Source organism: Mustela lutreola, chromosome 6, assembly GCF_030435805.1.
Source record: "Mustela lutreola isolate mMusLut2 chromosome 6, mMusLut2.pri, whole genome shotgun sequence".
In the NCBI taxonomy this organism is placed as follows: domain Eukaryota; kingdom Metazoa; phylum Chordata; class Mammalia; order Carnivora; family Mustelidae; genus Mustela; species Mustela lutreola.
Genome location: NC_081295.1, coordinates 157,953,330 through 158,092,673, shown reverse-complemented (window position 1 = coordinate 158,092,673; position 139,344 = coordinate 157,953,330). Strand labels below are relative to the sequence as shown.

Here is a 139,344-nt window from a genome sequence, read left to right as displayed (position 1 = left end):
TATTTCTCCAAAAAAGACATACAAATGGCCAACAGACACATGAAAAATGCTCAACATCATTCAGCATCAGGGGAACTATGAATCAAAACCACAATGAGATACCAACACATAGCAGTCAGAATGGCTGCCGTTAACAACTCACAACAGATGTTGGCAAGGATGTGGAGAAAGGGAAATCTCTTACACTGCTGGTGGGAATGCAAGCTGGTAAAACCACTCTGGAAATAGTATGGAGATTCCTCAGAAAGGAAAAAAACAGAGCTAACCTACTAGGTATTTATACAAAGGATGCACAAATACTGATTCAAAGGGGCACTTGCACCCCAATGTCTATAGCAGCAATGTCCACAATAGACAAAATACAGAAAGAGCCCAGATGTCCATCAGCAGATGAATGGATAAACATCTGCAAATCAATCCATGTGATAGAACAAATCAATAAGAGAGAAGAGAGGACCACATGGTCCACTCAATTGATGCAGCAAAAGCATTTGACAAAATCCAGCATCCGTTCCTGATTAAAACGCTTCAAAGTATAGGGATAGAGGGAACATTTCTGAACTTCATAAAATCTATCTATGACAAACCCACAGCAAATATGATCCTCAATGGGGAAAAGCTCACAGCCTTCCTGTTGAGATCAGGAATACAACAAGGATGCCGACTCTCACCACTCTTGTTCAACATAGTATTAGAAGTCCTAGCAACAGCAATCAGACAACAAAGAGAAATAAAAGGTATCCAAGCTGGCAATGAAGAAGTTAAACTCTCTCTCTTCGCAGATGACATGATTCTTTATATGGAAAACCCAAAAGACTCCACCCCCAAACTATTAGAACTCATACAGCAATTCAGCAACGTGGCAGGATACAAAGTCAATGTGCAGAAATCAATGGCTTTCTTATACACTAACAATGAAAATACAGAAAGGGAAATTAAAGAATCAATTCCATTTACTATAGCACCAAGAACCATAAGATACCTGGGAATAAACCTAACCAAAGAGGTAAAGGATCTATGCTCGAGAAGCTACAGTACACTCATGAAAGAAATTGAAGACACAAATAGATGGAAGACCATTCCATGCTCTTGGATCGGAAGAATAAACCTTGTTAAAATGTCTATACTGCCTAGAGCAATATATACTTTTAATGCCATTCCGGTCAAAATTCCACCGGTATTCTTCAAAGAGCTGAAGCAAATAATCCTAAAATTTGTATGGAATCAGAAGAGACCCCGAATAGCTAAGGAAATGCTGAAAAACAAAAATAAAGCTGGGAGCATCACGTTACCTGATTTCAAGCTTTATTACAAAGCTGTGATCACCAAGACAGCATGATACTGGCATAAAAACAGACACATAGACCAGTGGAACAGAGTAGAGAGTCCAGATATGGATGCTCAACTCTATGATCAAATAATCTTCGACAAAGCAGGAAAAAATATACAGTGGAAAAAAGACAGGCTCTTCAATAAATGGTGCTGGGAAAATTGGACAGCTATATGTAGAAGAATGAAACTCGACCATTCTCTTACACCGTACACAAAGATAAACTCAAAATGGATAAAGACCTCAACATGAGACAGGAATCCATCAGAATCCTAGAGGAGAACGTAGGCAGTAACCTCTTCAATATCAGCCACAGCAACTTCTTTCAAGATATGTCTCCAAAGGCAAAGGAAACAAAAGCGAAAATAAACTGTTGGGACTTCATCAAAATCAAAAGCTTCTGCACAGCAAAGGAAACAGTCAAGAAAACAAAGAGGCAACCCACGGAATGGGAGAAGATATTTGCAAATGACAGTACAGACAAAAGGCTGATATCCAGGATCTATAAAGAACTCCTCAAACCCAACACACACGATAATCATGTCAAAAAATGGGCAGAAGACATGAACAGACACTTCTCCAATGAAGACGCACAAATGGCTATCATACACATGAAAAAATGTTCATCATCACTAGCCATCAGGGAGATTCAAATTAAAACCACATTGAGATACCACCTTACACCAGTTAGAATGGCCAAAATTAACAAGACAGGAAACCACATGTGTGGGAGAGGATGTGGAAAAGGGGAACCCTCTTACACTGTTGGTGGGAATGCAAGTTGGTTCAGCCACTTTGGAGAACAGTGTGGAGATTCCTCAAGAAATTAAAAATAGAGCTTCCTATGACCCTGCAATTGCACTAGTGGGTATATACCCCAAAGATACAGATGTAGTGAAAAGAAGGGCCATCTGTACCCCAATGTTTATAGCAGCAATGGCCACGGTCGCCAAACTGTGGAAAGAACCAAGATGCCCTTCAACAGACGAATGGATAAGGAAGATGTGGTCCATATACACTATGGAGTATTAAGCCTCCATCAGAAAGGATGAATCCCCAACTTTTGTAGCAACATGGACGGGACTGAAAGAGATGATGCTGAGTGAAATCAGTCAAGCAGAGAGAGTCAATTATCACATGGTTTCATTTATTTGTGGAGCATAACAAATAACATGGAGGACATGGGGAGTTGGAAAGGAGAAGGGAGTTGGGGGAAATTGGAAGGGGAGGTGAACCATGAGAGACTATGGACTCTGAAAAACAATCTGAGGGTTTTAAAGGGGCGGGGGGTAGGAGGTCAGGGTACCAGGTGGTGGGTATTAGAGAGGGCACGGATTGCATGGAGCACTGGGTGTGGTGCAAAAATAATGAATACTGTTATGCTGAAAATAAAAAATAAATAAATAAATAATTTAAATTGAAAAATATCTGTAGTGTAATTCTATTTATATAAAACTGTCTACCTTTGAGTGTATGCATGTTTTTGCTTGTGAATAAAGAAGGTGAAGGGATATACGCCAAAAATAAAAAATGAATAAAAAATAAAAGTAAAAAAAAAAAAGATGTGGGTGTGTGTGTGTGTGTGTAATGGAATATTATGCAGCCATCAAAAGGTTGAAGTCTTGCTATTTTCAAGAATGTGGATGAAACTAGAGGGTATTATGCTAATCAAAATAAGTGAATCGGAGAAAAATAAATACCATATGATATCAGTCATATGTAGAATTTAAGGAACAAAACAGTTGAACACAGGGAAGGAGGGCAATTCATGAAATGAGCACCGGGTGTTACATGCACCTGATGAATCACTGATCTCCACCTCTGAGACTAACAATATATTATATGTTAATTAATTGATTTTAAATTTTTTTAAAAAGAAGAGAAAATGCAGGGTGCCTGGGTGGCTCAGTGGGTTAAAACCTCTGCCTTCGGCTCAGGTCATGATCTCAGGGTCCTGGGATTGAGCCCCACATCAGGCTCTCTGCTCAGCAGGGAGCCTGCTTCCCCCTCTCTCTCTCTGCCTGCTTGTGATTTCTGTCTGTCAAATAAATAAATAAATAAATAATCTTAAAAAAAAAAAAAAAGGAAGAGAAAATGCTTAGATTCAGAAGAGCGACATCATCAATACATCAAAAGAGGAGCTTTCTACCACCTCCTAGCAAAATAACACTGCTAGTGACACAAGCAACAGATGGCAGTGCTTTGTGCCATCCTGCAGACCAGCAGAGAAGTCCCAGCACACTGTCAGAGCAGAGACCAATCCAAGACTGAATGCCCTGCAGAGCAGGTTCCCTCTACTACCCGTGTCACCTTAAACCCGCAACAGCGAGTTGCAAGAGCGACCTTCTCAGCCTACGACTTCTCCTTCGGGGTAGTGGGAACTAGTGAGTGAGCGCCTGGGTTTCCCAGCTGGGCAGGCTGCTCATGCACTGCTGGTGGGAATGTAAATTGGGTGGCTACCATGGAAAATAATATGGAGGTTCCTCAAAACATTAAAAATAGGATGACCCTATGTTCCAGCAATTCCACTCCTGAATATTATTCTCAAGAAAACAAAAACACTAATTTGAAAAGATATACACACCCCATGTTCATTGAAGATGTAAGTGTCCATTGATAAAGAAAATGTAGTATTACGTATTCCACAGAATATTGTTCAGCCATTAAAAAATGAAATTTTGGGGTTTCTGGGTGGCTCAGTCATTTAAGGGTCTAAATCCTGATTTCAGCTCAGGTTATGATCTCAGGGCCATGAGATCAGCCCCAGGCCTGCCTCTGACCTCAGCATGGAGTCTGCTTTAGATTCCCAAGCCGCCTCCCTCTCTCTTCCCTTCTCTACCCCAGCTCATTCTCTCTCTCTCTTTCTCTCTCTCTTAAAAGATATAAATAAATAAAATCTTTTTTAAACATGAAATTTTGTCACATGTGACCACGTGGATAGTTCTTGAGGGAATAATGCTAAGTGAAAAAAGTCAGACAAAGGGGCACCTGGGTGACTCAGTGGGTTAAGCCTCTGCCTTCGGCTCAGGTCATGATCCCAGGGTCCTGGGTTCGAGCCCCACATCGGGTGCTCTGCTCAGCGGGGAGCCTGCTTTCCCCCACCCCCCAGCCTGACTCTCTGCCTACTTGTGATCTCTGTTAAATAAATAAATAAAATGTTAAAAACAAAAGTCAGACAGAAAAAGATAAATACCATATGACCTCAACAATGTGTAAAATTAAAAAAAAAAAAAAAAGTTTAGACACAGAGAACAGAGGTTGCCAGAAGCAGGGGTGGGTGAAATGGTGAAGGGGATCAAAAATTGTTATAAAACAATTAACTGATTGGGATCTAGGTATAGAATGGTGACTATAATTAATAATACTGTATTGCATATTTAAAAGTTGCTCAGAGAGTAGATCTTTTTTTAAGATTTTATTTATCTGAGAGCAAGTAAGAGAGAGAGAGAGAGAGAGCATGAGCAGAGGGGAGGGCAGAGGGAGAGGGAGAAGCAGGCTCCCTGTGGAGCAGGGAGCCCAATGCGGGACTCAATCCCAGGATCCTGGGATCATGACCTAAGCCAAAGGTAGATGCTTAACAGACTAAGCCACCCAGGCATGCCTCAGAGAGTAGATCTTAAAAATTGTTATCACAGGGGTGCCTGGGTGGCTCAGTTGGTTAAGCTGCTGCCTTCAGCTCAGGTCACGATCCCAGCGTCCTGGGATCGAGTCCCACATCGGACTTCTAAAAATAAATAAACATTTCAGAACCTTAGTATCTTTCTCATTTCAGAATACAGAAGGATTTCTTTTTTTCTTTTCCAAGATTTTATTTACCTATTTGACAGAGAGAGAGAGAACAAGCGGGGAAATGGCAGGCAGAGGGAGAAGGAGAAGCAGGCATAGGCAGAGAGAAAAACAGACTCCCCACTAAGCATGGGGCTCAATATGGGAATGGATCCAGGACTCTGGGATCATGATCTGAGCCAAAGGCAGATGCTTAACCGACTGAGCCACCTAGGTGCCCCTAGAGAAGGACTTCTTAAAGACCAATTAAAAGATTATTCCATGTTTCACACTGAAAAAATAAAATTAACTTAAAAAAAGATTCTTCCATGTTTTAATTTACAAATCCTGATGACCAAGAGACTTTTTTTTCTATTTTTTATTATGTTATGTTAGTCACCATAGGAGAATTTTTTTTTAAATGTTACTTATTTATTTGACAGACAGAGATCACAAGTAGGGAGAGAGGCAGGCAGAGAGAGACGGAGAAGCAGGCTCCCTGCCAAGCAGAGAGCCCGATGCGGGGCTTGATCTCAGGACCCTGGGATCATGACCTGAGCCAAAGGCAGAGGCTTTAACCCACTGAGCCACCCAGGCGCCCTGGAGACATATTTTTTAAAGTAAAATGTCAAGCAACAAATTAAGAGAAAATGTTGCAGAGCACACAAGCAACAGATAGTTAAAAGCAATTATAAAGAACCCTATCAATTAAGGAGGAACAAATCAGAAGCAATGCCAAAGAACAACTGTCAGAATCTACAAACAGGTTTTTCATAGAGGGACAACTGTACACAGCAGTAGGGATATGGAAATGTCGTCAATATCATTAGTGATTAGGGAAATGAACATCAAGGCCACAACTCGATAGCATTTACAATTTTTCAGATGGCAATGATTTAAAAGTCTGCAACACCAGGCATTAGAGAAAATGTAAGTTAATGGAATAATTCATACAAAACTAGCATACGATAAATTGATAGAACCACTCTGGAGGAAACTGCCTTCTGAAGTTCGCTCATCTCCTAACCGGCCATCCCTGTCCTGGGCATACACACAAAAGACCTTCCTGCATACAGGACCCAAGAGACATTAAAAAAAAAATCATTCTTCCCAATGCCTTTCATATAAGCCAAGAACTGTAACCAGAATGAGAAGAGATAAAATAACTGTCATATAGTCACAAACGGAATATCACACAGTAGTAGAAATAAATGAACCACACCTACACTAACTAGACTGGAACCCCACTGACAGAGTGTTGGTGAAGAAAGGAAAGTCCCAAAAGCACATATAAGATGTGATACCTTTTGTGGAAGTTCAAATAAACTAATCTTTAAAATTCATGCCATTTATGGGGCACCTAGGTGGCTCAGTGGGTTAAAGCCTCTGCCTTCGGCTCAGGTCATGTCCCAGAGTCCTGGGATCGAGCTCATCGAGCTCCGCATCCGGCTCTCTGCTCAGCAAGGAGCTTGCTTCTCTCTCTCTGCCTGCCTCTCTGCCTACTTGTGATCTCTGTCTGTCAAATAAACAAATAAAGTCTTTTAAAAAATAAAATAAAATAAAATAAAATACATGCCATTTAGACATCAGACAGTGACATGTGGATGCGCATGAGTTGATACACAAATCACATTCTAATGCAAGTGCGTGATGAACACAAAACTCAAGATCACCTGGGGGTCAGGTAGGAACAAGAGAGTGTAAAGGCACAGGGGTAGCTACAGGCTCGTAGTAAGACCCCAGCTCCCAAGCTGAGCGGTACACTGCGTGAGCGGTACACTGCATGTGCTCATGCTACTGTTTTTAACTCGCTGAAACGGAACAAGGATGGTATGGCTCATGACTCACATGTTTATGATTATTTTTAAAAAAACATTTTCTTTCCTGCAAACACAACTCCTAGATGATTGCCTACTATTCTCCAGTTTAAAAGTTCAATTAAATGTGTTTATTTTTATAGACATGGTTTACATTGTATTTTCAATCTTCAATAGTAAATTTCATACATAAATAAGTTCATCTCTGAAATTAATTTCCATGGAGGAAATCTAAAAGGAAAACTCAAGAAAAAAAGAACAAGTGAAACCCGATGTCTTAAGGGAAGCTTTCCTAAAATAATTGCTTGGCTGAGCCTCTGACCACAGTCTAAGATTTGTTAATCACCTCTGTGGGGCACCAGTCCCCAGGTCTACAGCACATCAACATCTACAGTCCTACATAAACACTTCCTGGAGTACACTCAGACCAGCAGAGGGCTCTCCTGGTTTAAACGGGCAGAGACCCACCTACAAATGTGTCCAACAGGAGTGTACACAAAAGACTACAAATATCCCATCAAAAAAAAATTCAACAAACCAAATTCATCAAATTTTCCACCAGTCCCACATGTAGTTTTTCTCCAACATCCACATTAAAGAATTCACCGAATCTTAGTTCAGCTGGTGCATTTCAATGCAAATGTGATTGTGGTATTGGTATTGGTACAAGAGAATGGGAGCTAATCAGTATTTCATGGACTCAGTAAGCTGCCGAACAAGAATCCTTCTGATGACCCACGCAACGAAGGCTCACCATCACGGGAACATGGGTATCAACGGACTACATGAGAAACCAACAGCTGTGAATTCTTCCCTCCTCAAAGGTAAATGTGCTCTAGTTTTGTTTCTAGTTTTCCCTCCACACCATTCTATACTTCAAATTATGTTTAAATACATTTGCTTCTATTCTCTTATATTTCACTGGAAAAAGGAACACTAGAAACTAAAGTCCAGGGGTGCCGGAATGGCTCAGGAAACATCTGTCTTCAGTTCAGGTCGTGATCCCAGGGTCCTGGGATCCAGCCCTGCCTGGAACGTCCCTGCTCAGTGGGGAGCCTGCCCCCTCCCTCCCCACCTACCTGCGCTGATACACAAATCAACTCCACCTGCTCATGCTTTCCTCATTCTTGCTCACTCACTCCCTCTCTAATAAAGAAATAAAATCTCTTTAAAAAAAAAAAAAGGAAGAAACTGGTCCATACCATGCTATGCTATTAGAAACTGAAGTCCATACCATTAAAACTGAAAATCCGTTTCAGTGGAAATAACATGTGCCTCGTTTTAACATCCATTTCTTCAGCTTGCACTCTCTCCTTTTTAGTATTATGTTCACTTGTGTATTAAAATTATAAAAATAGCTAAAAGTTGAGACCCAAGCCTTAAACCAATATAGAAATCTTTACAACCATAAAGGAAAAGTCCTATATTTTGATTCGCAACATTAAATTACATAATGTGCAATTTCAGGTTTGACACATTTAATCAGGATTCCTGGGACCTTATGTGACCCAAAGCTTAAACTGAGCCAGTGATGCTTTGAACCTGCAAAACCTAGCTAATGTGTGTTTTAGAAACTGTACGTGCATTGTGAATGCTCCCAGCCTTCTTCAGTCGTACAGCATACATAGAGGACGTGCTCACTTCCCAACTCGCTAACTGAAGGCATTCAGTAAATCATGGTAAGTCCAATCGATCGCAACCAAAGAAGTGTGGTAATTAAACATCATACAGTGTTAGGAAGAGCTGAGAGCCATCAAACACTTACTATGGAAACGTAAACCTAAGAGCATATTGGATACTAGGTTCTAATAGTGAAGGAAACTCAAAAGACATATAAACAATTTTTAATGAGCAATATTGTCTAGAGATCCATATTTTGATAATCAACCTATTAAAAGACAAGGGGTTGATTACTATAAACATCAGGCTAGTGACTATTTTGGCGAAAGGAAGAAGTAATGATTGGGTGGCAACTGGAAGAAGCTCCAGAAGCTATGCATTTCAAAAGTCATGGTTCAACTTCTTGATCTGCCTGTTGGCTACAAGAAATTCACCTTAACTCAATCAGACTTTTGCTTTTCTCTCTATGTTCTGTTGTATAACAAAACTGTTTTTGTTTTTGTTTTTGACAGACAGAGATCCCAAGTAGTTGGAGACGCAGGCAGAGAGAGAGAGAGGAGGAAGCAGGCTTCCCACTGAGCAGAGAGCCTGATGCAGGGCTCGATCCCAGGACCCTGGGACCATGACCTGAGCCGAAGGCAGAGCTTAACGCACTCGGCCACCCAGGTGCCCCACAAAACGGTTCTTTTAATGAAGTCATGTTGAATTGACTTATTCCATGTTATTCCCAGAATAAAGAAAAAGAGCCAGTGCCTGGATGTAGGGGTGACGCACTGATTAAAGGACAGCTATGAAACTCTGCAAACAGGAGTTGTGTGAACATTCTGTAGGAGACCTCGTTCCTAGGGCAGAAGAGCGGATCCTGCTTTCTGAGTCTACTTCAGCTCTAAATTTCTGTGGCCTCTGAATCCCCACGCTATTCCACCTTAAGGGGCAAAGAACTCTAGGGCATTTTGTAGTCAAGGCATGCTGGGAGCTAAGTCCTCTGTCCTCCCCTGCCTCTGGGTTTATCACTTCAGTATGTGTACCGTGTGTTTCACTTTGTGTACATGAGTGTCTATGCATTTAAAAAGTCATACAGATGTAAAATTTTAAGCATTCCTAGTTTAGTTCTAGCCTATCACAGTAATATCAGTATGAAAAATGAAGAGAGCAGGGGTAAACAGAATAATAATTTGTGGGTAGATGAATACAATTTTTAATTTTGAGAATTAAATATAAACCAAGCTCTGTTCCTAGTGTTTTCACAAATACTAACCCACAACACCTCCCTTTGAGGAATATTATTGTCTTTACTGAACATACAGAGAAATCTGATGTGCAAACACTTTACATATATTGCCCAAGGACACATTACCTCCAAGTAGTGAGCCTGGGCTTTGACACCAAGCTCTGAGTCCAGAATTTGTGCACTTAAGCACTATGGCCAACTTAGCTGACACCCACCACATAAATACATTAAATTTCCATGTTGTATTTAGAAAATATATATCCCTATCTCATACTACTTAGTAATAACAGCTCCTTTTCATGATACATTTTCAAGTTCTAACTAAACTGCTTAAAACAAATACTGTAGGTAATTTAATTTACCTTACTTTACTGTAACTGCAGCAAATAAATGTATCAGTCCTTGTCCCCAAACACACTATGAATACTAAGTACCCCAGGTCTGACGTTCATGATCAGAAATTATATGCATAGGGCACCTGAGTGGCTCAGTGGGTTAAGCAGCGGCCTTAGGTTCAGGTCATGATCTCAGGGTTCTGGGATCGAGTCCGCATCGGGCTCTCTGCTCAGTGGGGAGCCTGCTTCCCTCTCTCTCTGCCTACTTGTGATCTCTCCTATCAAATAAATAAATAAAGTCTTTTTTTAAAAAAAAGAAATTACATGCATAAAACACTTATAAACCAAAAAAAAAACTTAAAAGATTATAAATGATTCAAAGATTAAACATTCCATCTATTTAATGATATATTCAGAAATAGTGAAATTTATGTTCTCCTAATCCCTTTTCTGTAATCTTTCAGAATTGAAATGAGGTTTACATATAGAGTTCCAAAGAAACCAGAGGATTGACTCATATATTTGGTAAAGGCCGTGCAGAGAACTCACTGACTACTTACTGAGCTACATCTTGTTCGAGTGACCGATCTTCTAATGGTCAGGTGAGCAGGAGCTGACACAGGTGGTTGCTGTGTGTGAGTGGTAGCCAATGTTTCTGGAATCCGTTTTTAACTCTACAAGTCAGTAGGCTGTTTATACGGTGTGACAGCGGTCATGAAAGGTATTCCTAGAAACACATGGCCTCTGTACATGGAAATGAAGGTTAAAAGGAAAGACAGCATTTTCCTGGCACCAAAAAAGATCACTATAATTGGGAACACCAAAATACACAGGAGAGCTGTGTCTGCAATGACGAATAGGAGGGGAGACAAGAGGAAGAGGTTGTGGGGACGGTGATAGTGATGGCTGGAATGAACACATCCAGAAGTTAATATGGAAAGTGATCCTGCTACCAAATAGTGCAGCTTATTCCAAGAAAATGGGTCATTTAACTTTTTATCTTAGAGAATCTTTTTTTTTTTTTTTAAAGATTTTATTTATTTATTTGACAGAGAGAGATCACAAGTAGACAGAGAGGCAGGCAGAGAGAGAGAGAGAGGAGGAAGCAGGCTCCCCGCTGAGCAAAGAGCCCGATGTGGGGCTCGATCCCAGGACCCTGAGATCACGACCCGAGCCGAAGGCAGCGGCCCAACCCACTGAGCCACCCAGGCGCCCCATTTAACTTTTTATCTTAAACTCCTTTCCTTGACAAGGGAAAAATTTGTCATGCATTCAAGAAGGAACAACACCTCAAAATATATCCCGCTCTTCAATTATAACATTAACTTCATGAATTTCTTAATTAATAAAAATACACAGAACCATAGGAGTCATGGTATATTAAACCCTTTCAATGACTTGCAATTCAGTGTGATTGGGTTTACAATATTATTGTCTAAACCATTCTGGTTATGAGTAAACACAGAGAGGCTTTTGGCACGGAACACAAGAAAGCGTTAACAGAGGTGTTCCAAATAAGAGAAAACACAAAAATGAGTGAGTCTGGGATATTCATGGCAAACTACAGAGATTTTTATTTCTGCTTAGGGCTGATGCTATTTTGATTACCACGATCTTGTCTCCTAGACTTTCCTACAGAGCCATGGACACAAACAATGGAAGTTCCACCACAGATTTCATCCTGCTGGGCTTTTCTGACCGGCCCCAATTAGAACCCATCATCTCTGGCGTGGTCTTCATCTTCTATATTGTGACTCTGGTAGGAAACACAACCATCATTCTGGTATCTTACCTAGACACCCAGCTCCATACACCCATGTATTTCTTCTTATCCAATTTGTCCTTTTTGGATCTCTGCTATACGACTAGCATTATTCCCCAGATGCTGGTAAATCTATGGGGTCCGACAAGGTCTATTACGTATGGAGGGTGTGTGCTCCAGTTCTTCTTTGCCCTTGACCTGGGATCCACTGAATGTCTTCTCTTGGCTGTGATGGCCTATGACCGCTATGCTGCTGTCTGTCAACCTCTTCACTACACGGTCATAATGAACCCTCAACTTTGCCAGAAGATGGTGCTCACTGCCTGGTTAGGTGGTCTTGGAAGTGCCTTAATTGTTTGCTCCTTGACTTTGAATTTGCCAAGATGTGGGCACCGGAAGGTAGACAATTTTTTGTGTGAGATGCCAGCATTGATCAAGCTGGCTTGTGTCTATTCAAAAGTAATTGAGATCACTGTCTTTGCTCTTGGAGTGGTATTTCTTCTAGCACCTATATCACTAATTCTCATCTCATATGGAGTTATCACTCAAGCTGTCATGAGGATCAAATCAGAGGCAAGATGGCGTAAGGTCCTTAATACATGTGGTTCCCACCTCACAGTAGTAACTCTGTTTTATGGAACAATCATTTACATGTATATGAGGCCACAGAATAGCACATCCCAAGATGAGGGGAAGTTCCTTACTCTCTTTTATGCAATCATCACACCCAGCCTTAACCCTCTGATCTATACTTTAAGAAACAAAGATGTAAAGAGCGCAGTAAAGAGAATATTACATGTAGAAAAATGGTCAGCCAAGTCGTGAGTTAGATGGAAGAGAGCTAGGAAATAATATTGACCTTTACCAACAGATGAACTGATTCATTAATGCAAAGAGCTCTTAATGGGTGTTCACCACATACCAAGATTTGTTGTAGGTACTGACTTTGTAAATAAATAGGAAATAGATAAAAATTACAAGGAGAAAGAGATACAGACATATAAAGAAGCTCTGTACAGAGAGAGGAGCAAGATGGCAGAACAGTAGGACACCCAAATATCATCGGATCCCAGGAGTTCAGCTAGATAGTTATCAAACCATTCCAAACACCTACAAACTCAACAGGAGATAGAAGAGAAGAAGAAAAGCAATTCTAGAAACAGAAAAGCGACCACGATATGGAAAGTAGGACATGCAGAGAAGTGAATCTGAGGTAACCTACGGGAAGACAGACCACAGTGGGAGGAACAAGGGTGGTACAGTTCCACCTCAGACAAAGACATTGGGGAATCACTACAACAGGCCTCTCCCCCAGAAGATCAGCAAGAAATCCAGCCAAGACCAAGTTCACTGATCAACGAGAACTGCGGAATTCCAGAGATACAGGAATGCAACATATAGAATTCCTGGCTTCTTTCCCATGATCCTTTAGTCTTTCAAAGTTAAATTTTTTTTCATTTTATTTTCTCCTATTCTTTTTTAATTTTTCCTCTTTCATATTTTAATGACTTTAACTACTTTATCTTAGCAATACCTTTTTAAAAATCTTTTTAAATTTTCATTGTTAAAGTCATATTTTATCCCTTCACTGTATTTAACCTTATTTTTGTATACATATAGGTTTTTTTTTCTTTAAAAAATTTTGGCATACAGTTTCTTCTAATAGATCAAAATATACCCTAAATCTAGTGCACAGCTCTGTTCTAGACCAGCCTGATTACATTCTTTCCTCTTTTTTAAATTTTTTTTCAACCAACTTATCTCATCAATTCCTTTTTTAGAATCTTTTTAAATTTTCATCTTTACAGTCATATTCCATTGCTTCATCATGTTCACCCTTATTTTTGTGTGTGTGTGTATATATATACATATATAAGTTTTCCTTTCTTTAAAATTTTGGGAGGTAGTTTCTTCTAACATACCAAAATACACCCAAAATCAAATGTGTGGTTCTGTTCTATTCACTAGTCTAATAAATATATATATATTTATTTTCTTTTTTCCCCCTTTCTTCTACACACAGTTTTGGGTCTCTTCTGATTTAGCTAGTGTATATTTTTTCTGGGGTCATTGCTATCCTTTTAGTATTTTGTTCTCTCATTTATCTATTTATATCTGGATAAAATGACAAAGCAGAAAATCTCACCTCAAAAAAAAAAAAAAGAAGAGGCAATACCAATGGCTAGGGACCTATTCAATATGGACATTAGTAATATGTCAGAACTAGAGTTCAGAATGATGATTATCAAGGAGCTAGCTGAACTCGAAAAAAGCACGGAAGATACTAAAGAATCCCTTTCAAGAGAAATAAAAGAACTAAAGTCTAACCAAGTTAAAACTTAAAAAGCTATTAATGAGGGGCAATAAAAAATGGAGGCTCTTACTGCTAGGATCAATGAGGCAGAAGAGAGAATTAGCGATACAGAAGACCAAATGATGGAGAATACAGAAGCTGAGAAAAGAGAGACAAACAACTACTGGACCACAGAGAGAGAATTCAAGAGCTAAGTGATACCATAAGTATTAGAATAATTGGGATTCCAGAAGAAGAAAGAGAGAGTGGGGAAGAAGGTATATTGGAGCAAATTATAGCAGAGAATTTCCCTAACTTGGTGAAGGGAACAAGCTTCAAAATCCAGAAGGCACAGAGAATCCCTCTCAAAATCAATAAAAATAGGTCCACAACCCATCATCTAATAGTAAAACTTACAAGTCTTAGTGACAAAGAGAAAGTCCTGAAAGCAGCTTGGGACAAGAGGTCTGTGACATACAACAGAGAAATACTAGATTGGCAACAGACCTACACACAGAGACCTCGCAGGCCAGGAAGGACTGGCATGATATATTCTGATCATCAAATGAGAGAAATATGCAGCCAAGAATACGATATCCAGCTAGGCTGTCACTGAAAATAGAAGAGATAAAAAGCTTCCAGGACAAACAAAAATTAATTTGCAAACACCAAACTATCCCTACAAGAAATATTGAAAGGGGTCCTCTAAGCAAAGAGAGAACCTAAAAGTAACAAACCAGAAAGGAACAGACAATATACAGTAACAGTCACCTTCTAGGCAATACAATGGCACTACATTCATATCTTTCAATAGAAACCCTGAATGTAAATGGGCTAAATGCCCCAATCGAAAGACACAGGGTATCAGACTGAATTTTTTTAAAAAGCCCCTTCAATAGCTATCTACAAGAAACTCATTTTGGACACATAAACACTTCAGACATAAAGTGAGGGTATGGAAAACAATTTACCATGCTAAGGGACATCAAAAGAAAGCTGGGGTGGTGATCCTTATATCAGAAAATTAGATTTTAAGCCAAAAACTGTAATAAGAGATGAAGAAGGATACTATATCATATTTAAAGGGTCTGTCTAACAAGAAGATCTAATAATTTTATTTTTTTTCAAAGATTTTATTTATTTATTGGACAGAGAGAGATTACAAGTGGGTAGAGAGGCAGGCAGAGAGGGGTGGGGGAAGCAGGCTCCCTGCTAAGCAGAGAGCCCAATGCAGGACTCGATTGCAGGACCCTGAGATCATGACCAGAGCCAAAGGCAGAGATTTAACCCACTGAGCCACCCAGGTGCCCATGATCTAGTAATTTTAAATATATATGCCCCTAACATAGGAGCAGCCAATTATATAAACTAATTAATGGCAAAATCAAAGAAACACATCAACAATAATACAATAATAGTAGGAGACTTTAACACCACCTGACTGAAGTGGACAGATCATCTAACCAAATATCAACAAGGAAATAAAGGCCTTAAATGACACACTGGACCAGATGGACTTCACAGATCTATTCAGAACATTTCATCCCAAAGCAACAGAATACACATTCTTCTCTAGTGCACATGGAACATTCTCCAGAATAGATCACATCCTGGGTCACAAATCAGGTCTCAACTGATTTTCTGACCACAGTGCTCTGAAGCTAGAACTCAATCACAAGAGGAAAGCTGGAAAGAACCCAAATTCATGGAGGCTAAAGAGCATCCTATTACAGAATGAATGGGTCAACCAGAAAATTAAAGAAGAATTTTAAAAATCCATGGAAATAAATGAAAATGAAAACACAACTGTTCAAAATCTTTGGGATGCAGCAAAGCTGGCTAAGAGGGAAGTATATAGCAAAACAAACCTTTCTAAAGGAACAAGATAGTTCTCAACTACACAACCTTAATAAGTAATAAAGATTAGAGCAGAAATCAATGACATAGAAACCAAAAGAACAGTAGAATATATCAATGAAACTAAAAGCTGATTCTTTTTTTTTAAGATTTTATTTATTTGACTCAGAGACACAGAGCACAAGCAGGAGGAGCAGCAAGCAGAGGGAGGGGGAGAACCAGACAACCCACAGAGCAGGGAGCCCGATATGGGGTTTGATCCCAGGATCCTGAGATCATGACCTTAGCTGAAGGCAGAGGCTTAACCAACTGAGCCAGCCAGGCACCCCTAGGAGCTAGTTCTTTGAAAAGATTAAGACTCACCATTTAATCCCGGCCACCTCCTCTAGATCTGAGGGAGACTGCTGCAGAATCTCACTGCACACACTCCATCAGAAACAATTTTTTCCTTCAGCAGAAACAAAGCAGCCCAGTATAATGTGCCTTTGCCTTTATGGGACCAGAAAGCTGATTCTGTGATTTAGTTCCCTCTTGCTATGAAATGTTTATATATTTGTGGGAGTTTTTTGGGGGGTGAGGGTGAAATCATATTGGGTATAGGGTGTACAGTAAAGTGTGCAAACGGTTAAACGTCCAGCGGGATGAATTTTCATGAAGCAGAAGCACCCACGTGACTACACTCTGTGCACCTCGGTTGCCTACTCCTCTGTGCCCCCTTCAGGCAGTGTCTCCCTGCCTCCCACCTCTACCTGAGGTAGTAATTTTCCTGGCTTCTAACCCGATTGGCTACTTTTGCTTGTTTCTGATCTTATATGAAGGGAACAAAGCAGTATACATGCTTTTGTGTTTGGCTTCTGCCACTAGTCACAGCTAATTGCGTATGTTTTGTGCCACGTGGTAATATTATACTTTGTTATTTCACCAATGGACATTTGAGTTATTTCCAGTTTTGCTTATTACAAAGGGTGCTGCTGTGAACAGTGGGAACCTGTCTCTTGGTGAAACCATGTATGCATTTCTGCTGTGCTCGTCACTAGGAGCTATTGGGCTGGAGAGGGTGGGAGTTTCCCAACCCAGCAGCCATGTTAAAATATACCGCTGCTCAGCAAGCCTGCCAACACTCAGAGCGCCCTGTTCCTTTTAGACACCGTAGTAGGCATGCAGTGAGGCCTCCTGAGGTTTTCACTGGCACTTCCCTGTTCACCAATGAAGCTGAGCCTCTGGAAACATTCCCAGGCTATTTAGACGACTTTGTGATGTGCCTCTTCTTTTGCCACACTTCTACTCAGTTGTCTGCCTTCTGGTGATTGATTTGGAGAAGTTATTTATAAGTTTTGGGTACTCAGAATATTTTAAATCCATCTGTCATTTAGTCTCAGCTTTTTTATTCCCCCTGATCTCTATGGACCTCTTACTGACCAGAAGGGTAGGACCAGGCTTTGAGGTGGCTTTATTTGACTCTCTAGGTAATCATGCCCTGTTCCCTTCCCTACAAGGAGCACTACAGTTTCCCAGACATACTATGACCTCCACTCTGGAGTGAGGTCAGAGGTCTTATGTTTCTGATCCGTGAGCAGCAGACTTGAGAAAGCCCCAGAAGCTTCTGTGCAGATGAGTCCTAAAGACTCAGAGTTTCTACTTCTGTTGTCTTCTTTCTTTATCTTAGCAACTTCAGGACATTTCAAAGAGTACTCCCAACTATGAATCTTACACTTAAAAATCTTCCAGAAGAACAAATACAGAAAAACTGCACACTGGAGTTACAACCTATCCTTCAAAACTATGTGGATCCCTACACTTGGATCCATTTTATTTTTATCACCGTAGATACAAGTGTGTAATCCCCTTATCACACTCTTAACCCACAACCTTCGTCTTCCCACAGGCTTGGTCAGTTACTGTGGTACAATGGGAATTTCATGCCCGTCTGCCTTGATGTCCTCTTGGCTTTGTTTTCAAAAGGCATATTGATCAACTGGAGAGTATTTCCCTGAGCGATGTGGAAGGACCACTTGAAACTGAGTCAGTGGAGTGCTCATCACAAATACAGATTCCTGAGCAGCACCGGGACCTCCCAGCTAACACCGGGGGCAGGACTGAATCCGCACTCTTAGTAGCTAGCACCCCAGTTCATATGCCCACTAATGTTTAGGAAGCACCGTACTAGACTGTGAGCTTCCTGAAGTGAGGGACTAGTTATCCCTATCACACAGTGGAGTGGACTTCATGATACATAAATATTTGTTATGTGAACTCTGAAAAAGCCACAGGTATACGATTCCCTTATTTCAGTTGGCACGGCTGTATCACGTCTACTGATAGCATCCTCACTGGGGGATATATTTTATATCATACAGATACTGAAGGTAAACTCTATTCTGGATTTTGATGAAGACATTATTCATAGAATAGGTGGATTCTATGCTAGAAAAGACTTTGCATTCATGTTAGGGAGACAGAACAAATATATTCTCACCTGATTCAATGAGAGTTAACAAAATAGCATCTGAAAAACTTAAGATATTAGTGCAGAGTAAACAGTAATTTCTCTTTTTCTTCTTGGGGGGAAATAATTTTTTAATTTAAATTCAATTAATTAGCATATAACATATTATTGGTTTCAGAGGTAGAGATTTGTGATTCATCAGTCTTATACAACACCCAGTGCTCATTATTACATCATGTGCCCTCCTTAATGTCCATCACCCAGTTATATCACACCCACCACCTCCCCTCCTGCAACGCTTAGCTTGTGTCCTGTAAGAGTCTCTTATGGTTTGTCTCCCTCTCAAGTTTCAACCTGTTTTATTTTTTTCTCAGTTTCCCTATGATCTTGTTTTGTTTCTTAAATTCCACATGAGTGAGATCATATAACTGCCTTTCTCTGATTGACTTATTTCACATAGCATAATACCTTCAGTTCCATCCATGACATTACAAATGGAAAAATTTCATTTCTGATGGCTGTGTGATATTCCGTGTGTGTGTGTGTGTGTGTGTGCGCGCGCACGCGCACGTCTTCTTTATCCATTCACCTATCAGTGGACATCTGGGCTTTTTCCACAGGACATTCCTGCTATGAACATTGGGGTGCAGGTGCCCCTTCTTTTCACTACATCTGTATCTTTGGGGTAAATACCAAGTAGTGCAATTAGTGGGTCATAGGGTAGCTCTATTTTTAACATCTTGAAGAACCTCCATACTATTTTCCAGATTGGCTGCACCAGCTTGCATTCCCAGCAACAGTATAGGAGGGCTCCCCTTTCTCTGCTTCCTCGTGAAAATCTGTTGTTCCTTGACTTATTAATTTTCGCCATTCTGAGTGGTGTAAGATGGGGGGATATCACTGTGGTTTTGATTTGTACTTCCCTGATGCCAAGGGATGTGGAGCATTTTCTCATGTGTCTGTTGGCCATTTGTATGTCTTCTTGGGAGAAGTGTCTGTTCTGTCTTCTGCCCATTTCTTAATGGATTATTTGCTTTTTGGGTGTTGAGTTTGAGAAGTTTTTTATAGATCTTGGATACCAGCCCTTTATCTGTAATGACATTTCCAAATCTCTTCTCCCATTCATAGGCTGCCTTTTAGTTGTGTTACTTCCTTCACTCTGCAGAAACTTCTTATGTTGATGAAGTCCCAGTAATTCATTTTTGCCTTTGTTTCCCTTGCCTCCAGAGATGTACGTGTCTAGTAAGAAATTGCTATGGCCAAGGTTAAAGAGGTTGCTGCCTATGTTCTCCTCTAGGATTTCAATGGTTTCCTTCTCATATTAAGGTCTTTCATCCATTTTGAACTTATTTTTGTATATGGTATAAAGAAGTGGTCCAGTTTCATTCCTCTGCATGTGGCTGTCCAATTTTCCATCCCATTTGTTGAATACCCACTGGATATTCTTTCCTGCTTTGTTAAAAATTAATTGAGCATATTAGTTGTGGGTCCATTCTGGGTTTTCTATTTTCTTCCATTGATCTTTGTGTCTGTTATTTTGCCAGTACCATACTGTCTTGATGACAACTTTGCAATAAAGCTTTAAGTCCAGGATTGTGATACTAATCTCTGTCTCTGAATAAACAGAAACCCTGATTGGGCTGGATAGACTCTGTTTTTTTGTTTTTTTTAAAGATTTTGTTTATTTATTTGACAGACAGGGATCACAAGTAGACAGGTAGGCAGAAGAGAGAGGAAGGGAATCAGGCTCCACACTGAGCAGAAAGCCCGATGCAGGGCTCCATCCCAGGACTTTGGGATCATGACCTGAGCTGAAGGCAGAGGCTTTAACCCACTGAGCCACCCAGGTGCCCCTAGACTCTATTTCTATGCAAAATAACCTAGGTTTGAGATCCGAGACTCTGGAGTCATTGGTTTCTCTTCTTTTCTTTATCCTCCTATGTAATTTTAGACCATTTTTTGATGTCTTGGGACTCAATCTTCTCAAATGTGAAACGAAGGAACTGTATTTATTCCTTTTTTGTGATCACCATGTACCATCCAGACTTGTAATTCTATTATCCTAATCATTAAATTTGATGCCAGGCAACATACTAAGTGATTTCAGTACATGACCTCATTTAACCCTCAGAACAACTAAAAGTTAGGTACTTTCACGGGATCCACTTGGCAGATGAGGAAACTGGGACATGAGGTACAACTTGGTCAGGGTCTCACACACCCAGGAACCAAGTGAGTTAACCTGAATTCAGTCCCATAGTTAAGTACATTTGGTTCAATTTTGATGTGCTTTAAGTGACGTTAAGTGTGACCATTTGCAAAGAGATGCAGTCACTGGACCCCCTGAAAGGAATCAAGACTCCTCGAGAAATTGATTACGCCTTGGAGAAATGAAGCCGGAAATATGCCAAATGAGCCTGAAATACCTTGTCCTGCTCCCGAATAAAAAGCTAACAAAGACTCTCAGGGCTCCATAGAAAGGGCACAGGAGACAAAACAGAGGCGCTCCCAGCCGCCAAAGAGGAATCCTCCGGACACCGAAAGTAATGACTCAAATGTGTTCTTTTAAACATCCATGCGTTTGCAGGGGCTCCTGCGTGATTCAGGCGGTTAAGTGGCTGCTTTGGACTCTGGCTCGGGTCAGGGTGTCAGGGTCGTGGCATCCAGCCCTGCATCAGGCTCTCGCTCAGCCGCGGGTCGGCTTGAGGACTCTCTCTTCCTGCCCGTCTGCGCCTCACCCCGGCTCACGCTCTCTCTCTCACATAAACAAACTTTTTAAAGATAAATAAATAAAAATTAAAAACCCATGAGCTTGTAATGAGGTTCAAAAAGAGAAACCAAGCTAAACACATTCGTTATCAATTGCTGCACAAAACCCTACCCTCGAAGTTTGGAATCCGACATGGAATATTGATGACCTCCGAGCGTCTGTCGATCCGGAACCTGCGGGCAGCCGGGCTGCAGGTGAGGGTCTCCGCGCGGGGCCGGCGGCGGGAGGACGCGGGTCTGACCTCACTGCTCCGGCCGCTGACGGGGGCTCCCGGGCGAGGGCGAGGACGAGAGACCACGCTGGAGCACGGTCTCCTCCGTGACCGCATTCGAGGGAACACGCCCTCGGCCGCTCGCCCCCGGCGCGATGCTGGACGGCGGGGCTCGCTGCCCCGCCTCCACCGACGGCCCCGCCGGCTGGCCCCGGCGCCCAGCGCGACTGTCCCCTCCGAGTACTGGCAACCAGACCGAAAAGGAAGCATCCGCGGTCTCTTCTGTTTGTACTGCTGTCAGGACAACCAAGTGGCCCCAAATGTATATGCCCATGAGGAAACCCTTTAGCAGAAATTCCCGTTCATCGACGTGACAGAAATCACTGCACGAGAAAAATCACCATTTTGCAAACCCGAATGAAACGGCTGATTTGGGCAAAGCTCCGTAGGTGAAACCAGCCCGTGAAGGGGCGGGAACGGGGCGGGGCGGGGGTGGGGGCGGGGACGGGGGTGGGGGCGGGGGGGCTCCGGACCGCGCGGCGTCGCACGCAGCGCAGCTCAGACGTGCCCCCGGTGAAGCCCGAAGGACGCCCCCAGGAGCGACCCGCTCCCGTCAGGTCCACCGGACTCGGACCAAGCCCGCGGGCCGGCCTCGAGTTCCCGGGAAGCGCGGGGCTGGGGGAAGCGACGATGCGAACACACCAGCACGCGCGGATGCGGGACGAACCACCCGGTTTGGTTCACGGGGCGCGGGGAGACGGAGGAGGAGCTGTTCCGGGTCTAAATTGAAAGAAAGTAAGAGAAACGGCCCCGAACAAGCGCAGCGACGGAGTGTTGGTTCGGAGAAGCGTGTCGCGTCTCACGACGAGCCGAGGCGCTGCGGCGGCCGGTCCGCCCGGGGCGCGCAACACGCCCGCCGTAGCGGGGTCGTCACCGAGCAGGTCAGGGGACCCGGCGGGGGCGGCCGGCAAGCGCCCAGCACGCACTGCGGGACGCGACGCCGGGGCCGCGCTTCCGGGCTGGCCTCGGGGCTCGCGCCGGGAACGCGGGGCCGCGGGCGGCCGGCGGGCGGCGCAGCGTCGGGCTCAGCGTCGAGCCCGAGCGGAGGCCCTGCGCGCTCCCGGGCGGCTGTCCACGGCCGAGTCGGCGGCAACGGCTCCGAACCACTTCTGAGCTTCCGATGGAGCGCGGCGGCGTCTACCTCGCGCTCTGGGCTCACGTTTAAAGTGACTTTCTCTGGTGTTTACGTCAGAAACCCCGCGCGCCGCCGCGGGAACGGGTCGCGGCGCTGACGCACGCACGCTGCGACCCCGCGCCCCTCGCGCCCTCAGACACTCGCGCGAACTCCCGGGACGTGCGCGCGACAGAGCCCGGAGGAATTTCCGGGGAGGCCCGGACCAGCGAGGGGCCGCGTTTCCTAGAAAGCCACCGGAAGTGGGTGGTGGAGGACTGGGAAGCGGCGCAGGCGCAGAGGTGCCCGTTTCTGGTTGCTTGCGGGAGGACGGGCGGGAAGGCCTGCACCTGCAGCAGGTGCGCGACGGGCGCCCAGCCGCGGGCTCCCGAGCGGCCAGCGGCACCGCAGGGTCTTCCGGGGGAGGGGCGGGCTCCGCGGCCGGCTCGCTCCGCAGACCGGGCTTGCCCGCAGCTGCTCCGGCCCGCTCCCGCTCCTCTAGCACCCAGCGGCCCCTCCCTTCTTTTATCCCGTGGACTGTCCTCCCCGGCGTCCGCGCCTGCGCCATTCCTTGAGCCGCTGGTGCAGGCGCTGTTTGGGGCGTTGCAAGCACAGCCGTGCACACAGTGACCCGAACTCCCTGCCCTCCAGAGCCTAGGAGCCTAGACTTAGGGAGGGAGGGACCGACCGGACGTAACAGACCCGGGACTAGAGTAATTTACCGTGTCGGGAAGTGGGCGAGGAAAGGTGAAGGCAGGTAAGGCGTCTGGGTTGGAAAGAGCAGGTGGCGACCTTAGTAGGGCACCGAGAGTCGATCTCGGGAAGAAGCCAGACCATTTGCCGTGAGGATTGCCTGAGGTGCAGGGTCAGCTGGTGCAAAGGCCCTAAGCTGGAAGCCAAGGGTCTGTGCGTGAGGCCGGTTGAACGAGAAGACTAGTAGGAGCGGTCCTCAGCCCATCCGTAGGCGTGTATGCCCCTGGGAGACCGGCTTTATTCTGAGTAAGCGGCAGAGGTGGCCCAAGGAATGGGCGCGTTTATGCAGCTTTGTACACCACCGCTTTGAGTAAACTGGAGACTGGGAGGCTTTAATCGGAGATGAAATAATCCAGCTTAGTTTTAAGCCTGCCCGTCCAACCGTTGTATTGAGAAGAGGCAGAAGGGAAGGACAGACGCGGGGAGACCGGCTAGGAGGAATGGAGAGCAAGGCGGCGGATGGCGGCCTGGACCAGGGTGGTAGCTGCGGAGGTTCTGTTCCAGATAGGTACCATTTTCAGTTTGTCTTCCTGGGCTCCCTCATCTCCCACAGATAATCCCCAGCCACTTCTCCCTGTGTTCACGGGCCTCTTTTCCTTTTCGTGGAATATTCAGGAAGACAAGGAGTGAGACCACAGCTAGCTCCATGCTGCTCAGAAACCCCAAATCCAGGGCACTGTGTGACACATCGGGCCAAATACCAGCTGGCCTGTGGGTCAGTAGGACCCTTTTGGCTGGCATCCCCCAGGCCACTTCCAGACTTGTCTGGGCAAAGCCAGAACTGACTCTGGGATTTTGACCCAAACAGCAGGGAAGAATCTGGACTGTGGCGGAAGACTGTAAAGAAAGCGGGGTAAAAAGATGCAGCAGGTAAGGAAAGGAGGGTCTGCAACACTTCTCCAGGAGGAGAAGCCAGTACAGAAAAGGAAAGCAGCGGGGGACGTGGTGGAAGTTTCCCGCTTCCAAATATTTTCACTGGACGGCCTTGTGACTGTGAAAGCTTTCCGCTGCTAGAGAGGAATTGGAAGTCTTCTCGGTTTTTTCATAAACTGTATCAGGGACTGGGTCCCTGAATTTCTCTCCCCCGCCCCTTCCCGGAATGTCTGGGAGTTGATTTCCACAGACAAAGCTTCATAGTTGCTTAGAGCTTGCTTTCCTCCCGTCCATAACTTTCCCTGAGTTTTTCTGTGCTTTGTAATAGGTGATGGTGTCACTTGAGAGTCCGGGCCGTCCACGCCAGCTGCCTGGGACCCCTGATGCTGAGCTCCTGCAGGAAAGAGGTGAGGCACACAGGGTATTGTGCCAGGAGGACGGCAGCTGAAAACAGCTGGGACGTGGCATGGGCAGTGGGTGGGGGCAGGAGGGACATGCTTCCTGTAGCCTGGAAATCCACTCATTACTGAGCATTTACTGGACGTCTTCTGTTATTTCTATGCTAGGTTTGGATCAGTATTGAGAGGAACTAGATTCAGTTTCTGCCCTCATCCTACATCCAATTTGGAAAAAATCAGAATCCTAAGAAAAGATCCTACAAAGCAACTTATTAAAGAATTGTATTCCTTATTATATATACTTAATGACATGTACAACTTGACATGTATGATCAATAACTTACGTATGTGTCCATGAAACATGGTATCATTTGGTAACTCCTACCCCACCAGTTTTGCCAACGTGTCCATGTTGAGCATATATAATTTTACTTCTGTAGACCTTTTTGGAACCTTGAGATTTTAAAAGTATAGAATGAGTCCCTGAGAAACAAGATAAAACAGCGGCAAAGAAAGAGCAAAGGTTTTGTCGTAAAGCTTTTGGAAAAATAAAGGAATATGGGAAAATGTGAGGCTGGGCTTTAGAGGTGCTGAGTGGTGACGTGTGAAAAGCAAAGTGGTCTAGACTGTGGAGAAGTGGCTGATGGAGGTAAAACCCAGGAGACGACATTCAGCAGTTCTGGAGTCCCAGTCAGACCCTAAAAGGCACAGACTTTTGGGCAGAGGACTAGGCACTTGGGGACCCCAAAAGTAGGCTTTTAGTATGTATTATCTACAAAGAAGAAAAGTATATTATTGGAACTTCCAGAGGCGAAATCCTGAAACTTCCACCGTATAGGGACTCCTAAATGAAAATTAAAAATCCAGAACATATATAAATTTAGGTAGAAGATAATCAACATTGCTTAACTTGGGTGTTATTTCTTTTTTAAAATATAAAATTATACACACTTCTTACGGTTCACATCAGACCTGAGTCTCCTGGTCCTCCTTTTTCATAAGACCTTAAATTTTCTTCCCAGTGGGGGTTGTGAGGACCATAAAGTTCACAGTCATCTGACATAAAGTAAGTGGATGAATGTCATCCTCGATTATATCCATACACTGTTTTAACAAATAGTTACCGACTGAATGTTTGTGTCCCTCAAAATTCACATGTTGAAGACCTACTCCCCATTGTGATATTTAGAGGTGGGGCCTCTGGGAAGTAATTTGGTTGAGAGAAAGACATAGGGGTGGGGCCACATGAAGAACTTAGTGTCCTTATTAGAGGAGAAGACCAGCACTCGCGTGGGGTCCCCCAGGTGAGGACAGAAGGACAGCCAGCCAGGCAGAGCCCGTGCCAGCTCCTGGATCTCAGGCTTGCAGCCTCCAGAACCGTGAGCAGTAGGTTTCCAGGATGTAAGCCATGCATTCTGGGGTATTTTGTTACGGTGGCCTGAGTTGGCAAAGGTAGTTTCATGCTATTTGAGCACATAGCCTGTCTCCCAAGTTCATGTTTAACTTGAGGGCAGAAACTGCCCTTTCAAAATCTGAAGCTAAAGAACAAAGCCTAAGAATCACTGTAGTGACCAGGGATTGAGGAGGGACAAACAACAACTATGTAACGGGTATAGAGTTTCAGGGTTGTTTGTTTTTAAGATTTTATTTAGTTGACAGAGATCACAAGTAGGCAGAGAGGCAGGCAGACGGGGAGGGGGAAGATCCCAGGAGCCTGAGACCATGACCCAAGCGGAAGGCTGAGGCTTTAACCCACTGAGCCACCCAGGCACCCCTAGAGTTTCAGTTTTGCAGGATGAAGAAGTTCTTGAGATTACACAACACTGTGAGTGTTGTCAACGCTGCTCAACTGTACACTTAAAAATGGTTAACGTGGTAAATTCTGTTACATTTTTTCCCCACAATTCAAAAATTTCTTAGTGTGATGAGCACTTTAAAAAAAGAAGAAGAAGAAGAAGAACCACTGAGCGTTCACAAAACTCCCAGTCTGTGAAGAAATCCGCTGCGATATATCCGGAGGGGAGTCCGGGTTAAATGGGGGTGTGCTTTGTCAAAGCTCATCCAGTGGGACACTCAGGACTTGTTTATTTTACTGTAGGAACTTTCTCCTCAACAGAAGGTAAACAGATACTGAACCTTAATTCAGGGTACGTGCCATAAAGCGTTTCAGGGTGCAGTATGCTGGTATCTTCAGTTACTTTGAAATGCAGCAAAAAGTAAAGTGGGCTGATAGAGGCTAGTTAGATGGACAGAAGTGTGATCGAACACTCACTCGGAGCGCCTAGGTGAGTGTGTGGCTGCTTACTAAACGATTCTTTCAGCTTTTCTCTATACTTGAAAATGTTCGTGACAAAATGTGGATAGAAAAAATAATAATAATACAGTTGGAGAGCTTCTGTTTTTGATGCCACAAGGAGCCGAGCAGAACAAGCAGCTGCCGTGAGCTGTGCGCAGGCCTGGCGGGTGTGGGACGGTGCGACCAAGAATTACGGAGCGAGTGACGGGGGCGGGGGGGCGGGTACCCACAGAGACTAAAACAGCCCAGGTCTTGGTCAAAAGCTGAGCATAGCCTAAACCGAAGAAGAATTGTGGGAAGTTTCTCTGGGAAAAAAACCAGTTTGCTCCCAAATTGAAGTTTTGGTAAAGTTGGAATGAAATTTGGGGGACCTAAGGCCACAGGGTAGCCCTCCGGTCTCACCAGCTGGTGACTGACCCCACTGGAATCTTCCGACCCGGATTTGGGACGTGCCGATGAACGCTCCGGAAGGCTTGGTTGCCGCCAACACCTTAGCCGCGGCAAGGCCGAGCTGGGCCCCGGGAAGGAAGGAGGCCGGCGGTGGGCTGCACGGCAGCGCTGTGGGCAGGAGGGCTCACGCTCGGGGATTAGCAGGACAGATTCCGGATCGCAGGGGGAAGGTGGTGTTCCTCTAAGAAACCAACTGGAGGTAGAGCAGCCGTTATGTCGGTGAAGGAATACGCCTGCCCCGGGTGCGCCCGCGCCGCACCTTCCCCCTTTCTGCTCCCGCGCCCCGTCCGCGCCCCAGGTCTCGGAGAAGTGCCTGGAACGTTCCGATACCAGAAGAGGTTATCGCACGAGCCGAGAGTCAGCGATGTGGGCTCGGGGAGGGGCGAGGCCATCTAGGAAACGCGCCCGACTTGGTGCCACGGCCCGCCGCCCAACACCGAGCCGCGGCTGGAGAACGGAGCTTGAGAAGCTTCCACGTCGGGGAAGACGGAGGAAGGCGGAGGTTGCGGTAAAACTGCGCCGCGCTGACCCGCCTCCTTTCTCTCTCAGCCCCGCCGGCGCCGCAGCACCGCGCGTCCGCCCCGGAGGGAGGCCGGGCAGCCCCGCCAGGAGCGAAGAGCGCGGGGGTGAGCCGCAGCCCTCCCCGCCCTCCCCCTCCTGACCGCGCAGCCCCGCCCGCTTCTCCGGCCCCGGCCCGCGAGCAGGGCTGCCCCCCGGAGCAGCGTCCGCGGGGTGACGCGCCCTTCCCTCTGGTCCCTCTGCCGTTTGGGGCCACTCCTCTCACCTCGGCCCGGGTGCCCACAGGCACCGGCTCTCGTTCCCGCGAACCTTCTCCCGCACGGCCGCCCGCGTCTAAGCGCACCGCGGGGTTTCCTGCAGGACCGCGGGCGCGCGCGGCCTCGGGACTCGGTGACGTTTGAGGACGTGGCCGTGCGCTTCAGCGGCGGAGAGTGGCGGCGTCTGACCCGCGCTCAGCGGCGCCTCTACGCGGCCGTCATGCTGGACAACTACGGGCTCGTGGTCTCGCTCGGTAAGGACGTCCCCGCGGGGCTCCGCGCCGTCTGCTCCCCTCTCCCTTCTGTTGCGTTGTTGGGCGACGGCTGCCGGGCCCCTGACCCAGCTCTGTCCCCGAGCAAGACCGTTTCCAGGGCAGGGGCTGTTCCCCGGGGTCTCCCCCTCTGCCTCCTGAGAACTCTTCCGTGAGCATCCGCACACGTGTCTCCGTGTGGCCAGACCCCAGAGAACCCTCTCTCCACCCCAGTGGCCATTTCTTTCCTGTTTCCCTGCACGCGCAGAGGGGTCAAGGCTGGGCGCTAGGACCCTTGTCCTGCCGCTCTGCGCCCTCATTCCTTCTGCACAACCAGGCTTCGCTGGCCCCAAGCCGCCTCTCATCTCCTGTCTGGAGCGGGGCACCGAGCCCCGCGTTCGCGATCTGCAGGACTGGGGGCTCCTGAGCTGCTCCTTCCCAGGTGAGTGACGGAGGCGCTCCAGCCTCCTGCTGGGTGCCGTGGGGACGATGGTCAGACGATGTTCTTGGTGCTGGGTCATCCGTCCCCACCTGCCCAGGCACCCGAACACAAAGAAGCCGAACAGCAGCAAACTATTCAAGCAGTTACTCTGTCGTCATCTAATTGCCTCTTGGCACCTATCTAAAGGCTGTGCAGTTTGGCCCCAGAAACAGCTCAGCGAATTCATCTCCCTGCTGGGTGGCTATCGGTCACCCCAGTGCTCAGGGAACGCTGCTTTTCTGCCCTGAGTTTTTGCTCAGGACCATCCCCACGTTGAGCCTCGGGCCTCTGACCCTTTGCCCTTCTCTGTTCCCTCACGGCCCCAGCTCTTAGCTCAGCGGCACGTGCTGGCTGCATGGACACGGCTCACTTCTCCCCTTTCCTGGCCAGCACTCTCGTTTCTAACCCCTGGTGTTTACTAGATAGCGCATTGCCCTCTGAAAGATTCGTCTCTCCCCGCAGCCCATCTCCACGGAGCCCTCCCTGTTTCTGTACTTGGGTCTACCTCTTTCTCGCGTTGCCTCTCACGCTCCCCGACCTGCCTACCGGGTCAGCTGTGAAACAAGTACCAGCTCCTCATTCAAACTGTTTCCCTACTCGTCCTTCAAAACAGCGTCCCTTATTTGTAGACCAACCCAACTGCCCTATCACAATAACTGCTCTTCCTTTCTCCTCTCTCCTGCTATCCTGCAAACATTTATTGAGCAACTACTGTATACCAGGCACTAGACGAGGAACTCGAGTTGGCGGCAATGTTATTGCCTAGTAGGGAAGGCAGGTAGTGAGTGATGGCACAGCACAGAATAGTGAGAGTCACAGATAGGTACCTGGGACATGGAACACAGAAGAGAAGCATCTATTCCTGACCTGGGACCCAATGACTGTGGAGGGAAGGACCATGAACTAAGCGTGCTGCATGAGTGAGATGGTTTACTGGAAGAAGGAGAGAGGCATTCTGGGAATGTGGGCAAGTGTTGAGGAGGGAAAACATGAAGTGTGAGCTGCATGACCAGAGCAGAGGGCCCCGGGAGACCGGGGTGGGGAGCGTGATTCAGAGGGGTTTTTGTAAACTGCAGACTTTGAACTTCATCCTGACAGTAGCAGCCGACACTGCGGAAGCATGCACGTCCGTGTGGCAGTGCTCCACACACAGGAGCTTCGGTACCAACCCCGTCTCACAGATGAACCCCTGAGGGGCATGCAGTCGCCCTCCCAGGTTGCACAGCCAGGAGGGGTCAGAGCTAGGATTTCAGCCCGAATAGCCCATTCCGGAGCTGGGACTCTGGCCTGCACGCTGGTTATCATGCAGTGCCACTGAGATACTTAAGCTGAGGCACGGCAAGAGAGGATTTGATTTTTAGAAAGAAAAATCTGGAAGCAGAGTAGAGCATAGATTCAAAGAGAGCCAGGTTAAAGGACACTTAAAGGGGGGTGGAGTGGCAGTTAGGGAGCAGGAATGCCCTGGCAGGAGAAACAGAGAGGAAGGGGTTGAGCTGAGACTAAGAGATTCAAACTCTGGTTGCCGGCAGTAGAAATTAACTCAAGCTAACGTGAGCAAAACAATGAGAATTTATTATTTGGGATGTCCTGAAAGCTAGAGCAGGGAGACATCAGGCCCCTCGCCCCACTGACCCCTCTGCCTCTCGGTAGGTCTGCGTCCCTCCTTCCTGGGAGACTGTCCCGCTGGCTGCTGGGCTGCTAAGGGCTGGGGCAGAATGTTCCCTCCCCTAAGCCGTGCGCCATCCCCCCAGCACCGGCTGTTGTCAGACCCTGGGTCCAGAGTCTAAGCAGAGAGAACCTGGCCTGGTTGGGAGAGGGACAGCCAAGACCGGATGTGCCCTGCACCCCGGTGGGCAGAGCTACACTGCAGAGCAGGGCAGACGGCTCCCTGGGGTGCTAGACCGCAGGCCATGTCTCAGGGGGAATTTGTGAAAGGTCAGCTGAGCAAATCTGAGGGAGGGAGAGGGTTGGGTGTGGCTCAGTCTCCTGACCCGGGTGACCAGGCGAATGAATTGCACGTTCGCTACACCGGGGGAGTCTCGGGAACATGCAGGTTGCCAGGGGCTTTGGTAAAGTCTGCAGAGTCCGAGCTATCCTGGTACTTCTCACTATGCCAAGCTGCCCCGGGCTTTGGCCACGACGTAGGGCTCTTCCAAGGGCTTCACCCTTTCCCCTCCCCGATCTGCCGTGTTTATTTCCTTAGTGTCAGCGGACCGGACCCGGCCCGGGACTGAGAGGGCAAGTTCAGAGCAGGAGGTGTCTGAGGGTGGGGAAGTCGGCGGCGTCCTGTCCGGGCACCCTGAGGCTGGAGGAGCTTGTGTCCAGGATGTCAAGTCGGAGAACGCACGGGACCCGGCCGGGGTGGAGACGCTGGGAGAGGAGAAGGGGACCCTCGAGGAAAGAAGGGCCCGGGCGGTGCTCGCCAACAACTTGAGCGCAGACTCCAAGTGCACCCCACGCACCCGAGCCCTGACCGCACGGAGCCCCCGCCCAGGTGCCGCGCGTGGCCATACCTTCCCGCTTCTCCACGGGCGCGTCCGTGCTGGCGAGAAGCCCCACGCGTGTCACGAGTGCGGGAAAGCGTTCAAGACCAGAAAGCAGCTGCGTGTGCACCGCGTCACGCACACGGGGGAGAAGCCCTTCCGCTGCGCGCAGTGCGGGAAGGCCTTCAGCAGCCCGTCGGCGCTCTGCCGGCACCGCAAGGCGCACGGCGGGGAGAGGCCGCACGGCTGCGGCGCGTGCGGAAAGGCCTTCGGCAGCGCGAGCCGGCTGCAGCGGCACCAGCGGGTCCACAGCGGCGAGCGGCCGCACGAGTGCGCGGTGTGCGGCAAGGCCTTCCGCTTCCGGCACTGCCTCACCCTGCACGGCCGCACGCACACCGGGGAGCGGCCGTACGCGTGCGGGCAGTGCGGCAGGGCCTTCCGCGGCAGCTCGGACCTCGCCAAGCACGGCCGGATCCACAGCGGCGAGCGGCCGTACCCGTGCCGCGCGTGCGGGAGGGCCTTCCGCCGCAGCTCCGACCTGCGCAAGCACGCGCGGACGCACGCGCGGGAGCCGGCCGCGGGCTGCCCCCAGTGCTGCGGCCGCGCTGGGCCGCACCGCCCCCCGACGGCCTACGCCCCCGAGAAGCCCTACCCGTGTGGGCGGTGCGGCCGCGCCTGCGGCCCCCGGGGCCGGCGCGGGGCTCCCGAGCGCGCGCGCCGGGGCGAGAAGGCGCACCCGTGCGCGCACTGCGGCAAGGCCTTCCACGATCGGCACGGCCTGGCCGTGCACCAGCGGCTGCACACCGGCGAGAAGCCGTTCTCCTGCCCCGAGTGCGGGAGGGCCTTCCGCGGGAAGTCCAACCTGACCAACCACCGGCGGATCCACACCGGCGAGAAGCCGTACGCGTGCGAGGCGTGCGGGAAGGCCTTCCACCACCGCTCGGGCCTGACGCAGCACCGCCGGATCCACAGCGGGGAGAAGCCCTACCCCTGCCGCGAGTGCGGCGCCGCCTTCCGCCAGCGCGCCGCCCTGGTCGGGCACCAGCGGGTGCACACCGGGGAGAAGCCCTACGCGTGCGAGCAGTGCGGGAAAGCCTTCAGGGTGAGCGCGAACCTCACGGGACACAAGAAGAGGCGACATCGAGGGTGGCGAGGCCACGCGCCTGGGGAGGGTGAGAAGGGCCCTTCCCCGGGACCTGTCCCACCTCCTCCGTAGGCGGGGTTTGACCCGCAGCCCTGTGGGTGCCGGCTTTGTTGGTGCTTTCTGTTCTCCTTCCGCCCCGAGCCTGGTTCTTCCCGGCTTGCTGCCCCCGACTGAGCTCCCCGGAGCCTGACCGCCCTGGGCAGTGTTGGGGCGAGCACCTGCACTGCCAATCGGGAATGCCAGTCAGTAATGATAGCAGGTGTCGCCTAGCCTCGGAGCACGCCAGCCACTCTTCTAAGGGCTGTGCAGTGCCAACTCGTTGACTGCATAAAACATCTCTACAGGACGGGGAAATTAGGGCATAAAAAGATGAAACCTGCTCGGGAGGTTCTGCATAACCACCCACCCCCGCCCTGCCAGGCTCCGGTCTGCACCCCGACAAGACGCTTGCAACACATCTCTTAGATGTGTGGTTAACAGCTCAGCACGGGGCACGTTTTAGTTCATAAAATATTGATCAATTTTAGCAAGGTTTTGGTTTTGTTTTAACTTAAAGACTGCATGGTACTTTTCCATGCGGGCTCAGAATTGCTGAGACCGGGATGGGAAAAGAAGACAGGACGGGGCAGATTTAGAAATCATAGATAAGTGGGATCTAGCTATGCGCTGCCCCAGTAACAATTTACATATGGAAAGACCATGAAGCCCATCTCACTTTGTTATAAATACATCAAAATATCACTGTGTTGATTTCTTAAAACTTGCTGTATTTATTTGCATGACATATGAAATGCTCTTTAAAATGTATGAGAAACTTGCATCTATCTTTCCAAGTCTTTCAGTATCTCGTAACAGACACCCTTTCTCTTTCAAATGTTACAAGTATTTTTTACAGACAGAATTAAAATAAATAACCACAGCCAACAAGGCTGTTAATTAGACACTGAAAATCCCGGGGGCACCTGGGTGGCTCAGTTGGTTAAGTGTCAGACTCTTGATTACAGCTCAGATCACGATCCCAGGGTTGTGAGATTGAGTTGCCTGCTTGGTGGAGAGTCTACTGGAGATCCTCCCGCTCTCTCCTCCTCCTCCTCCTCTCTCTCCCTCCCTCCTTCCGTCTCTTTAAAAAAAAAAAAAAAAATAGAGATTTTTAACCTCATCACCTTAATGCAAAATCTGAGAAATATGTCACTCTGAACATTGATACAATGAGACTGTTTCCACTTTACCTTCACAACGGAAGTAGGGAATGCACACTTCACTCAGTTTTCAGAAGTGGAATAAGATCCAGGTTTCAGATTTTGAACCACCCACGAGCAGAGATGTGTTCTATAGCTTCTACACCTGGTGCAGTTGGGTGTCCTTCCATCCCCACAGAGCGAGTTTCACTCACTTTCCACAAAACAGTCTTTCGAATTTTTCAAGACAAATCAAGCACTTCTTTTTCCACAAGGCAAAATACCTGAAATTTCTTTAATGCTTTCTCGCTGTTTATTTTTAAATGTTCAGAAAACGGGGGCGCCTGGGTGGCTCAGTGGGTTAAGCCGCTGCCTTCGGCTCAGAGTCCTGGGATCGAGTCCCACATCTGCTGAGCAGAGAGCCTGCTTCCTCCTCTCTCTCTCTGCCTGCCTCTCTGCCTACTTGTGATCTCTCTCTGTCAAATAAATAAAATCTTTTAAAAAAAAAAAATGTTCAGAAAACGGCTGAAGATTCCCGGAGCTGAAGCTAGGCATCTGGGGTTCTCGCTGCAGACCCGAGAGCCCGCTGGCAGTCTCCCCGGTGGGTGTCTGGATCACAGTGGGTGTTCTAGAAGACAGTGGCCAAGTGGAAGACGGCCTTATGAGGGTCATGTCTCGAAGTCTTGGCCTTTCCTTCTGTTCCCTTGGTCTAATGTCTGTCCTCACACGGCGCCGACCTGGTTAATTACCACAGCTTTAAAATCTCTAAGTCCTATTTATTTTTCTTCAAGACCAAGTTGACTGTTCTTGGTCAAGGCTGTATGTGTCCGTGCAGGGGAAGACTCGGTGTTATAAAGATGTAAGTTCTTCCCAGAATTGATCAATACCATCATTGCAACCTGAGTAAAAATCCCCAGAGCACATTTTTGTGGACAATGACAAACTGACACTAAAATTTATTTTGCAGTGCAATTCCTAGCCAAGACCTACGAAAGGGAAACTGTTATCCTTCTATGAGTAAACTTTGGACAATATTTCTACCTTCAGGGTAAGAAAGGATTTCTCAAGACATCAAAAAAGGTTAATTTTAAAGAAAATTTTCTGATAAATACTAGATTAAAATGAATTTCTTTAATCAAATTCGCCACAAAAAAAAGGAAAATACAATTTTCTCATGACTTGAAAAAAGATATTTTGAACACACACACACACTTAGCAAATAATTTTCATCTAAAATATTTTAGGTTGGGGGCGCCTGGCTGGCTCAGTTGATTAAACGGCCCTGGATTTCGCCTCAGGTCATGATCTTGGGGTTGGGAGAGCCACTCCTGCATCAGCCATTGAGCTGAGCACGGAGTCTGCTTAAGATTCTCTCTCTCCCTCTGCCTCTGTTCCTCTTTCCCCCCTTCACAGTCTCTCAAAAATAAGTAAATAAATATTTTAGGTTGAGTCTCATGAATCGCTGTATCTAAAGGTTGAATCGTGGCAGTTTAATATGATTTGACCTTATATAAAAATTCCTTTAGGGGCACCTGGGTGGCTCAGTGGGTTAAGCCTCTGCCTTCGGCTCAGGATATGGTCTCAGGGTCCTGGGATCAAGTCCCACATTGGGCTCTCTGCTCCGCAGGGTGCCTGCTTCACCCCACCCCACCCCATCCCCTCCCTGCCTGTCTCTCTGCCTACTTGTGATCTCTGTCTGTCAAATAAATAAAATCTTCAAAAAAAAATTCCTTTAAATCAATAAGCAAAAGACAACCCCCCAAAAGTCAGAAAGCGTGAAGAAGTACTTCACAGAAAATTTAAAATCAGCAATGACTAAACACAGGAGTCCAGCATCCATAATAAGGAACTCGGCGCAGTGACAGCGTGGGACTCCTGCTAGACCGAGACGAAAACAATGGGCCTCGCCAAGTGTTGGCCTGGACGTGAAGTTGCCGCACGTCCGGTGGAGGCTGGGAACTCCACTTTGGAAAGCGAACGGATGCTGTCGCGTAAAGCCGACCGGTCCCCTAACGCCTTACAGATCCGTCCCTCGGGACACGGCCCCAGATGTGCTCGCACTCACAGCCCGTACAAGGGCGTCCACGGAGCTGTCGCCCGTCACCGCAAAACCCAGCAGCAACCCAGATGTTCAGCAGCACTAAGTAGAAAAACACATTTTGCCATATTGAAACAATGGATGCCTTACGGAAACTATCGTGAACGACCTACTTGCGTTATCCACACAGGAACGTGAGTCGAGAGTGGACAGTGCGAATAGGAAAAGCAAGGCCCGGGAGACAACCCACAGCTTGGTGCCGTCTGTATGAAGTTCAGAAGCGAGGAAGACAAAGTCGTACATTGACTGGAGAGCTACTCATAAGTGCATTATTTGTGTATGTAAAGGAATGGTAAACACAGAATTTAGCATAGGGGCTACCTTTGAAAAGCAGTCACAGTGATGGGATAGGAGAGAGGCACATAAGTTGATGCAAATGTCTTAGTAATATTCTAGCCCAGACCTGTCCAATAGAAACAATGCCAGGGCGCCCGGGTGGCTCAGTGGGTTAAGCCGCTGCCATCGGCTCAGGTCATGATCTCAGGGTCTTGGGATCGAGTCCCGCATCGGGCTCTCTCTCTCTCTCTGCCTGCCTCTCTGCCTACTTGTGATCTCTCTCTGTCAAATAAATAAAATCTTTAAAAAAAAAAAAAGAAAGAAACGTAATGCCAGCCACAAACATAATTTAAAAGGTACTCATTAAAAGAATGAAAAGAAATTAACTTTAGTAGTGTATTTCAAAGTGGCCCACTATGTTTGAACTATCATTTCAATATACAGTCAAAAACATATTAATGAAGTATTTTTTGCTGTATTCTACATTTACAGCTACATTTTCATTAGAAGTACTATACTTAGGTCTGTACTTGGATTTCATAAAATTTACAGTTGAAAAAATAAATTCACAAATCAAGTTGTCCCAAACATACTAAGAAGTTTTCTGATAGGCTGCTGGGGGCTGGAGGGAGGGCTGGAGTGGCTGGGGACGGACGCTGGGGACGGTGTGTGCTATGGGGAGCCCTGTGAATTGTGTAAGACTGATGATTCACGGACCTGTACCCCTGAAACAAATCATACATTATATGTTACCAAAAAAATAAATAAGGAAGTTTTGCAGTAACAGAATGCAGAATGCTCTTTTTAAATGTAAATTTTAAATAGAATTAAAAATTTACTTCCTCGGTCACGTGAGCCACGTTTAAAGTGCTAACTCACCACCTGGAGCTCGTGGGTACCATACTGGACAGTGCAGCTCTACATGTTGAGTGATCTGTTCAAAAGTGCTCATTTTGATATTGTGCTTCAAAATGTTTACACTTGCATATCTTCTCAAAAGTATAAAATAAAAGGGGTACAAAAAAAATCTAGAGAAGGAGTTCCATTTAGCAGAAGTTCCAAAAGAATGAAATGAACAAAAGACACAGGAAATTATCTAATCGTGTAAGAAAATCCGTTCCTACAGGGAAAGGCCTGCCAAGCACATGGTTCAATGAATGGTAAAACATCTGCATAAGATACTGTGGATAAAAGAAAGATGTCAGAGTTTTCAGGCAGGAAAAAGAAAAGTCAAAGATAAAGGACAAGAAAATAAATTACCATTGGAATAATCAAGAAGAGCACTTGAAGATGACAGACAGCAGAGTAATGCCTTCAAAATCCGAAGGGAGGGGCGTCTGGGTGGCTCAGTGGGTTAAGCCTCTTCCTTCAGCTCAGGTCATGATCTCAGGATCCTGGGATTGAGCCCTGCATCAGGCTCTCTGCTCAGCAGGGAGTCTCCTTCCCCCTCTCTCTGCCTGCCTCTCTGCCTACTTGTGATCTGTCAAATAAATAAAATCTTTAAAAAAAAATCCTAAGGGAAACAATTTTAACTTAGATTTCTATAATCAAATGATTAATCAATTACTAGGTAAAATAAAGATATTTTAAAGACAAGAAAGGTCTCAAAAATTTTATCTCACATGTTTTATCTTATCATAAACTCCACTCAAGCAAATCAGTGAAATCAAGAATTTAAAAAAAGAGAGATGGGACTCAAGAAGCAGACTTTACAGCAAAAGGAAGGAGGCATCAAAGGCAAACCCCCAGTTCTGTGCAGTGGATCCGGACGAACATGATGGAGAAGCAGTCTGGGCGGAAGATCTCCAGGGAAGAATAACATCCAATGCACTGACCAGATAGAAAAGAGCATTTAGGAGTTTCACTGTTATTTTGAAGAATTAGGGAATCATATCAAGACTGACAGGAAACTAATCAAGTGACAAGATAAGGCAACCAGTAAATCCAATGTGCTCAAATTTTACAAAATGGAAAATATCAGGTAGTTCATCCATATCAACATAATTTCAGACATGTCTCAGCATGAAAAAAATGCATCATACCAGGAGGACAGAAGATGGAAATCAGTTGGGGGATGATGAGCACCAGAGGGCAACTCTCAAATTTCAAAGGGGAAAGAAAGCAAGGACAAGTGACTAAAAGAGCCAAAGAGGAAATAACAATAGGAGTATGGTTTTTTGGCTTTATGCAGTCTCCTATGCTGCCTCCCTTCCCAGTGGTGTAATTCCTAAATTTCAGTTGTAACTTACTTACACGTAACTCGTAACAATTTAAACACCTCTCCTTTTCTCTGCCTGTTGACAGCATATGTCTGTCAAGAACTGAATATTCTGATATTTCACTGTGTTTATAAGGTAACTAATTAGCCTGTCAGTTTCAAGGTGGCTCGTGGAACACGAGAGACTGCTGGGTCAGAGATGGAAGGCAAAAACGTACCTTACCTCAGGATTTTCATCGGGGCCTGACATGGGTCACGGGCAAGAGAAAACCATACAAACTTACTTCCTGAAAGTTTTACATGACAAGTGAACCCTCAGAAGGAAACGAGTATCCAGAAAAGTGGCAAAACGGAACTGCTTTTACATGAGGTTGAACAAAAGAGAGGCAATGGCGGACCAGTAAAACGGATGAGGAGACTAAAGGAAGAATTATTTTAACAAGATCGGTACAGAATCCTTCCAGCTTTGACCTCCTACCCTGGATGTTAAGAAAATTACTTTCATCTTGGTACATAAGGAGGACATCTTCCACATAAGGGTTTTACCTCCTGCTTTCCAGAAGAAAAAGGAGAGGGTCAGAGCACCCTTCTTGCACCTGTATTGTTAAGTGCCTTTAGCTCGAAATAATTCTTATGCCAGAGTGACATACTCCGCCACCCTTCAGAGATAAAGGACATTTTATTCTCAGGCAAGAGCAGGAGCCACATTATCAGCCTCCCTGCAGATGCCTCAAAAGCACCCATTCCCACAGGGTGGCTCCGATGGGCCAGACAGATGCTGCACATGGCGGGGTAGTGTCCCAGGACAGGAAGCCTGAGCACAGGGAGCTCAAAACCCCAGTCCTTCGCACCAGACGTGACACCATCTCTGTCTTCCAAGGCTGTTCTTTATATGCGTTATCTTTGGAAGACAGCCCAGACAAAGGACAGTTCCGGACTCTGTGGAATAATAAGAAAGATAAATTTGGTCTTTGTCTCCAGTTGCTGACATAGCTTCTATGTCTCTTGGAATTTCCTGTGTGCCAGCAGCATCTTTTATTCTAACAAGGCCATGCAGGGTAGATTCCTAGACACTTTCAGAACGAGTCTAGTAGCTGAAAGACCAAGCCATAGTTAGAAGCCTAGAACCTCCAGCCACCACCTCCTTCCTCAACCTTCCCAGGAGGGGAGAGGAGATTACAACCTGTCATGCCTACACGATAAAACCGTCCATTAAAAATAATAATAATAATAACCTAAGTGACAGAATTAGGAGAGCCTCAGAAATGTTGAAGGCATGGTGCTGCTGGGAAGGCAGCCCAGCTGTGGCGGGCATGGAAGCTCCGGAACCCCCAACCCCTGCCTAGCTGCCCTGGGCCTCTTATCCAACGCGAGGAGGGGGTCTTTGGAACCCCGGATTTATAGCTGCTCAGTCAGAAGTAAGGGAAATCTGGGACTTGTAAATGCCATCTAACGTGGGCTGCACTTGGGGTGTCCGGCTGGTTCAGTCCTACAGCCTGTGCCTCTTCATCCTGGGTTATAAGTTTGAGCCCCACCTTGGGTGTAGAGATTACTTAAGAAGTAAAAATCTTAAAAAAAAAAAATAAATAAAGTGGTGTACAGTTTTGTGTGATTTGTTGGTGTCTGCAGAGAATCAGAGAATTGGTTTTGGTGAGTGAAATGATAAGGATCCCCACCATGCACGCAGAAACGGACTCGGTGAACACCTGCCGGCCATCCCACCACCAGTAACTGATGAGGGAGCAGGAGGCTGGCTGCGGACAAAGCAAGAGCTGGAACCTTGCACCCCCTCTCCACCTGCTCCCCTCGGTAATGTGTGTGACAGTCCTCAGGCACCCCTGGCTGCCCTAAAAGAAAAACAAATAGTTAACTTGCAGAGATCACAATCCTGCAAGGCAGGAGTCTCCCTTGTTTAACAAATGTCCTTGAGATTTACAACAAATAAGTTACCTTATCAATAGCTCAATTTCCAGAGGCACATAACTCAGTTCCTCAAGCTCTAACATCACCCTCCCCTCCATAAACAAAACTAGAGGAGGCTGAGGTAGAAGGAAAAGTAAATAAAGTTAAATTTTTTCTAAACCTAAATCTCACTAACAAGGACGCTTGATAGCAGGAATGTAACATTCCACCAGGAGACTCCCAATTGTTAATGCCTCATTAGAGGGAAAGTGGCCTTGGCTTGATAGTAACCAGGCCTTCCATATCCTGACAGTCTTCTTTACCCCAATAGCCCTTCTGAACACCCCTTTGTCCTCACCTACCCAACTCCTCTGTATATAACCAGCCACTCCTCACATCCCCAGGGCAGCAGCTCTTCCTGCCCACGGGTCCTGTCCCCGTGCTTTAATAAACCACCATTTTGCACCAAAGATGTCTCAAGAATTCTTCCTTGGTCATGGGCTCTGGACCTCAGCCCACCGAACCGAACCTAGGTGCTAGAACTCCATCAGTAACCACACGGGCCGCCTTCTAGCCAGCGGGCGGCCTGTGCTCTTCTCCAACGTCTCCATCCTCTTAAATCTGGACTTCGAAGTCCACACACAGAGAACGATCTTTTTTGGCAGAAATTATAGCGTATTTTCACAATAACTTACCTAATGCTCGTGAACCGCACGGGACTCCGAGCTTCACGCTAAGGACTGGAAGATGAGAAAGAGACGCCGCGCGTGCACAAGTCTGCTCGGGCAGGGAGCCGCGCACGACGGTCGCAGGGACGCGGCAGCAGGTGAGTGGAAGCAGAAAGCACGACAGGGCGAGAGAACCGGCGACAGACGGAGGCGCTGGAGGGCACCGGACGCTGGTGGGGGCCGAGGCCGGACGACACCGAGGCTGGGGGGACCCGGCGCTGGGGGCGGTCCGCGGTCATGGCCCAGCACCGGCGCTTTCCCATCTGCAAGTGAGGCGGCGGCTGCAGGAAGATGAGCGACGTCGCGGGCGCGGGCGGCTCGGTCCGAGCGCGGAGAGGACGGCCGCCCCCGACGTGCAGGACCTCGTGCACGAAAGCACTTCTGGGCCAGCACTTCCCGGCCCCGCACTGGCCTGTCCTTGAAGCTGAACGTTGCAGGGCGGCCCTCCGGCCTCTGCGCAAACAGCGGTCCCAGCCGGACAACTGACCCGAGCACGCGGCCGTCCTGGGCGCAAAGGAAAAAAGCCTTGGCAGCGGTGGGATTCGAACCCACGCCCCCGAAGAGACTGGAGCCTTAATCCAGCGCCTTAGACCGCTCGGCCACGCTACCACTTCCGGCGCAGCGCTTCTCTCTCGGCCCCCTAGAGACGGGAACAGCGCCCCGCCGGAACCCCGCTTCCGGACCCCGGCCGGCTTCCGTCACTGCGCGCCGGGAGCCCCGCCCACTCGAGCCGCCGGGCGGCCGCGCGCGGTCCTTTCTGTCGTCACTGCGCAGGCCGCCGGCCGCGCGCGCGCCGCGTCTCATGTGCGCAGGCGCGGGGCTCCCCCGGCCGGACGCCGGGACCGGTCGCGGATGCTCGGACGCGTGCAGGCGCGGTGCGCGTTTTACGTCAGAACTAAGGTCGCGGTCGCGGTCGCGTTAGCGGCCGCCGTCTCTGCTCGGCGCTTCACCGTCCGCAGTTCAGGGCGTGGAGCGAGCGGGCATTACGGTGACGACCGGCCTTCCTCACAGGCCCCCGAACTGCTGCTGGGGGGCTCTGCGCGGTAACGGCTACCGCAGCCCCGGGCCGCGCCCTCGGGGTTCCGGACGCCGCAAGCGGGGTGTCCTCGGGGCCGCCGCCCCGCCCCGCTCCTCACGGTCCGCTCCCGCAAAGCTCTCCCCGTTCGACCTTCGCAGGCCTCCCCCTCGTCTGAAACGGCGCGGACGGCTGTGATGGGGTTCGGGCCGGAGCTCCTCCCGCGCAGCCCGGAGCGCCCGGGGGCTCCGCCCACTTCCGACCGCGGCGGAGGCCTAGGTTGGGTCGCGGGGCTTTCCTGGAGTGCGGTCTTCGGGAGACGTGCAGAGACCCAGATGGGACCAGACAGCCCGGCGTGGGGTGCAGAGACGCCCCTTGGAAGTGTCGGCCTGACGCGCTGCTGGCGGAGCTCCAGCAGGCCCGTGGCGCCTGCACCCCGGTCGCCGCGTTCCTCCGTCTGCGGATGGCCGAACCCTGGCTTTGCACCCTGCGGATGGCGGGACTGTCTCCCACCGGGGCCAGGAACTCCCTTACTCCCAGCCCAGGACAGGGCCTCTTGTTGTGTTAAATTGTGCTTAAAAATAAACATTACCTACAATTTAGCATTTTAACCATTTGTGCGTGTAGAGTCGGTGGCATTGGACCGGTTCACCTCCTGCTTGTGGCGTTCTTTCTTCCCATTCCATTTTTTAAACAACCCCGGGATCACAACTCAGAGCCCAACGAGAGCCCCACACTCTGTGAGGGACTGGTTCATGTTTGTCCATCTTCCACCCTCCTTTTAGTGGGGAGAAGGTGGCCTGTGCAGCAGCCAGTGACTGGAGTGAGAGGATTTCCTTGGGAAGCAGGTGGGAGGGGGAGGACAGACGGATGAATACTCAATCAGGTGATCGTGTTGCTACAAAAAAACAAATAAATAGATACATAAGTAATGTGAAAGGTCACAAAGTGATTCACGGGTGTCTCGTCATCTTTAGTTGCGACACTGTAGCAATTCCCAGATGTTCTTTCCTAGGGAGAGACAATCTTCTATGAAGAAAGCAAAAGCAACACTGTCAGCCCTTTCCCTATTCCCTTGTCAAAGCCTCACTGTTACCTGTTCCACCATGTATCCCCAGGTGGAGCCTCCTTCCTCGCCTGAGGTGTCTGCTGTCCTCGCCTGGGCTCTGTCTGGTTCTCCCTCAGTCCCTCACCCCAGCAGCAGACTCCTCTCAGCTGTCGGGACTGCGTGTTCCCAGGGGTTCTGGATCTCTGAGAGCAAGATAGCCAGAGCTTGGTACAGATCGGGCACTTGGTGACCATTTTAGGCTTAGAGACACAGAGCAAGAGTACCCTCCTGCTGGGTGTTGAGTCAGTGGTCCCTCAAGACATCAGTCCAGGAACCAGATTTCTCTTTCTTGTGTTTGCATTCCTGCCCGATGAACTCAGGGGGAAACGTACAGAACGATGAGGACATAAGTTGAGAGAAAGTGATTGTATCAGCAGCCCACGCACTCATTCAGCAAGACTGACCCAGGGCCAGCTACAGACGGTATAGTCTGTCAGCTTGCCCTATAGACTGAAGCTATTCTGTGCCTTTCTGCCTAACCTCTCACTGGAAAGCAGTGCTCCAGGCCTGATGGCAACTGCTTCCTGAGCGCCGCCATATTCTGTCTTCTCTGTATTGACAACAGTCCTTTGCTTCATTTCTTTTTATATCTCTTTTTAGGGAGCAGTCTGGATGGGACCCCTGAGTGTGCTTAATGCTTTTTTTTTTTTTTTTTTTTTTCTTTTTGGTAACTCCTCCACAGAAAGCTCATCAGATGAGAGACAAGGGACTCTTCTTTGTAAGCTGTATGATTTTTCTCCTTCTCTAATAAGCTGGTACTCTTTTGCCACAGAGAAAGAAATGTCCCTAAGCTGTATCTTAGCCCAGTGGGTCCTGGCCCTGTTCGCCCACCAGACTGCTCCTTGTGGACTTTGGTTTCCTACATACACTCAGTGCCAAGCTAGTGTCCAGGTCCGCAGTAGGCATATTTCTTAGACAACTTAATCTTACACGTGTGTCAAAGTTACTAACTGGAGGAGAGGACTGACCAGATGACAAAGGAGTGCCCCAGCTCAGAGGTTTCGGAAATCAGGAATTTTATCTGGGAGCGGTGGGGAGGCGGGGAAGGCAGGGCATGTGCAATTAACCAGGAGACTGCCGCTTCGTTTAATACGGTCAAGTACAAACCACGTCCCCGTCTGCTGGTGAAGCGCAATGAGAGGCACCACAGTGTTTGTGTGGCGGGTTGCAGAGGTCAGGCGTGCTTGGAACTTCTACGAGAAATGAGAAGGAAATACGCAATACAATGTGACCCCTGCTTAGACGGACCAAGTCTCAAAGACTCGGGCCAGGGCGCTCGGCCGGGACCCAGGCAGCACAGGGACCCGGAGGCTGGACAGAGTCAGCCGGTGACAATCTGCGCTCGCGGGTGCGCGGTCCGGGATGCTGGAGCCGCGCGAGCCAGCGTCCGTGGGTCCCCCGGCAGTTCCCCGCCCCGGACCCCTGATCCGACAGCTACAGCCACCGGCAGCCGGGACTGGGCTGGGACCCCGCGGGGCTGGGACGGGGGTGGGGGCGGGGGGTGCTGCGGGGCGACCCCGCGCGCACCTGCTGCCGCCGCCACGTGACTTACTGGCCCCTCCTTTCCTAACCGCCCTGTGGGTGCTCGCCAGGTGAGGAACGACCCTGCGGGTGGCCGCTTCGGTCCGAAATTCCCCGGGGAGCCATCAACCGACCTGAGATGGCCCGACAGGCGCCCTCGGGTCCACCTGGGGGCGGGGGGGCGTGCTCTGTAACTCCGTTGCCGGTGGTTTACACTTGGAATATCAATACTGCTGGAGAATTTCTAAGCAAAAGGCACCTCGGGTGAAAATGAGGAGTTAAGTCTTCCAGAACTGAAGGCCGAGTCTTTACAGGATCCTCCGTCTGGGCCTGGCGGCGAAGGGGCAAAAAGAGGAAAAAAACCAAAAACGACCTTTCCCTGACCGGGAATCGAACCCGGGCCGCGGCGGTGAGAGCGCCGAATCCTAACCACTAGACCACCAGGGAAGTCGAGAGACGGCGCTCTGAAGCAGACTATGGGCTGGACGCACCTGGCCCGCCCCCAGCGCCCGCCAGTGCCCGCCGGGCTGCACCCACCCTGCCGGGGGGACCAGCGGCGGTGACAGGTCCCGGAGCGGCCCTCACGGCGCGGAGGCGCGCGGTCCTCCTGTTTGTCGTGGATGGCGCGTCCCAAGGCGGAAAGGCCGCCCGACTGACCCTGGGCTGCCTGCGAGTGCTCGTCGCGCCGTGCGGGGAACGATCCGGCGACCAAGTCATCCGCGTTAGTGCGGGGCCGGGGGCGGAGCCGAAATAGCTCAGTTGGGAGAGCGTTAGACTGAAGATCTAAAGGTCCCTGGTTCGATCCCGGGTTTCGGCAGGCGGGCGCCGTCTTTTGGAGCCCGGAGCCGTGAAAACACTGGATCTGCCTACAAATATGAAAACATTCCTTGACCCGAGAGACAGCGCGGCCTTTTTCCCAAACAGGGAAGACTGTGCGGCACGAGGGTGGCCCCGGGGCAGGGCTCCTCCGCGCGGCCCCGCCGGTGTCGCTCGCACCGAGCCTTCCCAGCCGCCGGGAGCCGCACAGGCGTCCCGACCCCACCCCCGTCCCCAGGCCCCTGCGCGCGGGACCGGCGCTCCGGGGAGCCGCGGCGGGGCAGGTGCCCGCGAGGGGGACGGCAGGGCGGAGGCCCGCGCCGCGGAGCCGCCGGAGCTGAACCGCGCGGGCCGGCCGCAGGGGACAGGACACGGCCCGGCCGCCCGCGTCCGCATTCTCCGGCTCTGCGCACATCCCAGTCTCGCCTTCCTTGTCCTGGAAGGAGCAGCGCTCCCCATCCCCATCCCGGGAGTCGGCAGCGCTCCCTCTCTCCGCGTCCTGCCTGCCTGCGACCGCGCTCCCTCCGCCGCCTGCCTGCGGAGTCCGGAACGTCTAACGGTCCCTCTTCGGACGGCAGACACAGACCACAAGCCCTCCGGTCCCGCCCCCGTGACTCTGGCCCAGACGCGCCTTCCACCCACCACCAAGCTTGTTGCGGGAAGAGCTTTTGTCTCCGCTCCTTTCCTTCCTGGGTCGCTCGTCCGCCAAGGTGTGGCTTCCAGTCCCAGGAGCAGAGGACCCTCCACTTCCCAGCCTTCAAATGCCGTGATTCTTGGTGGTCCTCAAGTCAATTGTGTGCAGGCTGCAAAGCACAGACCATCCTTCCCTCCCGGAGCAGTTCCTGTGCTTCTCTGGCGGCTCCTGCCACTCTTCTCTGCGCTCGGGCCTCTGTCTCTGACTGTCCTCTCTCTCCCCCTCTTGTAGGGACCCTTTAGGAATGGCTCCTTTTCAGCTCCTGAACCAATTAAATCTTTAATTGTTAGATAACTGTAGATTCACATGCAGTTATAAATAGTACAGAGATTTCAACTAGGCCCCCTCTACCTCCGCGTCCCCAGTGGTGACATCCTACCAAAGGTCAGAGCACCAGCACTTCCAGGATAGTGATTCTGAGAAAGTCAAGGTACAAAACCCATCCTTCACCATCACAGATCCCCGATTGGATCTTTCCTAGCCATGTCCACTTTGCTCCTGCACCTCTCCCCCATGTGGCAACCTTGATCTGCTTTCCATGTCCATAGCTTGGCAGTTTCAAGAGTGGGATGTAAGTGGATTCGCCCAGCCTGTCCCCTGTTGAGATGTGGAGGTGGGCTTTGGCTCTCACTGTAGTGAGAGGTTTTCCAGGGCAGGCTTCCCTTCCTTCCTCTTGAGTCCTGTTCTGTGCTATGCATTTACCACTGTGAACATCCTCTCACTGAGAGACATCGGGGTGCTTTCCAGAGTTTTACTATTGTGAATAAAGCTGTTGTAGACCACTGTGTACAGGGTTTTCTTGTTTTCTTTTATTTTTGTAAATACCAGCCTTCGTTTCTCTGGAATAAATAGGAGTGCGACTGCTGGGCGGTATGGAACTTGGTTTTTGGTTTGGTTTTTAAAGAAACTGCCCAGATGCTTTCCAGAGAGCCTGCAGGGCTTCAGACCCCATCAGCCACGTGCACAGCCACAGCCCCACCCAGCTGGCAGGAGCTGTTTCAGCCACTCTGATAGACAATGACGTGTCCTTGTGCTTGTGATTTGCCTTTCCCTAGTGGCTAATGATGTTGAAACCTTTCTCAGATGCCTATTTACCATCTCTGTATGTTCTTTGGTGAGATCTCTCTTCAGATCTTTTGTCCAATCCGATAAGAACATTCACATCCAGGTTTTTGTGTAAGAAGTCTCTGAAAAAACTTGAAGTTCAGACCCATTGCAAATCTGTGCTGGATTATACCGTCCTCACACAGTGCAATTCCTCCATAGCAGCATTTACAAAATGTGATACAGTCTTACTGTTTTGGGAAAGGTCCAGGGCAGAATGCAGAAATCCCCAGGATAGTAGGTGCGTAAGAAGAGTTTCTTCCAGTCCCAACCGACTACACCGCCCTTCCCCGTGGGCAAAACCTAAATGCCAACAATAGGATAGTGTTTTTAAAAAAAAAAAAAAAAAGGCCCAAAATGGAGTCAGTTATGCTAAGCCCCATGTCACCAAACCAAGACTTAAGGACAGTTTTGGCTCTCCCAGAAATGGAATCTTAAACCAATTAATTGAGAATCTCCTGATGGGCACTAGTGAGGTAGCCTGCCTGAGAGACACCTGCCCATCCCCCACAGAAGTCAGCCTTCCCAGAGGAGAAGGGGCCAGAGGGTCTTAACTGGTGGATGACCTCACCTTCCTTCGTGAGGCTGGAGAAGGCGCATGCGACAGATTATCTCCTTGGTACAGATCAGAAAATTCCACACCGACCTGTTAAGACTTTCATTTCTGGGGGAGGCGAACACTGTAGTCAGGTTAGGTATTAAGCCCAGGTTAGGTGACTTGGCCTAAATGACACCATAAGGAGCCTGGGGTTTTCATTTTTAACAATGATAAATATATATTCAGTCTTTGTGGTGTTCCTGGTGCAGAGCTCCCACAGTCCTTGGAATTTCCTCAGTGAGGAGAGCCACAGGGGTGCTTTTGTTATGTTAATGGAGTGACTTTGGAAAGCTCTAGGTCCTCTGTGGAAGGACACCGGTTGCCCGGGAAACCAAACCTTGAAAATCACTAGTTACCGGTTCAACTAGACCTGAGGAGAGAGTCCAAGGGGCACAGGCTGAGAGAAAGGAGACCTACGCTGTGTAATAGCCCGGGAGACTAACCCGACCGTCACACCCTATGGCCCAGTCCCAGTGGATCTGAGCTCACCTAATGGAATGTCACTGAAGTGACCCTGTGACAGTTCTGCTGGACAAGACAGTTAGTGAGGCTCTAACAGGAGGCCAGCAAGGAGGAAGCCACGACCAGCTGCGGGGAAGGTCAGAGGCCGGTCCTGGCAGCACCCCAAAACAAAGCAGCAAGAGACTGGATTAACCCAGACAGGCCCAGGATGGCTGACGAAGCAAAGTAGGCCGCAGTTCCCGTCTCCCTTGATTGTGCTACATTAACATACTAAAATCTCGGGGCGCCTGGGTGGCTCAGTGGGTTAAAGCCTCTGCCTTCAGCTCAGGTCATGGTCCCAGGGTTCTGGGATGGAGCTCTCTGCTCAGCAGGGAGCCTGCTTCCTCCCCTCTCTCTGCCTGCCTCTCTGCCTACTTGTGATCTCTGTCTGTCAAATAAATAAATAAAATCTTTTTTTTTTAAACATACTAAAATCTCCTCCCTAGGGTGCCATGATTAGAAACCCCTAACCAATGGGGGGGGGGGGGGTGGGCAATAACCAGAAGAAAAGCATGTGAGCTTGTTTTCAAGAAATCCCTCATCTCAGGTAATGACTATTCTGCCCCCTCGTGAACAGCTATTCATGAAAGAAAGCAGCCCAAACCCCAGGGAGGGCAGCTCTCTGTCCCATGAGCTGCCTGCTCTCAGGTCTGCAGACAATAAACTTTCTTGCCAGGGTGCCTGGGGGGCTCAGCCCTTAAGCATCTGCCTTTGGCTCAGGTCATGATCCCAGGGGCCTGGAATCGAGTCCTGCTTCAGGCTCTCTGCTCTGCGGAGAGCCTGCTTCTCCCTGGTGTCCCCCCTGCTTGTGCTCTCTCTGTCCCTCAGGCAACAGTTCATAAGGACTCTCGCAGCTTCTAACCCGGTGTCTTGGAAAGCTCCCTCCTGGACAGCTCCCTCAGAGAACTCAGTGACTGGACTGCAAGAAAACCAAGCCTCAAGGAGAGGCCCGGGCACCCTGGGCAGCAGCCTCGGCTGAGCTCTGAGCGCATCATGAGCAGATGAGGAGCGTCAGCCGGTCTCGAGAGAGGGCCCTTCAGGACACAATCAAGCCCTGCGGGCTGGAGTTCTTGGGGACACCCTGGGGCCCAGCTCCGAAGTCAGCTGTGGTCTCCCCTGTGGTCTCCCCGTGCTGAAATCCAGGCGATGGCGGGCTGCATTCCTCTCTGGGAAGCTTGCGGAACCCGGGTCTTTGTTTCCTGCGGGCTGGAAGCGGGTGGCCGGTCTGGCTCGCACAGGCTGCTGGCGGCCGTGCTCGTGGGAGCCGTCAGTCGTGGCCGTCCGACATGTCACCTCTCTTTCTGGCTCTCTGCTTCCCCCGCCACTTTCAAGGACTCCTGTGACTAGGATCATCCCCATGTCTCAAAGTCCTTAACCTTCCCGTCTGCAGCGTTCCTTTGGTCCATGCCATTCACAGGTCCCAGCAATTCGTGGGTGTCTGCAGGAGCATCACCCTGCCCACCGCAAGCCACTCTGCTTTGGAAATCTTCGTTACATTGTGATAGATCGTCAGAACACCTGTGAGCTCTACCCTGACAAGGCTCAAGACTTCGGGCTTGACCTCAGAGCCTCTCGGAGCCAGAGAAGTGTCCCTCTGAACACGGAGGTCAGCGGAGCCGGTATTGTCACACCAGTATGTGCAAGGGCGACCACAGCCAGCATGCAGGGAGCTTTACACAAATCATGCAATAATGACCCACTTGGACAGATGGATTCCAGAAAGGCAGCTCTCGGGCCTGATGAAGTTCCAGAAGGGGGAAGGCTGCCTCTCTTCAAAGACTCACGGCTTGGCTCACAGGGCTCAGGCCGACCTCAGTCCCCACGCCCCGGCCCCACCGATGTCTTGCAGGGCACCTCCTGGGAGAAACGGCACAGGATGCGCAAGAATAGAAGCCAAGAAACCAGACTGGAGGAAAGCCCCGGGGAGGAGGCGCAGGAGGACACAAATCTGGCAGCGAGAGAAGGAAGACAGATCCAGGGAGTACGGAAGAGGGAGAATTCCCTGGACTCGTGGATTCCCAGGACTGGCAGCGTGTGGCAGGTACGGCCGAGCCGGCACGCTGGCACGGGGACTCCCCAAGGTCAGCACGATGGGGTCCGGAGCCGGAGGAGCGGAAGCCAGCAGAGCTGATGAGGCCATGTCGCCGGGAATCAGCTCCTAAACCCAGTGGAGCATTGGCTCGGAATGGGGGTCCCAGCAGGGAAGGAGGACAGGGGCGGAGGCTGAGAAGGAAAAGGAGGAGAAGGAAAAAAGGATATGAAGATGGAAACAGGAAAATGTTCCAGGAGAAAATCTCGGCTAATCAAAAGAAATGAAATCTTGCCATTTGCAACAACATGGATGGAACTAGAGCGTATCATGCTTAGCGAAATAAGTCAATTGGAGAAAGACAACTATCATATGATCTCCCTGATATGAGGAAGTGGTGATGCAACATGGAGGCTTAAGTGGGTAGAAGAATAAATGAAACAAGATGGGATTGGGAGGGAGACAAACCATAAGTGACTCTTAATCTCACAAAACAAACTGAGGGTTGCCGGGGGGAGGGGGTTGGGGAGAAGGGGGTGGGATTATGGACATTGGGGAGGGTATGTGATGTGGTGAGTGCTGTGAAGTGTGTAAACCTGGTGATTCACAGACCTGGGGATAAAAATATATGTATATAAAAAATATATGTTTATAAAAAATAAAAAATAAAAAAAAAAATAAAAAAAAATAAAAAGAAAATCTCGGCTAGTCTTTTTGTCCAAAGGAGAGAAATCTTTTTTTTTTTTTTTTAAGAATTTTTTTTTTTTTTCTTTGACAGACAGATCACAAGCAGGCAGAGAGGCAGGCAGAGAGAGAGAGGGAAGCAGGCTCCCCGCTGAGCAGAGAGCCCGATGTGGGACTCGATCCCGGGACCCTGGGATCATGACCTGAGCAGAAGGCAGCGGCTTAACCCACTGAGCCACCCAGGCGCCCAAAAGGAGAGAAATCTTAACACATCCCTTCATCTGAGAACTGCGGTTTCCTCCTGCTTACAAACCAGTTTCGGTACATTTGCCCGAATCGCTCTGTCAGGACCGGAGCTGCCCGTACTTCCCACCCTCTCCAGGTATATGTGAAACTCGTGAGAAAAAATCCTGCCGCACTGTCTTCCTTTCCCGCTGCTGCACAGGGCACACCGCGGACTTGCCAAACCTTGTTGAGCAAACGGGGTCTAGGTGTGCACACGGGGTGTGGGTTCCCTCAGCCTTTCTGCCCATCCCACCCCATGCCCCCCTAGGCTTTTCATTTCTAAAGATTATTTCCTTTCCCTTCCTGCCCTGATGTATCTCAAACTTTTCTACTGGGATCCATAATTAGAAATACCATTCACATCACAACCCTCACTTACTTGTAATGACGCCGACATTTTGGACTCAATTCTCCTTCACCTAAATGAAGTTCTAGTTCTGATCCATTGACATGATTTCCTGACACACAAAGGCATCATAACCTGCGATTTGAAAAACACACAATCATTGACCTTACACTTATTTTAAATTTCCAGTAGCAGCCCAAGATGCACATTTCAATTGTACCTTATACTGACCACTTCTGGTCTTTTTAGCTCTTTTTCTCTTGCCCACTGGCAAATGATTCAATGCATCTCCTTCCTCCTCAGCTCTTTACCTCTTTCCTTAAGCAACCGCGATCTCATGGGCCATCCCAGCATTACTGACTCGGATAGCCTTCCTGTCCTTCGCCCCACCCCCAACCTCTGGTCCAATCAAACACACCACCACTTTCTCCAAAATCTCCGTGTCCTCGTGGGTAGAGAAACCCTCTAACCGTGCTCCTCTCTTTGACCCGTATCTCCTCTCTTTGAACCAAACTTCAGCGTCCACTCCACAAACCCAGCCGAGTCCAAGCAGACTCCATCTTGAGAAACGCGGTGGGCGATTCTTGGTCTTCGGTTTGCTCTGCTTCAGGAGCATCCGGCCCAGTCCGTATTTCCTCTTTATGCAAACGCATTCTTCACTTGGCTTCTGGAGCACCCGACCCTCTGTTTTCTTTCTACTTCATTGTTGAAGTTCCTCCTTTATTTCCTTCTCTTCCCAACCTCTACATTTTGGAGTTCTCCAGGCCTCTGACCTGAGTTCTCGTCTATTCTGTACGTGCACCCTCTGCCTGCCCGAGCTCGCTGATCACGTGACTGTAGGTACTGTCTGTCTACACCCTGATGATTCCCACGACTTATGCCTCCAACCCCATTTCCCACTGAGCACAGCCGCGGATGGGACTGCCATCTCCACTGAAGGGCCAAAAGGCGCCAACGCACTCACAGAGGCCTTGATCTCCTCCTCAGCCCGCAGACCTGCTCCTTCTCCAGTCCTCCTCAGCTTGATAAAAGCACAGCAGGAATTTGAACTTGTGAAATAAAACCTGGATTTAAATAAGTTACACTTTTAGTAAAGAAATGAAGAAAGTCCTGTTTCATTTGGCTGCTTGGATGTCCTTTCCTGGGACCATTGTTTTTTCTTTCTGAAGCAATCTTATTTCCACCAAAAAATGAGTCTTTCGTGTGTGTGTGTGTGTGTAAGCCTTTGTCACAATCTACATCACATACCATTAAATAATGTTGGAGAAAGAGCATACACATTTCCATTTTACTGTGGTCTTTTTCACAATCCTCATTCTCCAAATGTTTCCAAATTCAAGAAAGACATTCTTTTTATCCCGTACTTTGGAAGTAAAGATTTTACAGAAGGCCAGTGTTTTAACCTTTTTCCTACAGCCCACAACAATGATAGCTATCATTGAGACACACACCTAAGAAGGCTATTTCCTTCCATTTCTATAAAGTCAGAAATCTCATTAGTGCGTATGCACATTTTGAAGAAAGTAAGCAGCGACCATAAAGCTCCATAAACCATGACAGCCTCAATCATGAGTCAACAAACCACATTTGTTTTTAGCAGCGCTGCCTATAAGATGCATGGGAAATTCACCAGATAGTATCTTCTCATTTTCTTTGGTAAAAAGTTTATCGGCTAAATGGAATTTGGAGCAAGTTCCCGTTTGTATTTGAACAAGATACCAACAATCATTTGTTTTATGTGTCTCATAGTTTCATTAAGTGTACACACTGATCAGGAAGAAGGTTTTCTGCGCTCTGCACCAAGTAAAAGTAGGTCGGAGCTGGGGGGGGGGGTTGTGCTGCTGCTGCTGTATTTTGACACATGACTCAAGTTGACATCATATTGCAGAGAGCAGTCATCTGACGTCATACTGTAGAGAGGAGGTCGTCTGACATCATATTGCAGAGAGCAGGTCGTCTGACGTCATGTTGTAGAGAGCAGTCATCTGACGTCATACTGTAGAGAGGAGGTCGTCTGACATCATATTGCAGAGAGCAGTCACCTGACGTCATACTGTAGAGAGGAGGTCGTCTGACATCATATTGCAGAGAGGAGGTCGTCTGATGTCATGTTGTAGAGAGCAGTCATCTGACGTCATACTGTAGAGCGGAGGTCGTCTGACATCATATTGCAGAGAGGAGGTCGTCTGATGTCATGTTGTAGAGAGCAGTCATCTGACGTCATACTGTAGAGAGGAGGTCGTCTGACATCATATTGCAGAGAGCAGTCATCTGACGTCATACTGTAGAGAGGAGGTCATCTGATGTCATATTGTAGAGAGCAGGTCATCTGCTGGAATCAGCTCCTCCCTGCAAGAGGCCAATAGGTGGTATGGAAATGCTGTGTTGTTTGTCCACTCAACCTCCGAATCAGGAAATAGAACCATCAGTAAGATAATGCATGGGTGTTTTCTAGTATTAGACCAGCGCTATTTTCAACCGAGTGTTGGTGTCATTTGGGGAGAGAAAAAAATCCTTGATTCAGAATGTCGTGGACGTGTAGGTTCAGTTTCCCTGTGCAAGTCCACACTTCCTTCTCCCCCAGGTCACATCCCAAACCCTCTTCTGCATACTGTGCCTGCCCCTCATCCACATCCCTCCGTACCTGGTCGTCCGTCTGGCCTTGAAATAACACAGTGGCTTCGACTTTTTAGGTGACGTCTGGGTCGTGCTGGCGTTCCTGCGGCAATCGCTCTCATTTTCCCTGTCTAAACCCTTAGACACTGCGGTCACGCTGCTCACAGGGAAAACAACGAAACTAGCTTGGGAACGAACAAGTCGGGCAGCGGAAGTGCAGACTTGCCCCACCCCCGAGGCCGCTGTCCCACCGCGGGTCTACCGCGTTGCAATCAGAACTCGTTAAGCTGCACGACTTGAACTCAGAGCACAGCGGATCATCTCCAGGCAGAACCACGCTGGGTTCTTGGCGCAGCGAAGTCACCGAGGGCCGCAGCTCCGAGCGCGCGCCCCCGCGAACCACAGACCAGGGCTCGCGGGACAGGCAGGAGGGGCCGGCGATGGCAGGTGCAGAAGTGGGGCGACACAGGGCAGGCGCACTTGACAGCCCCGGGTTGGCTGGAGGGGCGAGGCCGTGTAGGAGGTGACACCCCTGCGCGCTGAGCTCCGAACCGAGGGGGTCTCCGGGCAGGTGGGCACCCGGGGGGACCCTCCTCCTGTCCCGCACCCCAGCCCGAGCTCTGGCGCACCTCGACGTGCGCGTTGGACGCCTCCCCCTGGGGACCATTCACAGTCCCGCGGGTCCCCGGGCCGGACGCCTGCGGCCCCTGGACTGGGGGCTGTCTCCTGAAACGGAGGGCCGCAGGCTGCAGGAGGAACTTGGCCGTGTTGTGCAAGGTGGTCGCACGCGAGCGCGTGGACTGCTGGTGCGCAGGCGGTCTCCGTGCAGAGCGCGCGGACGCGGGGCGGGAAGTGTGCGGGTCTCCCGCACTGACATTGGGAAACGTCCTTCTGGGGACGACCCCGGGGTCGTAGCTCAGAGGAAGGGACCCAAGGCAGGAGCGCCAACGGCTACTTTCTCCTTCTGACTCAGGTTTTAGAAGCTGTTGCAGCACAACCTTTCATTTTTGAAGTGTGAGGGGAAAGAAACCTGGCGCAGAACCACGCTGAAGCAACGTAGAATCTACTGTTAAATTCATGTGCTTAGAAGCTTTTCTCACCTGCCTCCTTAGCGCAGTAGGCAGCGCGTCAGTCTCATAATCTGAAGGTCCTGAGTTCGAACCTCAGAGGGGGCAGTTCTATTTTTGCCCTACGTCGGGAAATGTCATCCTGGCTACTGAGCCTGACCTTCTGCTGTCGAAGGGCAAGTACCAACCTTCTTCTTCCTGATTGGTAGATCCGTACACACGGAGAGCCTTTTTTCCTTCTATACCTGCAATGACTTTCCAATGAACAAGCTCTTTTGTCCAAGTTCCTCTGATTTCTATCCCTTACTAGGAGGTTATTCCCCTATTGATGCAAATTAATTTATTGGGGGGAGGGGGAATGGACAGATAAATGAAAACCTGACACTGAATTTTCTCAGCAAGTGTTGTGGCTTCCTCTTCTTAGATGCATGCTATCTTCCTGCCTGGCCTCCCGTCTAATCTGGTCCTAACGAGTCTCCCATCTGTACTGCAGTGGTCAGTGAACTACAAAAACACATGTCCAAGGATTGCCAGCAGCCACCAGAGCTGAGAAGAGGCAAGGGTTCTTCCCTGGAACCGTGAAAGGCAGCACAGCCTTGTCGATAGCCTGATTGGGGGCTTCTAGTCTCCAAAACTGTGAGTAAATTAATTTCTATTGCTTTAAGCCACTTAATTTGTGGCAACTGGTTAAGGCAGCCCTAGGAAATTAATACTCCGTTCTGCCTCTCAGCCACCAACCTCCCACTACGTTGATGCCCCTCTTTTTCTTCTTAGCACTTACTACTATATGAGGTTACCTTCTCCTTTTATTTAACACCAGTATTGTCTATTACCCATCTACCTGCTTAGACTATATATTCCCTGAAAGTCATCCCTGGCCTGTCTCATCCACTCCTGTATTCCCGGTGCCGAGCTCAGTATCGGACAAGGAACACTTTTCAACTAAGTCAATGAATTCATTAGAATATTAAATCTTTTTCTACCACATTCCTTACCACTCTCTTACTCAAGGCAACGAACATCTCAAATCTGGATTTTTTCCATAGTCCCCGCAGGAGACACACCTGCTGAAATTCACCCTGCAGGCCACACCTGTCTGATTCAGTCAGTGCTGGAAGGAGAGGGTAGTCCTTGGACAGCTCCTGCGAAATGTCTGGACCTGAGAACTTGAATTTCAGGGGAGCTCTCTCAACAGTTCATTCTGATGCAGACTAGAAAAGGCATATAACATGGCTCATCTTAGTGTCTTCTGGACCCTCAGCCTCTGGTTCCAGAAGCCTCCATCTGCTGCAGTTTAAGAAATGCACTCAAAGATTTGGGAGAGGCCAAAGAACTATTCAGGCAGGTGCTTAGAGAATGCTTGATCCTTGTTGGAGCTTTTCCAAGCCAGAAGGTGATATATTACAGCCATATTTGTGGTATATTAGCATATTCTCACCTGTGTAAAATAAACTCTCCAGTGGAAACCGAATCTGTGCGGCTGTTGAATGGACAAAGAAGTTGTGGTACACAAGCGCACACACACACACACACACACACACACAGTGGAATATTATGCAACCAACAAAAAACCAAAATCTTGCCATTTGCAACAATGTGGATGGAACTAGAGGGTATTATGCTAAATGAAATAAGTAGATCAGAGAAAGACAAATACCATATGATCTTTCTGATTTGAGGAATTTGAGAAACAAGACAGAGGATCATAGGGGAAGGGAGGGGAAAATGAAACAAGATGAAACCAGAGAGGGAGTCAAACCATAAGAGACTCTTAATCTAGGAAAACAAACTGAGGGTTGCTGGAGGGGAGGGGGGAGGTGGGAAGGTGGGGTGGCTGGGGATGGACGCTGGGGAGGGTCTGTGCTGTGGTGAGTGCTGTGAACTGTGTAAGACTGATGAACCACAGACCTGTACCCCTGAAGCAAATAATACATTTTATGTTAACAAAAAATGTAAAAAAAAATGTGCATCTGTGATAGGAGAAGTGGAAGTAATAAAATATCAGTGACTATGATATCAAGCAATAATGGCTGGTACGTTCACCCCCCAAAACAGGGCCAAGCTGATTTAAAGTTGTGTTTGCCCATGTGGTTGGCCCCGGCAGACCTGGAAATACGGAGTTCTGGTCATAGCATGGTATTTTCCTAAACAAGATTACAACGCCTTTATAAGGTATTGTACAATGCAAGGTTAGATGGGAGTCTTTAGTTCTACTTAAGTTTTATACTTGTCACCCGTATGAAACTTGAATATCCAAAAAAGCCTCCGCAGCCAATCACCCCAGGAGATTCTAGGAATGGCCAAACACATCCTGTGCAAAGAGGGTGTAGTAACTTCACTCTGGCCTAATTTGTTTTAGTTAAATGAGGTCAAAGGCAAAGATTACTTGTCTCTGAGACCATGCATAGTTCGTTCTCTTCACAAAGTTTTGGGCCATCTTCCTGTAAAGCTCCCACTTTTTCACCACTATCTTTTTTCACTTACTTATCCATTTTGTGGGCTAGAAATACTTGACTCCACCGGTTTTCTGTTGGTTTTGCAATTTAGGTAATCTGTCCCTGTCCTGCATAAAAAAAATAACCTGACAAAGGTGTAGGTAGACCTAGACACTGAACACCAGGAAATATTCCTGAATGGGGGCTTGAACCCTGGACCCTCAAATTAAAAGTCTGATGCACTACCAACTGAACCACCCAAGCCTCAAGGCAAACTTTGTTCCTTTTATGTCCTAGTGTGGAAAAAAAAAAGTGTGTCTTAAGTGCTAAAGCTTTCTTTTTATTCTTTCATTATTAATAGTTTTAAGGTCTCTCTTTTTAAGTTTTGTTTGTATTCCTTTTCCTTATTCCCAACTCCATCTGTTGCGCCTTTGAATAGGGCTCCAGACAACTTCTGCCCCCAGATCACTGGGGAAAAGTAACTTACAGCCTTGTTTTAACACCATGATCGTCATGTGGTTCATTTCAATTATGCATTTATTCATGCCACCAGTAAAGGCAGATTTGAGGTGGTCTTCACAACTTCACTATAATAAGATTAAATTGGAAAAAGTTAATAGACTTAAATCAGGATAAAGGGAGAACAGAGGTAGAAAATTATTTTTTAATTGCATATTATAAATAGTGCTTCCAACACCCTCACACACAACCTCCAAAAGCTAGGAGTGTAAAGGGAGGTGACCCCTTCAAGGGGGTGACAGGAGACTTCTCCCAAAAAAGTTTGTTTAAACTGAGAATTGAAGGCTTGGTATAATAAGTTGGAGAAAAGCCAGCACTCCCAGAAGAGCAGACCTTCAGAGAGCTGAAGGCAGGCCCCAGGTGCCAGCAGGCAGAAGGCTGGGGACAGAGCTGATTGCCGGGAGGGGGGACAGGAAGGCAGGGGCCTAGCAGAGACCGACAGGTTCTGAGGTTATTGTGGCAGGTGTGTGGAGTGGGGACCTCACCTTTGCAGCAGTGCAAAGTCATTGGGGACTTTAAGCAGGGAGAAATGACATGATCGGAAATGATCTTGGAGAAACTATGCTGGTCTCACACACAGAATGGGCCAAGACGTGATGGGAACACAGAGTAGGCCAGTGCGCCATAGAAGGCCTCACGGATTTGACCTAGTGGCCGTATGACAGGAGGACAGTGGTGCAGAGCACGTCCTGGGCCCAGGATTCCAACATGTGGTTCAGCTGATTGCATTCAAGTCCCCTGGCAAAGCTTTGGGAAATGTAACTGGCAGAGCCCCAGCCCTGACGTCACAGCATAGAGTGTACAAAGACGGATTTAAAGCTGTAAGAGGGTGGATTCAGAGGGAAGGACAGAGCTTTGACTAGTGCCTGGCATATACTCGGTTCTCTTACACTTATTCGTACTGAGTAAATGCTTGCTCCATAAGCTGCGATGTTAAGAGCAAGGTATTTAATATCCATCCTGTTCGCTTTTGTCTGAGCCCGGTGTTTACTTTGACTCTGAACATCACTCTGTGTTTCTCTTTGTGACTTAGAGTCCAGTAAACGGTGCCAGGCACAGGAAAAGATGGACAATGTGAGGAGACTGAGCAGGGTAATTTTTTTCACATAGGATGTCACTGGTGATCTGGCGGTAAGCAATTTCAGAAGAATGGTAAGAGATGACTAATGCGTAATAATAACAATGTGTTGCACCCCAACCTACAACGCCCCATCCCCAAACAGCCTTCTGTCCACCCCTCCTCTCGGCGCCCCAGAGCCAGTAAGTTTCTGACCCTGGTGTTTTTGTTACAAAAATAATTTGTTACAAAAATAATTGCCAAGCCTACCTGAAAGGCGTTTTGAAAATCTTCTCATCATATCAGCAATTAGTATAAGAAAGAACCGGAAGAAGTTTGGAATATTGAATGCTTAGTGGAAAATCGCTATTTTGTAACTGAACATTACATGGTTCTGTTGAACAACAGCAAATTGCCCTTCAGTCTTATCAAGAGATTTCCTCCAATAATATATATATATATAGTACAGTTTGGGGCGGAGGAAAAGATTAAACAAAGATTCGTCAACGTTGAAAGCAAAACACGTGCCCCCTCTGAGGTTCGAACTCAGGACCTTCAGATTATGAGACTGACGCGCTGCCTACTGCGCTAAGGAGGCACCTTCCCCGTCGCTTTGCACAAACCATCTACCAAGACCACTGTGCGACCTAGTGGTCTCCAGCTCCGCAAACCAGGGTTTCGGGACAGCTCGCTCCGGGTACCCAGTTTGGGGCTGGGGGCGGCCGACCCCTCGCCGCCCTTCCCGCGGAGACGCGGCGGCGCGCGCCCCTGAGCCGGGCTGGACCGCAGTCCCGCCGCCGCCCCACCCGGGGCACCGGGACCTCCCCGGAGGCGGGACGCAGGGGCCGGTCCGCGGGACTCCTCGCCGGCTTCCGCCCCTCCTTCGCGGCTCCGAACCGCAGGTCTTGCTCGCTCCTGGGGTCGGGGGGCTCCCTTGCCGCCGACCCAGCTCATCTGCAGCCACACCCTCGCTGCAGCGCTGGTGCCCCAGCGGGTGGGGGGGCTCCGCCCGCGGCATCGGGTTCAGGACCAGCCTGGAGTCGCCAGGAGGCCGAGTGGGGCGTAGGGCGGGCCGGGGTCCCGGCGCGAGCTGGGGCTGGGAGCTGCGAGGGGACGCGAGGAGGGCCGGGGACGCGCGACCTTCAGGTCGGAGAAGCGCGGGCGGCGCGCGAGAGGCGGGCGGTAGCGTGGCCGAGCGGTCTAAGGCGCTGGATTAAGGCTCCAGTCTCTTCGGGGGCGTGGGTTCGAATCCCACCGCTGCCAAGACGTTTTTTGACCGCTCTCCGCGAAAGCGTCCTTTCTCGCTCGCAGTGTGGACAGCTACCCACAGGCTCCGAGTCCAGGCAGCGGCCTCTCCGCTGCACCCTCCGTTTTCCCCGGGGCCGCAGAGCGCGGCCGTGCACACCGCCCCGAGTGCGCGGTGGGCGTTCAGTCGGCAAGACGGTAGCGAGCATCTACTGCTTGTGCTGGCGACGCCCCCGTCCGCGTGTTTCCGCCCCCCAGAAGGATCCGACGTGTGTCAGACCTCCATTCAATACACTCAAGGAATGTAGACTCTATTTGTTCGGCACCTACTGTGTGCCGGGGGCTTTCTTAGGCCCTGCAGACACAGCGGCACTTACTAATTACTCCATAAACGCCCGACGAAGGAACAGCGGTCGGTGCGCCCGAGTCCGCCGTCCTGGGCCTGCCCGCAGCCTTTGGGTTCACGCTCTGAACCTTCCTGGTGCGGACCGGAGCCCGGCGACTGCGCGCACCGCCTCGCCTCGCCGCCCTCATCCCGCGGACCAGAGCGCCCGCCCCTCCGGGTCCCTGCGCGCGCGTGGGCTCCCCCTGTTCCTGCTCCGAGCACTTCCCTGCGCCCTAGGTCTCAGCTTGGAAGCGCCTACCCCCGGAAGCCTGCCTTGATCTCCCCCTCCAGAATTACAATTCGTCTCTGAAGACGTCGAGAGGAACAGCAGCAAGGTTTGGTGACAAGCATTAGACGCAGGACGCCCCAACGCGACGCGACTTCTACCGTCCAGAGAGCGCTTCGACTCTGAATACGAGCTCAATGATGGTGTTAGCAGAGCCAGCGGCGTAGGCGGCGAGAGCACAGGGTGTAGAAGGAAATGAAAATCCCAGTCTCCGAGCAAAGGAGAAAAGCGGCGAGCTGGGGAGAGTGCAGCAGGCCTCGGCGCGCCGGCCTGTCCCCGGCAGGCTGTCCTCGCTTGCTCCGTGCCCTTCCCTGGGTACCGCTGTCGGTCTGTGCACGCGTGCTCCATTGTCGCTCTAGCCCTCACGTGGCCTTTACTGTAACTTTTGGTAACTTTTGTGTAATTGCCTGCTTTCCCTCGTGCATCATAACCTTTTTTTCAGATACAGAACCACGTTTCTCTTGCTTCCCCCTATCGGGAAGACTGAAGAGATGTTTGTGCTAAATGCCAAGGAATAAACATAACAAAGAACAGCTTTCTCATTTGTAGACTCCAGATTCTGCCACAATGACTCGCTCTTTCTGGATTCAGCTCTGCTACCAGGTGCCTGCAAGCCATTCATTCTTGCTTAGATTACCAGACAACAGATCGTTCCTGGGGTGTGGAGCCCAGGCATCTCTCTGTCCTCCCCACCGCTCCCGGGTGGGCTTCCTCTTTTTTCTTTTTTTCTTTTTTGCATTCACCATGCAGTATCTGTGAACGCACACGCCCCCCCCCCCCCCGGAATCCAAGGTAAAGGTGCAGCCCTTTGAATTCCACCGCCCCCAAAATGAACCAACCCATGGCCGTCTGCCCCAGTTTTCAGGTCTTTACCCACTGTCCTTTCCTAGGGAATAAATGTGCTAAGGTTGAAAAAGCACTCATTCATACTGATGAGGGAGCAGGAGGCTGGCTGAGGACAAAGCAAAAGCTGGAGCCTTGCACCCCCTCTTCACCCGCTCCCCTCCATATGTGTAGCATTCCTCAGGCACCCCTGACTGCCATAAAACGATAAATAGTTAACGTGCAGGGATCGCAGTCCTGCAGAACAGGAATCTCCCTTGCCCTACAAGATGTCCTAGAGACCTAAACAGGGAGGTTACCTTATCAATAGCACAAATTTCCAGAGGCAAATAACTCTCGGTTCCTGAAGCCCTAATGTCTCCCTCCCACCATAAACTGGAGGAGACTGAGGTAGAAGGGAATGTAAATGACAGCAGGATCATAACACCCCACCAAGAATCTCCCAACTATCTTGATATTAGTTAGTGCCTGACGTAAAGACGACATTGATCAGGCCATAGGGCAAGGCCTCCCCCCCCCCCCCCCGCACCTTGTAGGCCCTCCCTAACATGTGAGAACTCTGTTGAAATCTCCCATTCCTTCACCACCTCCCCCCAACCGTGGGGTATATAACATGCCGACCCTCACAACCCGGGGCAGCAGCTCTTCCTGCCCACGGGTCCTGTCCCCGTGCTTTAATAAACCACCATTTTGCACCAATGACGTCTTAAGAATTCTTTCTTTATTCTTTCTTTAGAGGTTCGTCGGCTCCGAACCTCTGCACCCCACCGAACCTGACTTAGGTTCTGGGACTTCATCACATACCCCTTCCCCCTTGCCCATCCTCAGAGAGGATCTGAAAGCCTATAGTCAAATACGGGGCTTTTGATGTGCTGATATCCTTTTAAAGCCAGTGGACATTTTTCTTACTCTTTAAGAAATAAGGTTCTGGCTCATGGGAATACAAAGGATGCCACCTGTACTGGGGGAAGAAGAGTTGGTTCATTACTCAGATAGACCAAAGATTAAATTAGAGCCTCTTCTAAGGCCAGGAGACTCGTGGCCATGGAATGCAGTTGTGTGTGTAAACACGTGGACTTTGGCCACCTGCCCGAAGTCTTCCGGTTCCACAGCTCTCCTCCCTCCACCGTGTTTGCTGAGCCTCTGTTTTGTGACAGGCACCTTGCTGGGTTGGAGATCCAGCAAAAGGATGAGTCACAAAAAATGATCCGGGATTCCTTAGCAATTCAGCCTTGGGCGACCACCAGAGCACAGTGAGAACAGAGGGTCAATGAATAATACTCACACTGAGTGAACGGTGATTGACACCCGAATGTTTCTTCCGGTTGTGCTGTACATACAATCTCTCTGTTGTGTGCTGCTCTTACAGTTCCTCGGTAAATAATCATGTCGTCCCAATGAAGTTAAGATTTTGGAAAAACCTAATGAGAATGCCTAGCACGAGGATGCCTTCTCTTGGCCGAGGACACCCGAGGTCACCTATTTGTTTCCCAATGAACCCTGGAATGTCCACCTGGGAGCTGGGACCTGGGAAGAACAAAACAAACACAACATGCAAGAGTCACCCCGCTCAGCCTTGTCCGATTCAGCCTATGGAGAGAAAGAGAAGTCCCAAAAGTCCATCGCTGGGCTCTTCCCCTGAATATTCCTGCACTGATCCTTCTATCTCTGTCCCCAAGCAGCGCGCTCAAAGAAGCTTCTAGCAGTACCGGAGCTGCGGTGTCAGGAGGAACGAGGCGGGTCGGCCGCTGGAGACATTTTGGAGCGGGACCACAGATTTTCCGATTCCAAGCCCATGGCCCTAGAGGCGTCTGCGGGACTTGGATGAGCAAGTGAAGCTGTACAAGGGAGATGCTGTTTAATTTTCTTTTCTCCCTTTTGAACGGTGAGATGAAAATGCAGTTTGCCTTTGCGCGAGTCAGAAATGAAGGCAGGATCAAAACCCCCAGAACACCCTCCGGACCTGCGCCGCCCCGACATCGAGGGAAAGAAACCGGGAGTCAGGCGGGGTGAAAGCGGTCGGGAGGGCCGCCTCCCACCACCTGCCACCCACCTGCCACTCCTGTATTTGGCTGGTCCATCGCCTTGAGGCTGGGAAGTGCAGGGACGCTCCATCCCCCGCCCTCCTAAAATGCCCGCGTAGATGTAAAATAAATCACTTAGGAAGAAGAGACAGTCGTTTAAAGTGGTGTTTCTTTTTCGGCTGTATTCTATACAGCGCTCATTTAAATAAAAAAAAAAAAAACAAAAAAAAAAAAACCAAAAACCCACGAAGGAAGAGATCTCAGATGGACAGTGTAGACACGCGTCGCCAGGCGGGGTTCCATGGTGTAATGGTTAGCACTCTGGACTCTGAATCCAGCGATCCGAGTTCAAATCTCGGTGGAACCTTCCTGTTCGCCCTCTTTTTGCCTGACCTCCCCGCTTCTCTTTGGCCCGGCGGATTTTTGATGGGCGGGGGCAGGACCCACGCGCGGGCCGCCACCTCTCCGGCCCTGGGTCCACGCGCGCCGGGGCACGGCGTGTGATGCACAAGCAGGGTACAGGGGTCCACGAGGGGCCTGGTCGACTGCAACCAAAAGGGGGGGAAGAAGGCGACCGACCTCCCCGAGGCCCACCGTTTGGGTCGCAAAAGGAAAAGCAGAGAGAAGCCGGGCGACACGCGGTTGAGACGAGAGGCGGGGGGAAAAGGGTGTGTCAGAAGTGGGATTCGAACCCACGCCTCCATGAGGAGACCAGAACCCTCTGTCGGAGGAAGCGGAGCTTGAGTCTGGCGCCTTAGACCACTCGGCCATCCTGACACCCGCGGGCGCGGCCCCCAAATGAGTAAACTCTGTCGTTGTTACGGACGAACACCCGCTCGGAGCCGCTGGGACTTCCTGCCGCCTGGGGCGCCCCTGAGAAGCGGAGCGAACGGAACCACTTTCTCGGCAGATCGGAAATCCGAGCGAACTCGCGAGGCTTTGCTCTGGCGCAGTAGGCGATTCGGGATCCCTCTGCCGCCCTCCGCTTTCCCCGCCCCGCAGGACCCGGGGGCGCAGGAACGACCCCGGCTGACCCTGGAGAGCCCCTGCGTCTTCCCGCGGCGCGGCTCGGGAAGGACGCGCGCAGCCCAGCCGGGAAATGGGCGAGCGGGTGTAGACTGGGAGAACACTGGCGCGCGGGTGTAGACCGCAGAGGGGCGGGGCGAGCGGGCCGCGAGCTGCAGGTGGCTGCGCACGGGGCTGCGCGCGCGGGAACCCCGCGCGGCTGGAAGGGAACGTCGGGCCGAGTCCCGACGTCCCTCGCTGCGGATCCCCGAGGCCGAGGCCAGGTCCGCCAGCTGGGTGTGCTTCCCGCGGGACCAAGGACACGCACCTTGAAGACCACACGGTCTTCACGGTCAACCACACGGTCTCCACGTGTCCGCAGGCGCTCCAGACAAGACCTTGCCCGCGCCCACAGTCCCAGAGTCGGCCTGCGGGTGCTTCAACCACGAACCACGAGCAAAACTCATCAGATGCTTGTGAAAGTGTTTCTAGGATCAAGACCAAAATTCACAGATAGGACCAGGGAAAAGAACTAAAGCGAAACAAATACATGCGGGAAACTGAATTGTATAAAGTTAAAATTAAGTCCTCAGGTAAGAGAAGATACAACATTCCCGGAACAAAGACAGAAGGGGCAAATCTGAAAATTAATATTATGATGGCAGAAATGTCTTTAATAATTTCAAAATAAGATTGCAGAAAGTTCCTTTGAAGTGTGGGGTGGAGATGGAAAGCAGGACAGAGTCCAACAGAACATGAAATGGTGTTTGGTAGAGGTGTGCCATCGAGCCACCGGGTTAGGGCTAGGATCAGGATGGCATCTTCTCCACAGCTGGAAGACAGAGCAGGTCGTGAAGATCACGTCCACGAAAGAGAACCCTGTCCCTGTGGGTTCCGAACCCAGCTTCGCGACCAAAAAAGCGTTAGCGGGCCTTTCTGGTCTTGAAAGGTTTCAAAAGATAAGAAGAAGAAATAAGAAATTGCCTCCCATGTCCTCTTTTCCAGGAAACTTCTGAGGAACTGTTCCTCCAAACATGGAGTTCCAGTAAGAAAGAAGATGTGAAATCTGGAATAGGGACGCGGGGTGCGGACCCTCTCCAGGGTTGGGGCTTGCACCCGAGCAGCAGGTGCAGGCCGCAGCAGGGAGCAGGGAGCAGGGAGCAGGGATCACAGCCTGAGCTTCGAAGGGACAGGACGTTGCCCCCTGCTTGGCGGTAACATGGTCAGAAAGCTGCTGTTGAATTAGGAATAAACACTTAGAAAAGTAACCAAAGACAGAGGGGGGCAATTAGGTCTGGGAGGAACCAAGGTTGTCAGAGGGAGGAAAAGTAATTATGGTAGATCATGTAGCCCCGCTCTGCAAACTATTATGAAGTCATAATGACGAGGACTCAATGCTGATTAAACTAAAAATGAAATACATATTTGAGAATTTATTTAATAAGTATCTGTTGAATTAATAAGGAAGTGAGTAAATAAATATATCCACAAAAAGCAATTCATGAAGAACATATGCTTAAATATGAAGGATTCTTATGGATATATTCTTATCATAAATATGCTTTCAAGAATATATGCTCTTTTACATCCCTCAATCTGTTCTTTCTCTGCTTGGTCACGGACAAATTAAGTCTTCCCTAAAATGCCATTATTAAGACAAATAATGATCTTAATGGTCAATTATAACCTCACAGAAATCTTTTTTTTTAAAGATTTTATTTATTTGACAGAGAGAGAGAGAGATCACAAGTAGGCAGATAGGCAGGCAGAGAGAGAGGGGGAAGCAGGCTTCCTGAGGAGCAGAGAGCCGGTTGAGGGGCTGGATCCCAGGACCCTGAAATCATGAACCCAGCCGAAGGCAGAGGCTTTAACCCACTGAGCCACTCAGGTGCCCCCTTTTCTTTTTCTTTTCCTTTTTTTCCTCACAGAAATCTTTAAAAGCTGCTAAAACCACCCCAATGTATATGAATTGATGTAAATTTTATAATTAGCTAAAAGAAACAAGTAAATTTGGTGAGCTGGTTTTCCATTAACACATCTACTTTCTGGTTTTAAGGACACAGTGCTAAAATGAAGTGAACAGACATATAAGCATTTGCAAATTTATGATCCAGCTTTTCATTAATTGGTGCTGGACCAGCTGGGAAAAAATGGACCTAGACCCCTATCTCACACCTGTTAAATAAAAAAAATTCAACTGACTAAATTTTAAAGATCTTGTTGGCTTTGTTAATCAGCTCGTGAACTGGGCAGCACCCCATCTGGCAAGTAGAGGGTAGCTCCCAAGGACTACAGAAAGGGGAAGGTTTTTAAAGGCAGGACAAGAAGGTCATCAACGGAAAAGAAGGATTATTTCAGGTTCAATCACCTTCATTTGGGGACGAAAAGGTTTAGTAGGCGGATGACTTTTGGGGGATGAAGAGGGCCCATGTGACAGGTTAATGGGCACTGACCAGGAGATTCCCTATTGACTGGTAAAAGCTTGCATTCCTGGGGGCTGAAACTGCAGTCCGGACAGCGATTAACTCTTGTTTCATGACTTGGGGCCTTAACCTAAGTGGTGCCGTTTTAGGATCGTGTTTTTCTTTTTAACATATCAAACACAAAAATGAACTCAAAATGGATGATAGACCTAAGTAGGAAAGGGATAGTAAAACTTCTAGAAGAAAGAGAATATCTGCGTGAACTTGGGGTAGGCAAAAATTTCAAAAACAGCAGTAGTAACCAAAAAGAAAAAAAGCTGATAACGCGGAATTCTTCAAAACTAAGGACTGTTCATCAGAAAAAGATCGTTAGCAAAATTAAAAGGGAAGGGCGCCTGGGTGGCTCAGTGGGTTAAGCCCCTGCCATCAGCTGAGGTCATGATCTCAGGGTCCTGGGATCGAGCCCCATATCAGGCTCTCTGCTCTGTGGGGAGCCTGCTTCCTCCTCTCTGCCTACTTGTGATCTCTGTCTGTCAAATAAGTAAATAAAATCTTTTTAAAAAAAATTAAAAGGGAAGCCATAAATGGGGAAAAATATTTGAGATATATCTATAAATATATAAATAAATATATATATTTATAGATATATCTCAAAAAATATTTGATATAAATATCTATAAATATATATCTATAAATATATATTTATTTATATATTTATAGATATATCTATAAATATATATATTTATTTATATATTTATGTATATATATATATCTGGCAAGGGACTCGTGCCAAATACACAAAGCACTCCTGTGAATCAACAAGAAAAAGACAAATACCTTAACTTTTTAGGGCAAGACTTGATCATGCACTTCCCTGAAGAGGCCATTCAAATGCTTGGTAAACCTATGAAAAGAGGCTCAAGACCATTAATTATCAGGGAATTATAAATTAGAACCACAGTGAGTTACTGTTACAAATCGACCTGAATGGCCAAACTTAAAAAAATAAAGCAAATATACCAAATGTTGGTGAGTACATAGATCAATTAAAATTCCCATATATGATGGCTGGAAATGTCAGTTAGTACCATCCCTTTGGACTATTTCCGGCGCTGTCTAAAAAACTGAACATAAGCCATCTTTGATCCATTGATTCTGCTCCTAGAAATGAGTGCATCTGTTCATGTAGAGACAAGTGTGAAATGTTCAGGGAAGTTTTATTCACAGCAGAACAGAATTCTTAAGACAGCACAATACCCATCAGTGGCAAAATGATCAAATAAATCGTGATATATTCACATAGTGAATGCCTACAGCAGCAGAAATAAAAATTGAATTACTGCTATGGATAAGACTATATCTTACAAATGTAATGAGTAAAAAAAGGGGGAAAAAAGGCCAGGGACCAAAAAGTGTTTATTATATGATTCTATTTATTTATTTTTAGTTTTCTTAAATTTTTGATATATAATTCACACAATTATACTTATTAGTTTCAGGCGTACACATAATGACTCAGTATTTGTACACATTACGAAACGGTCACCACTCTAAGAGGTGACCTTCTTCAGGCCCAGCAGACTCTGGTCCTTCCATGATTTCCTCCTTGCTCTCCAGGATGACACTCCTGCCCCCCAGGGTCACAGTTCCTAACCACATGCTGATTTGCCTGATCACCCAAGGCCACTCATTTTAACTTTCAAACCAGGTAACAAAGTACACCCCAACAAGGGCTCCCTGCGGTGACCCCTTCTCTCTGGGGGGCATCGACTGGTCAGTCAGAAGGCAGGTGCTCTCTGTTCACCTACAGCCTCCGTCAGGGAATGGCCAGAAGAATGGGCCCAGCGGACACCCCCCCACCCCCCCACCCCCCGCTGTAGAGCAGTCACACACTGTCATGGGCTGAATTGTGTCTCCTCGAAATTCACATGCTGAAACTCTAATCCCCAGTGTGACCCTATTTGGAGACAAGGCATTTATGGAGGTGGTTAAGATGCAGCGAGGCCATGAGGGTGCAGCAAGTGTCCTGAGAAGAAGACGGGGAGCTCCAGGAGCCAGTGCACAGGGGAAAGGCCCTGAAGGACACACGGGGAGAGTGGCCGCCTGCACGCCAAGGAGAGAGGCCTCAGGAGAAACCGACTCTGCGGACACCTTGATCTGGACTTCTAGTTTCCAGAAAACAAACTGAGCAAAGAAATTTCTGCATGTGCAAACCACCCAGTCTGGTATTGTCATGGCAGCCAGAGCGGACTAAGACACCTTCTCTGGTGGCTGGTGGCCCCAAGACACTACGGCAGAGGACGTCAGTCCTCCTCAGGCCGGCCCGGCATGGGGGTACCTCTCTCCCCTACTCTGTTCACAGGCCAGCCCAGACTCAAGAGGGTGGAATAGAACCAAACATCTTTTTTTTTTTTTAAGATTTTATTTATTTATTTGAGAGAGAGCACGAGCACAGGAAAGGGTAGAGCGAGGGGGAGAGGTAGACTCCCCACTGAGCGGAGAGCCTGGTGTGGGACTCAGGACCTGGGACCAGGACCTGCGCTGAAGGCAGACACTTAACCGACTGAGCCCCCCAGGCATCGCTAGACCTCACATCTTCGTGGCACCGTGTGCACATGGGGAGGAGAGAAGCTGCGGGTGAGCACCCTGGGGGCCGCTGCTGTCCCTTCCCCCACCCGGCCCCTGGAGGTTTGTGAGCTCCAGAGGGGCGGGCGTCTCGGCTGGGCTGTTCACCAGGCACTGTGCTCATGTCAGCGTCTATGCAAAATGCTCCGGGGGCTCTCCAGCTGAATGAGGGCTCCTTGGAGGTTCGCCATACACGTCCCTCAACCTTTCCGTATGCTGGGAAAGTTTTATAACATACATTTGGGTTACGATTGGTGCCTTAGTTATATGTCTTCTCTACTTGAATATAGAAACCATAAGGGCAAGGAACATGGCTTTGTTGTGTATCGTTGTACCCCAGGGGCTGTATTATGATGCGTGCTCAAGAAATATGTAATTAACCATGAAAAGAAAGAAATAAAACTAACAAGAAAACAAAACTGAAAAATCCCAAAAAAACTCTAACTTCTCAGGAGCTTGCACAGACTTCTCCCTATTTCAAGAGTCCCTTTTCTTTCTTATGATTATCCTTTTGAATAAAGTCTCTGCTAAGTCCAGATTTGTTTTCATTAAACAAATGTTTCTGGATAAACATTACTTACAAAAGTTAAAATACTTAAGGTTAACTTCTTTTATGCCACAAAAAAATGTCTATACTAAAGAATTTCTGTACAGTGCCAATAAAATGGAAACAGGTAAAACTATGAGTTCCCATCATCTGTCAGCAAATCACAGCAAAATGTAATGCCTTCTATTACACGACTTTGGCTTCTTTTGTTTCTGTATTTTGTCTTTTTTTCCTTTTTATAAACAATAAAGTTTTTTCTAATTAAAAAAAAAAACAACCCAAGTGCCTGTACTCAACAAAAATCCCCCAAACCCTTGCAGTCTAGGACAGGTCAAGGGCACCTGGGTGGCTCTGGATAAGCTGCAAAGGATTTGAGCACAAAGAGGGAGAGTTTTAAGTTTTGGCGGAAAAAAGTCTGAGGAGAGAGAATGCCTCAACTTCTTGGCTTGTAACCCTCTGGTCTCTTGCCTAGCTCTCTAAAATCCCTCCCTCTTTATAACCCTTAAATTATCTGTACTGAATAGTGTTCGTAGTAAAATAAAACATATATTGTAGAAAAATGCAGCCTAGACAGTAGACGTCACTCGTCTCCTCCTCTCAGTTCTTCTGATACATCACACCCATTTTTTAAAACTTTATTTATTTATTTTAGAGAGCGAGCGAGACCAGAGGGTACTAAGGGAGAAGGAGAGAGAATCGCAAGCAGACTCCACACTAATTGATCTCACGGCCCTGAGATCATGACCTGAGCCGAAACCAAGGGTTGGACGCTCAACCCACTGAGCCACCCTGGCGCCCACAATGCATCACACCCTTACAGATTTGGGTTATATTCCTGTATGTATTTTTTTAGTGTGTACATTTGTACATTATTATCTTACAAAAAAATTCATTCTAGGGGCGCCTGGGTGGTTCAGTGGGTTGGTCCTCTGCCTTCAGCTCTGGTCAAGGTCTCGGGGTCCTGGGATGGAGCCTCGCATCGGGCTCTCTTCTCAGCGGGGAGCCTGCTTCCCCCTCTCTCTGCTGGCCTCTCTGCCTGCTTGTGATCTCTGTCTGTCAAATAAACAAACAAACAAACAAATAAACAAATCTTTTTTTTTTTAAGATTTATTTATTTATTTGACAGAGAGACAGAGATCACAAGTAGGCAGAGAGGCAGGCAGAGAGAGAGAGGAGGAAGCAGGCTCCCTTCTGAGCAGAGAGCCCGATGCGGGACTCAATCCCAGGACCCTGGGATCATGACCTGAGCCGAAGGCAGCGGCTTAACCCACTGAGCCACCCAGACGCCCCTGAACTAACACATTTTTGATGGTTTCTTTCCTTGCTCTCTGTTCTTTTTAACTACTTTGGTTCTCCTTGTTTTTCTCACTAGACCCACCCCAACCCCCAAAAATAGTAATAATAAGTAAGTAATAGTAAGTGAACCTGAAAACAGTAGATGGATGATGTCTTATGACAGAAACTTCCAGATGCTGAGGAGTTGAGAGACTGTTATCTCAAAATGAAATACCTCGTTTCTTTTACTGTTAGAAGAAATTTCAGCTTGTTTGTAAATGGACCAATATTTCTCAAAATCAAAAAGGCAATTTCTGAAACAAAACTCATTCCTTTACTCAGGCAAAACCATTTTGACAGGTCAAAATTTAAAGCGGAGTACCCATTTTTCTGTGCAGAAAGGAGTGCCTTACATCCTTGAGAATTCGTCTGTGTCTTTATTTTCTTTTAATTTGCCTTAGATAATGAAGGCATGCATATGGCACAAAATTCAAAAGATACAAAGGGTCCCCCAACATTTCACCCCAATGCAGAAATGTGGAAATGCTTCCAGATTCCTGGGAGTCAATGCCTCCAGATTCCTGGGAGTCTGATCCCTTCTCGGCAGGATTATAAAACTGTGGACCTGGCAAGCCTCTCACGCCACCCTGTTCTTTGCACCCCTCCCCCTGGCTACCCATCCATCCCTTCCAGATCAGCAAGATGGCAAAGGAAACGAGAGGCTGACAAGGGGCTGTAGGGTTCTTCCCTCAGCCCAGAGCCAAACATCGCAGGAAGACAGCCTGAGGGGGGCGTGTGCAACGCAGGCTGAGTCACGGGGGCCACACGAGCTGTCACGTGTGCCGGGAGGGCCCATGGAATAACGGAAGCCACTGTGCTGGGGGGAATCCCACGTTCTGGAGAAGATGAAGGCCAGACCTGTCATTAGCCAAGGCCCAGTTCCTGACGGCACAAAAACCATGAATGCAAGATGAGAAAACCTTCATAACAAAGGAGAACCATCTCCAGTGCAGTGAAGGTAAGAAGCCTGCTCCTCCATCGCTCATCTTACCCCAGACGGATGAGCATTTCGGGGCAGTGCGCAGAAGGGGACAAAGTAGGGAACCCTACAGGGTTCCCTACTTTTGTGCCGTCAGGAACTGGGCCTTGGCTAATGACAGGTCTGGCCTTCATCTTCTCCAGAACGTGGGATTCCCCCCAGCACAGTGGCTTCCGTTATTCCATGCGCCCTCCCGGCACACGTGACAGCTCGTGTGGCCCCCGTGACTCAGCCTGCGTTGCACACGCCCCCCTCAGGCTGTCTTCCTGCGATGTTTGGCTCTGGGCTGAGGGAAGATGCTGGAAGATGAAGCGGACAAGGACGAGATACGGAACAGGGCAGGACTGGCTCTGGTCATCTTTCACCTACTATTTTGAGTGACTTCAGAGAGATGATGGGGGAGGGAAGAGGCAAAAGAAGGTGTTTCCTAGACACTGAAGTCAGGTCACAGATATTGCTGACCCAGGGCTTGTGACGGAGACTGCTGATACCCACGTTCACCTTCCTCCTTCTTCGCATAGGAGCCCGGGTGTTCCGACCGGTCAGCAGATGTGCTCAGAAAGACTGCCCTTCCCAACGTCCATTCGCAGGGACCAAAGAGGATTTTCAAGACAGTGTGATGATTTGTCCCGCTTTATCTGGGACGATGTTGACGAGGGAGCAGGAGGCAAGTTGAGGACAAAGCCGAAGCTGACACCCTGCGAGCTCCCCCTACCCCCTACTCCTGGGGTGGGACATTCCTCCAGGATCTCCCAGCCCTCTCAAACGCAATGCCTTGCTAGAGGGGAAAACAACCTCCAGTCCTCAATGGCGAGGCCTCTGGTATCTTTCTCGGTCCTCTTCAGCACATGAAAGTTCTTTCCAACCCTCCCTTTTCCTTACCTTCCCCAACCCCGTAGTCTATAACCAGCCACCCCCACAACCCCAGGCAGCCGCTCTTTCTGCCCACAGGCCCAGTCCCCATGCCTTAATAAAGCACAATTTTGCACCAAAGATGCCTCCACAGCTCCTTCTTGGTCATGGGCTCCAGACTCTACCCCGCTGAACCTCACCTGTATTCCAAAACCACATCAATGTGGTATGATGTTAGGGTGTGGCAACAACAGACAAGAAGGATTTCTTAAGATATTTTCAGTACAAGAAATATGGTTTTATTTTAGAGCGTGGGTGACGGGGTCGATCCTGTTCAGTTTAGTGTCCTGGGATGAAGGGTCCAAGGAGGAAGGGGTCAAGAGTGTCAAAGTCCCCAAACCATGAAGACAAAGACTGCAAGGTGCCCTGTGGATTTAGCTAAGACTAGTAGAAATTACCGGTACCCTTAGGGTAGCTGGATTGAGTAGAGGGAGTAGGTAGGAATTCATTTTGAAATTAAATATTGAAGGGGCACCTGGGTGAGTATTTGACTCTTGGTTTTGGCTCAGGTCATGGTCTCAGGGTCATGGGATCAAGTCCCACCTCAGGCTTCATGCTCCGCATAGAATCTGCTTGAGATTCTCTCTCCCTGGCCCTCTGCCCCTCCCCCTGCTTGTGCACATTCTCTCTATATAAAATAAATAAATATTGTATAATAAAATAAAAATTATATATGAAATAAATAAATAAAATGAAATAAAATATTTTATTACTATAATACTTGTATTTTCAATCAAAAGCACAATGAGATACCACCTCACACCAGTCAGAATGGCTAAAACTAACAACTCAGGAGAAACAACAGATGTTGGTGAGGATGTGAACAGGAACCCTCCTACACTGTTGGTGGGAATGCAAGCTGTGCAACCATTCTGGAAAACAGTACGGAGGTTCCTCAAGATGTGAAAACTAGAGCTACCCTACGACCCAGCAATTGCACTACTGGGTATTTACCCAAAGATACAAACGTAGTGATCCAAAGGGGCATGTGCACCCGAATGTTCATAGCAGCAATGTCCACAATAGCCAAACTATGGAAAGAACCTAGATGTCCATCAACAGATGAATGGATAAAGAAGATGTGGTACAGGGTGCCTGGGTGGCTCAGTGGGTTAAAGCCTCTGCCTTCAGCTCAGGTCATGAACCCAGAGTCCTGGGATCGAACCCCACATCGGGCTCTCTGCTCAGCGGGGAGCCTGCTTCCCCCTCTCTCTCTGCCTGCCTCTCTGCCTACTTGTGATCTCTGTCTGTCAAATTACTAAATAAAATCTTTAAAAAAAAAAAAAAGATGTGGCACACACAAACACACACATGCGCGCACGCACATACATAGTAGAGTATCGCTCAACCATCAAAAAATGAAATCCTGCCATTTGCAATGATGTGGATGGAACTAGAGGGTTTTATGCTGAGAGAAATGTCAGTCAGAGAAAGACAATTACCATATGATCTCACTCACGTAGAATTTCAGAAGCAAAACAGAGGAGCATAAGGGAAGAGAGGGGAAAATAATACAAGATGAAATCAGAGAAGGGGACAAACCGTAAGAGACTCTTAATCGTAGGAAACCAACAGGATGCTGGAGGAGAGGTGAGTGGCGGTGATGGGGGATGCACGTGATGCAATGAGCACTGGGTTTTATACTGTAAGGGCCTATTTAGCCAGAGCAGCTCCATCCTGAACCTGCACCCCCTCCCCTCAGGGAACTTACTTAGAAACAAGTCCTGGAAACCAGTCCCAGGTAACAAAGCCCAAATACAAGGGTGGGTCAGGCCAGGTGGAGGTATCCAATCAGTGGGGCGCATACTGTCTCCCTAGCTACCAAGGAGTACGGGCCCCACCCTTTGGGCCCGAACTCTGACCAAGGTGATAGGCTAGTTCAAATATCTACTACAGGGTAAACTGTAATTCAATTGGTCACTTATGTGTGATCTAGCAGGACTGTGCAACTTTCTCTGTGTTACAATCTCATTGGTCACCTGTGCGTGGCCAACCATGTGACCCAACCACATGGCCTTTGCCATTAAAAGCTAGTCTGTAAAGAAGAGAGGAGTTGCCTCTTTGCAAGAGACGTCCCTGTTCCTCCTCTCTCTCTCTCTGCCTGCCTCTCTGCCTACTTGTGATCTCTCTCTGTCAAATAAATAAATAAAATCTTTAAAAAAAAAAAAAAAAAAAAAGAGACGTCCCTGGCGGGTCAGTTTGATTCTTGATGCTTGGTGTGAAATAAAGCTTTGCTTGACCATCGCTGTGTATCAGTCTCGCTCCTTTGACCATGGACCCAACAAGATAAGACTGATGAATCAATGACTGCTACCTCTGAAAGTAATAAAAGACTGTATTTTAGTTAATTGAATAGAAATTTTAAAAATACGGAAAAAAATTTTAAAAATAACTATTTTATTAGTTAGGTTTAGTTTTTTGTTGCATATGCAGATAAACCAAATAAGTGGCTTAAACAAGACACTGGTTAGTCCTGCTCACATAGACGAAGTCTGACGCAAGCTGGCTTATTTACCTTTCACTACACCATGCTAATTGGCTCCCAGCGCTCAAGACTGCTTCATGGTCCAGGGCAGCTGCCCAAGTTCCAACCATCCTGTGCACATTCCAGGCTGAGTAAGAAGGAAGGACAGAGGTTATTCCCAGTGTTAGAGCAGACAGTTAGTTTAGCCTCTAACAGGATGCCTGGAGGCCAAAAGGAGGAGGCCATGGCTGGCTATGGGGAAGGTCAGAGGCAGGTCCTGGCAGCATGAGAAGGATCCCACCAGACAGGCCCAAGATGGAGGCACCACGACAGGAGCATGCTTACCCTTGAGCAAGTGAGGAGGAAAAAACGTCGAATCCCTGCTTCCAAGAAATCCTTGCCCTAGTTACCAACTGTTGGTAGAAGACAGAAGGTGAACCCCACAGGCAGGCAGCTCGCTGGCTGGCACATTCCCTTGCCCTGTTCCTCTCCACCCCTGTAGCCCACTCCATCTCTCTGTTTCTTGCTCTCACATCTTGAGATGGTACTTTCACTGCTTCTTAAAAAGAGTTTATTTATTCATTTGCCAGAGAGACGGAGCACAAGCAGGCAGAGCAGGAGACAGAGGGAGAAGTAGACTTGCTGCTGATCGAGATGCCCGATGCAGGACTCCATGCCAGCACCTGGGATCACGACCAGAGCGAAAGGCAGGTGCTCAGGTACTTTCACTTTAGTAGACTTCCCTGGTTGTGTCTTTCATCCACTATGTTGTGTGTCTGTCCTTGAATTCTGTCTCCTGATGAGATCAAGAACCTTTGGTGACGTTTTTGGGCCAGGCTGGGTGGAGGCCTCAGGACCTGCGTGACGGACCATAAGCAGCTGGACACGGTTCCGCCGGTAGCGTTGCCTTCATGAGCCCGGCTGAGTGCTGGCTGCAAAGGGCAGTACCTTTGAGCTGAGTATATCGCCATCTGGAATAAAATTAAGGAAGGAGTGGAGATTGGCAATAAAATAGTGAACAGTCCTTTCTATGCTGTATTAAGATTGAAAAGAACTTACTAAAACAAATATGTGTACCAGAAGTCCCAGGCTGGAGGCCAGGAGCTTGACCTCGTCTGCACAGATGATTTTACAATTTTTAGTTTTCAACACTTAAAAGTCAATAGGTTTCATATAAAACTCCAGATTCTGGGAGGCCTGGGCGGCTCACTTGGTTAAGCTTCCAACTTGGCTTCGACTCAGGTTGTGGTCCCAGGGTCCCAGCATCACGCCGGCATCGGTGGCTGCACGCAGCACTGAGTCGGCTTATCCTTCTCCCTCTGCCCCCGCCCCCAGCTCAGGCTCTCCCGGCCCTCTAAAATAAATAAATAAACCTTTAAAAAAAGAAAAACCCTCCAGGTTTCTGCCTTCTCTTGACTGAGAATCTGGCAGTATGCTGGGCCCAGATTCTCAATGGCAATCTGTAGCAAGAGAAGTAGCTGCCTCTGGGGAGGCACATCCATCCTACAGTGAGTCAGTCCTCATCTTTCTCTCTTGGCCCCGGTCTAGACTGCTCATTGCAGTTCCCCTCTGGCTTTTAACCAGCATTTATGTTTGCATCCCGGTCACTTTACAAATAGATAAATAGTAATGATGACTTTCAGTGTGATTAGAGGGACTAGAAATTGAGATCAGAGAGAGTCTGGAGGGGAGTCTCTGTTTCCACTTAAGCATCTGATACCAGTTTCCTTATTTATTTATTTGTTTGTTTGTTTTTTACGATATTATTTATTTGACAGAGAGAGACACGGTGAGAGAGGGAACACAAGCAGAGGGAATTGGGAGAGGGAGAAGCAGGCTTCTCGCTGAGGAAGGGCCCCGATGAAGGGCTCAGGGCTCGATCCCAAGACCCTGGGATCATGACCTGAGCAAAAGGCAGTCGCTTAATGACTGAGCCACCTAGGCGCCCTATTTATTCTTTTTTAACACGGGAAAGGGCGAGCACAGTCCCCCACTCCCACAAATTATGTGGTCGAGTTTCCCACATTTGGGGAAATCTCAGGCATCAGCAAGATATTGAACTACATGAAAACCAAAGACACTGCCTAACTTAAACGTAGGCCCGGATGGAGAACGTTGAGAGAGACGTAAGTGTTCTATGCAAGGTAATCAAAGTCCTCCCCCAGAAAATAAGTACTCATAATTTGAGGTTCTATGTGAATGTGGGAGGCTGATTGGAAAGGAGAGAGGTCAGTGTGGTCATTTGTTTAGGCTATCTGCTCAGGAAGGAGCAGGACTGTTGAGCAGGCCTTGCAGAGGACTTTGGTGGCACAGACCAAGCCCCACCAGGCTGGGTTGGGATGATGGCTTCCTCGGAGGGGAGTGAAGGCGTTAGTTCACGCTGGAGGCCAGAAGTGCTAACCCCATGCTCAAGGGTTTGAACAATGGCCTGGAGGCCCAAAAGGAGGCTGTGAAGATTTCTGAGTGAGAAGGGAGAGAATGAAAGGAGCATTTAAGGAGTTTTCTAAGGATGATTCTCACCCTGGAGGTGAGAGGGTTAGACGGAAAGACTTGCAGTAGGGAAATGAGTGGACACGCTCACAGCCAGCCTGCTACCAACTCATCGAAAACACACCTGCAAACTGACGCGTGTTGAAATCATTCCGGTCAAGGTGTAATAATGGAAATGACAGTACCTAGAGGCAAGTTGAGAAATAAAGCAAGGCAAGTCTGTCTGGATTCAATGAAATCAAGAGGATGAGGTCAATACTGAAGAAACAGCAAAGGAGACCCGGAAATGCCAAGGCAGGAACTGTGGGTAAATCTACTGGATCACTGGATCGTACTGGAGTGGGATTGTGGCTCTCCTGCGCTTGGGGAAGGAGCACGAGCGAGCTGGGTCCTATTCAATACCGCACGCACTGTGTATTTTCTACGCTAATGGATGAACACCGGCTGGTTAAAAACCTCAAAGATGTGATGAGGTCTCCCTCCTTGTTGGGCTACAATGCTCATCCCGGTTTCTCAGGAGAAGAGACACCAGTTGGCTCCGGCACAGTGGGAAGAACCCGAACAGGGCTTGTCTGACTCATTCTGTCTTGCAGAAATGTTGCCATCAGATAATTAACTTTATTTTTCGAAACAAAATTGCGAGGGCCTGCAAGTAGGGATGTTGAATGATGCAACTCAGTTGGCTACTCCCCTCCTCCGGCCTCCCGGGGAGGTCAGCGTCTCCCCAGCCGCACCCACATCAAGCCCGCGCTCCGCGGCGCCGAGGCCTGGGCGCCCGGCAGGACACCCAACAAAAGCCTCGGGGTCCAGGCCCAGGCCGCGGGAGCTCGGCGCGGGGCCCGCAGCGCGCAGGCGGGGTTACCGCGTCCCCGCGGGACACCGTCGGCCGCGGTCACCGGACCCCGAGGAGCTCGCCCCCGCGCGCCGCGCCCCGGGCGCTGGCGGGGCCTCCCCATTCGCTCTGGGAGGAACCGTGCGCCCCCGAGGCCGCGAAAGCGCGTCGCGCCAGGGGCCCGCGCCAAGCCCCGCCCCGGGGCCGCCCCTTCCGCTCGCGCCGGGATCCGCTCGGACGCGGCCACGTTGTCCTGCGCGCCCCGAGCGCCGGCTGCGCGAGTCCGGCCGGCGGCGCCCCTCGGCGGCCCCTCGCGCAGCCGCGGGGCTCGGCGGGGCCGCGCGACCCCCCAGGCCCGGGCGGCGGGGGCACCGCGGCGCAGGGAGGCCCGAGCCACGCCGGGGACCCGCACGCGCGCGCGCGCCCGGGATCCGGGCCGGGAGGCGCCGCCCTCCGCCCGCCCGCCTCCCCGCGCCGCCCGGAAGCCGCGAGCGGGAGGGCGCGCGGCAGAGTTGGGCTCCGCGCAGAGCTGGGCGCCGGGGCCCATGCCCGTGCGCCCCCGCGGGCCCGCGCCATGGCCTCCGGGAGCGTGGCCGAGTGCCTGCAGCAGGAGACCACCTGCCCCGTGTGCCTGCAGTACTTCGCCGAGCCCATGATGCTCGACTGCGGCCACAACATCTGTTGCGCGTGCCTCACCCGCTGCTGGGGCGCGGCGGAGACCAACGTGTCGTGTCCGCAGTGCCGGGAGACCTTCCCGCAGCGGCACATGCGGCCCAACCGGCACCTGGCCAACGTGACCCAGCTGGTGAAGCAGCTGCGCACCGAGCGGCCGTCGGGGCCCGGGGGCGAGATGGGCGTGTGCGAGAAGCACCGCGAGCCGCTGAAGCTGTACTGCGAGGAGGACCAGATGCCCATCTGCGTGGTGTGTGACCGCTCCCGCGAGCACCGCGGCCACAGCGTGCTGCCGCTCGAGGAGGCGGTGGAGGGCTTCAAGGTGAGGGCGGCGCGGCGAGGGAGGGGCGGGAGCGCGAGCGGACAAAGGGAGGAGAGAGCCAAGGGGCTTCCTCTTTTCCGCCTAGAAAATGGCTGAGCCGGACGTGTGGTTCACAGCCGTCATTTCCTCTCTGTCCGCTCCAGAGCCTCCGCACTCAGATTTGGGAGAACCTGTAGCTGGTGAGGAAGCCAGAAGTGTCCCCACCCCCCGCCATTCCCCCCTCCCCCCCCGGGGCCCCTGGGTCTCCCCGCGCTCCGGCACGTTACGCACCGAGAACACGCCCGCTCCCCGACGGTGTAAAGGATGTGCGTAAAAGCAGGCACCCACCGCCACGCTCGTGCTCCTATCGGATCACGGGTGATCTCACACAAAACACACTCGGACGTCAACTGGCTGTGTGCCCCGCCCGCAGGTGCCCATCACTTAGTCTGTGAGCATCTCCCCAGCCATTCCCTGCGCTCCGGCCTGTTCTAGAAGCCCATGGAAAAGAGCAGCTCTTTCCCGCTGAAGTCCTTTAACCAGATTACACAATTACCATGAAGATTACACGAAATCAAATGAGTCGGTAGCTCTTTGTGAACCCTTGGACCGGTGGAGGCGCACGGCCAAACAATGACATGGAAACAAAGTGTTGACTAGAACAGTTGTAAGGCAACATTCTGTTGTCTGTGTATTCGCCCGCTGGAGGACAGAAGGGTATACAGTTATGTTTAAATGTGTGTACGTTTGTGCATAACTAATCACTTAGTATTCATGGTACTCTCGGATATATTGTTTTACACTGGCAGTACCTCTGGAGTAGGTTGGGAAGGTGGTATTCGCCAATGCCACATGTGAGGAAAATGAGAAGTTAACTCATTTTCTCTCTATGTGTCTGTGGAGAGCCACAACCCAGCTCTAAGCCTCACAGCCCACTCACCTTTCCGTTGAGCAGTGCGGTATCCGTCCAGGGATGGGCAGGTGACCCACCAGTTTAAGACACACACAGACTGCCACAGAGAGGTGTGGAGACCTCTGTGCCCTGCCGATGGCAGGAAGTCCAAGGACAGGCGCTAAGCAGGGATGTGGCCTGAGGACTGGTTGCACGTGATAAGCACATGAGCCGTGCTGATGCTAAGGTCTGTCTAATCTTGAACTGTGCACCTGTTTTGCTTTTCTCAGGAGCAAATCCAGAACCAGCTGGACCACCTGAAAAGAGTGAAGGACTTAAAGAAGAGGCGTCGGGCACAGGGGGAGCAGGCACGGGCTGAACTCTTGGTAAGGGGGTGTGGAATTCACAGATGACACCGCTTCTGCGGGCCACTGTGTTTTGTAAGGCTGATGTTACTTCCCTTACCCTTACCCCGTCAGGACGCCCAGAACTTCAGCTGTGGGTGAGACGGCCCCAGGTGGGAGTGGGGGGCTCACCCGGAGAACCAGAGGAGTCCCACTTTCGGGGGGAAGAGATAGAGGAGCTGAGTTGGAACCTGTGGGGATCTGACCTATCGGAAGTTTATCCCGCTAGTCTTGTGTAGATCAGGGCTGATCCTTGACGACACTGATATAGGGGAAGTTCTTGGGCACAGTTAGCCTCCTTTGGTGCCATTCTGCAGATGGCTGCTGACGGTGGCTGAGGAGGGGACGACGGATGTGCCCTTTTGTGATAGGGATATAAGGGGCTTTTGTTCTGACAACCAAAAATTTTAAAAAAAAATATGGAGACTTTTATAATAAATCCTTATATGCACCACAGAGGTGCTCAAGTAGTTTTCTTTTTTTTTAAGATTTTATTTATTTGACAGAGATCACAAGTAGGTAGAGAGGCCGGGGGGGGGGCAGGCAGGCTCCCCGCTGAGCAGAGAGCCTGATGCGGGGCTCGATCCCAGGACCCCAGGACCACGACCTGTGCGCAGAGGCTTTAACCCACTGAGCCACCCAGATGCCCCCAGTTCTGTTTTTTTTAACAGTAAATAAAATATGAGAAATTCTCAAGAGGAGCAAACTGTTAACAAACTTGTGAGGTTTTGTCAGTCCTGGCCAGGGTGTCATAAAGGACTTTTGGGCAGGGAATGTCGGATTCCACCATTTGTTCTGCCCCCACACTCCCCCACCCCCCCAAGACCTCATCTCCCCGAGCTTGAAAACAGGGCTGCCGGTTAGACAGTCTCCTGACGGGCCTGCGTAGAATCCCCCAACACACAGCCATTGTATCCCCTGTGGGAGGGCTGTCAGGGCAGAAAAAGCCCTTCCCGGAGAGGACACTTAGACATGCTTCCTGGTTCTGACCCTCCCTGCGGGAAAGACGGGGAGCGTGGTACACCGTCTCTGCCTGCTTCCTCCTCTGTGGAGTGAGGACGTTGGACTCGACCTGCGGTTTTTCATCAAGGCTGGTGCTGCCTTCTCCTGCCCTCCTGTGGCGTGTGGCTGTCCCTTTGGTTGTCACTCGAGGACCTGAGTCACTGGGGAGGGAGGGCAGAGATGCCAAATGTCCTGCCTTCCAAGGGAGTTCCACGCTGGGCAGAATTGTTTTCCCCTCGTTCCCCCTCCGCCGCCCCAACGAACCAGTCCCCCAGGAGCTGCCCCTTCTAGAAGCTGAGAATCAGTTGTTCCTTACGGTCAATTTCAGCTTTAGTTTTCTATTTCTTTTTCTTTTATTTTTTAAGATTTTTATTTATTTACTTATTTGATAGAGAGAGAGAGATCACAAGTAGGCAGAGAGGCAGGCAGGAGAGACACAGGGGGAAGCAGGCTTCCTGCTGAGCAGAGAGCCCAATGTGGGGCTCGATCCTAGGACCCTGAGATCATGACCTGAGCCAAAGGCAGAGACATAACCCACTGAGCTACCCAGGCTCCCCCCCCCCATTTCTTTCTTTTTTTTTTTTTTTAAAGATACTATTTATTTATTTGACAGAGATCACAAGTAGTCGGAGAGGCAGGCAGAGAGAGGGAGGAAGAAGCAGGCTTCCTGCAGAGCAGAGAGCCTGATGCGAGGCTGGATCCCAGGACCCTGGGATCGTGACCTGAGCCGAAGGCAGAGGCTTTAACCCTCTGAGCCACCCAGGTGCCCCTTAGTTTTCCATTTCTAGGGTTACGTTGTATCACTTGTGTCTTTGAAAGGCTCTAGCTGAAGGGAGCTGTAACCTTACCAAAGCGACTTGGAAGGAAGGTGTGTGCTGCCCAGTGAGTGCTCAGGAAGGGCTGTGAGAGGGACAGAGGGGACCGTTAACGGGAAGATTCTCGGGGAGGGGAGCTGAGAGCAAGTGTCAACAAGCTTCCGGAAAGGGCTGGACAGTGTTTTTGGCTCTGTGGGCCACGTATGGCCGTGCCCCCCAAAATCTTCCTTCCTCAGGAGTAAAGAAAGAGAGTTGCTGACAACTAGAGCACAGAGCCCTAGAGTCCTGTCAGGGGGTGCGGGGGGAGAAGGAAGGGCACCTTGGCTTCGGAAACAAATCTGCAGGAGAAGGAGCCGCACCCATGGCTGAGAGGGGTGGTTGAAGAACACTGCTGGGAGCCAGAAACGGGGTCTGGGCTACACAGGAAGGGCCTCAGGGCCGTGGTCCCAGTCCCCGTCCGAGGATGGAGTGTCCCGGTCCACCGCCGCGCGGCACCTGGCTGACCCCATCCCTTCCCCGGCGTCTTCCGTGGCTCCCAGTTGCCACAAGTCTTGCCCCAGCTGGCCTGGCAGGTGTTTTACCCTCTTACCTTCTGTGGCTCCCCCTCTGCGCTCACGGCTCTGCCGGACAGAATCGTTGGCTCCTCTGCCCGTCCTTCCAGTGTCGTTTCCCTGTCAGGAAGCCCCGTCTGCTCTCCAGCCGCAGGGGACAAGAGTGCCCCGTGCTCCTGTGGAGGCTGTACCAGTTCTCGCAGCGTGGGCCGCCCTGGCCTCCCATCTGGGACGACTGTCGTGGGACTGATAGCTTTATTATCCCCGGGCGACTCGCCTCTCAGCCGCTGTGTGTCCAGTCCGCACAGCCTGACACCGGGAGCGAGGGAACGGGGTGCTGGGATGAGAGGATGAGCTCTTGGGCTGGGGAGTGGGGAGCAAACACAGCGGCTCTGGGGGAGCCTTCCCTCCGGTCAGTGCCCTTCCCTGTCGCCCGCACAGAGCCTGACCCAGATGGAGAGGGAGAAGATCGTCTGGGAGTTCGAGCAGCTCTACCACTCCTTGAAGGAGCATGAGTACCGCCTCCTGGCCCGGCTCGAGGAGCTGGATTTGGCCGTCTACAACAGCATCAACGGCGCCATCACCCAGTTCTCCTGCAACATCTCCCACCTGAGCGGCCTGATCGCGCAGCTGGAGGAGAAGCAGCAGCAGCCCACCAGGGAGCTCCTGCAGGTGAGGCTCGGGGCGGCCGCCAGTGCGGCCCGAATATCTCCCTTCCTGCTTTGCTGGGCGGCTCGGGGCCCTTCCTACCCGTCTGTTCCGGCACTTACCGGGCCCTGGCTCAGCTCTCGGCTTGTCAGAGGGAAGACATGCCTCGCGGAAGCTCCAGTCCCCACGGCTTGGATCGGGCGGTGGCGTTGTCTCACAGAAAGGGCAAAAGGAGTACCATAGGCTCAGGCCCGTCCCGCGCCACCTGGTCTGATCACATGCAAGGCTCTTGACCTCTCTGGGCCCAGTGACCCCATGGAATGAGGGGTTCGGCCCCCATGCCATTTAGAGACCGTCTCAGTGCAGTATTTTGTGATGTGAACATCTGTGTGTGTACCGGCCCGGCCACGAAATAGCGAGTCCTTGAGCAGGGGCGGCTGGCCGAGTGGTCCAGTGCGGCTAGGTGTCGTGCAGGCGATCCCGGGCGATCCCAGGCGATCCGGCTGCGCTGACCTCAGCAGGACCGCAGGACACGAGCTGCTGTGCTTTCGGTGCGTGTGAATTGTCTGTTCTGGTCCGGCATTGTTCCAGGCAGCAGGATTGAGTGGTGAGGTAGCTCTCCTGGAGTTTATGGTCTGCTGTGGAGGTCAGACAGGAGAGAAGTGAGCCGTGGGGATGGCTGGTGTTGGTTGATAAAGGTCATAAGAAGGGCCTGGAGGCCTAGGGCAAGGGTCAGCAAACTGCCCCACCCTCCGCTTTTGTATGTCCTGCAGGCTAAGCATGGTGTTCACAGTTTGGGGATTTTTTCTGTGTGTTTTTGTTTCTTTGTTTTCTCGGTGTTTCTGTTGTTGTTTTTAGTGGGGAAGGGGCAGCAGGAGAGGGGAAGACAGCATCTGAAGCCGGCACCACACTCAGTGCAGAGCCCGACCGGGGGCTCAATCCCACTACCCTGAGATCATAACCTGAGCTGAAGTCAAGAGTTGGATGCTTAACCGATTGAGCCCCCTCACCCCGGCACCCCTGGTTTTTACAGATTAATTTGTTTAGATTTTATTTCTTAGAGAGAGAGGGAGAGCATAAGCAGCGGGAGCAGCAGCAGAGGAAGAAGCAGGCTCCCTGCTGAGCAAGAAGCCCGATGTGGGACTCGATCCCGGAAGCCTGATGTGGGACTCGATCCCGGAACCCTGAGATGACCTGAGTCAAAGGCAGGTGCTTAACCGACTACGCCAGCCAGGCATCCCTGATTTTTACAGTTTTTAATGATTGGGAAGAATCAGAAGCATTTTATCTCACAATAAGTGAAATCATATAAAACTCAGGCTCCGTTGTCCCTACGTCAGCATTAGCCACACGCGTCCCCGGACGGTACTGTGCGCGCTTACCTTCCACTGCCGCAGCCCAGCAGAGTTGTACCTGTCGGATGGCGCGTGGCTTACGAAACCCAAAATATGTACCGTCCAGCCTTTAGGAAAAAGTTGCCTGGCTCCTGCTTCAGACTCCTAAGAAGCCTGGCCCTGAGCCTTCGTGAACCCTAGTATTTAATGGTCAGGGAGAAAAGGAGGAGTTTGCAGTGGGAACACTTGGCCAGAGACGCAGAGTATGACCAGGAAAGAGGGAGTGGACGGCAGAGTCTCGGGCCCTTAGGGCTGACATCCGAGTGGTTTAAAGCCGTGGGTGTCACTGATGCTGGCAGAGGGGCTGCTGCGGTAAGCAGTTTGGGCAGGGGCTGCCTTGGGGGCAGTGGGGACCGGCAGGGTGAGGGCCGGTGCGGGAGGAGGTGACTGTCAGGGAGAAGGGCCATGAGGACGGTGGGCCGGTGGGGCTCCCAGAGAGGGATGCTTGAAGAAACGAGCTGAACTTGGTGGAAAAGAGTCTGCAGAAGAGTCTGGGTCAGGATCCTGGTTCGGAGAGTCAGGGAAGCGGTGATTGATGAACTTGCCCCTCCCGGCTGCGCGGAGAAAACAGGCCTGGAGGGGACTGAGGCGCGCGTCTAGGAGGTGGTTTTGGGAGATCGTCTCCGGGCAGGCGGGTGCGGGCAGTCCCGGTTCGGCGGCTTCCGTTCTCCCGTCGTGGGAAAGCAGGTTCCCTGCGGCCGGTAAGCAGGCCTGAGGACAACAGACGCTCCGAAGACTGGAGCGGTTCGCAGGTAGCTTGTGAGACACGGGGGTTCCTCGGGCGGCCAAGTGCGGGTGTCCCAGGCCGGTCAGCCTGGCTGGGTGACGCTTGCTCACGGGACTGCCACGGTGCAGACGCGGGACATGCAGGTGCGCCCACCTCAGGGCTTCGTAGGATGGAGCCGAGGGCCTGGGTTTGCTCTGTTCCGGTTATAAAATCCGTGCAGCAGTAGTTCGTCATTTCAGCCGTTTCAGGGTGTGCGACTCGGTCGCGTCCAGCAGGTCAGGAAGTGAGGGTTCGGTCACCACAGTTGTGTCGCTCTGGAACGCAGGCGTCGCTGCAGAAGGCACTGTGTGTCGCTGAACAGTCGCTCGTCCGGCCTGTCTCCCGGCCTTGCCTGCGGTAGGTGGCCTCTCGCCTTCCATTTCTTTCACAGCGAGTCCTTTTGTCACGGTTCATCCGCCTGGAGCGTGTCAGTCCCTCTCTCGGGCCGCTGCGGCTCTGCTGCAGGACGAGCCCTGCGCGCTTCCCGGCTGCGTCCAGGAGCTCCGGGCTGCTGGTTTGTTCCCGCCGCCGGGTGCCCGGGAGCCGCCAACGGACCCGGGCTTGGCCTGTGCATTGGCGGCTGCGGCCTCGCCTGTGCTGGGGCCGCGTCGGGCGTGCGTTTGTGCACTGCAGGGTCGGGCCCTGGAGGTCTTCAGTGTTTCTTTTTAAGGCGGAGGATATTTGTGAGGACATTTTTGAAGAGATCGTTCTGTAGAAGAAAGAGGGGGTCGGGGACGTGGAATGAGAGGGAGACAGGGCTGAGGCGAATGTCCCTGGAAGAGCAAGCGAAGTCTTCCTCGAGGAGACACTCAGATGTGTTCCCACCGAGGTCAGGAAGAGGCAAGATGCCCGCCGCTGTCTGCCTCTGTTACACTCATACAGAGGTTTCAGCCCGTGTAGATGAAGCAGTTGCAAGCATAAGCGTGGGGAAAGCCTGGGCACTTGGCTGGCTCCGTGGGTGGAGCAGGTGACTCTCGAGCTCATGGTAGGGTTTGATCCCCGAGTTGAGTGTAGGGTTTACTTAAAAATAAAATCTTTTTTTTTTTTTTTAAGATTTTATTTTTATTTATTTATTTGTCAGAGAGAGAGGTAGAGTGAGCGCAAGCAGACAGAGTGGCAGGCAGAGTCAGAGGGAGAAGCAGGCTCCCTGCAGAGCAAGGAGCCCGATGTGGGACTCGATCCCAGGACGCTGGGATCATGACCTGAGCCGAAGGCAGCTGCTCAACCAACTGAGCCACCCAGGCATCCCAAAAATAAAATCTTTTTTAAAAAAGGATGAAAAAGGGGTGGCTCAGTGGGTTAAAGCCTCTGCCTTCGGCTCAGATCATGCCTGGGATCAAGCCCCGCATCAGGCTCTCTGCTCAGCAGGGAGTCTGCTTCCTCCTTTCTCTCTCTCTGCCTGCCCCTGCCTACTTGTGATCTCTGTCTGTCAAATAATAAATAAAAATCTTAAAAAGAAAAAAATGAAAAAGAACAGCGTTATAAAAGACATTAAACTATATCATTTGGAGAATATATATTATATAATTATAAAGTAAAGAATCAGTGCTAAAATTATTTAAAGAATTCAGCAAGACAGCAGGATGTAAGATTAACAGACAGAAATCGGCAGGCTTTCTATGTGCAGATAACCACTAGAAGACATTTTAGGAAAGAATACCCCATTTCCAATTGAAAAACGGAAGAGAACTCCTAGGTGGCTCAGTTGGTTAAGCACCTGCCTTTGGCTCAGGTCATGATCCTGGGGTCCTGGGATTGAGCCTCGCATCAGCCTCTTTGCTTAGTGGGGAGCCTCCTTCTACCTCTCCCTCTGCCTGCCACTCTGCCTACCTGTGATCTCTGTCTTTCTGTCAAATAAGTAAATAAATCTTTAAAAGAAAAAAAAAGGCAAAATACCTGGGAATAAACTTACAGTGTGTGAAAATCTGTGTGGAAAATATTATAAAACACTCCTGATGGACACAAGATAGACTTGAAGTAATAAAAAGACATTTCTTGTTCTTGTCTAAGACATGTCAGTATCATCCCATCAGTTCATCTTAAGTTAATTTATAAACTTAATGCAATCCCAACAAAAACACAACACAACACTTTATCTGGAGCTAGACAAATGGATGGTACATTTCAGATAGAAAAGTAAGCCCATAAAAATAGCTGGGAAACACTGAGAACAAAGAACTGGGGGTGGGAGCTGGCGCTGTTAGACATGAAAACGTACTGTGATGCCGGTCAAACTAAGACAGCGCATGATAGCACCACAGAAAAACGCATAGACACTGTAACTGTTCAGAAGACCAGTGTCACAGGCTGCCCGGGTGGCTAAGTTGGTTGAGTGTCCAGCTCTTGATTTTGGCTAAGGTCATGATTGCAGTGCCCTAGGACTGAGCCGCGTGTCAGCCTCCGTGCTCAGCAGGAGTCTGTTTGAGATTCTTTCTCCCTCTCTCTCTGCTCCTGTGCACATACAGACTCTCTCTAAAATAACAAGTCTTCAAAAGACCAGTGCCAATTTGAAAGAAAATTGCAGCAAATATCACAAATAATATATAAAGAACATTCAAAAATAGTATATAAAGAACATTAAAAAATGGGGGGGGTCAAGTTCTGTAGAAAAATGAGCAAAAGGGACGCCTGGGTGGCTCAGTTGGTTGGACGACTGCCTTCGGCTCAGGTCATGATCCTGGAGTCCCGGGATTGAGTCCCATATCGGGCTCCCAGCTCCATGGGGAGTCTGCTTCTCCCTCTGACCTTCTCCTCGCTCATGCTCTCTCTCACTGTCTTCTCTCAAATAAATAAATAAATAATCTTAAAAAAAAAAAAAAAGAAAAAGAAAAATGAGCAAAAGATATGAATAGGCACTTTGCAAAAAAATATGAAATTGGACCATGCATTTGTGAAAAAGTGTTCTATTGTACTTTTAATAAGATGCTAATTAAAAACCATACTATAATACCCTTTCTTCCCCATTAGAATAGCAAAATTTTCTTTTCTTTTTTTTTTTAAGATTTTATTTATTTATTTGACAGACAGGGATCACAAGTAGACAGGGAAGCAGGCAGAGAGAGAGAGGGAAGCAGGGTCCCCGCTGAGCAGAGAGCCTGACGCGGGGCTTGATCCCAGGACACTGGGGTCATGACCCGAGCCGAAGGCAGAGGCTTTAGCCCACTGAGCCACCCAGGCGCCCCTAGAATAGCAAAATTTTCTTAATTCGGTACGCCGTTAGCAAGGATGTGGGAGAGAAGTCTCACATAGTGGTGGGAAGACCAACTGTTTTGGCAGCATTTAACAAAAGTATACATGCAGTTAGAATTTGACCAAGAGTCCTTTCAGGAATTTACCTTGAAGAAATACTTAGGTATGAAAGTAGGTACAGAAATATACACATACAAGGTACTCAGTGTAACATTGTAACTGCAAAATATGGTTTGGAACCACCTTCCAAACCAAGAAAAGGTGGTTGAACCAACTGTGTGTGTATACAGTGGAATACTATGCAACTGTGTAGAAGAGTAGGGAGGATAACCTCTGAACTGATAGTGGTTTCCAGAAATGTGCTGTTAAGTGAAAATCATAGTACAGAAAATATGGAGTGTGCTACTTTTTGTGTAAGAAAAAAGATAATTGGAACATCACGTATCTGCTTATTTTTGCAGAGGGAACGGGAAGGATAAACCAGATGGGAATGGGGGAAACGGGGTGGGAAGAGATAGGAAGAAAGTGACGGAGACTCTGACCCAGTTTCAGACTTCTTGAGCACCAAAATAAAAACAAACAGTGATGGATTATAACCTGTTAAATTAAATAAGAATATATGAGTCCATATAATAATAAATGGGGAAATCACTCCTAGTAAAATGTCGATTAATAAAGAAGGAATTTTGAAGCTAGCCAATGACCCTTTAATAACCATCATAGTAAAAGGTAATTCAGGCAGTGATTATCAATGGATGCTAAATCTGGTAACATAATTTGAAAGTATCACTTTTCGATTGGTTCTTTGTTACAAAAGGAAAGATAGTAGCTATACGGCCATCAAAATAGAGCCAGTCAGGGGCAAGCTAATATCATGTACCTTTAGAAGGACATACCATGCACTAGCCAAAGATGATACAGCCTGGCCTTAGTCACATGGGGAAGAACTGACAGGCCGTGGAGGGATGGCCGCCTGTAGACGACGACACAGCGTGCGTGAAACCTATGGCACTGCCACGAAAGAGATTGGTGCGAAAGGACTGTTCGAGATATGTGTCGTGATGCTGTGTGTGCAGAAGGGCCATGGAGGGGGCAGCTGCGAGGCGCTTCGTTAAGACTGGTCCGACTGGGCTCTGGACTGTGGGTTAGATAAAGGTCATTTAGGCCCTTGATTCAGTGATCTTTAGATCACTGTTGCTTATAGCTACTGTAGTTGCATAAGAAAATGTACTTGCCCTTAGGAAATACAGAAGGCTAAGGGGGCAGGGACACATTATAGAATGTAAAGAGTGATCTCTCAAATGGTTCTGAATATAAACATGGGTATAATAATCTGGGAAGGAGCTCTGTGCTAGCAGCTTTTCTGCAGATTTGAAATTATTTCACAATAAAAAGTCAAAGAAAGCTGGACAGGTAGGCTGTTGTGGTTCACAGGTGGAGCGCTCGTTAGGAAGTTTGAAACCGTGAGATCCTTGGCTGGTGGGGCAGGAGCAGGACACAGAAATGCCGGGGTAGTGAATGGCACCTCCCAGATTTCTTGCTCCTAGACTCTGAGTCCTGCTCCTGTTCCTTGTCCCCCTGGCTTCTCGCAGGAGGGTCAGGTTAGCTGGGTTTTCAGCAAACAGCTGAAAGAGAACTGAAGTTACGACTTCTCTTGATCCTCCTTTTCCTTTCTCTTGTAGGACATCGGGGACACACTGAGCAGGTACCGTATTCCCCCTCCCCAGTGTTAAAGCAAGTGAAGAGGCTGTTTTTGCCTTGTGCCCGTGAACCCTGGAAGGAGCCCAGAGCCGGAGAAGGACAGCTCACCAGAGCAACATGTTCCCTGCCCGTCTCTGCACAAGTCACTCGAGTACACAGAGCTGGATGGACCAGTTCTCCATAAAGCTCAGGACGTCCGGACAAGCCGGGAGGGGGTGTGGGCGGCTGGGGCTGCCATGGTTCGTGAGGACGTAGCCCTGGCGAGAGTGGAGGCTCCTACACACGTGGGCACAGTGCAGGGTTTCTTGTGGTCCTCGCTGCCTCCAGGTTTCAGAGTCCTCCCCCAGTGACCCCCACCCCCCACCCCAGTCCCTCTGTGAGGAAAATACGGTCTTAGAAGAGTGTGACTGGCTCAGAGTTACCGATCGTGTGAGTTTCCTGGGTCCTGGCCCTTGTTCTCATTGTTGCGCGGCAGCGGCAGCTGTGGAGTGAGAAGAGCTCCGAGTGGGCCGGATGCTGGGGCGGCCGCGCGGGCCAGCGGGGCCGGCGTGGGGAGCGTGCTCCCTCTGCAGGAGTGCCCACAGGGCAGAGACTGGCTTTGAAGCTGGCTCAGATACTGGACAGGGAAGACCCTCCAGAGGCGGGCTGCGGGGCTGCGTGAGAGCGTTTGAGGGGCCGGGCAGGGCCATGGAGGTGGAGTAGGTCAGCTGCAAGTGCAGGGGGTAGACTGTGTGGGTAGAGTTGAGGGTCTTGAGGGAGAGGAGTTAGTGCGTGTCCAGCCCCAGCCAGATGCCCCAGCGATTACTGCCCTGACTTGTCAGTTTTGCTGTCTGAGGCCAGTCTGGTTCTGGTCCAGCACCGGGATACAGAGGTCCAGAGCCTCGCACTCCATGACGTTAGTGTTTGGCTGTGGCTGTATGAGACAGGAATCCCAAAATGTCATTGGCTTAAGGCTTAAACATAATTTAAGACGATGTCGCCATGTAGGAAGTGTGCAGGTAGGGACCCCTGGGCTGGGCTGCTGGTCTCCTTCCCTTCACTCTCCTGCCTCGATGGGACAGCCCGAGATGACAGTGTGATGGTTGCTGGGATGCCCCCCGGCACAGGGGAGAGAAGTCCCAGCACAGTCCTTTTCTCGGCAGGCTTCTCAAGCTGCCACAGGACACTCCTTACCTCTTACTGGGCAGAACTCAGTCACAGGGTCACATCTAGACTGGGCAGCCATGAACCCTGTAGAACTTGGGTGATGGGAGACGGGATACGGGGCAGGCATCCGGCAGTCCATTTTCGCCATGGACCTGAGCAGGGCGGGTGCCTGTCTGGAGGGTTCTCTCCGTTTTGGGAACCAGAGGGCTCTGGGATGTTGCCCACTCTGGATCTCTAGGATCTTGTCTAGGAATCCAGGGCTTTCTGGCAAGGTCAGCCTTGTATTCAGTTTAGTTCTGTAACCCTTTTTGAGGATGAGCCATTTGAAAATCCATGAGCTAGGGGCTGTGGAGGTAGTGACCATGAGTAAGCTGTTTCTCCTGCTCCCGTGTAGAGCGGTACAGTCTAGGAGGAGGTGGGGGGAGCTGGCGTGGCTGCGCTTGAGAGACTGCCGGTTGGCTTAACCTGGGCTTTGGGCTCTACAAGGTGTCGGGTTGGGGGAGGGATTTACTTTTTTTTTTTTTTTTTTTAAATTTTAGAGCGGAAAGAATCAGGATCCCTGAGCCCTGGATCACACCTCCAGATCTGCAAGAGAAAATCCACATTTTTGCGCAGAAATGTCTATTCCTGACCGAGAGCCTGAAGCAGTTCACAGGTAATAGGAGAAGAGGCGTCCGTCGGGGGAATGCATTCGTGCTCTGGATGTCTGTCTTGCCTCAGTCAGGTGTGGGATGAAAACTGACTGTCTTCTTTTCTCCCTTTAGAAAAAATGCAGTCAGATATGGAGAAAATCCAAGGTAAACTTATGTATTTACTGGGCTTTTGATGTTGAAGTTTCCTGGGAAGATAGACATGTGCTTTAAAAGCCGGGGGTCAGGCAGGGGGGACACCCCCCAGCAGCCTCTCTGATCTTCTGAGTCTTCCTCTTCTGTGTTTCAGTTAATGGCCTCGTGCATACTCAGTTCTCAGTCTCTGTTAATGGGGCTGAAAAACGGGCAATCTGAAAATTAATCCAGAATTTGCTTAATTCTTTCTTTAATTGGGAAGAAGAATGAACAGAAACTATCCTGGCTGCATTTCATTTGAGGCAGCGTTTAAAGTTGTAATTTGCCGGGCTCCTCCCGCTCATGGGCATTGGTGCCGGCCAGGATGGAGGGGGTCAAGCCGCGCTTACTACATACAATGGCTTAGGTATTCAAGGGAAGGCCTTCTAAATGTAAAATTTTCTCTTCGTGAGCCACATTCAATAAAGAGTTGGCTGTATCCTAAATGCTAAAATTCCTGGACGGTGTATTGGGATCTGAAATAAGGAAACCCTTTTTTTCTTTGTTACAAATCACAAATCCCCCTAATCTCAGGTGATTTCCTGTGCAATGTATCCTAAGACTTTGTTTGCGTTTTATCATTCCAAATACATATGTAGGAGACACTCTGGTGTCTTCCACAATCACACAAATAGGGACAGGCCGCCCTAGACACAGTGGGTGACACCAGAAGGCAGGACTTTCCTTGACTGGTTCACACTGATTTCTCCTTCTCTCCTGCCACTTAAAAGGCTCATGAGAGCTTGCTTGTGAACATGCTTTGTCCGCTGTTAAGTGCCGGTCAGGGGAGTGGTGTTCACCCCCCCATGGTGGTGGACAACCACACATGGAGCCCCCCAGCCATGGAACAGGTGGCTTCGGAGAGCCGAGAGTTGCGCATGACTGGGGACATGGAACCGTGTTTCCCGCTGCAGGGCCAGCTGCCCGCTGGAGGGAGGAGTCCTTGATCTTGGCTGAGTTTGACCCCGTTTGCTCCCCGTCTCAGGCACATGGTTACCTTCCACCCAAAGTTCCCAGTCCCTATTCCTTTAGGGCTCTTGGTTGAACGATGGAGTCAGACGTTGGTAGAGACGGCAGCCCAAGGCCGATGACAGCCCATGGCCACGACAGCAGTCCAGGCTGTCTCCTGAGACCATGGCTTCACGCAGGCTCTGGTGGTTCGGTTCGGTAGTTCTTGGAAATACTCACAGGTCTGTAACTTCTTCTCTCTTGTTCTTTCAGAATTGAGGGAAGCTCAGTTATACTCAGGTAGGTGATGGAGACAAGGAGGTGATGGAAACAGGAGTGAAACTCCTAAACACCTAACCGTGGTTGTGAATGATCTTGGAAATTGCCTGAATTGGGGTTCTCTAGATGACGTGTATCAAAGAGATAAACAGCAACCATGAAAAAAACCATTGATTGTTCCTATGTGTTTACAGTATCTTTGCCTCCTAAAATGTCTCAGAGCTGAAGCTGGTGGCCTTTGGAGTAGGAGGAAATCAAGGTCAGGTGCTTGAGTAGAAAGTGCAGTCCTCAAACAGGGGCTCTGCCTGCTCGCCTGCCCTCAGGGCAGCATGTGCTCTGCAGAAAGCAGTCATCCTTCCAGAAAGAGTTAGGGGGTTCGGCTCTTCTCCTGAGTGCGGGATAGTGTGGGGATCTCGGGTCATGCCTTCCCTGTGCCGGGGCAGGAGTGGAAGCTCTCCTTGACTGTCACCGTCACCGGAGGGTCGGGGACTGGGTAGTTCTGTGGTCCTGGGGGTGTTCGCATCTTGGGTGTGTACTTCCTGTCGTGACGCAGCACCCTCGTGGAGAGAGGCCTGCAACGGGTGTCCTTTCCATGATGCCCTCCCGTGTGGTCCATATTTCGTTCTTTCAGCAAGTGTTAGCTGGAGACCGTGCGCATGTCCCACAGTATCGAACATCATGTAGGCTTTTGTGGGGGTGTGAAAGAGCCTGGAGTTCACTGTCTGATTAGAGAGCACACCCATGGCCTGGGGGACAGAGCGGTGACTGCTATGCACGGGTGGATGGGTGAACACGAATCTGGGACCTGGCGCTCCTGGTCCCTCCATGGTTGCTCATCACGAACATTCCGTGGGAGTCCTTCAGCCCGCCTGAGCCATGGTCCGGGGACACCGTGTTGGGAGTGTTTAGCCTGAGCAAGACTGGAAAACCAGGACGGGAAGGATGGGTTTAGGTTCGGGAGAGGGCGAGGGTGAAGGCTGGTGAGCAGCGGCCCTTGGAGGGAGATGCGGGGTTGCGTGGACCTTAGAAAAGGATGATGGAGTTGGCAGGTGTGAGTCAGAGCTCGTGGAATGGGGGGTGTAACATAGTGATTGCGGGTTTTTGTTTGTTTTTAAAGATTATTTATCTTAGTGTGTGTGTGTAACAAGTGGTAGGGAGGGACAGAGAGAGAGGGAGGGATAGAAGCCCGGGCAGACCCCCCACTGAGCACAGAGCCTGTCCCAGGCCGGTCCCAGGACCCTAAGATCAGGACCTGAGCCGCAACTAAGAGTCGGACGCCCGGCCGGCTGCGCCCGAGTGATACAGGTTTGCAGTCCCCTGTTCACATACCCAGAACGCTAAAATTTAAGTAGGGAATTCAGTTTATAATGGATAATGGGGCTTAAGGTGTTTTTAAAAAAGGGAGCAGAGGTGAAAATCAGTACTTTCCACGTTTGTTGGCTTAGAAAGGCAGTCGGCCAATGCAGACAGTTTCTGGAGCGTAAACTCCAGGATGACCTTCATGAGAGAACGCAGCCTCTCGTGGGGTGGGCGTGCTCTCTTCTCGGGAGGAGGTGGGACACGAGCTGGGTGTCCTCCGCTGTGCGCCCAGCCCTTGGCTGACCGCCCCGTCCCCCGCTGTGTCTCCGCAGTGGACGTGACCCTGGACCCAGACACGGCCTACCCCAGCCTGATCCTCTCCGATAACCTGCGGCAAGTGCGGTACAGTTACCTCCAGCAGGACCTGCCTGACAACCCTGAGCGGTTCAATCTGTTCCCCTGTGTCCTGGGCTCTCCGTGCTTCATCGCTGGGAGACATTACTGGGAGGTGGAGGTGGGAGATAAAGCCAAGTGGACCATAGGTGTCTGCGAAGACTCCGTGTGCAGGAAAGGCGGAGTCACCTCGGCCCCCCAGAACGGATTCTGGGCAGTGTCCTTGTGGTATGGGAAGGAGTACTGGGCTCTCACCTCCCCGATGACTGCCCTCCCCCTGCGGACCCCCCTCCAGCGGGTGGGCATTTTCCTGGACTATGATGCTGGCGAGGTCTCCTTCTACAACGTGACCGAGAGGTGTCACACCTTCACTTTCTCTCACGCCACCTTCTGTGGGCCTGTCCGGCCCTACTTCAGCCTGAGTTACTCAGGGGGGAAGAGCGCGGCCCCCCTCATCATCTGCCCCATGAGCGGCATCGATGGCTTTTCTGGCCACGTTGGCAATCATGCTCATTCCATGGAGACCTCCCCGTGAGGCAGGCGGCGAGCTGGGGCCGGGAGGGCTGTTGGCCGTGACCCTGCCCCAGGCCCAAGGCGTCTGGCTGCCTTGCCTCTTCCCGCGTGTCACAGCTGGATGTCCTTGCCGCTCCCGTGACCCTGCCGTGGGAGACGGGCGTCCACTGCCCTCTCCCTTCCCATGCAAACTGTCAGAAGATTGCCCAGACATAAACACCCGACGTCCACCTCCGGTGTTTCCACGCTTTGGTTCTGTGCGTCACTGGAGGGGTAAAGAGCAGGGCTGATCTTGGAGAGCCAGAGCAGATTCCTCGCCGCGGCTCACCTGGCTCCCCCCGGTTCAGCCCCACATAGTGATCGTGGATGTTTGCTGTTTTCCGGGCCAGGGCTCCTTTCTGAGGACTTAGAGTGGACCTACCTGGCCCTGTGAGCATGGCTCCCCCTGTCCCAGTATTTCCTTTGGGAATAGGACCTCCGCCCTGACTCCCACTCTGCCGTAGTTTGATTAACTCCAGTAAAAAGGCTTCTCTGTGTTTTGATTCTTTACAGTTATTTGACGGTAACGGTGGGAAGTGGCCCCACCTCTGTCCCGGGGTAATGTTCTAATCAATGTGCTCTTTGCCTCTGCATCTTTTCCGAGGGCTCTGTCTGCTCCCTTCATGCTAACGGAAGGTGCATCCTGGTGTTGGGCGCCCCTCACCCAGGATAATTTTCTGCCAACACCATCCGTGGTCCCTGGATCCCCTCTCGCTCACGTTTGTGGACTGACGGTCAGTCGTACGCCGTCCCTGGAATGATTCTGAGGCAGTATTCTGGGGGCCCATTGACTCTGCCCCCATTGGGGAAGGGGGGATTGACCTTTCTGAGATGTGTACCATCAAGGGGCAGTTCCATCCCCACGGCCATCGGGTCACGAGGCGTTCTGGGGCCAGAAGGCTAAGGCAGACAACTTCAGGCCCCCACAGTGGTTCTTAGTCCTGCTTCCCTTTGGATACATGCCCTCTGTCTGAAAATAAAGTGAGTATGGATGTTGTTTACATTGTTGTTTTTTGACTCTCGGTAGGACTGGGTTGGTGGAGGTCGGGGTGGGAGTGAAGGCCTTGGTTAAGGGTGTTGATTGTTGATTTCCCTCGTGGGTCCAGAATCCTGCTCTGACCAATCTTTTATGTCACACTGGACGATAAAACTGCTTGGTGGTACCATGTCACGGTCTCAGGGCGTGGAGAAGCCTGCAGCTCTGTACTGGCTGATCTTGTAATCTCAGTAGGAAAGGGTTCTCTCCAGTCCTTTTTATAGCTGGCAGTGGGTTAACGCAGCAACGCTTGGCATAGATCAGAGGGCTGAGAGCCACCAGCCTCCGCCCTTGGGGATGCAAAGGTCACCCACCCTGTGCTGAGGAGGCAGCACCAGGCTGAGAACAGCTTCGTTCCAGGGGCTTGGATCTTTTCTGTATCTGGACACGGCCTCAGAAGACAACATTTGTGTGGTCTATACTTAGTCCTGTCAGAGCTCTGAGGTTCTGTATTTGAAGATCATGAATGAGGTCCTAATTTATTCATCTCATCCTGTTAAAGGGGCTAATACACTCAGGGCCTGTGGAAAGGGCTGTTTACATACATACGCCAGGTAAAATACTCTAACAGACACGGATCAAGGCACACAGTAGTTTCTAGGGTTGCCCTTAATTTACAGATGCACAAACGGAAGCACAGGGGAGCACCTTGCTCATCCAAGGTGCACAGCACAGAAGCAGCCAAGCCAGGAACCAAACAAGATGGAACATTTGACCACATACACCTTGCCCCACCCCTCAGGATGTGCAGATGATGCGCTCGTGCACGGGAAGGCAGAGCGTGGCCTGGAAGCCTCCCGTGCTGGTCCACTGACCAGGCCATCTGCCCTTCCCAGGAGCTGTCTACTCCATGTAAGGGTCTGCCGTTGGGTGAGAGTCCCAGTCCACACTGCATTCCAGTCTCTGCTAGCTTAGTGCACGGGGCAGGGAGAAGGAGTAAGAGCTTGCAAAGAGGATGCCTTGCAGGCGTCAGGGCAAATGTCCTTGGCGCAGACACCCAGTCCTTGGGGCCAGTGTTGGAGCTGTCTGGGCTTACAGGGCTCCCCAGGACACCCAGGGCTCTGGGAGCAGCATTTTTTCTAACAGCCGCAGCAGCTAAAGCAGCGATGAGTGTCGGGTTCAACAACACGACTCCCGGCAAGATACGGATGTGCTTTCAGGAGCGACTGTTCCCAGCCATGCTGGGGGAGGTGTCAGGGGCTGTCAAGAGACCACATACCTCATGATACCTTTTTAAAAAAAATTTGACAAAGAGATCACAAGTAGGCAGAGAGGCAGGCAAAGAGACAGGGAAGCAGGCTCCCCACTGAGGAGAGAGGCCGATGTGGGGCTCAATCCCACAACCCCAAAATCATGACCCGAGGGAAGGCAGAGGCTTAACCCACTGAGCCACCCAGGCGCTCCACGATACCCGTTTTATAGTATGAGCAAAGGATTGTGGTTACCAGTGGAGTGTGGGATGATGGCAAAGGTGTGAGGGAGAGGTGGGTATGTTACTGGTTAGCTTCTGGTTCTTGTGGGTCCCTAGGTATTCAAACATTATTTAAATTTTTAATTAAAAAAAAACCCTGGGGCGCCTGGGTGGTTCAGTGGGTTAAGCCGCTGCCTTCTGCTCAGGTCATGATCCCAGGATCCTGGGATGAGCCCCACATCGGGCTCTCTGCTCAGCGGGGAGCCTGCTTCCCTTCCTCTCTCTCTGCCTGCCTCTCTGCCTACTTGTGATCTGTCTGTCAAATAAATAAATAAAATCTTAAAAAAAAAAACAAAAAACCCTGCCATTTTGGATAACGTTGCATGAACTTGTAAATGATTCTAAATTTACGCATCTGCCAAAAGGTAGGCAACATCTGAATTCATTGAATCAGGATTTGGGCCCTCAAGGCAAACGTGGGGCCCAGTACCATCCTTTTGGCTCCTGCCCTTTCCTCAGAAGGCCAGACGTTGTTGATTAGGCAGCAGGACTTCAACCACTCACTGGTTAGGCCTTGCTGCCCCAGGATATTTACTGCTGTCTGTCTGCAGCTGCCCCTGTTGTGTCGGATACTGGCCTGGCAGGCTGAGAAGAGCACCTCGCCCTGGAAGAGGCCAGGGCGGAGAACAAGAGGAAACAACATGGGTCCTGCCCCCAGGACGTGCAGTGCAGAAGATGAGAAACACTTGGGGTAAGTGCCCAACACCGGTGCTGTGTAGGAGATGGAAAGCTAATCGCTGTCCTGACAGCGAATGAGCCGTTTGTCCGTGCCTCCCATCGTCTGCAGTCCCAGTCAGAGGGTAGACGGAGGTCACACACCTCCCAGCAAAATCAAAAAACTTCGAAGTTTCTCTCTTCGTGCACTAATGTTGGGTGCACGAACATTTGAGTCATTCCTTGACTCAAATGACACAATTACGCAGTGTTGGGGACCCCAGCGGAACTTGACTACCCAGGAGGAGACGAGAACATGGCTTCCGTTCCTGGAAAAGTTCATGAAGTCAGTTAAGGGGGGAAAAATAATGAAAATGCAGTGTCAACAGAAGCTCATTTGTGGGCAAGTGCAACATGTGGCACAGATGGCCCCGGTCTGAGGAGGCCGCAGTGCCACGGCCTCACTCCGAGGGTGAGGGGCGGGTACTCCTGAGCTCACGCCTGCGGTAGAAGTTGACCTTGATCATGTGACTAAAGCACAAGACCCAAGCAGGAAGTCCCCATCCCAGGAAGTCCCCTGTGCCAGGTCTCGGGAACAGGGAGCGAGACCGGCCACACCAGGGTGGATACCGGGCACTGGCCTTGCTAGCCTGGACTTGGGTAGCTCGGATTTCAAACTCCGCACCGGAACTGATCCCGACAATACTGGCCGCCGCAGTTCCTTTTTCCCTATTGGAGAGAAAGCACAAATGCCTCAGATTTGGCTTATTTGTGGGCATAATTTCATCCTTGAAGTTTGAATGAAATCAGGGCATTTGAAGGTCACTTTTTGAGGTACACTCTTCCCTGATGCTTCATTCAGAAGGCAAAGGATGTGTCTGGATAATAGTGCGGGACACAGTTGCCAAATTTAGTTTGGGACTTGTGATGCACGACAAGAATGTAACAGATTTTTATTTTCATGTCGAGATTTCACATTTCTCAACCTACATTTTTTTAAAAGCGTAAATAAATATGCCAAAGTATTAACAGATGCTTTTGATGAGATTATGAATGATTCCCCCCCACTACCAGTATTGAACCCTTCACTATGGAAACCTTTAAGCACACACAAAATGAGAGAACGATTTGGAAACCCTATAGCATTCCCTAGCTTCAATAATCAATTAATGGCTAGTCCCATTTCCAGTGTAACCTCCTTTGAATTTCTGCCCTATCCCTGTTTTTTATTTTATTTTAAGATTTTATTTATTTATTTGGCAGACAGAGATCACAAGTTGGCAGAGAGGCTGGTTGGGCTGGTGGGGCAGCGGGGGGAGAAGCAGGCTCCCCACTGAGCAGAGAGCCCAATGTGGGACTCGCTCGCTCCCAGGACCCCGGGATCATGACCTGAGCTGAAAGCAGCGGCCTAACCCACTGAGCCAGCCAGGCACCCACCACCCTATCCCTGTTACTCTAAAGCTGATCTTGGACATGATAATCAAAGAATTAGATGTGTTTTTAAATCAAAACATTGATTAAGAGGTTGGGAATTAAATTATTTTTTTAAAAAATAGGTATAGACCACTGTTAGCTTGTGTTCTTTTTTTTTTTTTTTAAGATTTTATTTATTCATTTGACAGAGAGAGATCACAAGTAGGCAGAGAGGCAGGCAGAGAGAGAGAGGAGGAAGCAGGCTCCCTGCTGAGCAGAGAGCCCGATGCGGGACTCGATCCCAGGACCCTGAGATCATGACCCGAGCCGAAGGCAGCGGCTTAACCCACTGAGCCACCCAGGCACCCCGCTTGTGTTCTTTTTACTTCTTTCTACCCTTTAAAATTTTCAGGTCCTTCAAAGTCCCTCTTGTGGAAGAAGTTTTCATAAAAACGTAGGATGGGCGGGTCCTATTGCACAGTAAATAATGTTAGTAAATAATAAAATATTTACATATTTAATTATACCTCACCTTATTCCACAAAGGAGCAGGAGTTTGACGTGCGGTAAAAGAAGAAAGAGAAATAAGGATAGGACAAGAGTGAGCAGGAACACAAGTAAATGTATACAGCATGGTAACGAGAAACAAATATGACCCACAGCTTGGTTTTTACATATTGTTCAGGGAACTCTGTTAATTTTATAGCTCATAGTTTCTATGAGATGAAAATTGAGTAAACAAGGGACAATGAGATTAAAAGATAAAATATAGTAAAAGGAGGGGCACCTGGGTGGCTTAGTGGGTTAAAGGTTATGATCCCAGGTGGGTGGCTTAGTGGGTTAAAGGTTATGATCCCAGGGTCCTGGGATTGAGCCCGGCATGGGGTGGGGGTGGGGGGTAATCTCTGCTCTGCGGGGAGCCTGCTTCCTCCTCTCTCTCTCTCTCTCTCTCTCTCTCTCTGCCTACTTGTGATCTCTGTCTGTCAAATAAATAAATAAACCTTAAAAAACATAGTAAAAGGAATTTCTGCCTGGGTTCTTGGTAAGTAGAACCTATCACAAGAGTTTATCTTTCATCTAACGAGTCTTGCAAATGAATAAGGAAAGATGAACACCTTGCTAAGAGTTGGATAAGCAACTAACTGCAAACATGAATGCCGAACCTCACTAATAAAGCTCTGGAACAATGACTTGCCACCTTTCACCCATTAAAATGTTCTGCTGCTTAATCATAGTATCCTTTGTTGGTCAGGTTTGCCATATCTAGATTACTTTAGATTTTCTGGTAGGCAGTTGGACAGTATGTATCAAAAGCTTTTGACACTGGATAAACTTTAATCTAGGGAGTCTACTTCTAGAAATGTAAGGAAGTAACTAGACACATTTGCAAATATTTATCTACACAAGAATTCTTTTGAATGTTGCTGAGAAGAGAAATTAGAAATAATCTGGTGTCCAATGTGCCGGTTTGATATGGGGTATCTGCAGTAGCCTGCAATCAGAAGAACAGGAGCAATTACACATTTTTAAGAGGTTACAATTGCCTCCTTTACAATCACTTCTGAGGTAACTTCCTTCCCGTAGAACTATCGCTTATGAAAGAAAGTACAGCAAATTTCTCATCTCTGAGGGAGGGAAATTAGGAAACCATTGTTTCCTGTCTTCCTCACTACCATTTTCTTTCCTTTTTTTTTTTTTTGAAAGACAATATTTAAGGAAAAATGAGTAAATCACACTCATAGGAGGCTTGATTCTGAAAGTCATGTATTTACTAGAATACACGTAAGACAACCTTAAAGTATGAATGAGGCTTACAACATAGACCAAAAAAATTCCTGTTTCCTACAGAAAAATATAACCTAACAATGAAAAACACGTTTTTTTTTCCTTTCCAGAAAAAAGTTGCATGGCTTGATAATAAATTCTAAATGAAGCCTAAAAATACCTATGCCACCTATTATGAAAATTTTACCCCATAATGGAGTGTTCTGGTTGTATCTTCACTAACAAAATGTTCAACTCCAAAAGCAGCAGTCATGGATGGTAAATCTGGTATCAACATCAGAAGAAAAAAGTGTCTTAAAAAAAGGTGCAAAAGCGTTTTGATTTAAGTACAACGTATCACAGAAAAGAATATGAATTCAAGCTGGCGATTTTACACACACACACTCCGAAGAGGCTGCCGGTGCCGGAGGTATTTTATTGCTGCATTAGCACGGACTTTCAGATGTTTTAAGGGCTACGTAAAAACTGATTCAAGGAACACATTAAACTGAAGTCCTCGATCAAAATGTTTGGTGTAAAGAGTTTCTACGGGGCGCCGGGGGGCTCGGTGGTTCAGCCGCTGCCTTCGGCTCGGGTCGTGATCCCGGGGTCCCGGGACCGAGCCCCGCGTCCGGCTCTGCTCGGCGTACTCCGTGCACCCCCGAGGGGTAGAGCCGCGCGAGCACGGTAGGGCGCGGCCGCAGAAGCGTCCCAGAGCCTGCGGCATGGACGGCCGACGAGCCGCTGCGCTTCGGCCACTCGGGGGCGCCCTGCGGCCACGAGCGGACCTCGCAGGCCGGACACGGCGGTCCGCGCCCCCGCACCGCACGGAGTCGCCCACGGGCGGACTTCGGAGACGAAGGCGCGGGAGCAGCTGAGGGGCCTTTCTCTTCCTTCCGACAGCGTCCCGAGCGCCGCACGACAGCCTAAGAGTATCAAGGACTCGACGGCCCAAGTGTGAAGCGCGAGGCCCCACGAGTGCGGCAGGAGCGGACCCAGCCGTGAAGCAGGAAGGCGCGAGCACGACAGAGTCGTGAGCGTTGCCATCCGTCACGTGTGCGGAAGACGTGTGCTCCCAGCGCGGAGCACGACAGTGTCGTGAGCGTGGCCATCCGTCACGTGTGCTCCCAGCGCGGAGCGCGGACGCGCGGAGCTGCCCGGCTGGGGCGCGAGGGCGGCGGCGGCCGCAGCTGCGCGTGTTACGGCGGTTTTGTTGACCAAGACGCAGGCTCCGGAGCCACGGTGCTCCCGGGCCGCCGATGGGGTCAGGGGCGGAACGGGGCCGCCGCGCAGGGCCAGGCCGCCCGCCCCTGCACCCCCAAAACCCGGCGCGAGGCCGGGGGTCGGGGCGTCCGCCGACGGCCACAGCCCCGCACGGCTCCTCGCCGAACAGCGCCGAGAAACACGGGTCCGCGTGAACGCACCGCCACAAAGCGTCCTCCCGAGTCCCAAGCGCGTCCCCGCTCCGAGTCGGCCCCCAGCAGGGCGGCGGGGGCAACGGGGCGACCCTGCTGCGCCCGGGGCGCTCGCCGGCCGCGTCCCCGCCCGCAGGCTGCGCGGTCTCCGCCGCGTCCCCGAGCCCCCGCGCTTGCGTCCGGCCGGCAGACCGGCCCCGGCGAGCCGCGAGGACGCCGCGCACAGCGGGCAAAGCGGGGGAAGCCCGCGTCGGGGGGCGTCGCGCCGGGCCGCAGCGGTCCCCCGCCTGCGCCGGGCCGGAGGGCTCGGACCCCCGCGCCCGAGAGCGCCCGAGGGCTGGGACTGGGACCTGTGCCGCTCCCCGGCCCCGCCGCTGCCCTGTCCCTCTCCCTGACCCTGCCGCTGCCGCGGTACCTCTCCCTGCACCTGCACACGCGGGCCGGGACGCGGCTGCGGGCGAGAGGCGGGCGCCGAGCGGGGGACCGGGAGGCCGGCGCTCGTTCCGGCCCGAGGAAGTGCGTCCTCCCGCGAGCTCCCTCCTGCGGCGGCCGCCAGATGGCGTCGGCGCTCCCGCCAGCCGCGGGCGCACGTCACAGGCGCGTCACTCCTCCACAGCTACTTTAGCGGAAAATCTGCCGCCTTCCGCAGGGTGTCAGGATGGCCGAGTGGTCTAAGGCGCCAGACTCAAGCTCCGCTTCCCCGCGCTGGGGATTCTGGTCTCCGAATGGAGGCGTGGGTTCGAATCCCACTTCTGACACATCATTTTTCCTCCTCCTCCTAATTTCCTACACAACGAGACGGATCGCAGCAGCAGGGATAGGGGGCTTACCGATCTACATTATTAAAAATTAACTTAAATTTTTCTTACAGGGGCTCTTAAAACACTGAAACTAGCGGAAGCGAAAATATCGCGATATGTTCTGAAGCCGAGAAATCTGGCGCGCCCTGAAGGCGAGCCGCGACCGTGGAGGATGGCATCGCGAGATGTCTGGAAAGCGCGAGACTTGGGGCCGGCGCCGGCTGGCGGCGCGCGGGAGGGGCGGCGCGATGGCGGGTCTCTCCTCACGGGCTCCGGCGGCCGGCTGTGCCCCGGACCGCGTCCGCGCCGCAGTGCCCAGGAAGGCCTTCACGGTCCTCCGAGCCGGTCGGCGTGTGCAGCAGCCGTGGAGCCCGACGCCCCTCCCCGCGGCAGCGTCCGGGCTCGTGTGCTCGGTCCACGCGGTCCTTCTCACCGACCCGGGACGGGACGGCTGCCGCCCGCTCCGCCCCCGCTGGTCGTGTTCCGGCCCGGCCGTCTTCCGCGGAGCGCCCGGCTGCCCCCGGGAGCCCCTCCGGACGGACCGCGGGCCGCAGCCCGTCGCGCGGCGCCCCTGCGTCCCGCCCCGGCGGCGCCCTTGCCTCCCCCAGAGACGAGGGACCGCTGCGCCCGCGGCGGGAGTCCGGGAGGGGCCGGGGGCGGCCGCCCGGGGCTGCGGCGGGGCCGCCACCAAACAGGGTAAAAAACTAGAATCCAGTAAGTTCCTGCCCTTGTGTTACAAGGAAGGGACCTCGGCTCTGCCCCGGAGCGCCGGCCGCGGCTCCTCGTCCCCGGGACCGGCGTCCGTCCCCAGTCGGGTTCGGCGCTGAGGGCCGCTGGGGAGACGCGGGTTTGGGTGCCGGAGCGCTTCTCGCCGTCGGTGACGCGGGAGTGAAAGAGCAAACGAACCCCCCTGGCTAGACGTGCGTTCTTATCCTGTCAGCCAGCGGGTTGCGCTTCTGGACACGCTCGCTTTTCCGCGGCTGACCCGCTGACCCGCGGACCCGCTGCTGGCCGACTGCTTTGTCCGCTTTCGCGCGCGGCCGCTGAGCCAATCCGCGGGCGCCAAGTGCGCATGTTCAAGCTGCCAACCAATCAGCGCAGCCGCGCCCGGAACTTGTTTGTCTCTGTCTATAAAAGCCCTGCGCCGGCCGCGCTCCGTCCTCTCCGCGTTATCCGCCGCGGGCGCGCGCAGGTCCAGGTTCGAACCTGCAATAAACGACCCTCGCTGCTTGGCTTGGACTCCCGTCTCTGGTGGTCTTCAAAGGTGGGAGGAATACTCAGTTGGTGTTTCATTTGGAGTCCCACCGAGACCTCCTCTTCAAGGGTCGCGGCCGCCCATCGGTAAGAACGCCGGCTTTGTCTTTTGTCTGTTTCTCGTATGCTTCGTTCTCGGGGCCTGACTGTGTGTCTTGTCCTTTCTGTGATTAGTCCTGGGTTAGAGCCCCAGGACCTGGGTTAGAGCCCCAGGGCGGTGACTGGCAAATGCGCCCTGGCGGACGCGCTATAGGGTTTCCAGCGGGCCGACGGGGACGTCCCTCGTGCCTGGCGGGAACGGCCCCTCAGAGATCGTGGGTTCGAGTCCCACCTCGGAGGCCAACAATGTATGTCTCCATGTTCTGTCTTTAAATGTGGTTATATGTCCCTTGTACCGGTCATGAAGGTTCCATTCTGTTTAAGGGGAGGGTTCTGACCCGTTTGAATCTGAGGAATGTCTGACTGTATGAATGTTTCTGTGGCTCCACCGCCTTCGGCTGCGGAGTCTGAGTGGGCTGCACCCTGAGTCTCGGGGAGCGTCATCTGGCATAACGGTCATCTACTCCATGGAGTAGCCTGGTCCGGGGTTTATACGGATAGACCTCAGCTGAGACGCTCCTAAGTTCCCGAGAGGGACGCGAGCAGGACAGCACCTGAAAGGTCCCCTCCCCTCGTCTGCGACATCGTACATATCCGAGGGAATATAAGAGGTAGGTATTAAGAGCTAAAACCAGATTCAGTGAATCAATGATATGAGAGTAAACAAATTAGGAGAATCCTAACGTTCTGAACACCGCTGGTCCCTTGTACCTTAACAGTTGCTCCTCCAGGTTGGAGGAAATCCTTTCCCTAATTATCCTGCCCACTCTCCTAACCCCTGTTACTTTCAGGTTCACCCTGGCGGACAGAGGAAAAGAATTCCTACTCTCGCCGTGGGAGGATGAAACTTGCCTAGCTCCTACCCCCAGGCCACCAAAGGCGTTCATCCACCCCTTCGGACTGCTTGAACCAGAACACACACCCTCAATTCGCCCTTTCGAATTCCTCACTTGCTCGTACGTCTCGCACCCCTTACACCGGTGTCTCTGTCGCTTTCTGCCTATTCTAGGCGCCTTTCTTTTCATCTCAACTATTACCTTGATCTGGGAACAACCTAGTCTAATGGGGCAAACTCAGAGTACCTTGCTCTCCCTTCTCCTGGCTAACTTTAAGGATGTTCGGGGGAGAGGCAATAACCTGAGCCTGGATATCCGGAGATCAAGACTTATCACTTTCTGTCGCTCCGAATGGCCAACCTTCGGAGTAGGATGGCCCACCCAAGGCACTTTTTGCCTCCCCAAAATTCTTAAGGTTAAGGCTCAGGTATATCTCCCAGGTAAAGAGGGACATCCAGACCAAGTCCCTTACATTACAGTCTGGCAGGATCTTGTGGAAACCCCCCCCTTGGTTGGCCCCCTTTCTGTTTCCAGAAAGCTGCAAGGTTCTCGAAGCCAGGCCGACAGAAGCACGAGGATCTCGTGCCCCATCTGCACCCCCTCCACCCGTCCTCCCTGATAGTCAAGACTTACTTAGTCTAGATCCGCCCCCTTATCAAATCCCTCCCCTAGCCGCCACTGCGGCTGAGCTTTCTCCCCCTGTGTCCGCCCTGGCTGAAGCCGCCCCGCTGGGCCCTGAAGCAGAAGGTGGAGAAGCAATTGCTGCAGTCCCTGCCGCTCATGGAGGGACCAACGGCCCTGCCGGGCACACTAGGGGGCGCACTCAGAAAATCCATTTCGCCCGGCAGATTCATCTGTGGCTTTGCCAACCCTTAGAGAGATTGCCCCCCCCCCCCCATGATACTGGTAATCCCTGACTCCAATATTGGCCCTTCTCAACTAGTGATCTCTACAATTGGAAAGCCCAAAACGCACGCTTTTCAGATAATCCAAAAGATCTCATAGCCCTTCTAGATAGCATCATGTTCACCCATCAGCCCACCTGAGATGATTGTCAGCAGCTCTTGCGTATCCTATTCACTACCGAAGAAAGAGAGAGAATCCAGGTGGAAGCAAGGAAGCTGGTTCCCGGAGATGATGGCAGACCAACCGTGAATCCAGACCTCATCAATGCGAGTTTCCCTTTAACCGGGCCCAACTGGGACTACAACACGGCAGAAGGTAGGGGACGGCTGCTCATTTATCGCCAGACTCTAATGGCGGGTCTCAGGGCTGCTGCCCGCAAGCCCACCAATTTGGCCAAGGTATATGCAGTTTTGCAAGGTAAGACAGAGAGTCCAGCAGCATTTCTAGAGAGATTAATGGAAGCCTTTAGGCATTTTACCCCTATGGATCTTGAAGCCCCTGAGAATCAGGCAGCAGTAGTCATGTCTTTTGTAAATCAGGCAGCATCAGACATTAAAAAGAAACTACAGAAACTAGAGGACCTAGAGGGCAAACAGATTCAAGATCTACTCCGCATTGCACAATGGGTTTATAATGCCGGAGATACCCCGGAGGATAAGCAACTCAAAGTAACAAAAGAAATGTCCAAAGTCCTAACTGCCTTTGTCCAGGAAGAATCAACCCCTCCAAGGGAACCTCAAAAGGCCCAAGGGTTCCAACGCAATCTGGACCCAGATCAATGTGCATATTGTAGAGAAAAGGGACATTGGGCACGTAATTGCCCCCCAAAAAATAAGCGTAGACCGCAACCATGGGGAATGAAACCCAGCCCCACTCTGGTTACCCGAGATTCAGAATAGAGGGGACGGGGTTCGGATCCCCTCCCCAAGCCCAGGGTAACCCTACAAATGGAGGGGAATCCTGTACAATTTCTGGTTGACACCGGAGCTCAACACTCAGTGTTGACCAGACCCCATGGGGAAGTTTCAGACAAATTTTCCTGGGTCCAGGGAGCCACTGGGACAACTCACCGGACTGTTAACTTAGGCACAGGAGGAGTAACTCCTTCATTCCTCATCATCACTGATAGCCCTTGCCCTCTGTTGGGAAGAGACTTACTCACCAAGATGGGAGCGCACATTTATTTTCAACCCGACGGCCCCACGGTAACTGGCTCTCAGACCTTGCCATTATCAATACTCACAATGCGTTTGGAGGACGAACATCTACTCCACCAAACCACCCCCCCTTCCCAGGAACTCAACATTGAGTCCTGGCTTCACCGATTCCCTAAAGCCTGGGCAGAAACAGGAGGCATGGGGCTAGCTAGACATCGGCCGGCCCTCTTCATAGAGCTAAAGCCTGGGGCTGACCCTGTCCGAGTCAAACAGTACCCCCTGCCCATGGAAGCCAAATCGGGCATCACCCCACATATTAGACGTCTCCTGGACTCAGGTGTGCTACGCCCCTGTCACTCGCCCTGGAACACACCTTTGTTACCAGTGCGTAAACCCAATAGTGGGGACTACCGACCTGTACAAGACCTAAGGGAAGTTAATAAACGTGTTATGGACATACACCCTACTCTCCCTAACCCCTATACTCTCCTCAGTGCCCTGGGGCCCACCAGAATATGGTACACAGTTCTTGACTTAAAGGATGCTTTTTTTAGCTTGCCCTTGGCCCCCAAGAGCCAGGATCTTTTCGCCTTTGAATGGACAGACCCTGAGAGAGGTATAAGTGGACAGTTGTCATGGACTCGCCTCCCACAAGGGTTCAAAAACTCGCCCACCCTGTTTGATGAGGCCCTCCACGAGGATTTAAGTGAATATAGAAAGCAAAACCCTGATATAACACTCTTGCAATATGTAGATGATCTCTTAATAGCTGCAGATTCCCAACAGGCCTGCCTACAAGGAACTGAAAACCTCCTCCAGGCTCTTGGCGACCTGGGGTACCGGGCCTCAGCGAAAAAGGCCCAAATTTGCAAGTCTGAGGTAATGTACCTGGGATACTTATTGAAAGGGGGACAAAGATGACTCACTGACGCCCGCAAGAACACTGTAATCTGCATTCCCCGACCTGCTACACCACGGCAGTTAAGAGAATTCTTGGGGATGGCAGGGTACTGTCGATTGTGGATACCGGGCTTTGCTGAGATGGCCAAACCCCTGTACATACCCTCTAAAACTCAGCAGACCTTTGAGTGGATGGAAGAGGCAGAATGGGCTTTCCAACAGGTGAAAAAGGCCCTCCTTTCAGCCCCGGCGCTAAGACTGCCAGATGTATCCAAACCATTCCACCTATACGTGGATGAACATAATGGGGTGGCTAAGGTGGTGTTGACCCAACATCTAGGCCCCTGGCCTAGACCCATAGCATACCTGTCAAAGAAACTAGACCTGGTAGCAGCAGGATGGCCCCCCTGCCTCCGAATGATAGCAGCCACCACCTTGATGGTAAAGGATGCTGATAAACTGTCACTGGGTCAAGAATTACGAGTGACCACTCCACACGCCATTGAAAGCATCCTCAAACAGCCCCCTGACCGATGGATGAGCAACGCTCGCATGGTCCACTACCAGGGACTATTGCTCAATCCTACGAGGATAGTCTATACTTCCCCTCAGGCCCTAAACCCCGCATCACTACTGCCTGACCCAGACCTGGATGCTCCCCTCCATGACTGTATTGACATCTTAGCCCAGGTCCATGGGCTACGGGAAGACCTGCTGGACTATCCCCTGACAGACGCTGAAGTCGTTTGGTTCACTGACGGCAGCAGTTTCATCCACGAAGGACAAAGGTATGCAGGGGCCGCAGTCCCCTCAGAGACGGAAATTATCTGGGCTGGTGCATTGTCTCTGGGCACCTCAGCGCAAAAAGCCGAGCTAATCGCCCTGACACAGGCCCTCAAATTAGGGCAGGGCCTCCGGATGACTGTATATACAGACAGCCGATATGCCTTAGCCACGGCCCACGTCCATGGGGCAATCTATAGGGAGAGGGGATCACTCACCGCCGAGGGAAAGGACATCAAAGACAAGGACGAAGTTCTGGCCTTACTAGCAGCCATCTGGGCCCCTAAGAAATTGGCCATAGTCCACTGTTCTGGAAACCAAAAACCAAGCGACCCAGTCTCTAGGGGAAACAATTTTGCTGATCAGACTGCTCGCCAAATAGCCTGTAGCAAAGTCCCGATGCTACCAATACAACTACCCAACCCGGGACCCCGAGAACTGCCACCCCATCCGGAATACTCCGAAAAAGACATCGCATGGATGAGTAAACTCCCAATGGCCCAGGTTAAGGATGGCTGGTGGCGAGATATGAAAAATAACATCATTCTCCCCGAGGCCATGGGACAAGAAGTTCTAGAGCGAATTCACCAAACAACTCATTTAGGTTCCAGATGGCTACAGGACCTTATGCGACAATCCAAACTATCAGAAACGTCGTTGAAAAATCAGAAAGAATTGCCACCGGATGTGCAGCTTGCCAACTTCAAAACGCCTGCCCACACTCCTCTATAGCCGGATCCTGAGAGAGGGGAACCCTGCTGGGAGCCTATTGGGAAATAGACTTTACAGAGGTAAAGCCTGGGAAATATGGCTATAAGTACTTACTGGTGTTTATAGATACCTTTTCAGGATGGACTGAGGCTTTTCCAACCAAGCATGAGACTGCACAGGTGGTGGCAAAGAAACTACTCGAAGATATTCTGCCCAGGTATGGCTTTCCGGGTCTGGCTTCCATAATTGGGGTTAATTGGAAATTACATTGTGCATATAGACCCCAGAGTTCAGGACAGGTAGCAAGAATGAACAGAACCTTAAAAGAGACCCTTGCTAAATTGACCATGGAGACTGGCGCTAACTGGGTGGCTCTGCTCCCCTACGCTCTGTATCGAGTACGCAACACCCCATATAAGCTGGGGTTCACACCTTATGAGATCATGTATGGTAGGCCTCCTCCCATCATACCTAAACTCGGAACTGACCTTATCCAGTCAGATCATGATAACTCCTTTTTATTCTCCCTCCAAGCTTTACAACGAGTCCATAAACGTATTTGGCCAAGACTAAGGGACTTATATGCAACAGGACCTCCGTCTGTACCCCATCAGTTCCACCCTGGAGATTGGGTTCTTGTCAAGCGACACCGAGCCGAGACCCTCGAACCTCGTTGGAAGGGACCTTTCCAGGTTATCCTGACTACCCCTATAGCCATCAAGGTGGACAGCATAGCAACCTGGATACACCACACCCACGCGAAGCCAGTTGACCCACTGTCAGATCTCATCAGAAAACCCAACCAGGACGTCAGTTGGACAGTGGACCGCAGTAAGGACAATCCTCTTAAACTAACCCTGCGCCGAAAACCTGACTCCCGTTTCCCCAATAATTAATATGAAACTTCCTCTCTTTGCTCTGCTGTTTACACTCCTGCCATGGTATGGGGCCTCCAGTCCCCATGCCCCAGCCATTTTGACTTGGCAAGTCACTAATAGTGCGGGCTTAGTAGTTTGGAACATGTCACACACAGCTACTCCCTACACCTGGTGGCCTAACTTATACCCTGACGTCTGTAAGTTAGCCATGGGAGCCCCAGCCAACTGGGACACAGAAAATTACTTTGACCTACAGAAGCCCCCTTCACAACCATCCCCCCGGGGGCGACTCGGGTTAGACCCTTGGGGAGGCTGTGGGGACTGGAGTCAGCGAAGTATGTTAAGCACACTTACCTTCTATGTATGCCCCGGGGTTCACAGACCCAGGGAATGGACCCACTCATGTAGTGGGGCAGCCCACTTTTATTGTCGCAATTGGGGCTGCGAAACCACGGGTGACACTTATTGGAAACCCACCTCAGACTGGGACTACATAACCGTGACGGCGAATTATTCTCACGCCAGGAGCAGTCCCAAATGGACACAGAACCCAGCCTGTAAAGACCAGTGGTGTCACCCACTCAAAATAGCCTTTACTGAATCGGGAAAAAGACAAACTAACTGGGTGAGGGGATATACCTGGGGCCTCAGATTCTATAAAGAACGTTATGACGACGGTCTAACGTTCACTATAAAACTTTCTATAGAAACCTCTAAAGCCACCATAGGGCCCAACCCCGTACTTGCCCCACCACCTCCAACCAGGCCCCGCCTAACAGTTGTCACTCAGAGCCCTGCCACTTACGGGGCAACACAGACGGGCCACAATCGGACCGGAATCCTCCCACTCCCCACAAGCCCCACCAAACGGCCTATGATAAGTACTGAAAAACCTAGATCAAGAAACCCCAATGACCACCTACTTAAGTTGATCCAATATGCCTTTCAAGTCCTGAATTATACTAATCCCAATGCCACTGAGTCCTGTTGGCTATGTTATGACATAGCGCCCCCTTTTTACGAGGGACTGGCCACTCCAGGATCTTACAATCTATCATCCGCACCCTCCATGTGCCGGTGGACAAGTCGAAGCCCCCGCCTAACCTTAGCAGCCGTACGGGGCCGGGGGACATGCGTAGGAAAGATCCCGCCTGAACACATGCACTTATGTAGTCAGAACCTTACTATAAATAACACAGAGCAATATGTAATACCTCCCCAAGATGCCTGGTGGGCCTGCGCCAGTGGGATAACGCCATGCATCCACCCAGGAGCATTAAACCGAAGTGCAGACTACTGTGTGATGGTCCACCTGATTCCTCGCTTAATCTATCATCCTTATGAAGATTTAATGTCATATTGGGAAGGAGGATTACGTAGAACTAAAAGAGAACCCGTAAGCCTAACCCTGGCACTTATGCTAGGCCTAGGGTTAGGTACCGCCGGGGTGGCTACCGGGGCATCAGCCCTAATCTCACAACAACCTCACTATCAATACTTACGAGAAGCCATTGATATAGATATACAGGAATTAGAATTATCCATTTCTAAACTTCAGGAGTCTGTCAGCTCATTAGCAGAAGTTGTCCTCCAAAATAGACGGGGATTGGACCTCCTATTCTTCCAACAAGGTGGCTTATGTGCTGCCCTTAAGGAAGAATGTTGCTTTTATACAGATCACTCAGGAGTAGTCAAAGACTCGATGGCTAAGGTACGGGAAGGGTTGGCAAAACGGAAAAGGGACCGTGAAGCTGGGCAAGGTTGGTTCTGGTCATGATTTAATTCATCTGCTTGGCTGACCACCTTAATATCCTCCTTCCTAGGACCCCTTTGTATTCTGATCCTGTTACTGACCTTTGGCCCATGTATTTTAAATCGTCTGGTGGCCTTTGTCAACCAACGCCTTCAGACAGTACAAATCATGCTCCTAAGACAGCAGTATCAGCCCCTAGACTTGAGCAACAACAACGACCTCACTGGTGACAACCAAGGACCCAAGATTGGCTCCTCAGGCACCTGAGAGAAGGGGGGAATGAAAGACCAGAAGAACCCCCCTGGCTAGAAGTGCATTCTTATCCTGTTAACCAGCTAGTTTCGCTTCTGTACGAAGGCTTGCTTTTTGGCGCGTGCGGGCTAACCGGCCAGTTCTGCTTCTGTAAGACTGCTTTGCTTGTTTCGCGCACGGCCCCTGAACCAATCCGCTGGCGCCAAGTATGCCTGTTTAAACTGTCAACCAATCAGCTCAGCCCCACCCAAAACTTGTTTGTATCTGTCTATAAAAACCCTGCATCAACCCAGCTCTGGACCTCTTGGCGTTATCGGCAAGAGCGGCCAGAGGTCCAGGTTCGAACCTGCAATAAACGACCCTTGCTGATTGGCTTTGACTCACGTCTCTGGGTGGTCTTTTAAGGTGGGAGTAATACTCTGTTGGCATTTCAGGAGCAGCAGGCGCCCGCAGCCCCCGCCGGGGAAAGTGTGACATCCTAGGGACTCGGCGGCCCTAAAGGAGAACAGACAGCTGACTTGTAGAGAAGACGATCCTGCAAGGCCGGAGTCTCCCTCAGCTTGCAGATGTCCTAGTGATTTACAAGGAAGGGGCTTTCTTACCAGTAGCCTGACTTCCAGGGACCCCTGACTCAGTGCCTGAAGCCCTAACATCTTCCCCTCCCTAAAACTGAGGGGGGCCGAGGCAGAAAGAAATATAAACAAAACTGAATTTGTTTTAGAACTGCAGCCCCTTGATAAGGACGTGGGACAGGAGAAATGGAACATTCCTGCTCCCAACTGTCTTACAGTGACTGCGGGACTACAGGGGAAAACCACCTTAACCTGAGAGTTAGCAGGGCCCGGGTATCCTGTGAGCCCTCCTTAGTGCCTGACAGTGCTTTCCAAACCCTTTTCCTCACCTTCCCCAGACCATCGTAAGTAAGCAGCCACCGCACAACTGACGCCACCCCCCCCCAACTTTACCTGTGGTTCCATAAGGGTAGCATCATGACCACTCAGGACCCTACTCTCATTATGGATTTTACAGGAATCGTCAAAATGGGAGAGAGGGTGCGGGTGAAGAGTCAGCCGTTCTATTCAACAACAGAATTCTTGGGAGACATTCGTCATGGATGAGATCCAACTGCCCCATCTGAAGGGCGCAGTTCTGAATTGAGATGGCTGGAACCAAGTGGTTTCACTACTACCAAATAGGCTAACTCCCTGCGCTACTTAACTGTGCTCAGGCGAGATGTGCAATGAAACATAAGATCGTAAGGACCTTCATAGCAAGAGGCTTTCACTAAAGTTAAACTGTCCCTGCTCCCCTTCCTCCAGGGGAGGAACAAGTCCCGGAAACCAGCTCCAGGTAACAAAGCCCAGATACAAGGGTGGGTCAGGCCAGGTGGAGACATCCGTTGGCGGGGGAGGTGGAGGGGGTGGGAATGCTTACTGTCTCCCTGATTACCAAGGAGTATGGGTCCTGCCCTTTGGAAGCCTTTTGGGTGCCATTCCCAACCAAGGTGATAGGCTGGTTCAAATGTCTACTAGGGTAAATTGTAACTCAATTGGTCAGCTAGCATCACTGGAGTTTCCTGTGTGTGTTACAATCTCATTGGTCACCTGTGCTTGGCCAGGCTCAACCGCATGGCCTTTGCCCTGAAAAGGTAGACTGCAAAACGGAGAAGGGTCACCCTCTCTTGTAAGAGGTGGGTCCCCGAACGTTCGGTTAGGTTTTTGATGCTTGGTGTGAAATAAAGCTTTGTGTGACCTTTGTTTTGTATCAGTCTTGCTCCTTTAATCACAGACCCATTATTGGGGCATAACAAAGACAAGGGGAAACTAACTCTGACAAGGTTTCTGTTACTATTAAACACCCGTACAGCACATACTACATCTTACTCATGTATGAACACTGTCCTCATAAAATCATTTTCAGAGGAGCCGATAAGTGGATTTCTGAAGACCCTGGAAGAATCTGTAATTTCTGACTCACTGGGTGAGTTACAAAAAGGCAGGAAGATCACGTGAGGGAGAGGAGATAGTAACCGTTTCACCTGGAAGGAAAAAAATAAAGATGCTTCTGGCTTTTCATATCTCTGGCATATTGGATTTTAAAAGGTTAACTTTTGTTTTATATTTTTGAACTTTTAAGAAGATTATTTATTTATTTATTTATTTGAGAGAGAGAGACAGAGAACCTGAGAAGAGGGAGGGTCAGAGGGAGAAGCAGACTCCCTGCCAAGCAGGACTTGATCGTAGGACTCCAGGATCCTGACCTGAGCTGAAGGCAGTTGCTTAACCAACCAAGCCACCCAGGCTCCCTAATTGTAGTTTTAAAACAAATACCAAAAAATATGGTTGCAGAATTTTGACAAAACTTTTTTTAAAAGATTTTATTTATTTATTTGACAGATCACAAGTAGTCAGGCAGGCAGAGAGAGAGAGAGAGAGGAGGAAGCAGGCTCCCTGCCAAGCAGAGAGCCCGATACGGGCTCAATCCCAGGACCCGGAGATGATGACCTGAGCTGAAGGCAGAGGCCCAACCCACTGAGACGAACTTTCCCCTTTCTGTTTCACTCATAAATGCCTCTTGGAATTATTGGGAAGATACTTAACTGTCTTCACCCTCTTCTTTGTCCTCCCCATAGGAAGAAAAATCTGCGTGAGAGTAATAGGTTTTTCCCTCTTGGCTTCACATTTTTGGGTGGCAGTAATACTCAGCTGTGGTCTAGTGGTCTCTTTAGCTCTTTGTATTGGTGGTTTAATAGAACACATGTGCCTTCACAGAGCTGCTGGATGAGTGTGTCTACTGGGTTCCAGGTATAGACATGGGAAGAATGAGTAAAGAAAGCCCATTTTAGTTTCAGATCCAAACCGTGTTCTTTGGTCTACATTTGCCAGCCACAGGTTGGTATTTTTTTTTCTGTCATTAGTGTGTATACTCTTAGTTTCCAAGTTGTTAATAGACTATTTTAAAAAATTACAAATTTATGATTCTCATATAAATGAAAATGAGTATGTGTCAAATAATGTAACAACCAGTAAGATGTTACAACTGGCTCAGAAGAAAATTCATGATGAATCACAGGCCTCTGCCTCTGAACAATAATATACTATATGCTAATTAATTGAATTTAAATTTAAGAATGTTTAAAAAATCAAAGTGTTACATATTTATAGACAATCTGGAATGCTGAAGTAAATTTACAAATAGGTTTTTTTTTTAACTGTCAATTTGCAGGGCGATGGTCATTTGCATTCCATTGGACACAATTTCCCTTGCATTTCTGTGGATGAAAATCATTTGCACTGGTACCAGTTTCCTACAACTCAGAGTTCTGCGATAGCTCAAAATCAGTGAAAATCACTGTTATGGAATGAATGGGTCCCTCCAAAATTCGTATGTTGAAACTCTGCCCCTAAGGTCATGGTATTAGGAAGATAATTAGGATTAAAATGTGAGGAAGGTAGAACCCTCCTAAATGGGATTAGGGTCATTGTCCGACCCAGACTGCGGGGACCGTTTTTTAAGTTACGCTCTTAAAAACAAACAAAAAAGTAACACATTTATTAAGCACAGTGCACTTGTTGGTACAAGCGTCCCATTCTGTCTAAAACTATGAAGCAGTGTCTGCTTCTCAAGGTTTCCCCTGTCTAGGAGATGCAGTCTGTGTGCTCTCCACTGGCTTGGGAAATGGCCTTTCTTTACTTGCTACTGTGGAAACACAGACACAAGAACCTAAGGAGGGGCGTCTGGGTGGCTCAGTTGTTAAGCATCTGCCTTCCGCTCAGGTCAGGATGGATCAAAGGCCGGCATCGGGCTCCCTGTGAGGCAGGAAGCCTGCTTCTCCCTCTCCCACTCGCCCTGCTTGTGTTCCCTCTCTGTCTCTCTGTCAAATAAATACATACAATCTTAAAAACAAACAAACAAAAAACCAAAAAAACAGCCAAAGAATATGATTCTCCCTTCCAAAAAAGAATCACCTTTGAATTGAAACTATAGAGCAAATCACAACAAAATATTTGGTGTATTCGAGCAGTAAAGAAACTATCTGTGCGATATTCCCAGGTCCTCCAGCCAGAGTGTCGCTACCTTGTGATCTACATTTGGAAACATATTTGGGGATATTTTTTGGTTGTTGCAGTGAATGGGATGTTTTACTTATATTTTGTGAGTGGGGTCCAGAAATTCTATTTTTTTTTTTTAAGATTTATTTATTTATTTGACAGAGAGAAATCACAAGTAGATGGAGAGGCAGGCAGAGAGAGAGAGAGAGAGAGAGAGAGAGAGAGGGAAGCAGAGAGCCCAATGTGGGACTCGATCCCAGGACCCTGAGATCATGACCTGAGCCAAAGGCAGCGGCTTAACCCACTGAGCCACCCAGGCGCCCCAGGTCCAGAAATTCTAAACATGGCCTATTAAGTAGCACATATTCTCATATGTCATACAGACAGTTGTATAGAGGAGAGTATATTGCAGTGGAGTATAAAGAAAGAATTTTTCCATCCAACCTGCTAGTAATATTCCTTTTGGAAAACATTGAAGTAAAGCGTAGGGAGTATTTTCAACCCAGGGTATTAGACAAAGGTTTGTTAATTCAGTTAGGTTCAAGCTGCAAGTAAGACTGAACTGTGCTCTCGTCTTTATCCAAAGTATTGCATTTCCTTTATGTGAATGCCATGTAGTGTGATAAGGGAATTAAAGAGTGATGCTGTGGGGGCTAACCTACTTAGGCCAAAGGCTAAGCCTATTGGTGCTTCAAGATTATGGAATTATATTCAATGTTGTAAAGAGCCAAGGAGGCTTTAAGTCTCTGTCTGTCTCACAAGCACACACTCCCCTGGTCCTCAAGCCTCTTCCACAACCTCCTGTGTGTGGCCCCTAAACCACCCTGTGGATGTTACTGTCTAAACTTACTTGTCTCTTTGGCTTACTTCCTGTCTAGGTTCATCTCCTGGAGGAAGAAATTGTGTCTTTCATTCACCTTCAAATGAACAGATCTGACTCTGGGGTCCTGAGGTCTATTTCTCGCTCGCTATCTCACATCCTGTCTCCTTTTCTGCCCTTGCAGCCTGTGCCTTCTGGGATTGCACGGAAGTCAGAGCAGCCCTGTTCAGCTCTGATGGTCCGTGGGGATTCCTCTCAGCTCCTGCCCTCCTTGCCCTCTGCTTGTCTGCACCGAGCCAGCACCCTGGGAGGATGTTGTCCCCTTAGACACTTACTCTGGTCCCTGGAAGTTTATTCTAACCTGCTTATTTGAAATCTGATGCTTCGAGCTTCATTACAATTTCATTCGGTACAAACTGCAAATAAAATTTACCTTCCCACAGGAAATCTCAGCCTACTTGCAGACTCAGGGCTGTGTAAGTAGTGAAATGCGGTTACATGTAATATTTTATATTATTTACTGTGTGTGGCTATTGGAAAGCCAAATATTGGGCAGTCTGTGAAATCAGCTTATATGGTGAGAATCTCCAAAAAGGCAGAAGGCTGGGCCCTCCCTTTCTCTCCCAAATGGCCTTTGTTTTGAATGCCTTTTGTTCTTCATACTCTGAGACTCTTTTGCAACCAGTTATTTCAAATTTGGATTTGATACATTTAGATAAATATAAAGTCATCTGGTCTGAAACTAGAAATTCTTTTATTATTTTTATTAACTTTTATTATTATTATTATTTTTTTAAAAATATTTTATTTATTTATTTGTCAGAGAGAGAGAGAGAGTGAGCACAGGCAGAGTGGCAGGCAGAGTCAGAGGGAGAGGCAGGCTCCCTGCGGAGCAAGGAACCCGATGTGGGACTTGATCCCAGGACGCTGGGATCGTGACCTGAGCCGAAGGCAGCTGCTTAACCAACTGAGCCACCCAGGCGTCCCTAACTTTTATTATTATTAATCATTAATTGCTAAAGTATCAAAACAAAAGGAAAAACATTTTATTTACTTATTTTTTAATTTTACTTATTCGACAGAGATCACAAGTAGGCAGAGAGGCAGGCAGAGAGAGAGGGGGAAGCAGATCACAAGCAGGCAGAGAGGCAGAAGCAGGCTTCCTGCCAAGCAGAGAGAGCCCAATGCAGGGCTCAATCCAAGGACCCTGTGATGATGACCTGAGCCGAAGACAGAGGCTTAACCCACTGAGCCACCCAGGAAAAGCATTTTAAACATCAAAACTGAAAAGCACATGTCCAAAGAATAAAAATCCTTAAACAAAGTAAATGTAATTTTGTGGGAATCCATTGCACAGTCCGCCTTTTTCTCCTTTCCCTACAGGTTTGTGAATACATTATCATGTGTTTTTGGTGTTTGCAGTTAAGAACCAGTGTCCCCTGCCAATAGCCTCTCAGTCTTCCCTCAATCTCACTTCCTCACTCCCTTTTTTAAAGTTTCTTTCTTTTTTTAGTAATTTCCACACCCAACGTGAGGCTTGAACCCACGACCCCGAGATCAAGACGCTCTTCCAACTGACCAGCCAGGTGCCTCTCTTCTTCATCCTTTAGAAGCACAGACTTCTTAGCAGAATAAGAATTTAAGTGGACAGCACTTAAGGACAACCCATGGATTGTGACAGAAACAGTAGCAGGTCTCTCTGGGGGTCATCACTTCCCTGACCCCAGCGTTTAACTCCCAGATCGGTTCTGCTTCCCTTGGGTCTTACACAGAGCAGCTTGCTTGTAAGTGAATCCGATGGGCGCAGGCAAGGCTACATGGTTGTGCACGAATGAAACAGTTCAGAGGGTAATACAAGGTCAGCACCTGACTCCTTTGGCTTTTAACATGTGAGTCAGATAATACAGAATAGTGCTGGCTTGGGCACACATACACCAGAGTTAAAGTGAACAGTGGTTAGCTTGGGCCCCGCAGAAAGGATGTCATGCAAAGTCCCAACCAAAATATGAAGCATTCCATATTTTTAAAAAACTAAAAATTAAATCAAGCAGGTAATGCGGGTTTGACTAAGCTCTCCTTGGAATGGTAAATGTCATCCTAACAATTGAGTTCGTATCATGATGAAGCCAATATTCCCCAGGGTAAAGCATGTCTAGGATTTTAAAAGTCAAGTTAGGGCGCCTTAAAGCCTCTGCCTTCGGCTCAGGTCATGATCCCAGGGTCCTGGGATCGAGCCCCGCATTGGGCTGTCCCCCCCGGGAGAGCCTGCTTCCTCCTCTCTCTCTCTCTGCCTACTTCTGATCTCTGTCTGTCAAATAAATAAATAAAATCTTAAAAAATAAAAATTAAAAAAAAAAAAGCCAAGTTAAAATTCAGCTGAATTGTGGCTAGCTCTCACTTCACTAAAAATGAAGATACATTTTTTAAAAGGGGCAGAACATTCGGCATAGAAAGTAGGTGCAGAGGTCAGGCGACCCACGTACCTGATACCTCCACCGACAAGAGAGCATACGTGAGGTAAGTGTGCTCCAGCAGCAGAAGGCTCCTGGGACAGTCCCAGGACAAGTACCTGAACTTGTTTCTCTCTGAATCATTAGGCTAGGACTCTTCAGTAGAGAATTCAGCAAGACCTCTGGGATCCTTCAGTTTTTAAAATAAATTTGGTGTAGGGGCGCCTGGGTGGCTCAGTGGTTTGGGCTGCTGCCTTTGGCTTGGGTCATGATCTCAGGGTCCTGGGATCGAGCCCTGCATCGGGCTCTCTGCTCCGCAGGAAGCCTGCTTCTCTCTCTCTTTCTCTCTCTCTGTGCCTGCCTCTCTGCCTACTTGTGATCTCTGTCTGTCAAATAAATAAAATCTAAAAATAAATAAATAAATTTGGTGTAGAATTTGTTGAAATGACACAGTATTCCGACTTTAACTCCATTTCATTCCATTTTATTACGGATATTCCCCTTTCATGGAACATGAGATAAAAAGAGACTGTGATTCACCACTTAAAACAGCATGGCCTTCCTCAGCATGATAAAGGGCAATTACAAAAAATCTACAGTGAACATCGTTCTTAATGTTGAGGGAATAGAAAAGCTTTCTCCCTAAGATCGGGAATGAGACAGGATGCCTTTCTCGCCACTATGCTATTCACAATGTACTGAATGTTCCAACCAGAGAAGGAGACAAGAAAAATCAATCCAAGATACCTGAGTCGGAAAGGAAATAATAATACTGTCTCTATTCACAGAGGTATATGATCCCAAAGAACCCACAGGTTCTTTGTATAATGCTAACAATGAACCCAGCAAAGTTGCACGTGATTGCACAAGACAATCACATAAATCAGTTCCATTTCTATCTAGCAGCAATGAACAGCAATCCATAAAGAAAATCAAGAAAGCAATCCCAATTACAATAGCATAAAATACCTGGGAATGAATTCAGCCAAGGAGGCAAAGGACTTGTTCACTGGAATCTATCAAACATGCCTGAAAGAAATTAGAGGACCCAGAAAGGACATCCCATGTTCCTAAATAGGAAGACAGATATTGTTAAGGTGTTACTTCTACCCAAAGTGGTCTGCAGATCAATACAATCCCCATCAAGAGTCCAACAGCCTTTTATTTTATTTTATTTTTTATTTTTATTTTTTGCAGAGAAGAAAAAGCCATTCGTCCAGTTCATATTAAATTCCAATATGAATCGCTGAAGCAATCTTGAAAGACAAGAACAAAGGCGGAGAGTCACACTTGCTGATTTCAGAGCTTCGTGAGAGCTACTGCAACCAAAGCTGGATGGGACTGCAGAAGGACGGACAGACCATTGGGATAGAACTGGGAGTCCATGGGGAGCCTGGGTGGCTCAGTGGGTTAAAGCCTCTGCCTTCCGCTCAGGTCATGATCCCAGGGCCTTGGGAATGGGGCCCTCTGATCAGTGGGGAGCCTGCTTCCTCCTCTCTCTCTCTGTTTCCGCCTGCCTCTCTGCCTGCTTGTGATCTCTGTCAAAAAAATTAATAAAATCTTAAGGAAAAAAAAAAAAAAACTAGGAATCCACCAGAGAACAAGTAATCCAATTTAAAAAGGGCAGACCTGAACATTCTCCAGAGAAGACATGTAGATGGCTTAGAGCGCATCACTCATCATCAGGGAAATGAAAATCAAAACTGCAATGAGATGTCACCTCACAGCTGTTAGTACGGCTTAAATCAACAGCTCAAGAAAGCACAAGTGTTGGCGAGGATGTGCAGGGAAAGGAACCCTCATGCACTGTTGGTGGGAACGCAAGCTGATGCAGCCACTCTGGAAAACAGTATGGAGGTTCCTCAAGATGTTAATAATAGAGCTACCCTACCACCCAGCAATCACACTACTGGGTATTTGCCCCCCAAATACAAAAACACTAATTTAAAGGTATATATGCACCCTGTGTTTGTTGCAGCATTATCTACAACAACCAAATTATGGAAAGAGCCCAGATGTCGATCAACCAATGAATGAATGGAGAAGACGTGGTACATATATACAATGGAATATCACTCAGTCATCAGAAACAACGAAATCTTGCCATTCGCAACAACAAGACTGGCTCTAGAGAGTATAATGCTAAGTAAAATATGTCAATCAGAGGAAGGGAATTATGATTTCACTTACATGGAATTTAAGAAACAAAACAAATGAACAAAGGGGAGATAAAGAGAAACCAAGAAACAGACTCTTAACTATAGAGAACAAACTAGTGGTTTCCAGAGGGGAGGCGTGGGGAAATAGGTAATGGGGAGTAAGAGTATCCTTATCACGGAGAGCGATGAGTGATGCATGGATGGTTGGATCTTCACACTGTTCGCCGGAAACCCCTACAACACTGCACGTTAACTGTGCTGGAATTACAATTTAAACATTTCATTAAAAAACCGAGAGTTCAGGGGCACCTGGGTGGCTCAGTGGGTTGAGCCTATGCCTTCGGCTCAGGTCATGATCTCAGGGTCCTGGAATCGAGCCCCGCGTCGGGTTCTCTGCTTGCCGGTGGGTGAGCCTGCTTCCCCCTCTCTCTCTCTGCCTGCCTCTCTGCCTACTTGTGATCTCTCTCTCTCTCTCTCTCTGTCAAATAAATAAATAAATAAAATACTTAAAAAAAAAAAAACACCCGGAGAGTTCAGAAACAAATCCGCATGTTTGTGACCAAATGATTTTTTTAAATGTATTTGTATTTGTAGTTGTGATTTAAAAACCCATAAAATTTTCCATCTTAATCATTTTTTTTTTTTAAAGATTTTATTTATTTTATTTGACAGACAGAGATTACAAATAGGCAGAGAGGCAGGCAGAGAGAGAGAGGAGGAAGCAGGCTCCCTGCCGAGCAGAGAGCCCGATGCGGGACTCGATCCCAGGACCCTGAGATCATGACCTGAGCCGAAGGCAGCGGCTTAACCCACTGAGCCACCCAGGCGCCCCCATCTTAATCATTTTTAAGTGTGGTAAGTAGTGTTTCGTATATTCATATTGTGGAATAGATCACCAGAACTCTTTATCTTGCAAAATTGACACCACATACCCATTAAAAGAGTCCCCATTCTCCATTTCCCCACAGAATGGTAACCACCATTCTATTTTGTTTCAAATTGGACTAGTTTAGAAACTTTGTGTAAGAGGAATCATACAGTACTTGTGTTTCTGTGACTGGCTTATTTCACTTCACATAGCAAGCTCAGGGTTTATCCGTGTGTGGCATGTGACAGGATTTCCTCCTTTTTAAGACAAAGTAAGATTCCATTGTCTGTGTGTACCACATTTGGTTTATTCATTTATCCTTCCAACGACATCTGGGTTTCTTTCCCCTCTTGACTGTTGTGAATACTGTTGCTATGAACATGGGTGTGCAAATATATCTTTGAGACACTGCTTTCATTTCTTCTGGGTATATACCCAGAAGTGGAATTACTGGGTCATTTAAAAAATGGTACTATTTTTAATTTTTTGAGGAACCTCCCTGTTGTTCAGATCCATTTATGGCATTTGCACTCTTGGTAAGACTGAACCCATGATGACTAACTAATAGTAGTTGCTGGGGAGGACAGTTAAGGGTAGGGTAAGCGCCTCTGGTGGCTTCTCTATTTAGGCTTCTCTCTGAGATCACTGCTTGGGAGTTAGTGTTGTGTTTATGGTACCCAATGAAAGTCTGGAGAGCACCGATTTCAAACCATGTGCAGAGGCACAGCCACAGGGACCTAGTGAGGGATCTTGTTCCTAGAAATTCAATCCATCCTTACCCTTTTCACTGATTTTTTTTTTTTTTAAGTGAACCCTTCCCCCTTCCTCCCGCCTCAGAAAAGTTCAGTGATATGAGCTTTGGGAAGAGCAGGTGTCTCCAGGTTGTCCACGAGTTTTTCCTTCTGCCAGGCGTGCGCTGCCCTAAGACCCCTCCCTCTTCTTGATCTCCCCCATGGCTTAGCTCCTTCCTGGGACTTGCGACGCGTTTTAGTCGTTGTGTTGGTTTCCTTGATGTCCTCTGTCGGGTCTACTAGAAAGTCAGAGTCTTGAGGACACACCTGCTACTTGTGCCCTGTGCGTTGGTGAAGCAAGTGTCGCACAGTGAACAGCCCGAGCGCGCCTGTTAAATGCGAAGGAAAAGGTTGCCCAGAGGCCTGGAGGTGTTGTGCCCGCCTTACTCGCGCGGAGGAAAACAGCGACCACGAAGGGACTCGAACCCTCAATCTTCTGATCCGGAATCAGACGCCTTATCCATTAGGCCACGCGGCCAGCCGGCGGGCCGGCTCCTCTCCTCTGAAAACCAAGAGGATGTGGCGCGGTGGGAAGGCGTCCTTCCGCGGCCGGCGCGGGCATGCCGCTCCTCCAGGGCTCCTCGTCCGAGGTTAGCTCCACCGACAGCCGAGCCGCGGAGCCTGCGGAGCCCGCCAGGACGCACAGTCGAGCCCGGAGCCCGCGAGGACGCACCGCGGAGCCACAGACCCCGCGGAGCCGGCGGAGCCCGCGAGGACGCACAACTGAGCCTCGGCGCCCGCGAGGACGCACAGTCGAGCCCGGAGCCCGCGAGGACGCACCGCGGAGCCACAGACCCCGCGGAGCCGGCGGAGCCCGCGAGGACGCACAGTCGAGCCCGGAGCCCGCGAGGACGCACAGTGGATCCCGGAGCCCGAGAGACGCACAGTCGAGCCCGGAGCCCGCGAGGACGCACAACTGAGCCTCGGGGCCCGCGGAGCCCGCAGGACGCACAGCGGAGCCTCGGAGCCCGCAGGACGCACAGCTCCGCGTCAGGAAGGGGAGGCCGGCTGCCAGAGGGGAGCACCCCCGAGGCGTTGAATGATGCTTGGAGAAGTGGCGCAGGTACGCGGGACTAACGTTGCCACATGTCCCGGGGCCTGGAGGCCTGGAGGGCGCTGTGAGCTCTGGGGACCAGGAGCGTCCCTGCCGTCGACGCGGCGGAGAGCCCTGCCTCGTCTCGGGTTAGTGCACCGAGCAGCAGGGGTTTGGAGCGGGGGAGGGGGGCGGTGGCGGCTGGGAATCGCCCAACCCTGGGAGTCAAGCAGTAGCCCCCGCCTGGCCGTGGACTCGATGGTTTGGGTCCCTTGGAAATGAGTTTTTGAAGCAAACCCAAGTCAAAGCAAGGTTCTCCCCTCCCCCTCCCACTCTCCCACGGAGAGGGTCTCTCCCGCCGACGTCTCCCGCGTCTCCCAGTTTTCCCCAGCAGTGTGTTCCCTGGAGGTTAAGGCAAAGCCAGCGTCTTTGGATGCCGGCTGTGGAGGCCCGGGGTCCGGGCACAGCGACCAGGGAGAGACGCGCGGCGGCGCGGAGGGTGTCCCCGAGGAGCGCAGGGCCTGGCGTGGTGACGCGTGGGTTATAGAAGCCGCTGCCCAGCAGGGACGGGGACAAAAATACCCCAGTTCATCTTAGGAAGGTCGTGTCGGGGAGGAAAGAGTGATCCTCTTTGGATCTCTGGCTGCGTCCAGAAGAGAGTATCAGGAAGAAAGCATCCAGCTTTGTTCGTGTAAGTTTTGGGTGAGGTGGGAGGCTTCAGAGGGAATGAAGACCCTAGGAAAAGGTTCAGTCTGAGTATTTCTATGCTGGGTTCGATGGAGAGTGAGGAGACACATCGCAGAGGTCAAAAAGCACGAGGTAGGTGTAGGGAACGGACCGTGCTTAGCAAGGCCTGTTTGTAGGGTCCTTCCTGATTTCCCTTTGTTTTCTGCAGGCAAGGACGCTCCTTTCCTCTCTGTATAGGGAAGGGGCCTCTCACCTGATGGTTTTATGACCGAATTCAGGGGTGGGAGGAGAGTCAGAGTGACCCTCCCAATTCTGCTATTTTGGGGGGCAGCGCCCTGAACCGCAGGGTACGCAGGGATCCGTTGGGTAAAAGGTGAAAGAGTTATTATTCCTGTTCACCAAGCATGGCGCCGCGAAAACATTTATTTCTTCAAGGAGTGGGGTTCCTCGGTCAATTGCGTTTGGAATAGGGCCGGGAGAAAATGATTTCAGTGAAATGTAAGCTCTAGTGGCCGAACTTCAAATCTCGGTTCTAATGCTGGGCGGTGGAACTATTTCAGTCCTCCAGAACATTATGTGGATTCTTTGCATGAGGTGATCTTTCTAGCATTGATGAGGGAAAGGTGCCCGAGTCCTGGGGAGGGCTGGGTGGACAGAGAAGATGAATCCCCACTCAGTTTTCAGCTACCCAAGTAATGGTTGGGTCCACTTGCCACAAACCTCACTGAAAAAAAGCTTCACACTGTCTCTGGAAATCTCTTGGACCCTAACTAACTTCTGTCTCTCTCCCCTTCCCCTCCTTGGCCTGATTAACAAATTTCCCTTCCTCCACTCACAATGAGAAATTAACATATTTGCACTGTCTTTTTTTTTTTTTTTTTTTAAGGATTTTAATTATTTATTTGACAGGGAGATCACAAGTCAGCAGAGAGGTAGGCAGAGAGAGAGGGAGAAGCAGACTTCCTGCCAAGCAGAGAGCCCGATGGGGCTCCATCCCAGGACCCTGAGACCATGACCCCAGCTGAAGGCAGAGGCTTAACCCACTGAGCCACCCAGGCGCCCCATATTTGCACTGTCTTAAAAGTAACTTTAGGGCTGAAATCTTAGAGATTTCCTTCAGAGAGGGAACAAGGAGACGTAAAGTGGGGGAGGGGAAAACGTTCTGACATCCCAACATTTACACCTATAGCTGTCTTCCTTCTCATCTGTGGTCCCAGTTTCTGGATTTTTGTTGACCATGACATGCCCCTCTGTCCTTAGGGATGCAGGGGAATTCTGTTTTCCACTGAAACAGAAACCTGTGGTTCCAAATCTGGGGGCTTTTCTCTGAAGGGATGATGGGGCATAGAGAGGCTAGGGGGCAGGGAGAGGGACTGACATACAGCTCAGCAAACTCTAGACCTGCCAGTTCTGTGATGGCCCAAAAGGCAGAAACAAAACCATTTGACTCATAATTCTAAGACAAAGAGCATGCTAGAGTTCGTGATTTTATTAATAATCTTTTGGTCAAAGAGTGAAAATACAGACGGAAAGAATCTTAATGCCCCGTAGCAAACAAATTTAGAAATGTGAAGGTGGGTTGCAGATCCAATCTGGGAATAAGTTTTGCATGACAATTAAGTAGCACTCTTTAGAAACAGGTGGCCACAGTCCAGAGGAGATAGCATTGAACTTAAAAAAAATTATTTTTTAATTTACACTCAATTAGCCAAGGTTTAGTACATCATCAGTTTTTGATATAGTGCTCAGTAATTCATTAGTTGAGTGTATCACCCAGTGCTTGTCCTACCACGTTGAACTTCCGGAGTCTAAACTCTGTACTGGGTTCTCTTGGGTTTCTCTCTTGACATCGTTACATGTCCCCTAGCCCAATTTTGTACTTTTTCTTTCTTCCCTTCATTGTTCTTGTACGTGGTACTAGACGGACCACACTATTCCTTAAATACGGTGCTGGCTTTGGATTCATATGGACGATCTGATTCTCTTAAGAAAACACTCGCCTTTTAGTTTCAGGATATGGTGGCAGCATAGAAACAAGCTTCCCCAGTCTGCCTGGGGAAGTTTCTGATTTTTTCTTTCTTTTCCCTTTTAGACCCCATACTGTACACGACGTCCAGGGACTTATTTGCCTAATAACTGGAAGTTTGTACCTTTTTATTCCCTTCACCCATTTTGCCCCCACTCTGGCAACCACTGATCTGTTCTTTGTATGGAAGAGAGTTTGGGGTTGTTTTGTTTTGTTTTAGGTTCTACGTATAAATGAGAGCATAACGGGGTTTGTGTTTCACTGTCTGATTTATTCCACTTCGCATAAAGGCCTCAGGGTCCATCCCTGTTCTCACAAATGGCAGGATTTCCTTCTCGTTTTGGCTGGACCACATTTTCCTTATCCGTTCATCCGTCCAGAGGCACATAGGCTTCTTCTCATATCCTGGCTATCGGAAGTCATGCTGCCATAAACACAGGGGTGTAGATAGCTTTACAGATTCGTGGTTTTGCTTTCTTTGGATAAATACCCAGAAGTGGAATATCTGGATCATCTGGTAGCTCTGTTTTTAATTTTTTGAGGATTCCCCATACTGTTTTCCATAGTAGCTGCACCAATTTGGAGTTCGAATTTTTCCACATTCCTTTTGACTCCTACTGAGATCATTTTGTTTTTTTCTCCTTCAGGCTATAAATTCATCTTCATAATGGATTTTTTTTTCCTGATGATAAATCATTCTCAGGTTCCTGGAAAAATATTGGTTCAATATGATGTTCATTTTAACATGCAAACATTTTATTCATCAATTTTGTAACAAGACACAGGAATAAGATTAGTCTTTGTTTCCTTGGCATTCGACTGTGGAAAAGTTTTGGAGTCAAGTTTATACAAGTTAGCTTAAGGGAATTGGAAAAATTATTATTATTTTTTTAATTCTTTGGTGGGGCACCTGGGTGCCTCAGTGGGTTAAGCAGCAGCCTTCCGCTCAGGTCATGATCCCAGGGTCCTGGGATCGAGTTCTGCATCAGGCTCCTTGCTCAGCGGGAAGCCTGCTTCTCTCTGTCCCTCTGCCTGCCACCCTGCCTGCTTCTGCCCTCTGTCGGTCAAGTAAATAAATAAAATCTTAAAAATTCTTTATTTAAGTTCAATTTAGTTAACGTTTAGTGTATTATTGGTTTCGGGGGTGAGGTTAGTGGTTCACAAGTTGCATACAACACCCAGCGCTCATCACAGACGCCCTCCTTAATGTCCATCACCCAGTTACTCCATCCCTCCCGCCCCCCCCAGCAGCCCTAACTTTGTTTCCTAGAGTTTAGAGTCTCTTATGGTTTGACTCCCTCTCTATTTTCATCTTATTTTATTCTTCCTTCCCTTCCCCTATGAGGAAAACTTAATTTTTAAAAATATACGGCAAAACAGTTTAAACGGTATTGGAAATGTACATAAGGTTATTTCAAAGCCTATCATCATTTTAGGTGACCACATTGCTTTTGTTTAACCAGCTGCTCGAGGATTTCTGAAAATTGTTACTATATCCTGAATATGTTTTCGGTTCTATGCAAAACTTGAAGCTGTTCGGATAAGGCACGGGAGAGCTATTGATGGAATGAGTTGGAGATAATTAGGAGCAGCTCAAGTTCCCTGAAAACCAATAATTTCAGAGCTCTTTTCTTCTCTTTCTTTCTTTCTTTTTTTTTTTTTTTTTTGATTGCAGAATTGTCCAATAAGAAGTTATTTCAAGCTGGAGTGCCTCAACTTTGAGAATGTTCTTCTCTAGCAAGAAAAGAAAGTAAAGACTGAGGTCAGAATGCTGTGATTCAAATTGGCCGCATGTCTGTATCTTGCTAGCAGTACTGGGCACAAGGAAGACGCATGCTACTAATGGTACTAATATTGTCTTTTCCAACACAATTAGAGGTATCCTGGCCACAAATAACTCTTAGCAGCAGCTGGACAAGAAAGCAAAGCTGTTGTGAGCAAGACTCCAGCTTGCAGGGGCCGCCCCAGTAGAGTTCAAGCCCAACACCTCAGCACTTGGCTGTCCCAGCCCTGGACCTCGCCCTTCTTTGTATGTCGATATCAATCATAATGTTTTGTTGCAACATCACAATGATTGGGGTAAACCTGGGTGATTTTAAAAATCCAGTGGCAGGGGAGATCCATGTCTTATGGAACCCAAAACTTATATAGTATTGGGGTACCATCTTTAAGAAAAAAATACAAAACTGTGAATACAAAATTAGCTATGAGAGTAAATATTTATTTAGAATACAAAAACAAATGGAAACAAATTATAAATTTTTAAAAAGTTCATGAATTCTACAATCATTAGAAAAAGTTAACTTATTAATATACCTCTATGTTTCTTCTCCATTATTTAGCTGCATTATTTTCTATTACCTTTCATATAATAACAGTTTTGTAGCATTATTTTCTATAGAGAAAATAGATAATTCAGTCTTTTAACATGGCTAAATTATTTTTTAAAGATTTTTAAAAAGATTTTACTTATTTATTTGACAGAGAGCGATCACAAGTAGACAGAGAGGCAGGCAGAGAGAGAGGGGGAAGCAGGCTTCCCGCTGAGCAGAGAGCCCAATGCGGGACTCGATTCCAGGACCCTGAGATCATGACCTGAGCTGAAGGCAGCGGCTCAACCCACTGAGCCACCCAGGCGCCCCTAAATTATTTTTTAGTATAGTTTAGAAAAGGTGTTTTTTGTTTTTGTTTTTGTTTTTTGTTTTGGGGGTTTTTTGGCTTCACAACTGATTGTAATGCCAATCATATTTTTCAAACTGTTGTTACATTTGGGAAATACTTGAAGGTTGTTTTGTTTTGTTTTTAAGATTTATTTTTTTGAGAGAGATCAGGGGAGAGGGAGAGAGAATCCCAAAGAAACTGCCCTGAGTGGGGAGCCCTGGACCTGGGGCTCGTGGGGCTCAGTCTCACGGCCCTGAGATCATGACCTGAGATGAAACGGGTTAGATGCTTACCCCCGCAGAGCCACCCAGGCATCTCTGAAGCTTTTTCTAGTAGGGACTGCATTTCCACGCTTCCACAGCGTCCCGGGAAGAGGGAGTGAAAAAGAACCATGGCTGGGGAAGGAAGTGTGATGGGAAGATCATGGGAGCCTGCAGGCGGGAGCTCCAAGTCCTCTTGCAGAATCCAGGATGGCGGCTGATCCTTGCTCTTCTGGTGTTTAAAGAATGGTAAAAGAAAACCATTTAGGTGATCCAAACAACCTTTTACGCTTCATGAAACTGACGTTCTCCTTTCAGAGAACTGTAAAATGGGGGTAAAAGGCAGGAAGCTTTATAGTATAAAGAACAAAGAACAAGGAAGAGAAAAAAAATTGCCGATCCGCTGGGCCACATCAACCGTGTTTGGAGTGAGAAGGCCCGGAGCTGGCCGGGCGTTTGGGGAATGACTGGACATTCTGCAGGTCTGGCCAAGCAGGTCATCCACAGGGACGTGGAACTCACCTAAGTCTAGGTCTGCAGATGTGGCACCCTCTGGCAGAAGTGGCTCCAACCTGGGTTTGGAAAGTGATTTAAACAAGTGTTTATGTAAGAAGAAGGAAACAATAGAGAAGTTATTTAGAAGAATTCCAGAATGATCCAAATTCCCTCAGTACCTTTCACTTGCTAAATACTTTCACAAATGCAGAAAGAGTCTAAATAAATCAAGTCAGAAATAAGAATATCTACCTGTCTGGAGGGGATTTCTAAGGATTCCCCTGTCCCGTCCGCCCCCCCCCCCCCCCGCCCACCGTGGAGCCGGAGGAAGGACAGGGAGGGTGGAATCAAGAGCGCCTGTGTTCCTCCTTGGGCCTTTGCAAGAAGCTTTCCATGAGCAAGTTCCATATGGGGTTGGCTCTCTGAAGCTGAGGAAATTTCTTGTACAGTACAACAGAAAGACACAGAAATGGGAAGTGAAGGAATTCAGAGATGATTCCAGGTAGTTTAACAACCAACAGGAATTCTAAACAAGAGAAGGAGGAGAATGAGAAGACAGAAGACAAGAAAAAGAGAGGACAACAACAACAGCAAAAAATTATCCAATATTTTAAAATATGGTCCTAGAATCAAGGGCTATGATTTACAGATTAAAGGTGAATTAGTTAGATCCTTCTAACAGCATGAAACCAAACAACCCCCTAAGCAGAAAGGAAATGTATTTCTTGTACACACACAGTAGAGAATGGGGGTTCTGATCAATGGGGGGGGGGGTGTTCCTTCAGTCAGCAGGTGGAGGACCCAACTCCTTTCAGTGTGTGGCTCACCATCTTCAACACACGGTTTCCAAGTTAGCCTGCTCCTTAGGAGAGGAGAGGAGAGGAGAGGAGAAAGAGCTCGGAGGACTGGTTAAGAAATGTTCTTATGGGGCCCCTGGCTGCCTCAGCTGGTTAAGCCACCAACTCTTGACCTAGGCTCAGCTCATGATCCCAGGGTCCTGGGCCTCTACTCAGTGAGGAGCCTGCTTCTCCCTCCTCTCATGCTTGCTCTCGCTCCCTCTCAAATAAGCAGAATCTTGAAAAGAAAATCTGTATGATTCAGCCCTGCAAGAGCAACAAGTCGCAGCTATTTTCGTGGGCGCTCTGTTCCGCATGCAGGCAAAAATCAAAATCCCTACATCCAAGGTCTCTGCGGACTTCCAGAGCCATGGCTATCAGACATTTCCAGAAGCTGTCCCAGACGTGTCTACAAATTCTTGTCCAAAACCAAACTATGCTCCTCTTCTGGGTCCCATCCCACTGACCACAAATTATTAAGCAGCAGCTGGACCGCTCCCCGCTCTCTAGCTTGGTGAAAGACCAGGACAACCACCGAGTCAAGCGGGCTCTAAATCCTGTTTACTCCCGTCCCCCGTCCGGTCCCAAAGGTCCCACCCTTCCGTCTCTGCAGCCTCTGCTGGTTTCGGCCTGGAGCCTGGTTGCACGGGGGCACCCGCAGGTCCCACCTGCCCGGCGGCCTTCCCTGCAGCGGGACAGACCCCGGGCCTGATTAACAAAAGGTCGAGCAATCACCGTTTGGCCGTCAGTTCTGCTCTCCCTGTCTCCCCCGACCCTGCTCTTCAGACGTTTTCAGCCCCGGCTGCGTGTGAGTAGCAGAAGAGGCCCCGGCAAACTCGAGGGGACCCTGCAGGGCCGGCCGGCGGTGACATGGATAGAACCCGAACCTGGAGCAGTGAGCTACGCGGGAGGTCAAGAGCCTTTTCGAGCCTGTCCCGGCTGCCTTGCGGACCCCGGGGACTCGTGCAGCTGCCCCGCGGCGCCCTGCGGGGGGTGCCGCCCCCGGGGTCTGCGGGCGGCTCGGGCCGGCGGGTTCTGCAGACCCAGACTCCGCGGGAGTCGCCTCCTTCCGCGCTCTCGGCCGTCGGTGCGGGCTCCGGCCGCGAGAGGGCGCTCGCCTGGGGCTCTCCGCGCGCGGGGCACCGGGTTCCCGCCGTCCGCGACTCGCCGCGGCAGGTGCGTCCCCCGCGGGCGCTCCACGCGCGGCCGCCCCGGCCCCGCCGCACTTCGGCTGCTCCGCCCTCCGGCCGCCCTTTCCCGCACCGAGGCCGCCTCCCGGGCCTCACGTCCCCGGCAGGTGGCGACCGGAGTGAGGTCTGCGGACCGGACGGGACCGTCGTGGACACCGGCCGGCCGCACGCCGGGGTCTGGGACCGGAGGCCCAGGACGGGCCGCAGCGCGGAGACCCGTCGTCTGCCGCGGCCGCCATCGGCCGAGCGGAGCCATAGCGGCGCTCCCGAGCCTCTCCCGAGCGCGAGGGGGTGTAGCTCAGTGGTAGAGCGCGTGCTTAGCATGCACGAGGCCCCGGGTTCAATCCCCGGCACCTCCACTTTTGAGATTGCAGTTTTTGCCCCGCGCCACCCCGGTCGCCTCATCATTTGTTAAGTTGTGTCTGCTGCTCGCTTATTCTCTCCTTTCCTTCCCTTGCAGTTCTTCGAAGGCGCACGGAAAACGAGGAGAGGGCACGCGGCTCTGTTCCCGGCCCGGGCAGCCCCCCGGCTGCCAGGTCTGCGGGCACCTGCTCACCCCGTGCCAGGTCTGCGGGCGCCCGCTCGCCCCGAGCCAGGTCTGCGGGCGCCTGCTCGCCCCGAGCCAGGTCTGCGGGCACCTGCTCCCTCCGGAGCCCCAGCCCCGAGAACACGCGCCGCACCCAGTGAAGCAGCGCGCCCCCGAGGCTCCGTCTCGCAGCTACGGAAGAACAAGGCGCTCAGAAAGGGAAAAGGGAAAAGCAGAAGCAGGGGAGCCGGGTAGGGGACATTCTCCTCAGCGGGCCTGGCCTACCCCGAGCCCTCCCTCCCGCCTCCCCACTCCCGGGACTGCGCCGGGTCCCTCTCCGCGTCCTTCCCCACCCCCTCCCTCTGCTGTTGGGCGTCTGGGGCGGTTCTTTGACCCGCTGTTCCTGACTGTAATTACAGGAACTTCTAAAGCATGCAGTAAGCTCCGGGTGGAGATGAAAGTTCTTTATTGTGTTAAATAAATTAGATCCTTCTACCCGACTTGAAGAAGCACCTGCTTGGCTCATTTTGAAACCTAAATTAGGGAGAGGATTCAGAAAATAAAGACAGAGCCCCGTTCCCTTTCCTTACCACTCCTGATTCCATCCCACACTTTGTAGGGCTTCCCACCGGCCTGTGGGAACGTCCCAAGACACACTCCCAAGCTTCAAACACACCCTTGGCGAAGAGCCAGTCCAGGGCCGGCTGCCCAGTTTGGGAGCATGCATGCGAATGGCACGGGCTGCCCTCACAAGGATGGCTTCGGAAGGAGGCCTGTGCACGCCCTGGCAGGAGGGATGATGGGGCTGTTTCCGTGGAGCATTCTGGAGGCCTGGGAAAATCGAGTGTGGACTCCATATCCGTAGGAGGAGACATGGCCGGGAGGCCCCAGGCCGGAAGCATGTTACCTGCAGGTAAGCACAACACCGAGTGGACACTCCAGAGTTTAAGGGGGGATATTTGTGTTTAACCAGAACTTTCCAACATAGTTCTAGGTTAACCTCACCGGCTGTCTTTCCTAATATATCCAGTTTCCTGACTTATATATGTGTGTGTCTGGTAGTGTCTCTTTTGGAAAGAGATCTTGTACTTGCTGGACACAGGACTGTGTACTTGCCATTAGATGGTGACAGTACTCGCAAAATCAGAAGGTTTTGTAGGGGAGGAAAAAGATTCCCTCCACCCTCCCAGGGTCCCTGGCTGGGTCTAACATTAAAATGACAGAAACAGATTAACAGGACAAAACTATAGACATTTATTTAATAGAAGTTCTACATGACACCATGACATGAGAGCCTTCCCCAGGAAATGGAGCCCCAGAGAAACAGACTTGGGTGTTTTATGCCTGGTTGGATGCAGTGTGGGCAATCATGGGGGCTGTGATAGGTTAAGGGGCATGAGGTCAATTGCAATAAATTGTAAATAAATAAATTGTAATAAATTGAAATAAATTATAAAAATAAAATAAGTTATAAAATAAATTATTATAAATACAAATAAACTGTAAAAATGATAAATTGAGGAATATGAGAAGTTAAGCAGTATGAGGTAACTGCAAAAAATAAATTGGTTAGCGAGTATGAAGCGATTATAGTAAATTGGGGGAACTCAGCAAGGTTTGTTTGTTAGGAATCTTCTTGACATCCCTTTGTCTTTGAAAGTAAGGATGCTCCTTTCCATTACAGGGAGGGCATCTCTCACAGGTCACCTTTTACTACCTATTTCAGGGCAGTGGGGCAGTAGGGGAGGTCAGAGTGACCTTTCTGCTTTTGCTGTTTCCTCAGATTCCTTCAGCTTGAAATATTTAATATGTCTAAGTGCCATCTTTTGGAGTAGCATGTCCTAAACTCCCTCAGTGACAGGGTAGAATCTGTCAGAGGAGGAAATCAGTCTGAAATTCATAGAGTCCTCTAACGATGTTCCATGGCAAGGGTTTGTGAGGATTTGGGGGCATAGCTCGTATTATGTTAGGACTCGTAAACCAATTAAACACAGAGGCCGGTAGACCGAGGGGGCTCTAATGCCAGTATAAGCAGATTATAAAGGAAGCCTGTAAATGTTCGAGGTTGGGAAACAGAAACCAGTCACAGCCAATGAGGCATTCTGGACACTCGAATAACTACCTTTCTTTGCTTCTGCAGGTTTTGTGTCCAGCCTCTCCCCCAGCCTTGGGCGTGGGGGGCAGCTTGACACTCGCTGATCTGAATCACTTTTTGCTCAAATAAACTCTTAACATGCTTCAGTTTCTCTTTCACTGGGTCTAAAGGTAGAGTTTTAGGATAAAAAAAGCTCTTCTGAAAAGTTGAAAATGTTGGTTTAAAAAACCATAAATTTAATTTGGCTGCTTTCTCAGTTTTTGTATGTTTCTCAGTTGTATGTTTCAGTGGGAGAATCTTAAGAATTTTATCAGAGTTTTAGTTTTGTTTCGGTGGGGAGGGATTATGTTAAACTGAGGTAGAAAAGACTCAGCCACCAAACAACTTCCTGGGTAAACTTTTCCTCAGAACTGAAAAGTCTGGAAGAACTTGTCCTTGCCCTTAGGAGCGGGGACGGGTCTGGAGAATGTTGTGGGCGCCACCAAATGGCCATGTTGGGAACACCAAGGTCATTTGCTGTGCATGACCGTTTTGAGGGGGCCAGTAACTGTCCTAGTAGACTGTTGTTTGTGATTATATCCTTCTGGATTCTCAAAGTCACATGGAGGCACGGTTTTTCTGAAACCGAGAACAGGTGTCTAGGATATTTTCTTCAGCTTCAAAAGGTCTAATTTTAGGATAGGCTTCAATATCCCTATGGACCTTTTTTTCCAATGTTGATTTCCCCTCTAATAAATCATTAACATTTTCCAATTTTTAAAAGTAGGCTCCACACCCAGCATGGAGCCCAACACAAGGCTTGAACTCATGACCCTGAATCAGGACCTGAGCTGA

General features: G+C 49.8%; 5 protein-coding genes, 3 long non-coding RNA genes and 11 other non-coding genes across 36 annotated transcripts; 12 read left to right on the top strand and 7 right to left on the bottom strand.

The window, feature by feature from the left end:
• The first annotated feature begins 11,740 nt into the window (after positions 1-11,740).
• On the top strand, positions 11,741-12,685 carry LOC131833297 (olfactory receptor 2W1-like). Its single transcript, XM_059176415.1, has one exon. The coding sequence runs from the start codon at positions 11,741-11,743 to the stop codon at positions 12,683-12,685; it is 945 nt and encodes a 314-aa protein (XP_059032398.1).
• A 9,266-nt stretch (positions 12,686-21,951) lies between these two features.
• On the top strand, positions 21,952-33,273 carry ZNF311 (zinc finger protein 311). 16 transcript variants are annotated; one of them, XM_059176162.1, is made up of 7 exons: positions 22,803-22,910; positions 24,170-24,231; positions 24,563-24,641; positions 27,928-28,004; positions 28,183-28,408; positions 28,743-28,847; positions 31,090-33,273. In XM_059176162.1, the coding sequence occupies exons 2-7, from the start codon at positions 24,223-24,225 to the stop codon at positions 32,583-32,585; spliced, it is 1,992 nt and encodes a 663-aa protein (XP_059032145.1). In that variant the 5' UTR covers positions 22,803-22,910; positions 24,170-24,222; the 3' UTR covers positions 32,586-33,273. The 16 variants fall into 16 exon arrangements, with proteins under 16 accessions (XP_059032147.1, XP_059032152.1, XP_059032158.1 ...); XM_059176163.1 differs by lacking the exon at positions 22,803-22,910 and adding an exon at positions 22,944-22,967; XM_059176161.1 differs by lacking the exon at positions 22,803-22,910 and adding an exon at positions 22,974-23,365.
• LOC131833065 (uncharacterized) lies at positions 26,259-28,273 on the bottom strand. Its single transcript, XR_009354291.1, has 2 exons — positions 28,163-28,273; positions 26,259-27,691 (listed from the first exon to the last, which is right to left on the bottom strand). It is a non-coding gene; the product is annotated as an uncharacterized LOC131833065 (long non-coding RNA).
• Positions 33,260-41,642, bottom strand: LOC131833058 (uncharacterized). 2 transcript variants are annotated; one of them, XR_009354280.1, is made up of 3 exons: positions 40,881-41,642; positions 35,903-39,222; positions 33,260-34,590 (listed from the first exon to the last, which is right to left on the bottom strand). It is a non-coding gene; the product is annotated as an uncharacterized LOC131833058 (long non-coding RNA). The 2 variants fall into 2 exon arrangements; XR_009354279.1 differs by lacking the exon at positions 33,260-34,590 and having other exon boundaries at positions 34,804-37,895; positions 38,830-39,222; positions 40,881-41,630.
• TRNAL-AAG (transfer RNA leucine (anticodon AAG)) lies at positions 41,441-41,522 on the bottom strand. The gene has a single exon. It is a non-coding gene; the product is annotated as a tRNA-Leu (tRNA).
• Positions 41,643-44,932: 3,290 nt separating the features above from the next.
• TRNAE-CUC (transfer RNA glutamic acid (anticodon CUC)) lies at positions 44,933-45,004 on the bottom strand. Its single transcript has one exon. It is a non-coding gene; the product is annotated as a tRNA-Glu (tRNA).
• Positions 45,005-45,301: 297 nt separating this feature from the next.
• On the top strand, positions 45,302-45,374 carry TRNAF-GAA (transfer RNA phenylalanine (anticodon GAA)). Its single transcript has one exon. It is a non-coding gene; the product is annotated as a tRNA-Phe (tRNA).
• A 9,958-nt stretch (positions 45,375-55,332) lies between these two features.
• Positions 55,333-55,405, top strand: TRNAM-CAU (transfer RNA methionine (anticodon CAU)). Its single transcript has one exon. It is a non-coding gene; the product is annotated as a tRNA-Met (tRNA).
• Positions 55,406-59,833: 4,428 nt separating this feature from the next.
• TRNAM-CAU (transfer RNA methionine (anticodon CAU)) lies at positions 59,834-59,906 on the bottom strand. The gene has a single exon. It is a non-coding gene; the product is annotated as a tRNA-Met (tRNA).
• Positions 59,907-60,489: 583 nt separating this feature from the next.
• TRNAL-AAG (transfer RNA leucine (anticodon AAG)) lies at positions 60,490-60,571 on the top strand. Its single transcript has one exon. It is a non-coding gene; the product is annotated as a tRNA-Leu (tRNA).
• A 3,815-nt stretch (positions 60,572-64,386) lies between these two features.
• On the top strand, positions 64,387-64,458 carry TRNAQ-CUG (transfer RNA glutamine (anticodon CUG)). Its single transcript has one exon. It is a non-coding gene; the product is annotated as a tRNA-Gln (tRNA).
• Positions 64,459-64,762: 304 nt separating this feature from the next.
• TRNAL-CAA (transfer RNA leucine (anticodon CAA)) lies at positions 64,763-64,868 on the bottom strand. Its single transcript has 2 exons — positions 64,831-64,868; positions 64,763-64,808 (listed from the first exon to the last, which is right to left on the bottom strand). It is a non-coding gene; the product is annotated as a tRNA-Leu (tRNA).
• Positions 64,869-65,014: 146 nt separating this feature from the next.
• LOC131833066 (uncharacterized) lies at positions 65,015-70,831 on the top strand. 2 transcript variants are annotated; one of them, XR_009354293.1, is made up of 3 exons: positions 65,015-65,689; positions 66,102-66,223; positions 69,470-70,831. It is a non-coding gene; the product is annotated as an uncharacterized LOC131833066 (long non-coding RNA). The 2 variants fall into 2 exon arrangements; XR_009354292.1 differs by lacking the exon at positions 69,470-70,831 and having other exon boundaries at positions 66,102-66,518.
• Positions 70,832-79,970: 9,139 nt separating this feature from the next.
• On the top strand, positions 79,971-98,480 carry TRIM27 (tripartite motif containing 27). Its single transcript, XM_059176183.1, has 8 exons — positions 79,971-80,697; positions 81,859-81,954; positions 84,782-85,012; positions 92,020-92,042; positions 93,724-93,839; positions 93,949-93,981; positions 95,230-95,256; positions 96,867-98,480. Exons 1-8 carry the CDS (start codon positions 80,278-80,280, stop codon positions 97,460-97,462), a joined length of 1,542 nt encoding a protein of 513 aa, XP_059032166.1. The 5' UTR covers positions 79,971-80,277; the 3' UTR covers positions 97,463-98,480.
• Positions 98,481-105,884: 7,404 nt separating this feature from the next.
• Positions 105,885-105,990, top strand: TRNAL-CAA (transfer RNA leucine (anticodon CAA)). The gene is made up of 2 exons: positions 105,885-105,922; positions 105,945-105,990. It is a non-coding gene; the product is annotated as a tRNA-Leu (tRNA).
• A 5,293-nt stretch (positions 105,991-111,283) lies between these two features.
• LOC131832955 (uncharacterized) lies at positions 111,284-115,940 on the top strand. The gene has a single exon (XM_059176190.1). The coding sequence runs from the start codon at positions 111,284-111,286 to the stop codon at positions 112,697-112,699; it is 1,416 nt and encodes a 471-aa protein (XP_059032173.1). The 3' UTR covers positions 112,700-115,940.
• An 11,097-nt stretch (positions 115,941-127,037) lies between these two features.
• LOC131834751 (dapper homolog 3-like) lies at positions 127,038-132,784 on the top strand. The gene is made up of 2 exons (XM_059179379.1): positions 127,038-127,764; positions 132,123-132,784. The coding sequence occupies exons 1-2, from the start codon at positions 127,038-127,040 to the stop codon at positions 132,167-132,169; spliced, it is 774 nt and encodes a 257-aa protein (XP_059035362.1). The 3' UTR covers positions 132,170-132,784.
• TRNAR-CCG (transfer RNA arginine (anticodon CCG)) lies at positions 127,107-127,179 on the bottom strand. The gene has a single exon. It is a non-coding gene; the product is annotated as a tRNA-Arg (tRNA).
• A 3,392-nt stretch (positions 132,785-136,176) lies between the features above and the next one.
• TRNAA-AGC (transfer RNA alanine (anticodon AGC)) lies at positions 136,177-136,248 on the top strand. Its single transcript has one exon. It is a non-coding gene; the product is annotated as a tRNA-Ala (tRNA).
• The last annotated feature ends 3,096 nt before the right edge of the window (positions 136,249-139,344 follow it).

Coding starts and splice junctions, on each gene's coding strand:
- LOC131833297 (XM_059176415.1), top strand. CDS start 11,741: ATGGACACAAACAATGGAAGTTCCACCACAGATTTCATCCTGCTGGGC.
- ZNF311 (XM_059176162.1), top strand. Junction 28,005..28,182: donor CAGGAGCGAAGAGCGCGGGG/GTGAGCCGCAGC, acceptor GGGTGCCCACAG/GCACCGGCTCTCGTTCCCGC. Junction 28,848..31,089: donor CCTGAGCTGCTCCTTCCCAG/GTGAGTGACGGA, acceptor TTATTTCCTTAG/TGTCAGCGGACCGGACCCGG.
- TRIM27 (XM_059176183.1), top strand. CDS start 80,278: ATGGCCTCCGGGAGCGTGGCCGAGTGCCTGCAGCAGGAGACCACCTGC. Junction 80,698..81,858: donor AGGCGGTGGAGGGCTTCAAG/GTGAGGGCGGCG, acceptor TGCTTTTCTCAG/GAGCAAATCCAGAACCAGCT. Junction 93,982..95,229: donor AGATATGGAGAAAATCCAAG/GTAAACTTATGT, acceptor TTGTTCTTTCAG/AATTGAGGGAAGCTCAGTTA.
- LOC131832955 (XM_059176190.1), top strand. CDS start 111,284: ATGGCAGGGTACTGTCGATTGTGGATACCGGGCTTTGCTGAGATGGCC.
- LOC131834751 (XM_059179379.1), top strand. CDS start 127,038: ATGCGAAGGAAAAGGTTGCCCAGAGGCCTGGAGGTGTTGTGCCCGCCT. Junction 127,765..132,122: donor TGCTTGGAGAAGTGGCGCAG/GTACGCGGGACT, acceptor TTTTGATTGCAG/AATTGTCCAATAAGAAGTTA.